This window comes from Balaenoptera musculus, chromosome 1 (assembly GCF_009873245.2).
Source record: "Balaenoptera musculus isolate JJ_BM4_2016_0621 chromosome 1, mBalMus1.pri.v3, whole genome shotgun sequence".
Classification (NCBI taxonomy): Eukaryota; Metazoa; Chordata; class Mammalia; order Artiodactyla; family Balaenopteridae; genus Balaenoptera; species Balaenoptera musculus.
This window is the reverse complement of record NC_045785.1, coordinates 176,127,487-176,251,057: the sequence shown is the minus strand read 5'-3', so window position 1 is coordinate 176,251,057 and position 123,571 is coordinate 176,127,487. Positions and strand designations below refer to the sequence as shown.

General features: G+C 37.8%; 3 protein-coding genes and 1 pseudogene across 12 annotated transcripts; 2 read left to right on the top strand and 2 right to left on the bottom strand.

Moving 5' to 3' along the window:
* Positions 1-5,011: 5,011 nt before the first annotated feature.
* Positions 5,012-23,019, top strand: GLRX2 (glutaredoxin 2). Of its 4 annotated transcripts, none has more exons than XR_005017815.1 (6): positions 5,040-5,197; positions 6,670-6,733; positions 9,507-9,683; positions 11,076-11,187; positions 11,565-11,637; positions 22,886-22,971. XR_005017815.1 is itself a non-coding variant. In XM_036837187.1 (6 exons), exons 1-5 carry the CDS (start codon positions 5,097-5,099, stop codon positions 11,607-11,609), a joined length of 492 nt encoding a protein of 163 aa, XP_036693082.1. In that variant the 5' UTR covers positions 5,040-5,096; the 3' UTR covers positions 11,610-11,637; positions 22,886-22,971. The 4 variants fall into 4 exon arrangements, 3 of the variants coding, with proteins under 3 accessions (XP_036693090.1, XP_036693082.1, XP_036693073.1); XM_036837187.1 differs by having other exon boundaries at positions 11,572-11,637; XM_036837178.1 differs by lacking the exon at positions 11,565-11,637 and having other exon boundaries at positions 22,886-23,019.
* Positions 21,039-44,091, bottom strand: RO60 (Ro60, Y RNA binding protein). 6 transcript variants are annotated; one of them, XM_036837114.1, is made up of 10 exons: positions 42,817-42,973; positions 40,464-40,619; positions 33,020-33,619; positions 28,316-28,536; positions 27,550-27,696; positions 27,157-27,294; positions 24,104-24,220; positions 23,299-23,412; positions 22,868-23,014; positions 21,039-21,380 (listed from the first exon to the last, which is right to left on the bottom strand). In XM_036837114.1, the coding sequence occupies exons 3-10, from the start codon at positions 33,597-33,599 to the stop codon at positions 21,228-21,230; spliced, it is 1,617 nt and encodes a 538-aa protein (XP_036693009.1). In that variant the 5' UTR covers positions 33,600-33,619; positions 40,464-40,619; positions 42,817-42,973; the 3' UTR covers positions 21,039-21,227. The 6 variants fall into 6 exon arrangements, with proteins under 6 accessions (XP_036693009.1, XP_036693018.1, XP_036692989.1 ...); XM_036837123.1 differs by having other exon boundaries at positions 40,446-40,619; positions 42,817-42,954; XM_036837094.1 differs by lacking the exons at positions 40,464-40,619; positions 42,817-42,973 and adding an exon at positions 43,694-44,091.
* On the top strand, positions 43,187-93,906 carry UCHL5 (ubiquitin C-terminal hydrolase L5). Of its 2 annotated transcripts, none has more exons than XM_036837156.1 (11): positions 43,187-43,396; positions 51,897-51,960; positions 53,959-54,064; positions 67,692-67,817; positions 67,900-67,961; positions 68,034-68,164; positions 69,555-69,618; positions 77,841-77,943; positions 78,797-78,910; positions 88,774-88,872; positions 93,441-93,906. In XM_036837156.1, the coding sequence occupies exons 1-11, from the start codon at positions 43,321-43,323 to the stop codon at positions 93,483-93,485; spliced, it is 990 nt and encodes a 329-aa protein (XP_036693051.1). In that variant the 5' UTR covers positions 43,187-43,320; the 3' UTR covers positions 93,486-93,906. The 2 variants fall into 2 exon arrangements, with proteins under 2 accessions (XP_036693051.1, XP_036693060.1); XM_036837165.1 differs by having other exon boundaries at positions 43,204-43,396; positions 78,800-78,910.
* Positions 93,907-95,283: 1,377 nt separating this feature from the next.
* On the bottom strand, positions 95,284-96,040 carry LOC118883435 (annotated as a pseudogene).
* Between the last annotated feature and the right edge of the window lie 27,531 nt (positions 96,041-123,571).

Here is a 123,571-nt window from a genome sequence, read left to right as displayed (position 1 = left end):
ATAACGTCTGAAAAGAGAGTCAGCCAGTCTGCATGCAGAGGAGAATGATGCAGTACCCAACCTCCTGCCTTGATGATTCACTGAGATTCTTTCCCCCATTTTTCCCTTTAAAAACTGTCATGACTGAGCAGAATCTTCGGAGTTGGTCTCTGGACACGAGTCCACCTTCTCCCCAGATTTCTGGCTTTTCTAATTAAAGCACCTTTCCTTTCTACTGACACTTGCCTCTCGGATTATTGACTTTTGAGCAGCGAGCAGCTGAACCTGAGTTCAGTAACAATACAAGTTCAGCCTCCTCTTAAGGAAAGAAATAGGACAGGGCAAAGCAATAGTGACCTCTATGGAGATAGAGAGAAAAGACAAAATTTCAGAATGCAAAGGTTAGGAAACATCTATCACAAAATGCTGTTTGTTCAACACCAGACGGCAATCAGAGGTATTAATTTGTCCAGTGCAAGGCTTATAGACTACCCAAGATCTTTTTTTTTTTCAGTTGAGGTATGGCTGATTTACAATATTATGAAAGTTTCAGGTGTACAATGTAGTGATTCACAATTTTTAATGTTATACTCCATTTATAGTTACTATAAAATATTAGTTATACTCCCTGTGTTGTACAACATATCCTTATAGCTTATCTATTTATACATAGTAGTTTGTACCTCTTATCCTCAACCCCTATCTTGCCCCTCCCAGCTTCCCTCTCCCCACTGGTAACCACAACTTTGGTCCTCTATATCTGTGAGGCCACCCAAGATTTTAAAAAACAATTTGCTCACACTTCAAAAGAAAATATTTTTGTTCTTGTCATTCCCAGTCTATTGACCCAGAGACTTAAGAACACACATATTAGGGATTTAGAAATGATATAGAACTTAAGAAGTGCTTGACAAAAAATAAAAGCTAAATAAATATTTTCATTAGAGCCCACTGGATGCTAATTCTTCAGCAAACTGAAGTGGTAGAGGTACCACATTCTTTAACAAAAGTTTCCCTAATCCATGATATAACTTTCATTTCCTTCATAAGTATGTCCAGGGCATACTTGGTTAAGGAATTCCAAGTCTTCCATATAGCTATAAAATACTCCCTATCTGGTTTTCTTTCCCCTGTTCTCTGGGCTCAGAGCATTTAAATATCTTTCAGTTTGACACTTAAAAATTCTGAATAAATCTTGACATAATTCTTTCCCATCTTACTATGCTGGTGGATATTCTAATCTACCTATCCAAGGTATTTTCTTATTCATCTCATTCTTGAATTAGGAACCTGAACTATATGCCTTCTGAGTATAAGAACTTAAATAACATTTGACATCCCCATTCATTATGGCTTATCCCTGGGTTCTTCCAAAAAGATCACATAGGTCCTTGTGGTATCAAAAATATATATATATATTTGGCTTTTGTCCCCGGTTTGGTTCCTGGCACAGAGCCCCTAAAACTCTTGGAATTTCCTGAGTGATTGAAGGGTTTTTGTTATTCATAACAAGTCCCTTCCCCTCATAACTGAGTTTATGTTAATGAATTTATTCTTGATGTCCCATATTTAGTTTCAAGGGAGGGGCTCGCTGGGCTTAAAAGTTGGATTTTCAATGCCCCCTGCCCCTCCCCCCAAACACACATCTCAATGGAAGGGACAAGTTTGAGTCCCACCAAGTCAGTGATCCAATCGGCCACGCCCATGCAATGGAACTTTGATACCAACTCCGGAATGACAAGATTTCGGGGAGCTTCCGGGCTGGTAAACAGGTTGATTTGCTGGAAGGGTGGTGCTCCTGGCGAGAGTGTTGGACTTCTGCACCCAACCTTCCCCCAGCCGCTCCCCAGGCATCGCTTCTATTGACCTGTTCCTGGTTTGTATCCTTCATAATAAATCTGTTTTTTGTAAGTACAGTGCTTTCCTGCATTTCGTTTGTTTGTTTAGTCAATTATTGAACTTGAGGTGAGGTCGTAGTAACACCCAAATTTGAAGCTGGCCAGGCAGAAGTGTGGGCAGCCTGGACACCCCCTTTTGGCTGGTGTCTGAAGTGGAAGCAGTCTTGTAGGACTGAGCCCTTGACGTTTGAGGTCTGTGCCACCTCCGCGTAGTTAGTGCCAGAATTAAATTGAAATGTAGGACACCCAGGTGATGTCAGAGCATTGGAAAACTGGGTGTTGTTTGAAAAAGCAGAGAGTCCTTATCAAGCTTTCCTGTGAAATAATAATGTGTTGTACTTTTTGTACTTGTTGAATGAGAAACTCTATAATGCCCAAAAGCTTACAATGAATCTCAGTCATGGTTTTAAACTAATGTGGTTTTAATTTAGAGTTGCAGTCTATTTGGGAGAAAAACACAAGGGGGAGACATCGTTCAGGCTACGACAATGCATGGGCACACATAAGTTTGTTTTTACCTTTTCAAATGGGAGTACTTAACAGTGATGTCAAAGTAAAAATATGACACATCTTTGTGAACCATGAACTATACACCGTTTACAACTTTACGGCGTTCAAAAATTTGTTGAAAAGGTAGAGTGTTATCTCCTATGGGGCAGGAACCTTGTCTGTATCGTGTGTCCAGAACAGAGGCTGACCGAATAAAGGATGAAGTAATACAGGAAAACAAATCCAGAAAATGACTATAATGCAAAATTCACAGGATTTTAACAAAATACACAAGACTTCAGTGAAATATCAGGCTTTCTCTAGGCTGTGTTAGGTGTGGTAGGTTGAAAAACGGTCCTTCCCCCCAAAATATGGAGGTCAAATCCCTGCAACCTGTGAATGTTACCTTATTTGGAAAACTGAACCTGCAGATGTAATTTCGTGAAGAACCTAGAGATGAAATCATCCTGGATTTTTCAGCTGGGCCCTAAACCTAATCACAAGTGGCCTTATCAGAGAAGGAGACGTGAAGAAGGAGCCAGAGACTGAAGTGATGTGGCCACAGCCAAGGAACACCTGGAGCACCAGAAGGTGGAAGAGGAAGGACATGAATTCCCCTTTATAGTTGCCTCTAGAAGGAACACAGTACTGCCAGATTTTGGACTTTTAGCCTCCAGAACTGTGAGAGAATAGATTTCTGTCCTTTAAGTCTGTGGGAATTTGCTACAACAGCCCTAAGACAACGAATACAATAGCTGATCCTCCAGGGCTCACAATCACGCTCTTTTTAAAGTTTCTTTGGAGGAAGCATTTTCCAAGGTTCCTAGATGTCTAAGGTCCACAGGTTGGACCCGCTCTAGAGGACCTCCTGAAGGGCCTTTCAAGTAGAAGATCTCATCGTTTACTGATCTGAGCGACTTGCAACGCTAGGAAGCGGAAAACCCTGCTCTTGATGTCAAACACACTGTGTGAGCTTTAACTGACAATTTAAAGAATAAAAAACGAGTTTGAAAGAACATTCAAAGATGTGTCAATTCTTTTAATTGATACCATGTCGAATCTTGAAAAAAAATTGTAGAACTCCTAAGGCTGTATTTACCAATATATTCTTGATCTACCTATACTGGCCATCCCCCATTATGTTCACACATAAATGAACAGCCCACGTCTTTATGTATCATTGCAGACATCACAATTATGACCAAAAATCATCACTTCTGTAGCTACCCAAAGAAGTACAAAGCAGTTGAAGATGATGAATATATCATGCTTAATTCAGGCATAACACTTTTTGTCTGAAGTACTCTCATTTGGGAACCCCTTTTTAAAAATCTGTCCAGTGAATTCTGTGCTTAACATAGGCCATCTATACTATATTAAAATTAAATTGTGACGTGATTGTTTCACCTCACAATACACAAGTGGAGACAATAAGGTAAAATTCTACAACAAAACAAAACAAAAATACAGTAAATTTCCTAAAAAGCTGTCTTTTGATTAAAAAAAACCAAAAACACAAAACCTCACAACATTGTAGATAACAACATATCTTCATTTTTAAATTTAATTTTGGATTTATGGAGAATGACTTTACACCTTTTGGGGTATTTGTTTTTGCAACCAATTTTCATCCTTTTATGAAGTAATGAAACATGGCCCACTTGAAAGTAGGGAAAGAACTCTCAGAACTAAATCTTAAATTTAGCTAATTGAGCATGAAGGATCAAAAAAGGTCTGAATTTTTCTAATAATTGTTTAGAATTTTAAACATACCATTTGACCTTTGACCTTAACAAATAGATTTCAACGTCGTCAGTAAATAAAGGCCGACCCGCCTCTTCTTATACAGCCACGCACAAAGGGCTACTATTACCGTGACTGAGTGACACAATCCTGTCGTTAGCAGCACTCAAAGCCATAGGGAAAACTCCTGGGCTATTTTAAGTTTTCTTTTCTAATTTTATTTTGAAAACACAATCTTTGTTTTCTTTGGAATGAACGTTCTACATTGGATGGCTTTTTTTCTAAAATCCAATATTCCCATGATTTATATGAGTTCTCGATCAACGGCCTAATTTTGAGATGACATCTTTAGGCTCTGATTTCACCAACACAAAAACCTGTCCGATAGGAAGTTGCGCTGACGCTGCCTTCCTATGTAAACATCCCAGGCACTCTGATTCCGTGTCGGACACTCATTATTTTTCTTCTCCGTTTTGTCAGAATGTTGACCACAATCCCCAGGAACTGCCTCCACGTGCCTGTGAGACTTCATGAGCGTCCCTAACCCTAAAAGGAACAGGTGCGGGGCTTGGATGAACCCTTGAGACATGCAGGTGGGGCCTCGGCTAGGACTCTGACAGCTGTTCCCAAGTGGGCGGGGACTCGCGGGACCCAGCTTTTCGGCTGCCGGGACAGGGAGAACTCGCGGGCCGCACAGAGAGACCGGCGCCGGCCTGGGCAGCCCGGAGGGGCGTGGCCGGCCGGTGGGGGCGGGGCGGGCTAGCGGGGGCCGGGCCGGTGGGCGGAGGAGGGTTCTGCGAGGGCGGGGAGGGGGCGGGGCCGTCGGACGAGGGTGGAACCGTCGGGAGGAGGCGGGGCCGGTTAGAGGGGCAGGGCCGGCGGATGGCGGCGCCGGCAGCCCGGCGGGGCGGGGCCGGCGGGCGGGGGCGGGCTCTCACGGGTCGCGGTCGCTGGCGCGTCTATTCGCGGTGGCCCAGCGCCACGGCCATGTACCGGCGCCGCGCAGCACTGGTGGGGACGCGGCTTGTCCGGAGCGGGAGCAGGTCGGCGGGCCGGCTCGAGGGGGCAGCGGGCGTTTCGGCCTCTGGGTAAGGGGCGTCGCGACCACCACCGGCCGGGCGTGGCGCAGAGGCCTCGCGGGGGTCTGGACCTAGCGGTGGGCGGGGCGGCTCTTCCCGGGTGCCGGGTGGGCCCTGAGTCGATGCAGGTGCCGAGGCCCCTCGGAGGGCTGGAGGCCCAGGAAGGGCGGGGAGGGAATATTTCCTAAGCGCTCAGGTCGACTTAAGGATCACGTGACTTTCAGGTTGCAAATACCTGAGTCTTGTTCGCTTGGATCCCCCCACCCCCTCGGTTGCTAGGTAAAATACAAGATGCTCTAATAAATTGGTATTTCAAATAAACATCGAATAATGGTTTGGTTTAAGTATATACCAAATATTGCACGGGACATACGTAGGCTAAACAGTTATTCGCTGTTTACCTGAAATTTCAATTTAACCGAGGGATCTTCATTCTTATTTGCTAAATCTGGCAACCCTGCGGCAGGAAGTGAAAGTGGCGCTTTCTACCAAATCGCCAAGTCTTTGAGGATAGGACGGTTGCCTACTCATGCTGAAGTCGTCCTTGGCTCGAGCGAGGACGGTGAATACCCGCGGCTCCCAGGCCTGCGGTGCGAGACCCACTGCCCAGACGGATGCTCTGCCCACCTCACTCCTGCGCGGCTGGTCGGGGCTGTCCTGTCCGCTCGCCTATCTCTGCATCCATCCGTCTGTCTGGGAGTTTCTTCCTAATTCCTTGATCTGGTAACTCCTACCAGTTTTGCAAGACTCCAGGAACTCTTGATTAACCTTCTATGCTAAACTAGAGAACCCCTCCGGAAGGTGCCAATCACATAGTGTAACTGTTTGACAGGTCTTTGAGGCTCTTTGTGTTTTTCCAGTGATACGTATCCCTGGGGCATTTCGCCTGTTTAGCACATAGTAGGTGCTCCATAAATGTGGCATGGCTAGTGGCTACTTCATCAATGAAACGTTTATTGAACACTTGCTGCTTTCTCGACTAGAATTGGAGAAAAGTGCCTTCCAGAAGCTTTCTCTTTTCTTTGGCAGAGAAGAGAATGATGTTTCAGAATGCACCTCTCACCTCCTCTCTTAGTACCCAAGAAAGCATTGTCTTATGAAAGTTCTACTGGAATTCCTGCTTCCAGAGTAGATGCAAATAGTAGATGGTTTAGGGATGATAATTAAATGCTGGAATTGAGATGAAAAGGACGTGTTTTCTTAGTTGATAAGACAAATAGATTTCTGTGTTATTCCGCCCCTGCACCCCTTAACCTCCTTTTTCTGTTCTGGAGGCTAGTTAGAGAAGCGCACAGGCCCTTTTGATATTAGTAAACAAATACTTTGAAAACTGATATTTTGTACTGATATTAAGTAAAACTTTTTTCTCTTTCATAAGTTTGGATATATATTAGCATATCGGGTTTTCTTCAAATGGATCTCATCTGATATGTTGCCTTTAATGTTTAATAAACTGCACTGCCTTTTAAAATTCCTTTTAGGATGGGGACCAGCACATCGTCATCTTTGGGGAACACAGCAACTACTCCCATGAATCAGATCCAAGTGAGTGATGTGGGACATGTAGGAAAAAACTTTCCTTGGTGGAAAAAGAATTGTCTTACACATTTAATATGCTTATTCTGTATCTAAACCTGACATAGTCCAGCAAATGAATTACTAAGTTATTATATATTTTAAAATCTGCTATCAAAATCATGCATGTGACAAAGAAGTTCTAGATCATTTTGTTAGTCAGAATTTATGAGATTTATTCTTTCTTTTGTTTTTTTTGACCATGCTGCATTGCTTGTGGGATCTTAGTTCCCTGACCAGGGTTCGAACCTGTGCCCCCTGCAGTGGAAGTGCGGAGTCCTAACCACTGGACCGCCAGGGAATTCCCTATGAGATTTATTCTTAATGGAGCCTTTGCTTCCCTAAGCTGGGTCTATGACGTTGGCTGCTCTTACCATCTCACCCAACTCAGGTCTACTGTTGATACCAGTCAGGCTGCCCTTACCCAGGGGTAGTGTTTGGTTCTGGTCTGGGAAGCTGCTTCCCTAATACAGAACCTAGTTTGCAGTAGTTACTCTATGACCGATCCTCTCAAGGATACTGTGCACTGCTGTGTTCTCTTGTCTTTCTCTTGCTTGCACTGCGAAGCCCAGTTAAGTCTGCCTCAGAAAATTCCTCTTGTGTGTATGTTTTTCTTCCCTTGTAGCCTCCAGGACATACTCATTTGTCTGCTCCTCACCACCAAACACCACTTCACACAAACATTTTTGCCTTTAATTTATTTGGCTACAGAAGTATCCACCCGCAGCCACTGAATATAACAGTAATGTTGGAGACCTATAGTGAGGGATTGCCTCTTTTAAAATAAGAATACAAAACCATGGTGGGGGTGGGGGACTTCCCTGGCGGTCCAGTGGTTAAGACTCTGCACTTCCACTGTGGGGGGCATGGGTTCGATCCCTGGTCGTGGAACTAAGATCCTGCATACCGCGTGACTCGGTCCAAAAAAAAAGAATACAAAACCATGAACTGTTTAGCAAGGACGAGGTTGAGAAAAGGTGAGAAGGAAGGTTCAAGAAACTTGGACACTGTCACCTTGAGTTTCGGCTCACTTTGGAATCTCTCCATCAGTGTTTGTACTACGTCTCAGCCGCCAGGGTGCTCCTCTCTCTCTGAATTATGGTCCATGTGTCTCTAACCCGAGGCAGCACAGTGAGGAAGGAGCACTGGCTTTGGTGTTGGGACAGGTTGGGTGGAATCCCATCCAGTATTGTGGACTTCCCAACTTCAGTTTTCTCATCTGTAAAATGGATTCAGTAGTACATCTCTGGTGTGTCTGGCTCTCCCTGAGATAGACTTCTGTAGTAAATATTATGAGTGAGCAGGAGAGAAAGCATAAAAATAGACCAATCTGCAGACACCTAGACACTGACCTAGAACCCTTCTGACACCCAAGGGCAGATATAACTTCTGAAACACTTTGCCTGGGTGCTCCACTTGCTGATTTTTGGTCTTCTTGAAGGTGCTGCTTATAACCCACATTAGGATAGCCTAGGCAGATGCCTAGGTGCCAGACATGCCCATTCAGAAACTCTTGAAGTACCTGGGCATTGATATGTTTAGGAACACAAAGCTCAACAAATTTCACAGGTGACGCAGATGCATAGAGTCTCAGGGTCTTTGTGATAAAAGCCTGGAGAGTAGCTTCCAAACCTGGCTGATATCATTAGAATCATCTGGAAAGGTTTTTCAAAAATAGCTTCTGACCTCTGCCTCAAACCCGTTGAATCAGTCTTTCTGGAAGTAGCATTTCCAGGAACAACGCTGTGGGAAGACCTTATCAAAACAGTAATGACTTTTTTTGTTTTGTTTTTTTTACTATAAAGATACACAAGAAGGAGTGGAAGTTGAGGGGTAGGGGAAGCTGTTGTTTACATCTGGATCAGTGAAAGCCTTACATTTTAAAGAGAAATCATACATCATTTCTCACCACTGAACGTTTAGGAAATGGTGATCATTTTGTAAAGTATAAAAATATCGAATCACCATGCTCTACATTACATGAGACTAATATAATAGTGTAAATCAGTTATATTCCAGTTTTAAAAATAGCAAAGAAGGGAATTCCCTGGCGGTCCAGGGGTTAGGTTAGGACTCCACGCTTCCACTGCAGAGGGCACGGGTTCGATCCCTGGTGGGGGATATAAGATCCTGCAATAGTAATAATAAATAAAGAAAAAAAGTTAAGGAAGGTAAGGAGTTAACTCCTGAACACCTTCTCCTGAACACCTTCTGAATATTTAAGAAGCAGTATAGCAGAGATTAACTACCTGGGCTGTGGCATCAGACTTGCCTGGGTTCAAATCCCAGCTCGCCCACTTATCGGCTGAGGACCAGGGGTAAGTTATTTCCCCTCCTCTGTACCTCAGTTTCCTCATCTGTAAAGTGGTCAGTTTCCTCATCTGTAAAGTGGAGATGATGATAGCACCTATCTCAAGATTGTAGTGAGGTTTAAGTGAGCTAGTAAAGGTAAAGTGTTGAGAATCGTGTTGGCACACAGAAGTGTCTGCTGTATATGAATTGGCTGTGATTAGTGGTGTTATTACTCTTTGCCAACACTTTCCACCTGTCACATCCTTTTTTTCCTAATAATGTTTCTTTGTCCTCAATCTACGGATGAGAAAACAGATTGATGGCGACTGAGTCTGAGCCCTGAATTGTGAGACTCCAAATTCCATACCCTTTCTACTGTATCATGATTCCTTTCTGAAAGATAATGTCTAGAATTCAAATGATTTTTTTGTTCTGGTTTGTTTTCCTACAGGAAACCATTTCTAATAATTGCGTGGTGATTTTCTCCAAAACTTCTTGTTCTTACTGTACGATGGCAAAAAAACTTTTCCACGACATGAATGTAAACTATAAAGTGGTGGAATTGGACATGCTTGAACACGGAAGCCAGTTTCAAGACGCTCTTCACAAAATGACCGGTGAAAGAACTGTGAGTACATCCACTGTGGGGCTTTGCCCCGAAGTGGGGACTGAGCTGGGTCACCTCGGGCCTGTGCCCTCATGTTGGGAAAAGTGAGCCAGACATACTCTGGGAATCTTAATTGATACAGAAATGGCAGATCTGGAAACCAGACTCATAGACTAGGAAACAGCAGAGTTCATTTGCTTTATTTTTATTTTTGCCGTGTGTGTGTGTGTGTGTGTGTGTGTGTGTGTGTGAGATGGGAGGGGTAATGATGGTGTTGTCGTGAGTGCTGGTCTACCAATCTTTGAGGTCCTCCTGGGGCTTTTTCAAGATGAAAGCATCCTTCCTTCCTCCCTTGAACGGTGAAGACCAAGGGTTGGTCTTCATGTTCTCTGCTAATAGGAGTGTTTTCGGGCTCCATGTTTTTAGATTCTTGCAATCTGTGGATTTTCCCATAATATGCATTATCAGAAAAACACCCTGGCGGTCCAGTGGTTAGGACTCCATGCTTCCACCGCAGGGGGCACAGGTTTGATCCCTGGTCAGGGGAACTAAGATCCTGCATGCTGCGTGGCACGGCCAAAAAAAAAACCCCAAACGCCCCGGCAACCCAAAACAAACAAACAAACAAACAAAAGAAAAATAGATAATATTGCCATTTTCCTTCTTGTTTATATGTGCCTGGAAGGAGTTGATAGTGTACTCTTCCTCTTTAGTAAACAAGGGTAAGAAAGAACCACTTAAACATTATTAATAATTAGAGATTGCTTTATTTTGCCTTTTAAAAATTTTTTTTATTTTTTTATTTTTTAAAATTTATTTATTTTATTTTATTTATGGCTGTGTTAGGGTCTTCGTTTCTGTGCGAGGGCTTTCTCTAGTTGTGGCGAGCGGGGGCCACTCTTCATCGCGGTGCGCGGGCCTCTCACTATCGCGGCCTCTCTTGTTGCGGAGCACAGGCTCCAGACGCGCAGGCTCAGTAATTGTGGCTCAGGGACCCAGCTGCTCCGTGGCATGTGGGATCTTCCCAGACCAGGACTCGAACCCGTGTCCCCTGCGTTGGCAGGCAGATTCTCAACCACTGCGCCACCAGGGAAAATCCTATTTTGCCTTTTATATGCCATAGCGATGAGGAGGAGGGGGCTGAGAGTTAGATTGTCCTGGATTTAAATCCCAGCTGTGTCATTTACTATCACTGTGATCTTGGGCAAGTTCCTGTGCCTCCTCTTCCTCCAAAATAAGGCTAAAAATAATACCTACCTGAAGGGTTGTAAAGTTTAAATAGGTAATTAGTCAGAGAGCTTCGTGTATGTCTGGCCCATAAAAGTACTCACAGTGGAATATGTATTAGCATTATGTGAATGGCCTTATACTTCCGACACCAAGGTGCCATCTAATCTTTTGTTTATCCAACAGGTGCCAAGAATATTTGTCAATGGAACTTTTATTGGCGGTGCAACTGACACTCACAGGCTTCACAAAGAAGGGAAATTGCTTCCACTAGTTCACCAGTGTTATCTAAAAAAAAGTAAGAGGAAAGAATTTTAGTGATGTAGGTGCTCATAACTTTGCTAATAAAATGTCACTATACATTTAAAGTGATAATGCCTGATAATGCCTTTTAAATATTCGAGGGTATTTTAAATATATGAATTATCTTCATGAAAAAGTTGTAAAAATAGTGAACAATAAATCACGCTGGAAACCGCTTCTTATTTGCCAATTCTTGAGTAAAATGGATGATATTTAAAACTGAAGGAGTAGAGTTGTATCTAAAGATAAGGAAAGAATGTGTTTTATTCGGAATTTATAGATGAATTTTACAACCAAGAGCTAGAAAGTAAGCATTTGGGACTCTTTATTCTGTATTGTATTCAGAAGGAGTTAATGCCTTTTCTTTTCTAGCTTTCAGTGGTGAGCGCTGATGGGTGCCTTCTCTGCAAAATGTAAGGCTCTCACTGATGCAGTTGTGAACTCGGTAGGGATATCCTTGTACTGTATTGTGACAAGCCTTCACACTTTGTGCTTCTAGAGTAAAAGAAGTATATTAAATTTGTAGGATGGAATGAAATTCATTTTAGAAAAACCACATTATTCATCTGATGATTTAGTAGTTCTAGAGGATAAAACGGCACCTCTGGGCAGAAATTAAGAGGAGGAAGATTTCAGCGTTGTATGAGGATGAACTGCTGAAACAGTTCAGAAATATACTTGAGTTATAGTGTGAGGTGGAGAGTTCTGCTTTCCAGGAGGTGTTGGAAGCTGTTGAAAATGTTCCATAGGGGATCCAGGTATTGGATGGGAGATTAAACTGAATGTCCCTAAAGTAATTTCTGATGTAGATATTCTTCGCTTCTGTGACTGGGAATTCTAGCTGATCCCACAGAGTCACACGGGGCAGATTACCAGATGCTGGGAAAAGTCTTCCTCAGAGGTGGGAGGAAGATGGACTTTAAGAGAAGTGGTGAGTGTCTGCTTTCTGGTCAAGATGGATCAGAGAATCTGGGATAGTCCCGCAGAAGACAGCTGGTGGCTTTTTTTGCCATTTGCCCTCAATGATGCTTCCTACATGGTCTATTAAGCTGTCGTTAGACCTTGATAAAGCAAGAATTTGGACTATTTCATTCTCATGTGATAAGTTATAACGGGAATGGAACAGTGGAGTCATTCCTTTAGCCCTTTATTTTGCATTATGTCATGATGCAAAATTCTTGCATGCTTGCTATGTTGTGAACTCTTTGTTAGAGAGTAGAGGAAATCTATTACCTCGTGTGATATTGTGATTTATATTAAATATATATTTGGTCTTCATGCCATTCCTAGCACACAGCTGAAACCCATGGAATTTCCTGTGAGAAGAGCTATTAAATTGTCTTTGGTTATGTTAATGAGGTGTTTTTTGGAAAGCCCCTGAGGATGGAGGCTGGTTGCCTGGGGAAGCTTGTGATTAGAAGGTTGGAAATATCAGCCCCACCTCCGACCTCTGGGGAGGGGAGAAGGGCTGGAGGTTGCGTTCAATCATCAATGGCTAATCAATCCTGCCTGTGTAATGAAGCCTCTGTAAAAACCCAAAAGGACAGGATTTGTGAAGCTCCCTGGTTGGTGAAAAGGTGGAGATTGGGGGAGAACGAAGTGCCCAGAGAGGACACGGAAGCTCTCCCCTTTCCCCATACTTTGCTCTATACTTCTCCTACAACTGGCTGTTCCTGAGTTAGAGGCTTTTATCGTAAACTGGAAATCCAGAAAGTAAAATGTTCTGAGTTCTGTGAGCTGCTCTAGCAAACTAATCAAACCCAAGGAAGGGAGGGAGAGGGTTGGTGGAATCCCGTCTATATCTGGTTGGGAGAAGCACAGGTGACAGCCTGGACTTGAGATTGGCATCTGAAGTGAGGGCTGGAGGGGACAGTCTTGTGGGTCTGAGCAGCTGCCCCCATGACATGCCAATCCTGGCTGACCGAGGATTTAACTAGTTGTGCAGGGGCTAGTTACGAAGCCGAGGATTAACAGGAAGAGATTTCGATAGGGGACTGTAACAGATTCTCAGTGGAAAAACTCATATAATTGGTGCTGGGGATGAGGGTTTCAGCATAAATTTTGGGGAGACACATTCAGTCCATGACACCATAAATTACAGCTAGATAAAAGTATATATATATATAAAAAGTATAATATAAATCTAAGGCAAAACTAGGTATGAGGGGTTTCAGCAGCTCTGTTTTCTTTCCAAAACCATAGGTTAGAAAGAAAATCAGGACCAGTTTAAGAAAAAGTAATGATACCGTTTTTTTTTTTTTTGGGTCCTCTATTTTTAATGTTAAGATCTGAAAGACATACTGTTTAATATTTTAAAAATGGGCCATTTGTTTTCTGACTTTATCACTAATCAACTTACACATAAATTGCCAAAATGTTTAATTGGGAAGCTGAAAAGCTGTTGAGAAAAAAAGGGGTCATTTGTTAAATATATCTGGATTTTACTTACTAATATTTTAAAAAATACCATTTGAACATATTTTTTAAAGGCAAGTTTTCTTGATAAGGTTTAAAATAAAGTTTTTTTAAGTTTAGTTTTCTTCATCTATGAGGAAACGTATACAGTTGACCCCTAGAACAACACAGGGGTTAGGGGCTCCAAACCGCACCTTGAAAATCCAAGTATAATTTATAGTCAGCCCTCTGCATCCAAGGTTCTGCACGCCCAGATTCAGCCGACCGCTGTTCAAGGGTCCACTGTAGTTTGTGATCTTCCTTTCTCCATACAGCTGTTCACTGTCACCTTTAAATGGAGAACTATAAAATCGATCAAACATTCAAAGTTTTGGTGGGTATATTCATATGTAACTTGTTCTCACTCTTCTTCATAACCTACAGCTCAGATCTTAGAACTTTTAATATGAAAGTTTTATGGGAATTCAGAGAAATTTCTGCAAATTGGCACTTAAAATATTTTTATTTGCATAGTTGACTTTTGGTGTTAACTTTTCCCAAAGGCAACTTTTATTTTCTTATTTTTAAAATTTTTTACTGAAGTATAGTTGATTTACAATGTTGGATTAGTTTCAGGTATACAGCAAAGTGATTCAGTTAACAGATATACATATCCATTCTTTTTCAGATCCTTTTCCCTTATAGGTTATTACAAAGTATTGAGTATAGTTCCCTATGCTATACAGTAGTAGGTCCTTGTTGGTTATCTATTTTATATATAGTAGTGTGTATATGTTAATCCCAAACTCCTAATTTATCCCTCTCCCACTCCCAAAGGCAACTTTGAATTTTATTTTCACAAAAGAATCCTGTTTTAAACTCTTTAAGAATATGCACTTTTATTAAATCCAGTCGTTTTGATCCTATAATATCCATTGGAAAAGAATCCCCAACCACATATTTTAAATAATTAAATAATAGTTATATACAAGTAGAGGCATTTTAAGACCAATATTAATGGTCAAACCTTAATTTCATCTTATTTAAATATTATAAGATTGCTAAGAGCCTTACATTTTATAAGGCATATAATAACCTTAAAATTCTTCTTTAAAGAAATGGAAAGACAATTACTTGATGTGCATAGAGTTTATTTGGTACATCTATCAATCTTTACAATAATACAAGTGACCAGAAACAGTTCACATTGTGCCCACCTGCACTCCATGTCTAAAATGATTTATCCAGTATGGGGTTTTGCAGGGCTAGAAAGGAGAGCCCAGATTTCACAGTATCGGTGAAAACTGTTTTATCATGAAATAAATTTCATACATTAGTATTTCATCCATTTTCGATCAGAAAACAGCAAAATTACATTGCTAGGTATGTTATTTACAGTGAAAACTTGGAAGACTCAACAAAGTATCAGTGAGTTGATCAACAACAGACCTAGGAAACCTCCTGCCCCTCCTTTCAGTGTCCTTTTTACTTTGAAATGGAACTTGTTATAAATTGAACTTTATATACTTTTAAGCACCAGCTTGACAATTTAAAGTTTTCTCTCATTTTTATAAAATATTCCTGCTTTGAAAGGCAAAGTGAATGTAAAAATGTGAATGTAATTAAACATCACTGGCCTGGATACTTTTTATTGCAATAGTCGCAGTGTCTTACAACTGTATTCACTTCTTTGAATGAATTTGCTGGTAGGCTTGAAACAAAATATTTGCCTTTTGTCTTGAAAAATTCCCTTAAAAAATTAATCATTTTTGGAACTGTACAACTATATTTTTCATTCAGAGTGTTTAAATATGCAACTTGGTCCTTGGAGATCAGTTACAGAGTCCAGCTTCCTGGATAATTTGTTATACAAAACAATAAAAAACCTTAAACTACCACAAAATATTACTGATGTTAACAGTCATGTATGTATAACACATCAGTGTCCCTAGATTATCCTGTTAATGGGTGCTTAAACAGCTAATGTACAATCAGGTTTTAAAACTTAATAATTAAATTTCCATTCTTTATGTAAAAGAGAAAGCTGTAAAAGACCTTTCGAGTTCTATACTTCAGAAACACTGACACTATTAAGGCATTACTTAATGAACAGACCCTATGCAAAGTATGTATGCCTGTGTTGGAGAGCTAGTCATATTTTAAGGCAGTCAGAAGGCTCATTTTTTTCACTTTAAGGCTCTTGCATACTTAAATTTTATTCTATGCAGGCATTAGTCTCTATAATTTAAATATTTATTGAGTGGTCAAATATGGAAATCAAAGCCTTTATATAAAGCAAATGGACAGTTTAGAACTAGATTATAACACCTCTTCCCCATTCAATTTTTTTAAAAAAGATGATTTCATATATCTCATCTCTTGGAGAATTTCTTCATTATCAGAAGCTGGCAAATAAAAGGAAGAAAATTGAACTCAAATGCATTACAAGTTATGTCTAGTCACACCATACCGAATTGCAAGCAGTCCATCTTTAGAATAATAGTGAACAAAAACACTTTTTCTTGGTTACTATTCATTAATTGTATAATATGTTTAATTTGGCTATCTATGGATTCTAAACAGTTTACATCGCAAATAAAGCCAAATAAGTAATTTAAACAGAAGTTTCAATACAATGATTATATTGATATAATATTCCATCAATTATGTGGTAATGATATATAGCAAGACTTTAACCTCATTTACTACACTTAACAATCCAAGTATTCATTAAGTGAAGCCAGCGAAGTGTAGCTAACTTACTATTTCTTTTGTTCAAGAACAGATTCTGATAACTTCTAAAAGCAGAGAAATTTAAATATATTTTAAAATGAAGTATATTATCACTTGTGTTCATAAAATTAATATGACACATGGTGGTGCTAAATTAAATAGAAGCAAAGAGGAAAATCTCCTTAGGCTCAGAAACATCTTTTATATCTTTTCATTGTATTTACAAAATTAATTCTCATTGAAAATAATCACCTTAATTTTAGTAACTGAATTTTGCAACATAACTCCTAAGTTTATGTTTCTTTCTACCAATTTCCTATATAATTTGGTATTTTCAGGGTTTAGGAAAATGTGTCATTTATTATAATTCTATTCAGACAGTAAGTTTGACTAAATTATTAGTTTTCTACATGAAAAATATTACCATATGATTTTTAAATTAACTTCATAATAATTTTTCAAAAGCAAATAAAAACACTCACCAATTAAAAAAATGTTGAATGTGGATACATGTCATTTACAAGACCTTTTATGCTACAAGCCATGTATATATAAGCTCTGTGAAGTATTTGGTAGACAAAGATTTTGTGGGTAGTCTTTATAATTATGGAAATATGAGCACTGAGACATGCTATTTTCTGAAAGAGTATTCACTTAATTATTTTTCAAAGAGTGCTTTTTCTAAGAGCTAGGTACATCTATAATTGCAAACAAAGGCTGAATAACTGATCCTATTCAAAGGCCACAAAATTTCTGCAAACATCTAATATAAAAGGTATGCAGTATAACTTGATTTGGGGAGAGAATTTATCAATTCAATTATTGTTCCAGGAGAACTGCCCATTATTAATTTGAAAACAATATGACCTTAAAATCTATATGGAACAAAAAGCAATCTGCAAGATGTATCCCAAACCTAAATACAGGTGACTTTCCTGTCATTTATTTTATTAGTCAGGAAGAGCAGGACTAGAAAAACAAACAGAAGACCAAAATGTCAGAAGAAAGGAGTTTTAAAAGAAAAAAAAAAAAAGGTATAGAAGGAATCTTCCAACAAATAAGGGACTACGGAGCAAGTAACTGGGATATATACTAAATTAAATGCATACAGTAAATACAACTAATGAAATAGTTTAACTTATCTTTTTTCTAATTCTCCCTTGTGCACGTTTACATTGAAGCTATCTGACATTTCTCTAGAGGGGATATAGCCTTAACGAATCACCCAAGTCTGTGGTATACAAGACTAGAATTTTTCATTTGTGATTACTAACTGTAAGGGACTCACCGAGAGATCTGTGGGTATATCATCTTTAGGTCAAATTGAAATAAGTCCAATAAGTGATCACAATCATTTCCCTTTAATTATTGTTTAGATGTAGCTTTACTGTGCTTCTGAAGATGTTTCTTACTTGACTGTCAGATCCTCAAATTTATTCAGAAATTCTATCTTAAATTTCCAAAATAATTTTCAATTGTTTTGCAGAAAAAAATCCTGATTAACTGATATTCTATCGCTTGTAGATTTACCTGTTATTTTAAAAGATTAAGCAAATGTTCGTAACACCATCTTCTCATTTAGAGTATGAGTTAGTTTTTCTTGATCTATCTAATGGAATATATTCCTTCTTTCTCTTATCAGAGAATAGTGACTTCTTTAGTCATTACCTTTACTGTTAAAATTTTTCGTCCACATTTTCCCATTCAGAACAGGAGTGTTTAAAAAAACTATTGAGCCTACTGAGCTGTTTTCCTAAAACATTTTATCTTTCAAAACATATATCCTATTAAAAGTGTTTTTAATTTTTTAAAAGAGTTCTAATTTCTTTGCAAGCCTTCTTCCCAATTTCAAGTTTTATACAGATATAAAATCATTGATTCTTCTATGATCCAAGCATCAGATATGTTACTTTTTAAAGATAGCAAAATTGAATCACATAGGTTAAATTGGTTGTCTACAGTCACACAGTAAGTTAGATAAAGCAAAAGAGGTTCCAGAAGGGTATAACGCTAAATCCCATTCACTAGTGTCTTCCTCACCAATATTTCCTAAAATGATTACTAAACTAAATAATACATAAGTGTTAATAAGTGGAATTTCCAAGAAATTTCAACTAACAGGGATAGGGTAGGATCATAAGATTAGTTTTTGTTTTACTAATTACAACTATATCCTGAAAATATTTACATATTTTCTAGGAAATAAAGTTTACTTTTCTTAGGATTGTTTTTTAGAAGCAACGTTTTCCTAATCAGCAGTAATGCTAGAATTCAGAAAATAAAACTTCTTTATCACTTGAGTACATTTTATTCATAATGAGGTAAAGTTTTTTTATTCTATATGACTGTGTTATATAGCAATACAGGTTATTAAGACATTAATTGTGCTTGAGGGTTACTATGAACTACAGAAGTATACATGTTCACAAGTTCTGTTTTTCTACTCCTAAAGCAATCGTGTATATACATTATTTCCTAATACCTAAGAAGATAAAAGTCTTGAATAATTCTATTTTATCACCTACTCTTGTAAGTCAATGTCTTCCCATTTTGTGGGGAAATGAACACTGGAATGGGAATGAAGAGACCGAGGTTTCTAGATCTACTAGATCTAGGGCTCCAAAGTCACACTCTCTCAGACCATGGATCCCTAACCTAACTCAAACAATTACCTTTTAAATTTCTAAGGTTTCTTCCAGCTCTAAAGCTCCATGATTTGAAAATAAAGCTACCTTCAGTGGTGGCTTTTAGTTTTTTCTTTCTCAAATCTTACCATTTAATAGACTTATCTATGTGACTTCAAAAAAGTCACATCTAATCTTACTTCTCTGATGGATTTAATATTAGTTCCTGAACATATCTGTCTAAAAACAATATAGAAATAGTGTTTAACTGAAGGAAATAAACGTTTATACTACATTCCACTTAACATTTCTATTAGGAATAAAAAGTTAGATCATGTTATAATTTTTAATTTAAGAAGATTTTGGGTTTACTTACAGAATTCAAGTACTATTACAAAATTCTGTTAGGTTCTTTAAACTTTAAATTCAATCTGAACATAATATTTTAATGTATCAAAAGTAGCTAACATGTCAAATCCAATGCCTGACAGAGGATAAAAAACAAAGATATCAGAAGCCATGTATTTTTTTGGGGGGGGGGGGTAGTGGTGCTACTAGCTTTGCTGACAAAAAAATCAGGTAAATCATAATATTTACAAATTGCCACCAGTGGCCTTGAAGGAAGAGCTACATATCAGACAAGGCCAGCATTAATATATCAAATAAGTTTGAAAGGAACATTGTCTTGTTACTCCCAGAGCCCAAATTTCTCATGAAACAGAAGAAAATATACGAATTCTAACATTACTTAAGTCTCCCTGCCCCCCAAAACATAAAACCTCTAACCCCCAAGCACGTGAAAGTATAATTTACATTTACTAGTTTGACTTTTCATATAATATTGAGAAGGGCTTTATAAATCCCCAGTAAATCTTTAAATACATTTAAAGAACAATACATAAAAACTGAAGTTTTATGTGCACATTATCTTAGACAGCCATGATATAATTATGAGCAAATATACTGGCAGTTCAACAGGTTAAACCTCCCCACAAGGAAGGGATACTTGCTCAAGAAAATAATGCACTTTATAATGAATAGGAAGTTTAATATACACAAATAAAATAGAAAAAATTAATTTCTTACAGACTGATTAGTGATAATATGCCACACAAAAACTGCCTTTCAAACCTGAAAGACCTACCTTGCTTTATTATTTTTTTATACTATCAAAAAAGAATGTTTTGTCACAAATGAATAATGGACAAAGCCACAGATGAATAATGGACGAGAGAGGAGGCCACTAACATGTTTACGATTAGAAATATCTAAAACCCATTTACAATTGGCTAAAAAAATAGATAAAAGTAATTAAAACAATATTTTTAAAGTAAGGAAAAAGCTAATCTGGCTATGTTTGAGATTTTAATTGTCATACTTTCAGATTATGAATGGGGGGAGTTAAAGGCTTGAAACATCTGTTTTCATTTAAGAGAATGAAAAAAAAAGTGTGCCTACATGTGGCTATGTTGTTATAAGCCAGAGGAAACTGTCAAGTCATGCCCCTCACTCACAGCAATAAACAAAAGCAAACCAAAATAGACTTCCTCAGCTGACACAAACTTCAGATCTCTTCTCAGGGGTTTCCCTTATGTTTCTGGTTAATGGTAACAATTCTACAAGTGTAAATTAAACCACAGAAACAAAATATCTTTTTCACTGACTGAGAAAGCTGCTATTTATGTGACTGTAGAAAACTGTTAAAGGAATTTCTAAAACTCATTCATAATCAAATGTCTTTGTTTTTTTTGTTTGTTTTTTTAACCCCCTTGGTATAAAAGTTTACAAATGAGTTTCACATTCCATCACAGTTACATGGTCCAGTGCATTTCAGAATATTTGGACATTATCAAAGTTGTCCTTTACCAATGAAAACATGTAAGAAAACTTTAGGCATTTCTCAAATAAGTGACATGATATGGAACTACTTACACTTTTGGCTCTCTCTTCTTTTAAGTACAAATGTGATTATTCATCAAAGCAAAACTCTTTTGACTATTTTACAGTCTCTCATCAAGAAGTTCTCTATTAGATAGAGGGGGCTACAGTGTATTCTGAAGCTATTTCCCAAGAGCTAGTTTAGTAGACAGAAAGAACTTTGGGCTCATCTTATTGTTCCTTCCTTTTTTTTTTTTTTTTTTTGGGTAAGGTAAACTTTCCATTATGCACATACTATACCGTCATCCTACTGTCTTTCATTGGATTAAGATTAGCTGGGAAGTAGCGGTGTATTAGCGAGATCACTGATGGCAATGGACCTCTTAGACTGTGCTGGTGCTTATGATTAAATCATATCTAATGTGAAACTTCGAATCACGTCCAGAGCTCCTGTATCAAAGCCACACATATCCAACATGCCTCTATCATCTGGGTCTGCAATGGTAAAACCATTTGATGTCATTCCACAAACAATCAACTTAGCTGGAATATCCATATTCTGTAGGAAAAGATCAAAAATATTTTAAAAATAGTATGTAAGCAAAAGCAAATTTTAACCTAAAATTAAAACACTTTAAATTCTATCACAGCTTTTCATTACAAAGCCAATTTGTTTTTCCTCCATAAAATCTGTCAGTCTTCTGGGGCCAGGCTATGTGATCTTCAGAAGAATAGAAGGTTAATAAACGTGTCAACAACCTGCCTGAAATTCCTGCTTCTTTGTTCAATAGTTATTACTCATTTTACGGGCATAGAACACATTCCTGAGCGGCATAGGGACTGTGTACTTATGAAACTAGTCAGGATATTCAGGGGCATGACATTTTTACCAACAAGTCAAACCCTGGGGCAGTATGTAAGGATATATATATAAGGAAACAGTTCCCTGGGGTTATCGATTTTTGGTTTATGACTTTGCTATATGTAACATATACGTCACATGTAATAACCTGTTCTCTACAGCTATGATTTCAGGCTAAAATAATTGAGTTTTTGAGAAAAACCAACAATCACTGAGTGTGCACTATGTCAGACACCCATGAGCTCTTTAGGCAATTTATCTAATGTAATTGTTATAACAACCCTAAAAGCTAAGTAGTACTTTTAAGTACTATGGCACATATCACAGTAGTGATATACTACTATGACATGTATCAGTTAAATATTGATAATTCACTTGGATCCACAGTTAGTATAACGAGAAAGGCCCAGGACTCAGACCCAGGCTGTCTTGACTCCGAATTCCGTTCTCTCACTTGTTCTCAAACGTAAGCATACATTAGAATCCCACAGTCCCACCCCAGAGTTCCTGATTTAGCAGGTCTCCCATGGGGCCCAGGAATATTCATTTATAACAAGGTGCCAGGTGACGCTAAGGCTGCTAGTAGGGAAATCACACTTTGAGAACCACTGCTCTTCATCAAGCTCTATTTCCACTTCCGGTCACGCTCGCCACAATTCAAGTGCTCCACAGCCCGCGTGACTGGTAGATTTCACACTGGATAGTGCATATATAGAACAATTCCATCATTTCAGAAAGCTCAACTAGAGAGCACTGATTAGAACACAGAAAGACCCATAAAGCTTAAAACACAGATTACAGCTTTGCTTTAGGTTTATGTAATCCTTAGCAAAACTCAGAAATGATGCTTTAATTTTTCAAGGAGCGCACTGAATCATTAAAAATTTACAGTTAAGGTAAAAAAATTTTGATTATTATTGAAAATACTGTTTCCAAAGGATATTAAAATGTATGGAACTGGAACTGGTTGAAATAAATTATATATGTGTAGGCAGTACTTCTTTATTTCCAGAACTGGTGTTACATTCCTATACAAAGGTACAGAACTACTGAGTCCAGAACTGGCGTAACATTCCTATACAAAGGTACAGAACTACCTTCAGTATCATTTTTTGAAAAATATAGTGAATGTTTGAGAATCGAATCTTATTTGGGGTGAGAAAGAACATTAGAACTTATCTTACCTTTCGATATTCCCTCAGAGCAACGGCAGGATGGACATGTCCAGCAAACGTCTCGTTATCAGTGAATACTATGAAGACATCGGCAGCTGTATTTGTGTTTTGAGCCCAGATCATTGGAAGAGAGCAATCAGTTCCACCTGCTGGGATCTAACTCGGGAAAAAAAACATGGATAAGAATACAAGAAAATGCCCTCATTTCCGTACTGACATGTCTGAAATAATTAAATACTTAAAAATACTATTTTATAGGTTATTTTGTTTAGACCCAATATATAGGCTTTCCCAAAGCTTGTAAATATATTTCTGATTTTGTGTTCATGAGAAAGTTGTGATGAAACAATTTGTTCTCACAAATTTATTAATATCAGGAATAACATCAATAAATTTTTATATAATACATGTTAAATAAACTTAATAAAACAGTTTCTTACCTGGCTCATAGCCATTAAAACCTGTTGTAAGGTCATATCTGTAGTCACTGGACATGGTACCATTTCATCTGAAAAAGCAACTATATAAGAATCTTTTTCTGTTCGTGTGACAACCTGAAAAATTCAATGGTAGTAATTTTCAGTAGATTTGGGGGAAACAAATACAGTATCTTGAAGTTCATCTTTGAAAGAAAATACCCTATGATGCTTACTTTTATTTCTAAACTTATATTACTGTGTTTGGAAACTACACAGTAACAGTGGTATAACTTTCAAAGTACTTTCACAAACTCTTATAAAGAAACTGGTTTTCACAACAATCCTTTGAAGCAAATAGAGTATACATGATTCTTCTCATTTTATTAAATAAGGAATAAACCTACAGAAGAGAAGCTAAGAAGCTCGCCTATGGTTCATTTACTTGTTATTCAGCGACAGAGTCAGGCTAGGACAAGTCTCCTGACTGTTATTATTAGTTCCTGATCTTTTAATGTCTATATTCATTAATAGTTTCTCTAAGCATTATCTATTTCCTTAAAAATACTGGTAATATTTAATCTGTTGTTGTAAAATTAAAATTTCTACTCTGACTTTTCTTTAGACATGCTTTTTCAATATACCTACAATATTGTATATACCTAAGTATAAAAGTATATACAAGTACACTCAAGTATATATATAATACTTAAAGCTTTGCTTAAAACAAGTGAAAACATAATTCTTGATCATATCCAACTTTATAGTGTTGCCCCAGGGTAAACATTTTTAGGGTGGCAAAATCCTAAATTGTCTTAGGTGTTCTCACCATGCACATTGCTGCGGCTACTGTGCTAGCGTTGAGTACACTACCCAAAACTCTTTGGTTCATAGAAGCACTGACATCAATTGCCAGTAAGAAACGCTTTCCAGCTGGCTCAACTGTCTAAAGAGAAAACAAAACCAAACAATCATTAAAAGCAATCAAAGAAATTATAAGTAGATTAAATTTCTAACGAATCATATTTACTTAATTTTCATTCAAAAGACTAAGATAAAACGCCTGATTTTTGATTTACCAATTGACAATTACAAATGCTTAGCTTTTACTAGAGGTAAAACAAAGGAAATAAGACAGCCTATTTAGTAATTTAAAGAAGTTATCATCTTCCTTTTTTTTTAATCTTTCCACATGAAGTAAACTGGGAATTTCTAGCAAGAAAGTTTTTTGTGGTAAAATACAAATAACATAAAATTTACTTTTAATCATTTTTAAGTGTACAATTCAGTGGCATTAAGTACATTCATAATGTTATGTAACCACTATTACTATCTATTTCCAGAACTTTTTCATCATCCCAAACAGAAACTCTGTACCCATTAATAGTAACTCCCCATTCCCACCTCCCTCTAGCCCTAGACGACTTCTATTTTACTTTCTTTATCCATGAATCTGCATATTCTAGAAACCTCATATGAGTGGAATCATAGAATTCTTGTCCTTTTGTGTCTGCCTTATTTCACCTAGCACAGTGTTTTCAAGGTTGATTCATGTTGTAGCATCTTTCAAATTCTACTACTTTGTAAGGCTGAATACTCCACTACATGTATATACCATATTTTGTTTATCCATTCATCTCTTGATGAATACTTGGGTTGTTTCCACCTTTTTGCTGCTGTGAATAATGCTTGTTATCAACATCTATGTACAAGTATCTGTATGAGTTCCTGTTTTCAATTCTTTTGGGTATATACACAGGTGGTGGAATTGCTGGATGGCCAGAGCCACACAACTAAGTGTGAAGTGGCATCTCATTGTGGTTTTCATTTGCATTTGCCTGATGACTAATGATACTGAGCATCTTTCCATGTGCTTAACTGGCCATTTGTTTATCTTCCTTGGAGAAATGTCTGTTCAAGTACTTTGCCCATTTCTGAATTGGGTTGTTTGTACTTTTACTGTTGAGTTGTAGGAGTTATCTATCTATCTATATATATATATATATTCTGGACATTAAACCCCTGCAAGATAGATGATCTGCAAATATTTTCTTTTCTGCAGGTTATCTTTTCACTCTCTTGATAGTGTCCTTTGATGCACAAAAGATTTGAATTTTGATGAAGTCCAATTTATCTACTTTTTCTTTTGTTGTCTGTGCTTTTGGTATCATATCTAAGAATCTATTGCCAAACCCAACGTAATGAAGCTTTTACAATATGTCTTGTTTTAAGAGTTTTATAGTTTTAGCTCTTATATGTAGGTCACTGATCCACTTTGAGTTAAATTTTGTATGTGGTGTAAAGTAATGGTCCAACTTCATACTTTTGCATGTGGATATCCAGTTTTCCCAGCACCATTTGTTAAAACACTATCTTTTCCCCATTGAACTGTCTTGACACTCTAGTCAACAATCAATTGACCGTATATCTGAGAGTTTAATTCTAGGTTCTCTATTCTATTCCATTGGTCTATGTCTGTATTTATACTACACTGTTTTGATTACTGTAGCTTTGTAGTAATTTTTGAAATCCTAAGTTTGGAAGTGTGGGTCTTCCAACTTTCTTTTCAAGATTGGGGTCCTCTGAGAGTCCATATAAATTTTAGGATGGGTTTTTCTATTTCTGCTAAACTTGCCATAGGGATTGCACTTAATCTGTAGACTGCTTTGGGTAGTATTGGCATCTTAACATTATTAAGTCTTCCAAACTATGAACATAGGATGTCTTCCCATTTATTTATTTCTTCTTAAATTTCTTTCAGTACTGTTTTGCACTTTCAGTATATAAGTCTTACATTCCCTAGTTAAACTTATTCCAAAGTCTTTCATTATTTTTTAATGCGACTGTAAATGGAAATGTTTTCTTAACTTTGCTTTTGAACTGGTCACTGCTACTATATAGAAATACTGCTGGTCTTTGCCTGTTGAATTTAAATCCTGCAACTCTGCTGAATCCATTTGTTAGCTCTAGTATTGTTTTGTGGATTCTTTACGGTTTTCTGCATATAAGATCATGGCATCTGAGAACAGAGATAATTTTCAATCTGGATGCCTTTTATTTCTTTTCCTTTCCTAAACTGCTAGAACTTCCAGTATATATGGAATCAAAGTGGAAAAAGTGGGCATCCTTGTCTCATTCTTAAGGGAAATGATTTCAATCTTCTACCACTGAGTATGATAGCTGTGGGTTTTTTACATATGACCTTTACCACACTGAGGAAGTTCACTTGTATTTCTAGTTTACTGAGTGTTTGTTTTTTTTTTAAATCAGGAAGGGTATTGAATTTTGTCAAATGCTTTTTCTGCATCAATTGAGATATCATGTTGTCTTTTAATGTGATGTATTACATTGATTGATTTTTCTTATATTGAATGATCCTTGTATCTTTAGGATAAGTCTCACTTGTATAATCTCTTTAATCTGCTGCTGAATTTGGTTGCTAGTATTTTGTTGAATAGCAAGACATTTTTAAAACCAAAACTTTTAACTTATGGTTCTGATATAGAATTTCCATTCCTAAAAAAATTACTTCCTATCAAGACAGAAGAGATCTACTACTGATTAACGGAAAAATAGAGGACAGAGGACCAAGTCACCAAGTCACAGGACTCCAGAGGAATGCAAATTTTTTAATTTGGTAACTTAAAACTTATCAAAATGATCTTAGGATAACTGGTTCTTGTCCAAAGGTAGAGAGAAATACTTTATTCATAAGCTTACAATGTTAATTATATATTCATTTTCACATGAACTAAGAAAAAAACAAATGAATATCTAATCAAAAATGGTTAAACTACTAATATTATCTTTAAAATGTGTTTTTACAAAAGATATTAAATCCTAACTGGGTCTTCTGTTTTAAAATAAAAATCAAACCATTACCTTAAATGTTTTGTAAAAAGCAGCATCCAAAGCTTGCAAAATTTCTTCATCAGGGCGCCACTTCAGTTTTCCTCTGAGCCCATGACCTGTTTTGTAAGTTTCTAATGCAATTAGAACATGAAATGGATGTATACGAGCCTAGAAACACAACAAAGACAGAAAGCAAATGTCAAATTCAAGTGAAAAACAGTAACTATTTCTTTAAGATTTTTGTTATTATGGCTAATAAATCTATTTCATAAAAGAGAAAAATGAGGACATATTAATCTTAGATTTAAGAGTCAGTGCAACTTGGTCTCTGAAAAATGTGCCCTAAAAAATGTGCCGACCGCATTTCCAAAATTTAGGAGCCAACTTTTTCAATTAGTAGTAGTTAACAAAGGTAATGCTTACCTTTTTTAACAGTTTTTCATTACACAGCTTTTCACATACTAAAGACACTTCTGAGTTTCCTGGTTCAAGCACTGAATTAGCAGTCATCTTTCCAAGATTCCTTAGTAATGCTGTAAGAGGCATTTCTTGTAACAAAGCCTTCCATACCTATTGCAATAACACAGGTAGAAATATAAGAAGTTAAGGGTAAATGAATAGGTATAACATAGCTGTATCAATTAATAATAGACTTTTAAGGCTTTCTTTTGGGGTTCAGAGCACGTTCTAAATAAAAATCTGTGTGAACTGTTCAAAGGCTCATCAAATAAAATAACTTGCTCTTTACCAGGGTAAGAAAGTGATGTATATTTTGTAAAGGAATTGCATATAAGAATTTTATTTATTTATTTTAATTAGTGAGGCAATTTAACCAGCACATTTGCTGGAGTGAAACTAATATTTATAGAATGCCAACTACATCTAGGCATTGTGTTAGGTGTTTTAAATAAACGTTAATTTTAAGATATATTTAAATTATTTTTTTTAGGAAATCCCCTGGCAGTCCAGTGGTTAGCACTCAGTGCTTTCAGCGCTGGGGCCCAGGTTCAATCCCTGGTTGGGGAGCTAAGACCCTGCAAACTGTGTGGTGGGGCAAAAAAAAAAAAAAATTTTTTTTAAGTACTAATGAATTATTTTTTAAAAGCATTACCCACAATTTATCCTTTTAATACACAGAGTAAGTTCCTCATGTTTAATCACATGCTTTAACATATTATAATCTGCTTACCTCTTTAGACTTTAAGTGATTTGTTAGGAGATGCTCCCTAACCAGTCTGTGTTCTTCTATCAGATGAATGACTTCCAGTTCATCTTTTGTGCGCTTCACTTTCTCTACAGCCTCCAGATACTTTAATAATTTCTCAGTCTCCACAGAAAGTGCTTTTTCTTTATACATTTCATGGACCTCTTTCCAGCCCTTTGTAATATATTTGGTAACAATAGCAAGTCCTTTAACAAAATAAAGAATTAAAAAGGCATGTAGGATTACAAGGTAAAGAACAGGACATGTTATGGAGAACGCATTATGTGAAAGGCACACCTAGATACACGGGAGTTTAAACCGACATGCTACTTCCTATGATATGACAAACACATTTAAGCCAATGGAGTCTGCTAATTTTGCCTATTCCATCGTAACTGCTTCAACATGAGACTCTGGAGGAAAAGCTCCAATATCCTAAGTCATTTCATTATGGAGCTTTTATTTATTTTTTTGAAGCACTAGCATTAGAACCTTTGGTACACACTGCCTATCTCAGGTCCACGATCTCAGAACAACTCACAAAAGTACAGATCTACCTCAATTAATCTCATATTCACTTGCCCCTTTAGCTGCTAAATAAATATGCATTTATAAATTGTAGAGATAAGTGGAAGTAGACAGGTAGGTAGGTAATTTGTGCTTTTTTTTTAATAGCTGAGAAAGTATTACAGGCCAAATTTTTTAAAAAGGGAAAATAATGTGTTCATTTCCTCTACAATTCCTTTCAATAGTTGAAAGAGCTTTCAGTTGGGGGGCGGTGAGGAAACCTGGGTTCTAGCTTATATGTTGCCAATAAATGGCTGTGTGATCTTTCTAGGCCTTAGTTTCCACTTCTGTATAAGGGGGGAGGGGACGGACTGAATTATTAAATTCCAGGGTCTATGGGGGAAAGGTAGGTAAAGTAAATAAATAAACGAGGCCACTGATAGAAGAGAGAGTGGTTAGCACTGTGGTGAACTAAAGAGAGAATGCCCTGACAAATGTTTTAGTGAAATATTGGCTCACTGCTGCCAAAAAACCGTATTTTCAAAAGAAGGTACAATATGGATTTTTATGTGATGTTGCGAAGAGTTCATTTTCTTCTAAAATATGGTGCAGGCCAAATAAAATACATCTCTAAGGCAGATTGAGCTTATGTGCTATATCCGAACTCTAATTTAAATAACTTGATCAAAAGTTAGTACTAACATGCAGGAACTTCTAAAGTATCTTGACTCTTGCTATCTTACAGATCTTAGTACAAAATCTTACATTGCCTTAAATGAGTTCATGTTTCATGTGAGCATGTTTTCTATTCTTTCCAACTAAAATAAAACTTTCGGGGCTTCCCTGGTGGCGCAGTGGTTACAAATCTGCCTGCCAACGCGGGGGACACGGGTTTGAGCACTGGTCCGGGAAGATCCCACATGCCACGGAGCAGCTAAGCCCATGCGCCACAACTACTGAGCCTGTGCTTTCTAAAGCCCGAGCGCCTAGAGCCCGTGCTCCCAACAAGAGAAGCCACCACAATGAGAAGCCCATACACTGCAATGAAGAGAAGCCCATGCTCGCCACAACTAGAGAAAGCCCGTGCGCAGCAACAAAGACCCAACGCAGCCAAAAATAAATTAATTTATTAAAAAAAAAAAAACTTTCAAAAAGTCTGTCTTATTATTATTTTTATCTTCCTCAAGTCCTAGAATTGTGTTGGCCACACAGTAGGAACACAATAAACATCTGATTAGTTGAATCACACTTTGAATTGTTTTATCTGTTTAAATACACATTTCAGTTACTTATTTGGTAAATTAGAGTTTGTTTCCAAACACTAGGCTCTGAGAAGCCTAAGGATCTTCTACACCTAGACATATTGCTATTATTAGAAGGTTTCAAGTATGAGTTCTGCCCTCAAAAATCTAGAATTAAAGAATCCTATGTGTGGGACTAAGTTTAGGGAATATCTACTAATTTCTCAATTTATAGACCAAGAATTCAAAACCCGGAATAACTGTTTGCACAAATTCAGAAACTAATTTTTCCAATTTGAACTAGCACTTAGGCCCACACCACCACATAGTGTCTCAATAGACAAACAAAGCTGTATCCCTACAGCCTCCTCAAACTGGAGCAAAGATTTAAAGAAATTTTTAAAGTTAAAAAAATTAAGCCATGAATATGTTAGGAAAAAAAACACAGGTAAGTATTTTTATGACTTTAGGTTGGAAATGGCCTTTCTAAACCGAACATAAAATAAAAGCGTATTAACAAAGGCAGATAAGTTTGATTACATTAAAATTCCAAACTTCACTGTGCCAGAAACCCCCTCCATCAAAAAACGAAAAGACAAAGAAAAAAAATGGGGGGAAAATGCATGCAATGTATATAATAATAAATTATTAATTCCTATACTTGGTATTCCAAGTTCTGAGAACAGTGCCCATCTACAGTAGGTGCTCAATAAATATTTGTTGAATGAATGGTGACTATAATTATTGCTATTTTTATAATATTAAAAATAGCAACTCGATAGATAAAAAGAAAAAGATACAATATAATCCATAAAAAATACAAATAATCAATAAGCACATGAAAAGTTGAGCTTTTGCCCAAATACATAAATTCAAATAACAAGATAAAATTTTTCACCTATCGTTGGCAAAGATTAAAAAACACTGGTAAATAGTCAGTGTTCAAATGTGGGGAAAGGGGCCACTTTCATATACTCTTTGTGGATTTAAGCATTACAGAAATTATAGAAACATTTATATTAACCAAGTTTTTTCACTGTAGTATTTTTGTAATAGTATAAAAAAACCAGAAGCTACTTAACCGTCATCAGTAAGAGACTAGCTACATAAATTATATTCATATAATGGTACACATGCAATTATTTCTACTGACCTGAAAAAAATCAATATACTTTTAGCTGAAACAAAGAAGGTATATAAAATTTTAAAAAATAAAACATAGTATATATTTAGGAAAAATCGCGAGTAATATACAACCTATGTATAGTGATTTCTTTTGAAGGGCAGGACTACTTTCTGCATTATATTTTTTTGTATTATCCAGCTACTTTAAAACAAGCATGTAGGGAATTCCCTGGCAGTCCCGTAGTTAGGACTCAAGCTTTCACTGCCGAGGGCGCAGGTTCAATCCCAGGTCAGGGAACTAAGATGCCACAAGCTGTGCGTGAAATGAATGAATGAATGAATGAATAAATAAAACAAGCATGTAATTTCTAATAAAAAATCAAAATATATACGTGTTTGTATACATAAATGTTTGCAGTAATTTACTGCTTAAACTTCATTTGAAAAAGTCCATTTATAATAATAAAAAAAAGGGATAAATTAAGAATTACTGAGGAGATACTATGTATGAAGATATCATTACACAAGCTATGTGGGAGGGCGGGGAGGGAACCAACACTGCCCTTGACTCCGTGCCAGGAACTGTGGAAGTATTGTAATACACACTATCACATTTAGTCACAATAATTTTAAGAGTTATTCCTTTTCTACCTCTTTTAATAAATGAAGATACAGAAACTCGGAAAGGTTAAGTTACTTGGTGTAAGGACACAAAGTAATAAGTAGAACTGAAATCTGAACCCATCTGAGGGGCTGTCTTTTCAAGTTTCACTTCTGCTGTAAAAAAAAAAAAAAAGTCGGGCTTCCCTGGTGGCGCAGTGGTTGAGAATCTGCCTGCTAATGCAGGGGACACGGGTTCGAGCCCTGGTCTGGGAAGATCCCACATGCCACGGAGCAGCTGGGCCCGTGAGCCACAACTACTGAGCCTGCGCGTCTGGAGCCTGTGCCCCGCAACGGGAGGGGCCGCGATAGTGAGAGGCCCGCGCACCGCGATGAAGAGTGGTCCCTGCACCGCGATGAAGAGTGGCCCCCGCTTGCCGCAACTAGAGAAAGCCCTCGCACGAACCGAAGACCCAACACAGCCAAAAATAAATAAATAAAGTAGCTATAAAAACACTTTCATGCATCCTTTCCATTCTGTATTAAAAAAAAAAAAAAAAAAAAGTCAAATTTGGACATGCTCATTTTGTGAAAGTTCACACTTAAAATTATTCCTGTGCAAAAGTTTTTCTTATTTCCCTTCTAAGAAGGACTGAAGAGTCATTGTAGACCCAACTAACTTTTCAAAAGTCTCTTCCCATAGACATAGAAAAACTGCCCCAAGTTACCACGACCCCTGGCTGACTGCCTGGAGACAATTAGCATCCTGAATTGTTAAGTTCAGCACTACTTCGGGTAGCCTTTAGGTTCCACGGAACATACGTCCTAGGAAGACAGGGAGGGAAAAAAGGGGCTAAAGCAGTACAGCCTGGCTATCTGCCATCTACTGGCTAGGAGCCGTTTTGATTCCTACAACTTTAATCATATCCATGCTGCTTTCATAGTCCATCATCAAGGGGGTGAGCATTCTAGTCAGCATGGTGACATTCTAAGATTTAGAATATCAAGCTGCAAATCTGTCATTTGGTTCTTGATCATTAATGTCTAGGTGTTTAATTCCAGGTTGGCATTAAACATATATGAATTAATCAATGTGTTCTGCGAATTAAAGGCTATTTCTAGAAAATATTACATAACTGTCTTATGTCAAATAAAAATTTGCTATTTTTTGGATATCTGCACCTCCCCCCCACCCCCATGAAGATCTTACGCTTACCTTCACTGGAAGGTTTAAGATGAGACAATCTTAACAGATCTTTGTGAGACCAGCCATTTCTTTGTTTATATTTTGTAACGGCCAGGGCAAGGGCCATGCCACCTTTTTCATTGTACCAGTCTGCTACGGCCTTCCGGAGGGCGCGACCCCACATGCCACATTTCATGCTTTCCTTTAGATCTTTCTTAAATTGTATAAAAGTAAAGAGATGTGTAGGAATGCGACAAACTTCAGAAACAGCTTTGAAGGCGGCTTGTTTCGTGCTTATGTCGGAACACTGGGAACAAATGGCGAGGGCAAAGAGCGTAGGCTCCTGCTTTGCAGTTCTGCCTTCTTGACTAAATGACTTTATTTCCTGTATCACTTCACATCCTCTGCCATCTTCAATCAATCTAATTAAAGCTTCGGCATTCTCAAGGCCCAACTTCTGTTCTTTGATATAGTAAGTCCCACCTTCAGAACCAAAACATAAGAACCGGTGCAGCCGATTCATATCAGTGACTTGCCACACATATCCGTCTTCAGAATTGGCTATCTGCTTTTCATTCAGCGGCTGCATTTGGTTTACCAATTCCTCCATTTTTCTGTCTTTTAGGAAACCTGTCAAAGAGCAAAATGTTATTTTAGCTAGAAACAAGAAAATTCTAAAAAGGAAAATTATTTATTAATCTATGCTTATTGAAATCTGCCATGAAATCTTTTAATTTAAAAATACTTCTTAAGCTCAGTAACTGGTGGTGTAACGATCAGAAGCAATAGCTAAGAAGTCGCATTTTTGAGGTATAGCTTGTTGCTTCAGAGACTGAGCAGGCAGTTCAGCATGGAGTCTAGAGGACCAGACGGAGGAGAATAAAAGGGGCGGCAATAGTCACCGACACAGACAGGGGGCTAAGCACTCACTTTACTTCCTGAATAACTGTGTAGACATTTTTGATTGTGTATCGAACATCTGTTCCTCCCTTCTCCCTTCTCTTATCCTCTTTCTGGTAGTAATGCCCTTCAGGGGACATTCCCCAGCCCCAAGGGATGAATCTTGATTGCTCTAAGCCAGTGGTTCTCAAACTCTGTGTGCATCAAAATTACTTGAAGTCCTAGTTAAAACACAAGATGATGGGCTCCACACCCGCCCCTCCACCCCGAAGTTTCTTTCATAATTCAGTATGTCTGGTTGAGGCCTAAGCATTCGTACTTATCACAAGTTCCCAGGTGATGCTCTCATTCCTCTTGCCATGTGACTGGTACAGGTATTGAGCAAGTATCACAACTCCCATCAGTGAGACATGATAAGTCTGCTGGTAATACTTCTGAGGTTTTCTTCCTTCTTAAAAAGAGGCTTGGGCTCTTAAAAAGGAATGTTCCCCTTTCTGCCCTGACATACTCATCTGCACATGATGCCTGAAGTGGTGTCAGCTACCTAGAGCCATGGGGGGGTGCCAGTTTAAGAAGACAAACTAATTTATAAGGATGGAAGCACCAGAAAGAAAAAAAAAAAGAAGGAATCTGGGTCATTGATATCATCAAATTACCTGGAACTGCCCTACTTAGAAATGTCCTAATATATCATAAGTATATCCTTATTGTTTAAGCCATTGATAAGTTTTCTGCTACCTGTAGCTGAGAGCATGCTAACTGATTAACATCCTGTATCAACAGTGCTCGTTTATAGTTTACTTCATCTGTGACTACCCACATTTTCCTCCTTCCAGTATCTCTGAAGCTACTAGAACTAGCTGTCTGGCAGCAGTATCCCTTTTTCCCCTCCAAAGGGAGTAACCACAATCATCCACTACTTTATCGGTTCACCGCTACTCTCACTATAGTACAGCTGTTTATCTTCAGGTTTCCTGCCTGGGCCACTACAGTGCACTGGGCTTCTCCCCATGGCAAACAACCAACAAAAAATCCCCAACCAGCATTTACTGCATACTGTGTGTAAGGCATGAAGGAGATTTCTGTTCCCTTAAAAAGATTTTTAAAACTTTTTTTCCTGCCCTCAGGGAAATCACAGTCTATTTGATGAGGTAGAAATTTATACATAATACAAAGCAAACTGTAATCAAGTGCTTTAACAGAAAAGTGAATGAGCAGAGGAGGATAAAATAATGCTGTCTCAATAATCCAGGAAGACTGAAAAACTGGCATATAAAGTTTGGGGAACACATTCCAGGAAGGGGTATATGAAATCTCACTCTGTGTCTTTAAATTTTAGAAAAGGAACTAAATATACTGCAAAGAAATGTTGACAGGTAAGGTAGGAGCTTAAAGAGGAACACAAGTAAAAGAAATTTTGTTTTGAAGATGATACAAGCTTGAGCATGTTTATATACTGTGGGGAAGGCTAAAGACAGAATCCTGGTGAATATTGACAATTAAAAAAAAGCTAAGGAGAAAAGGGCCCTGTAAAGAAGAAAGAGAAGGAGAGGCACGCAGACTTAAAATCAGGAGAGGGTGGTATCGTAGACCACAAGGAAGAGAATTTCACAGAGCGAATGGCTGGTAATGTCAAATGTTCAGCAATCAAGTGAGTAAGGCTGAAGTTGGCAACAGGAATGCTGAGGAAAGGCAATCGCAGTCGGGCGCTGAGAGAAACAGCTTGATTCTAGTGAGGTCAGGAGGGCATGCAGCGATGAAGAGACTTCACAGGTAGACTACTCTTGCACAGAAGGCAAGTTCTCAAGGGAAGGTAAGAGAGAAGGCAGGAGCTAGAGGAAAGATCTTTTTACCTTTTCAGATGAGAGGACTCTGAGGTTGAGGTTCAAAGTTTGATTCGGAGAGTTGAAGACAGCAGAGAAAGGGCGTAAGTGAGGGAATGAGATCCCTGAAAGAAGCTTCAGAGCATCCAGGCTGAGACTAGCCCTTGACAGCAAAAGAGGTATCTCCGGGCTTCCCTGGTGGCGCAGTGGTTGAGAATCTGCCTGCTAATGCAGGGGACACAGGTTCGGGCCCTGGTCTGGGAAGATCCCACATGCCACGGAGCAGCTAGGCCCGTGAGCCACAACTACTGAGCCTGCGCGTTTGGAGCCTATGCTCCGCAACAAGAGAGGCCGCGATAGTGAGAGGCCCGCGCACCGCGATGAAGAGTGGCCCCCACTTGCCACAACTAGAGAAAGCCCTCGCACAGAAACGAAGACCCAACACAGCCAAAAATAAAAATAAATAAATAAATTAATTAATTAATTAAAAAAAAAACCCCACAGCTATCATCATATGTAGTGGTAAAGAAATGGATGCTTAAAAAAAAAAAATCTCCTTCGCTAAGGGTGAAGGTTATGGGTAATGATCCCTTTGAGGGAGAAAGAGGAGTAAAGAAATTGAGGGAGTTCTCAATGCGGGGAAATTGGGTGAGTAAGGGAGCAATGAAAGACTGGGTCTCAGAGCGGGGAACACACAATGGTGCAGAGGTAAGTGCTGGGAAGAAAGCCTCACATTTTGCATGTGACTGAGGGGGAACAGTGATTTGAATTGTGCTGGAAACAGCAGTGTCAATATTCCAAATAAAGCTCTGACATAAAGTAGTTAATCTCAGTGCAGGCCTAGGCTTCAGGTGGTGTCAGAGACGAAGTGATCATATTGTATCAGTCATTATGGACTGATTTATAGTGACTGAGTACAGCACAGGCTGAAACTCCTGGTGCAGTGGATGTTGCTTTTTCTATGTATTCGGACCCCCTTTTCAATATGGCATTTACCTTTGCCTTTCAATCCAAAAAGGCTAAGAGCCTTCTCAAAGATTTATAACATTAATTGCTAATTCCAGTAGAAATTTTTTGACATTGCTGGCCTCTCCTTTAGATTTAACAAAAACACACACTCTCTGGTGTTTCTTCAACCTGGCTATTCCTGCTTATTAGTCATATTTGTTAAATGAATAATTTTGAGAAGACATTCAATTATCAGATTATACTACACCAGTTTTCCTGCACCAAGGCCCAAGTGGTGAGATTTCAAGGTCCCAATATAAACCTCAAATCTCCCTGCTCTCAAAGTTCTTTCCCTTTTATTATTCTTTGTGAGTATGTCCAGCTAACATCAATGGTTCCCTTGAGAACAGGGACCAGGCCTTATCTGTGTATCCCTCCTCTAGAACACCATTTTTAAGTAATTCCTAATATATATTTAAGGATAACTAAGCAGCATTAAAGTTGATTTTCTGAACCATTTATCTAAGTATTATGCATGACTGGCTTTTCCTTCCTGTAACACATTTACTTTGAAAATAAGTCTCAATGCATGCAATTAAAAACATAATTCAAGCCTTTAACATAAATTCTGTAATCAGGATAAAATAATGTACTATATGCAGGTAATAGAAATACAATTAAGAAAAATAAAACATGAAAAAGTTACAAAGAGAAAGTAATGAGTACTGAGTAAAAATGTCACCTGAGAACAGTATTTCTCTGTAAGTTCTTCTAATATGTTTAATATTAGGTATTCAAGTATCTTTTCTAAAGCAAGCAGAAAAATGAACTTTTAAATCTAGAGAGGATGCCTAAAAAAGAAATCCCTAAATGTAATCCTTGTAATCCCTATTATAAGAAATGAATTATTTATTCATAGCTGTACCAATGGAATCTTCCCTTGCATGTTATGTTTTATTAATGACAACCCTGACCACACACCCTTTCGATACTTCTGCAGGAGAAATTTTCACCTTTTCATATGCTTCTGTGAACATACTTTCCAGGGTGCAACATAAAACTGTGGATCAGATTACATCATTAACAGTTAACGGCACCTCTCTACTTGCTTATGTAGATTTACCTGAGTCAGATTTTTAGAGTGAAATATAAAAAACAGAATGGCAGCATGTTCCAAGCTGCTCTCTTTGTCACTGAGCGCTGAAATACAAATTAACTTTAAAATTGGCTAGGTGATAAGACACAGTGGTATAATAAAGAATATCTGGTTTTTGCAGGAGGTACAGACTACTCGGTGCAAAACAGGCTACAAGGATGTAGAGTACAACACGGGGAATATAGCCAATATTTTGTAATACCTATAAATGGAGTGTAACCTTTAAAAATTGTATAAAAAAAAAGAAAAAAGAAGACTATCTGATTTTTGTCCATGGTTCTCACAGGGCTTCACACACCACTTTGGGTTTATATCGGAAAAAAACAAAAACACTAACTCAAAAAGATACATGCACCCAATGTTCATGGCAGCGTTACTTACAATTGCCAAGGTATGGAAGCAACCTCAGTGTCCATCAACAGATGAATGAATAAATAAGATGTGGTATATACATATACAATGGAATACTACTCAGCCATAAAAAAGAACGAAATTTTGCCATTTGCAGCAACATGGATGGACGTGGAGGGCATTATGCTAAGTGAAATAAGTCAGCCAGAGAAAGACAAATACTGTATGGTATCACTTACATGCAGAATCTAAAAAATACAACAAACTGGTGAATAAAACAAAAAAGAAGCAGACTCACAGATACAGAGAACAAACTAGTGGTTACAGTGGGGAGAAGGAAGAGGGAAGGGGAAATATAGGGATAGAGGATTAAAAAAAAGGGTTATTATGGGATTATATGAAATCATATGTGTGAAACTTCTGAAAACTGTAAAGCACTATAGAATTTAAAGAATCATTTATTCAATTTAAAAAAGTTAATAAAAAAAAACCTTGGAATATCCTGATTGATGGGAGTGTCTTTGTTATGCTAATGAGGTGACTCATTCTGGGTCTTTGGATTGCTTCCAGTTGGGGGTCGCCATAAAGACCAATCATCTGGTTAGAAGGTTGGAACTTTAGGCCAGATCAACCTCCCAGGAGGGAAGGAAGGCAGGTGACTGACCTCAACCACAGGGTCAATGAATTAATCAGTCATGCCTAGTCATGAAACCCCATATACAAACTCTGGACATCAAAGTACAGCGGAGGGACTTCCCTGGTGGTCCAGTGGTAAAGAATCCACCTTGCAACGTAAGGGACACGGGTTTGATCCCTGGTCAGGGAACTAAGATCCTTCATGCCGCGGGGCAGCTAAGCCTGCGTGCCACAACTACTGAGCCCGAGTGCCGCACACTACACAGCCCACTCGCTCTGGAACCCGCACGCCACAACTAGAGAGAGAAAACCCGCAGGCCACAACTAGAGAGAAGTCTGAGCACCACAATGAAGAGCCCATGCGCCCCAACAAAAGATCCCGCATGCCTCAACAAGGATCCCACATGCCGCAACTAAGACCCGACGCAGCCAAAAATAAATAAAATAAAATAAATAATAAATAAATCTTTAAAGAAAAAAAACAAGTTCAGCACAGACTCCCAGTTGGTGAACACTGATGTGCTGGGACGGTGAGGTGCCAGGATTCTACAAACAGAAGGAATCCCTCCGCTGCCTCCAGTGGCCTGGTGGTGTCTTCCATTTGGCTGTTCCTGAGTTGTATCCCTTATAATAAAGGATTTTATTATAAATCCTTTATAATAAAACTGTAATCATAAGGATGGTGCTTTTAGGGAGTTGAGTAATTCTAGTGAATTACTGACCCTGAGCACATTGTGGGAAGCCTAGTTGGCTGGACTGGGACCTTATTTGAGGCTGTTGTGTGAAGTAAGGGCAATCTGTTTGGGATCCTGCCCTTTCACTTGGGGGATCTGATGCTAACTCTGGAACTGAAATGAGTTGATCTCAAAATACAGACACCAAAGGTATAACTGACAAAAAAAAAAAAAAAACCGATAGACTGGACTTCATCAAAATTTAAAACTGTGTTTCAAAAGACACCACAAAGCAAGCAAAAGACATCCCATGGAATGGGAGAAAATAGTTGCAAATCATACATATGATAATGAATTTGTGTCTATGATATATAAATAACTCATAACTAAATAATAAAATGATAAATAACCCAATTAAAAAATAGGCAAAGAATCTATACAGGTATGTCTTCAAAGAAGGTATACAAATGGCCAACAAACACAAAAATGGATGCTGAATATCACTGGTCATCAGGGAAAGGCAAATCAAAACTGCAAGGAGATACCACTTCACACCTACTAGAATGGCAATAATCAAAATGACAATAATAAGTGTTGGCGAGGATTTGGAGAAATTAGAACCTTCATATACTGCTAGTGGAATGTAAAATGTTGCATCATATGATATCTCTATATTTAACCTTTTGAGGACCTGCTACATTGTTCTCCAAAGTGGTAGGGGGTTTCTTTAGGGGTGATGAAAATGTTCTGAAATTATATAGTGGTGATGGTTACACAACTCTGTGAATATACTAAAACCCACTGAATGTGATGTGTGAATTCTATCTCAAAAATCTGTTATTAAAAAAAAATTAAAACTTGGCTAGGTGAAATATATTTGGCAAGTTATTTAAATACATAAGCATTTAAGTGATATTTAATCCTACATTTTTTATATTTGTCTTTAGAAAGAAATTTGAGATACACACAGACATACTATACAGGACCTTAATTTCTTCCTTCCCCAAATGTCATCAACCCCCTTCTCAAAGCTTAAGCTCCAGTGTCAGTGGTTTAGAAGGCAGTTGGGCAGTGAGTGAGGTCAAAGCCTGGTCATCAGTTAATCCACTTCTGAATAATCAAGTGTTGTAAATCCAGATTAACTAACAAACAAACAAACAAAAGATAGTTAATTCTTCTTTCAGTTGGCCTGACCTAGTCTGTGCTCTTAAAGCAACACCCCTGCAAGGAAATGTAATACAGCTAAAGTTGTATTCAACGTCTATAAATCAAAATTTTGAGAAGAAATCAAACAGATTACAATATCATTAAAAGCATGGCCACACTCTGAAATTGGTTGTGGATATTTTATACATTGCCCACTTCTCTTTTTCCTAATTTTGAATGCAAGATCAGTGAATGGCAGTAATACACAGTATGCAATAGCACTAGTTCTGCTTCTTATTCGCTAGAACTAGAACATCTATAGTAACTTTTAACAGTGCTAATAATATATTACTTCTAAGGATGCCTACATTCTTCTTGAATGTACACATCTAAATATCTTTCCCAAGTCTCTTGATCATTTGTCACTTGAAAAGGCTCTCTTTCATCCCAAGAGATCAAACAAGTTTGCAGCTTATTCCTTTTTAAATGGAGTCAAAGCTGACTTACATCTATGAGAGCAAGACAGTTTGAAAGAAACAATACTGCAAAAACGGGGGCCACAAATTCAGAGAGCTGTCTCACTCAGACAGGTCAATGGACATGAGCGAATCAAGTCAAGGGTGATGCAATAAAAAGTGGTGAGGAACTAGAGCAGACATGACAGCACGATATTCGGAAGGCATACACCTTTTAGCCAACTGGTCGTCGTGTAGTTTGGGCTTCATATTGCCAGATCTTCTCATTTTTCTTAAAAACTCAGAAATCTGGATTTTTAGGTGACCTCTTAGAATTAAATGTTAACAACATAATTAAAGAAATTTGACACACACACACACACACACACACACACACACACACACACACACCCCATTCTGATTACTTATAGGCTGTTTCAAGGGCTAAACTTTCAGTTCGGTCTTTCTACAACAGGCACCATGTTCAGTTGGGTATCAAATGTTAGTTTTGATGTATTCAATAGTTACTTAGCACCAAAAACATTTTCAAGTTCACAGCAATATTGCAGATGAAGAAAATACGGCAAATTCCTGCAAACAGCTTTGGGCTCTGATGACACTCATTCTAGGCGTGGTTCATAAGGAAATAAGGCCAGACTCCTGTGCCTCACAGACTTTCCCATTTAAGTATATTAACAGAATACATACCTCTCCCGCCCCCCACCAGCTTGAAGACACAGTCTCCCAGGGACAAACTTCAAGAAAGTTTCCAAAAAAAAATTTTTTTTTTAATTTAACCCCCGACATAGATTTTGGCTTCTAATCCATAATATAACCACGTTTGTTTTCATATAAAAGCTGTGCCGCTGTTTCTCTCAGTAAAATGTATCATGTTTATTTCGTGGCTTCACATAGTCCTGCAGGACAAGGTTCCCTTATTCCAGGGCACAGGTCCTCCTGCTTGAGAAACAAAGAATCCGAGTTTTACCAAGTAAAGCTTTTTTTTTTTTTTTCTAGAAGCCAAGGGCCCTTCTTGGAAGTCAGAGCTTTAAGGAGTGATGCATGAACACTACTACTCTGAAAGATTTTAGTTTTAACATTACTATTCTGCAAGGGCCTGGTGAATGAGGTTTCGTGATTTAGTGAAGACAGCCATTTTTGGTTTAACGCATCTTTTAGTCTTAGGACCGTTACAAATATTTTCAGATTAACACACTGCATTTTTCAACCTCATGTGCCTTGGAGGCACCGCGCCCCTTTACACTTGTCTATCAGCCCCACCGACGACAGGACGGATCTTCTCCTGTCCCTCGTCATTCCCTCCAGGACAAATTCGTCCCTCGGTCTTCTCACAAAGATCCTTCTTCCCGAAGCCCAGAGGCCGGGCAACGCCTCTCGGCGCAGCAGCAGCGGCGGGAGGAGAAAAAGAAGGAGGAGAAGGAAGGGGAGGAGGAAAGCGGGCCCCTGGGACGCCGGCCTGCGGGAAGCTCCGCAAGTACAAGGGGGAGCGGTCCCGGCTTCGGGAAGGGCCCGGCCCAGTAGAGGTGCCGGTCCAGCCACCCAGCCCGCCAGGGCACGGAGGCGGGGCGGGAGACGGGTCGGCGCAGCGTCTGCTCCGGCCTCGGCCGCAGGGATGCGGGGTGAGGGCCACGGAGGACCGGCCGGACCTTGCGCGTCCCCGGCGCCGCTCAGACCGCACAAAGGGCCCCGGCCAGCCGGCCGCCCGCGGTGTCCTCACCTGTGCCCGGCGGCCGACCCTCCCTCCGAAGCCGCCGCGCCACCGGGAGAAGCGCTGCGCCACGCCGCCGAAAAACGACGCGCGTCGGCCGGAAAGGTGATACCTGCTCCGACTCCGCCACCCGGGTCTCCCGGTTCGGTTCCCGGGAGCGAGCCCCGCCCCGCCGGGCGTGCCCCGCCCCCGCCCCAGACTAGCGAGAGTCCCGGATGTTCCCTCCTCCGGCGCCCCAAATCCCGCCCTTTCTCGGCGGCCCTGGCCCCTTCCGAATCGGCTCCGGGTCCTGCGCGGCCCAGAAAGAGTTTCGCCGTCTCTTGGGTGGCTAGAGCGTCCTCCCGCGCTCTGTCGCGCTGCAGGTGACGGCGCCCGGAGGCTGTCGGGAAGTAGGCGGGGTGACGTGAGGTTGACGAGCCAGCGGCGGGTTTGCAGAGCTCAGTGGCCGGAGGCGGCTGGATTGGGGGGGGTGCCGGAGCCGGAGGTGGAGCGGGGCGGCGTGTGGCCGGGGCCATGACGGGCAATGCTGGGGAGTGGTGCCTCATGGAAAGCGACCCCGGGGTCTTCACCGAGCTCATTAAAGGATTCGGTGAGAGCCAAGGGGACCGTCCTGGGCCGGGGGTCACGGGAGGAGGCCTGAGCTGGGCACAGAGTGCTTCCCTGCGGCTGCCGCCGCCCAGCGTCTGGAGGGAGGCGACTCTCTAACCCTGGAGTCGGGGAGGGGGAAAGGCAGGGCTCCGGTCCCTCCTTGGTCCCGGCCAGTCGCGTTTCCGTGGTGATCTGAGAGCCACACCGCGAGGGCAGGAGCGTGTCCCCAGGACTCGGCGCTCCAGTACTAGCTCCACTGATCTGAGTCCCCGCCCCAGTTCCCCCCGACTTTACGTACCGATTCTTCCCTTTCCACTACGGGGCGCCCCCATTCCAGGCAGGGGTGCCCAGGTGCGTGTCTCAGGCCATCGGTGCTACAGGAAGAGTCGGGTGCGCCTTGTCGAGGGTGGGGTGTCCAAGGCCCAAGCCGCCCCGGAACATGACATTCGAGTTATTCGGAGCAGAACCCCTCGAGTGTGTGACCAGCCCTGCGAACGTCCGCACAGGCTGGCCGCGTGGGACGCACGGACCACCTCGCTCGTTCTGCTCATTTTGTGGCTTCCGGGGAAGTGTGCTTTCTCCAGCTAGTGCTCCGGAGGCCACATGCTTGCCTCGTAATTTCTTTCTGACTCTGTCCCTTATCTCTGGTCCTAAGTAACCAACATATTTGACTTTGTAGCCTTCCCTGTCGCTCCAGCTCTTCTTTGGCAGTAAGTTTATTTTTATCTGTTACATTTTCTCAAGTATTAATTTTAGCTATTATGTTAAAACTTGTACTTGAGGTGGAAATTCAACATTGATATAGATAACTGTTTGTTGTACGTAGCTGACTGTTTGGATATCATGTATCGGGCATATATTGTTTACCTGCTGTGTCTGACACATTGGTAAGGTTTGGATAGTTTTAATGTGAATAAAGCATGACTGCTGTTCTAAAGAACTGACAAGCAAATTATAATATGGCGTATTAATTGCTACATTAGAGTAGGTACACACAGGTCGTGGAAGAGCACGGGCAGAAGGAAGGGCATAAACAGTAGTGGTGGTAAAGTATATGACTTAGGGAACAGCTGGGAAAGTGACTAAAACATAATGTAACAGACTTCAGGAGTATTTCAATCCGAAGCTGAAAAGATAAACTGAGGCCAGATTGTGTGCCATGTTGTGTAGTGTGGATTGCCCTGTAGCCCCTGGGGACTTAAGTGTCAAAGATATTTCAAGGCTGAAATGATATTTTTATAATTTAAAAAGATTTACTACTTGTAGTGTGCAGGGTAGATTGGAATGAAGTAAGAGAAACTAGAAGCCTCTTAAAATGGTCAGAATTTGAGATGATTGGCTCCACACATAAAGTAGTGATTTGGAGAGGAGGAGGTAGATTCAATAATTTTTGCTATATTTAAATCCACAGGACTGTTAACTGCTGGGATGTAGGGAAAAAGAGGTGACAATGACTCTAGTTTCTAGCTTGGGAGACTGGTGAAGTACAAGTACCAGAGAAGAGTAGGCTTGATGGACAAGAAAATGGGTTCAGCTTTGGACATACACTGAGTTTGAGATGTCTTCAGGTTTTAGCCGTAAACGTTACCTTCAAAACCTTAACTATTATGACATGTTAGAGTTAACCTTAAGAAACGTATCAGGCAAATTTGTTTATTTTAAAATTAGTCCATTCTGTTAACAGCTTTTGCTTCAATTTCATACATGCAGAAAACTTGGAATTGAAAATGATTTAAATAAAAGCATGCGTAAGAGACTGCCATGGAACTGCACCTTCTGTACCTGCACAAATGAAAACTGAAGCTATAGTTATTAGACTGGTTTAATTAGCAGAAGAAGAACTTTGCAAAAAGTTAAATGATGGTAGTTGTATATCACCATCAGATGCTTCAAAGAGACTGAGTTTATTCCAATCATTTTCTTTTTTCCTCATTCAATTCATGGATTTAAAAAACCTTTGGAAGTTTATTCTTTCAAAAGTGAAACATCTTATTGTATTATGAATGCTATTGTAGATTTAAGTTTCTTCATTGAAGGGGAAATTATATGTGAGTTGAGTGAATATATTAAATAAAATTTTTGGTGGAATATAACATCATGGTAAAACAAAGTTCTTATTAAATTAAGAAACTGATGGAGCAGAACTATACTTTTAATTGATACAATGCATACGTAATTCATAAATGCAGCAAAACAAACTAGGATAGTCTACTAATTAAAAATAGAGGCTGTGTATTTCTGCTTCCAGCCAAGATAGAGTAACAGGGACTGGATTTGCTACAACAAATCAGTGACCTCAGCTTTCCCTTCAAGAAACTAGAAAAAGATGAGTAAATTAAACCTAAAGTAAGCAGATAAAAGGAAGTAATAGAGATCAGAGTTGAAATTAGTAAAACAGGAAAGAGAAAAATAGTGGAGAAAGTCAATGAAACCAAAAGCTGGTTTCTCAAAGATCAATAAAATGCATAAACCTCTAGTCAGACTGATCGGAAGAAAGAGAGGAGACAAATGACCAATATCAGGAATAGGAGAGATGACATCACTACAGATTCTACAGATTTTTTAAAAAAAATTAAATAGTTATTTTTTTGGCTGCATTGGGTCTTCGTTGCTGCGTGCGGGCTTTCTCTAGTTGCTGCGAGCGGGGGCTACTCTTCGTTGCAGTGCGCGGGCTTCTCATTGCAGTGGCTTCTCGTTGTGGAGCACAGGCTCTGGGCGTGAGGGCTTCAGTAGTTGTGGCACGTGGGATCAGTAGTCGTGGCTCACGGGCTCAAGATTGTGGGCTTAGTATTGTGGCTCATGGGCTGTAGATCACAGGCTCAGTAGTTGTGGCTCACGGGCTTAGTTGCTCCGTGGCATGTGGGATCTTCCCGGACCAGGGATCGAACCCATGTCCCCTGCGTTGGCAGGCGGATTCTTAACCACTGCACCACCAGGAAAGTCCCAGATTCTACAGATATTAAAAGGATAAGTGAATATTTTAATAAATATTTATGCAAATAAATTTGACAACTTGGATGACATGTACAAATTCCTTTAAAGATGCAAATTACCAAAGTTCACTCAAGAGGTAATAAATAAACAGTATAGCCTTATGTGTATTAAAGAAATTGAAATTGTAATTTAAAATTTTCCCGCAGAGAAAACTCTAGCCAAAATGGCTTCACTAATAAATTCTGTCAAGTATTTAAGGGATAAGTAATACCATTTCTACACAAGCTTTTCCAAAGACATTGGAGAGGAGGAAGTACTCCCCAACTCATTTTATGAAGGTCAGCATTATCCTAACACCCAAACCAGACAAAGGCATTATAAGAAAAGGAAACTGCAGACCCATATCCATCATCAACATAGATGCAGAAGTTCTAAACAAAATATTAGCAAATCAAATCCAATAATATATTAAATAGACAATATATCATGACCGAGAGGGGTTTATCCCAGGAATTCAGGGTTGGTTTAACATTTGAGATTTACACCATATTAAACTAAAAAGAAAAACCATACGATTAGATTATCTCAATAATTGCAAAAGGCATTTGAGAAAATCCAGCATCTGTTAAGAATTACGAAGTGTTAGATTTTACCCTGCTTGCCAGCTGACAAATGGGCCTGCCACTATTTTATAGATGCTGGCAGACAACTTCAGCTTTATAGCTAAAGGATTGTATTACTCCTGGCACAGTAGGCAACAGGAGATTCATGTTTGCATTGGTTCCCTTGTCCTTTAAGTCCATAGAAGTGGAGGTAGATGCTGCATGCATGACTTTCTGTCATAGCTGAGAAACCCCCAACCTTAGGGAGCTCCCAATGTTAAAAGAGGCTGCTAGCAAACTTGCTCAACCTTTAGCTCTAGGGAGATACTATTATTACAGACAGCAATAAGTCTTCCCTCTGCCCCAGAGGGAGAAAATATCTCTGCCTTTCAAGTCTGTTTACTATTTTGACATCCTTGAAAAGACAGTTTTGAACAAATCTGGTAATTCCTCTCAGAAGACAAGCAGTAACAGTAGAAACCCATTGAGAATTGTCTCCCAACAAAACCCATCCTTTCTTTCTATACCAAATATGGCATTCCCTCAGCTACTCTGATTAATCTGACCTGACCTGCAGGGCTGGTACCAAATCTGTTTAATTTATCTCTTGGAGTGTTTTTGTTAGGGAGCCAGGTGACTTTTTCAAGTCTTTGTATCAGCCTTTCCTCTCAGCTTAAGGCATTAACTCAGATATAGCAGGGTGTATTCGTGATTGTGCAGACTCTGCCTGGGTCTGCAGGGAAGAAGTCTAGAAGAATTCCATCACCCACAACAACTCAGGCCCCTGAACTGAGGCAGATCTGAGTGACTTAGAGCCAATGTGGTGTTTCCTTTACGTGAAGGTCTGTTTCAGACACTTGTAAGGTGCATGTCACCTTGTTTTGGGGAGAGAGGTGAGTTAATGCCTGGCATTAATTAAAAGTATAGCCATTCACACAGGAAATAAAAGTATAGTTATGAGCACATGGTACGCTTGGAAGCAAGTGTTGATTATAATCGTTGGGGCCTCCAAAATGGGACCTTCTTATTAGGGGTACAAGTTAACAGTGCCTCCAGCTTAGGGCTGCCTGTTCATTTCACATAATTGAGTCCAGTCCTCAGAGAGATTGCCTAAGAGCTGACAATACGGTTTTTCCTATTTGGTCACATCACCAGCTAAATGACATTTGTCTGTGCCATGAAATAACTGAAAGTGGGGTTGGGGAAGATATCAAGGGCTGTTTTTCATGGGAGGTGCAGAAGCTGGGCCCACGCCTGATGCTTCTGGTAGACCTGTTGATACGGTTAGGGGACTGGCAATCAGTGTTGTCAGAACTGCGTGTTGCAAGATAGCATCCCTACCAGTCAATTAAATTTAAGTCACTGGCAACAGATTGGGAGAGCCTCACCAGAGTATTTTTCTTGGGGAGAAAGACTCCAGGTATATTGTTAAGAAAATTATTTTTAGAATTAGTTTTTGTTTATTTATTTATGGCTGTGTTGGGTCTTCGTTTCTGTGCGAGGGCTTTCTCTAGTTGCCGCGAGCGGGGGCCACTCTTCATCGCGGTGCGCGGGCCTCTCACTATCGCGGCCTCTCCCGTTGCGGAGCACAGGCTCCAGACGCGCAGGCTCAGCAGTTGTGGCTCACGGGTCTAGTTGCTCCGCGGCATGTGGGATCTTCCCAGACCAGGGCTCGAACCCGTGTCCCCTGCATTGGCAGGCAGATTCTCAACCACTGCGCCACCAGGGAAGCCCTACAATTAGTTTTTTAATAGACTTTTATGGAGCCACCAGTGCTATAATACAAATGTGTTAGTCAAGATATAAATGTTTTAAAACATTTTAATTTAAAAATTTAATTTAATGTCCTATTAAGTAAAATCAATTTAATAAGAGCAGTGCTCTGGTTTGAATGACAGATTATTTGGTCATCCTATTTAAGACCCAGTTCAACTATATTTAAATTATTTATTTATTTATTTAATTTTTTTTGGCCGCGCGGCCTGTGGGTTCTTAGTTCCCTGACCAGGGATCAAACCCAAGCCCCTTGCATTGTTGGAAGCAGGGAGTCTTAACCAAGCTGGATCGCCAGGGAAGTCCCCCAGTTCAGCTATACATTAAAGTTTTTTCCGATCAGCAAGGATAGTTGGCCACCTCTCAACTTCCAGAACGCATCCCGTGTGTGTACCTTTCATATGCAAAATATGCAGACTGCACTGTCTTTGAGTTATACGAGCTTGTTTCCTACTAGGTTGAAGTTCTTAAGCGTCGTTAAAATAGTTTATTATTTCCTGTCCTTGTTAGGGCCTAATACCATGCTTGGCACTTACTTTCAACCTGCGGTTGGTTCAATCTGCGGACGCAGAACCTCTTGGATAGAGAGGGCTGAATGTATTTGTTAAATACCAGTGAATCGTTAACTTTTTAAAGCCTACCCCCACCCCCACTCAACTTTTTACTTAATATGTATTAGAGGAATCAGCATGGTGATTCTTTCTTTGTGTTTGGTATTTGAGAACCTATACCTCACAAGAATTGTGTGGATTGGATGAAGCAGGGTAGTATTCTTGTTTTAAACATGAGGAAAGTGAGGCTCAAAGACATGTTCTCACTCAAGGTAAAGAACTTAAAGGCAGTGGTAGAATTACAACCCAGTTCTCTTGAATCATTGCTTATTTCTCTTTCCATTATACCATGCATTATTTGAAATTGAATGTACATAAGGGGATTATTAGAATTGAATGTATATAAGGAGATAGATGCTAACAGTTAAGTACTATGTTTTCCTTACACAGAGATGTGTATGTGTCTAACATGAGGTTATTTAAACAGTGTCACCACTTGAAATTATACCTTTGCAAAAGATTTTGGGGCTCTTTTAATTCAGTGGCTTTTGTTGTGTTTTTGTATAATATGTGCAATGTTTTAATGTTTGGCCTTTTTACAGTTGATTTCCAATAGCATAACCAGTGTTAACAAGTGCATTAGTGTTCCTTTGTGCCCTTTCTTGATACACGTATAAATATAGGTTCACACTTAAACAAGCTTTTTTCCCTAAATTAATTTATGTGGACGTCTAGCAACCTGTTCTAGACATTCAGGTTGTTTCTAGTTTTCTCTACTACAAATAACGAAGTGACTTTCCTTGTACCTGTATCTTTAATACTTGGGTGAGAGCTAATAGATATTTGCTGAGCAGAGCAAATTGAGGTACTGAATGGTATGAATGCCCAAAGTCACATAGTTGGTTGGTCCAGTATTTTTTTTTTTTTAAACCACAGATTTTTGCATGTGATCTAAAGGCTTCTCCAGCACTCACTTGAAAACAATCTGGAACAATAGAAAGTGCCCAGACCTTGGAACCAGACATGGGTTTTAATTAACTTTTTGGCATATATTAGTTGCAGTGAATTTAGACAAGACACCTAACATCCCTAAGCCTCTTCCATATAATACTTTCCTTGCAGGGATTAGAGATAATGCATTCAAAGCACTTTACACATTGAAGTTACTGGTAAATATGGCTGTTTTTTTCTGTTGTGATCATAATGCTACCTGACATTTAATGGATCCTTAAAGTGTGCCAAGGCATTGTATTAAATGTATCTCATGCATAATAAATTACCTTATGAGATAGTAAGTTATCTCATTTATTTCTCACAACTGCTCTATGAGTATGGGGAGCAGAGAGGTTCAGTGGTCATACAGCTGGTAAATGGAGGAGCCATGGTTCAAACCTTGGCAGTTTGGAGGCCAGGCTCTTAACGAGTACACCATTACCACCATATGAACTACTAGAGCACAGTTCTCGACCTTGGTACTCTTGACTTGCCTTGCAGGGGTTAGACACTTTGGGCCCGATAATTCATTTTATCTTGACACTTTGGGGCAGATAATTCTCTGTTGTCAGGGGCTATTCTGTGCAATGTAGGATGTTCAGTATCTCTGGCCTCTACCTACTAGATGCTACCTCCCCCCCCTCCAAGTGACAGTAGTGACGGTAAAAATGTCTTCAGACATTTTGAGATGTTCCCTGGCGGGGGTGGGGGGGGTGCAGAGGCATAAAAAAAATCATCCTGGTTGAGAACCACCGTTGTAGAAGAAGAACATATTGGGGGACTCTGATGTAGTTGATATTAAATTAAATTTTTAAAGTGTATAGAATTGGAATTTAGGAAAAGGGTCAGAACTAAATAGCGTTCTGAAATTCACTGTTAAGTGGTAGCTATTTATTACCACTTTATTTATTTATTTATTTATTTATTATTTATTTTTGGCTGCGTTGGGTCTTTGTTGCTGCCTGCGGGCTTTCTCTAGTTGCGGCGAGCGGGGGCTACTCTTCGTTGCGGTGCGCGGGCTTCTCATTGCGGTGGCTTCTCTTGTTGCGGAGGATGGGCTCTAGGCACGCGGGCTTCAGTAGTTGTGGCACACGGGCTCAGTAGTTGTGGCTCGCGGGCTCTAGAGCACAGGCTCGGTAGTTGTGGCGCACGAGCTTAGTTGCTCCGTGGCATGTGGGATCTTCCCAGACCAGGGCTTGAACCCATGTCCTCTGCATTGGCGGGCGGATTCTCAACCACTGCGTCACCAGGGAAGCCCCTATTACCACTTTAAAAATTAAGTGTACAATAAGGAAAAAAGGGGGCTGCGGGCAGAGCTGTGGAAACGTAGCAGCTGAGTGAAGAGAGTGGGTGGAGAGGAGCCAGAGATTGAGAGAGACTGAGAAGGAGGAGTCATGGGGTGGTGTTCCAGTGAAAATAAATCTTGAAACTTTTTAAAGTTGTCAAAGGAATATACTCCCACTATAATAATTAGGAAATAGTAAAGGTAGGACTAGAATTTGACTGTGAGCCTTACCAGTTTTACCATTTTAATTTGTCATGTCTTATCGCCCCCAAATATGCTTTTCTTTCAGTTAATATTTTATTTAATGGCGAAGGAAAAAAAATGAGTTATTTTGTCTTCTGAAGAAATAATTTCTTATTTCAGGTTGCCGAGGAGCCCAAGTAGAAGAAATATGGAGTTTAGAGCCTGAGAATTTTGAAAAATTAAAGTAAGTATGTTTTTACTTATGTTAAAAGTAATATGTCTATACTTAAGCAAACTTTCATGAGTTTATTTTACTTGGATTACCTTAGGCTGAACACATTATCTCCTTTAAGATTTTTTTCAATTGTGTGAGGTAGGTATTATTCCCATTTTATAACCAAGAACCTGAGGCTCATAGATAAGTAATTTGCAAGGGATTCAAAACTAAGTCTCTGTAATTCCATGTCAACAAAGTACTGATAGGTTGATTTTTTACAACTTTCACTTATAGATCAATACTGTTAGAACATGGAAAACATTTTAACATAAAACACATGAATAATAGATCAGTCTACAAAACTATATTTGACAGATAATGTATATTAATAGTAATTCAGAACTTTATAAAAAAATTAATTTATTTTTGGCTGTGTTGGGTCTTCATGCTGCACGTAGGCTTTCTCTAGTTGCGGCGAGCGGGGGCCACCCTTTGTTGCAGTGTGCGGGCTTCTTATTGCGGTGGCTTCTCTTGTTGCAGAGCAAGGGCTCTAGGCGCGTGGGTTCAGTAGTTGTGGCTCGTGGGCTCTAGAGCGCAGGCTCAGTAGTTGTGGCGCACGGACTTAGTTGCTCCGCGGCATGTGGGATCTTCCCGGACCAGGGCTCGAACCCGTGTCCCCTGCATTGGCAGGTGGACTCTCAACCACTGCGCCACCAGGGAAGTCCCAGAACTTTTTTTTATACATTATTACATTGCTTCTTGGGGAGGTTACAGTTCAGATTCCAAATGTTGATGCCAGGAAGTACCTTCCTCTTACTCCATCCTTCTGACTTCTCTGGGCCTCTCCTTAACCCCCAACCTCCAAGCATTGACCCTGGATTGCAAATGGAGGGCTAGGGAGTTTTCACTGCGGGGAGCATTCTTAGGTCCTGGAATGGGGACTGTAGGGATATGTTTTTTATAGTAAGGAGACAGTTCCCTCCCCCCTATTTTCTTCTTCCCCACAAAGAGAGCAATCATTTTAGATGGAATGAGAGAGAAATTCTGGCTGTATGATCAGGGAAGGTTAATTAAAGATGCATCATTTGACCTGTCTTTAAGGGATAGGAAAGATTTTTGTGGCATGGAAGGCAGTGGTGAAAGATAGACTGGAGAGAATCCTGAAGTGGTGATTTAACGGTTTGTGGGCAACAACCGTTCCTTTGGGGAGGTGGTGATTTCATTATGTGTGAGATGCAACATCCAGTCATACTGTAGTGTGACGGTTGCTCATGCGTCCAATAATTATATGAAGGCGACGTCCTATATTTCATAGTATCTATGCTAGCAGCCATTTATCTGTAAACATCCTGTGTGAACTTTATTCATGTATATCAGAATTCAGTCTAGGGTTAACAGCTTCTTCTAGTTTTGCTATGTTCTTTCTGTTTTTAAGTGAGGTAATATAAGGTAGAATTGAATAATGCACAGGCGTGAGATTATTCCTTTCATTGTAATTCCATTTTTTAAAAAAATTTTATTTATTTATTTATTTATTTATGGCTGTGTTCGGTCTTCGTTTCTGTGCGAGAGCTTTCTCTAGTTGCGGCAAGTGGAGGCCACTCTTCATCGCGGTGCGCGGGCCTCTCACTATCGCGGCCTCTCTTGTTGCGGAGCACAGGCTCCAGACGCGCAGGCTCAGCAATTGTGGCTCCCGGGCCTAGTCGCTCCGCGGTATGTGGGATCTTCCCAGACCAGGGCTCGAACCCGTGTCCCCTGCATTGGCAGGCAGACTCTCAACCACTGCGCCACCAGGGAAGCCCTATAATTTCATTTTAATTGATGTATTTTTTTAAAGTTTTGTTAGCCGTGTCTTGGGCAACATTCTAGTAACTATGAACAGCAATAGAAATCTTAAAAAAATTTCTCAAAGTTACTTCATTTGCATTGTTATTTGTTAAGTAAATGACTAAAAGTTAACATATTGACAGTGCGTTAAAAGAAGCAAGGTTTGGTGTCACTAATTGGTATTTTTTTGTTTTGTAGGCCAGTTCATGGGCTGATTTTTCTTTTCAAGTGGCAGCCAGGAGAAGAACCAGCAGGCTCTGTGGTTCAGGACTCCAGACTTGACACGATATTCTTTGCCAAGCAGGTATGGCTCTTGGATGCTGTGGCGTCTCAAGAGCAGCCCTCTTCACAAACAGGGCTCTTCCACCTGTGTCTCTAGCGCAGCCGTTCTCAGACTTCTCGGTCCTAGGGCTCCTCCACATTCTTAAAAATTACTGAGAGCCCCAAAGACCTTCTGTTTATATGGGTTATATTTATTAGTATTCATCATTTAGACATTAAAACTGAGACATTTAAAATATTTATTAATTGCTTTAAAAGTAACAATAAATTCATTACATGTTAATGATAAGGTATTTTTTTAATGAAGCATAACTATCTTTACCAAAGCAAAAGAGTAGTGAGACAAGTGCATTATCTTACATTTTTGTAAATATCTTTAATGTCTGGCTTAATAGCACACAGCTGGATTCTCCTATCAGCTTCTTTATTCAGTCTGTTGCAATGTTTTCATTTCGTTTTGTTCTTGGTTGAAGTATATGATTTAGTCTCACACATATGTGTAGTTGGAAAGGGAGAAGTATGCTAATTTCTTCTCCAGGAAATTATGGATATTCTTTGATATTATATCAAAACTCCAAAAATGTTCCTCTCCTAAAGATTGGTTGCAGTGTGAAATCTGAGATCATATTAATGAGCTTTGTACTTTGATATATAAAAATCCTTTGGTTTATCTTGCTCTTCAAAAGGATCTTTTACTCTTGGAGGATCTTATAACATTGTGCATTGGTCATTTTGAAAATTTACTGACTTAGGCAGATTTTCTAAATGTTGACACATGATTATATGTGTTATCAACAAGTCACATTTGTTAATATCAGCATCTGTATCATTAGAAGAATTGATAAAGTATCCTGAAACTTTTAAACTCACAGTGGTGGATCTATGGATCTGAATCTTACAAAATTCTAATTTTCACTTGAGAATTCAAATTTTATGAAGGACAACAAATACTGCCAGATGTTTTCCTTGAAGTGACAGACTCATTTCACTCATTTTCAAGAAATATCTGCCAGATGCCGTCTGAACAACCGTATTTGTCTGCTGTATGTCCTTTCAAGTAAAAATGATGTTCCAAGAAAAAGCAGCCAACTTAGCTGACAGTTCAAACAATTGTACTAATGCCTTTCCTGGAATCAACTGGCATGTTTTGGTTTGCAGCTGAAGTGCTTTATTTGTACCACCTGTTTCACTCAACCATAATATTAAAGACTTGTACTCTGAGGTCAAAATATAATAAAAATTTTACTGCTTTATCAAAGACATTCTTCACTAAAACTGGTTTTTGTTTTGTTAATTTTTTAAATTATGCACGTGTGTCAGTGAAACAGTTTAATGCCACTGCCTAGGTATATGCTAAAATACCAGCAGTTTTACCCTCGATTGCTGTTGTGCTACAGTGTAAATAAGAAAGCAGGAGGAAAAAGCAAAAACAGTTTTGGAATTATTATGGAAACAATTTTGAGCTCACAAACCCCTTGAAAATGGTCTTAGGAATTCCCAGGGTTACATGGACCCCACTTTGAGAACTGCTGTTCTGGAGTATACAGTGAAACGTTTAACCAACATTATTAGATGCCTCCATATTTTGGAGTCCATTGTTTGGAAAAGCTGAAAAAGAGAATAATGAAAGAGGTTTGATTAATGTATAAAATCTAAGCTAAATATGATCGCATTTGTTTGAAAATTGCCCTTATTTCTGAGACTCAAAAAATTGCTTAAGATAATCTGATTAACCTTTAGAAAGGTGGAAACTTTTTAATAAAACTGCTAATTCTCATTACTGCCCTTTAAATCAAACGTTTACTATTCCACTTAGTAACTTGTTTTTCCTTTTTCTCTTATTTTATTACTTCTTTCCATTTTCCCCCCAACTTTTAAAAATTGAGTGTTTTTAGAGAAATTAGAGTTTTTTTGCTTTACTTCAAGGGTTAGGAAAACATTATTTTATCATTGTGTACTTAAAGTATCTTAAGTTACAGAAATATATAGTGATGAGTGAATATCCCTGTGCTCCCACACCCATGTCTACTAACCCCTTCTAACAGTTTGACTCATTCATTTAATCAACGAGTAGTTGTTGAGCACCTCCTTTGTGCTGGGCATTGTTTTAGGTCCTAGGGATGGAATGGTGGCTAAGGCAGGCATGTGTCTTCTTATTAGTAACAACTATCACCATAGCAGTACCAACAACAGCCCACATTTACCATGTTTGCTGTGTGCCAGATACTGTGCTTTAGGTATATTATTTATTTAACCCTTGCAACGGCCCTATGAGGTGTTACCCTCATTTCACAGATGAAGAAATTGAGGCCTAGAAAAATTAACTTACTTGCCTGAGGTCACACAGCTAGTACATGGTGGATCCAGGATTTAAACCCAGGTCTAAAGCCCAGGTTGGTGGTTCCACCTGCCATACTACCTCCCACATTTTCTATTCACTTGTTAACACATTCTTTTTTTTTTTTTTTTTTTACTGAAATTGGACTGTTGTGCAAAATATTTTGCCTCTTTCTTCACTTAATGATAAAAGTTTGACTTTCAGTGCACACAACAGCATTAGCTAACATATTGAAGGCTTATTAGGTATGTTTATATGTATTATTTTTTAGTATTAATTTATTTGTAGTAACTGATCCTCACAGTGACCCTATGTGGTTTTACAGGTTCCTCATCATTTCACAGATGTGGAAACTGAGTCCCAGAGAGGTTAAGGAACTTGCCCAAGTTATGTAGCTAGTCAGTGGGAGAGCTGGGTACAAACCCAGGCACTGTTGCCTTGAAGTCCATACTCTTAACCATATCACAACACCACCTCTTTTAAAAGTATTCTTAGTATAAGCGTCCTATAATTTATTTAACTAAATTTCTTAATGATAAACATTTTGAGATTCTAATTATTTCTCTAACACAAATAATCCATTTATAAATTGTAATATTTATCATTGTACTATAATAATTATAATCACTGTGATTTTCAAGATCTAGGTAGTAGAGAAAAAGTAGGGGACAGATAGTTTGGTCCTTCAGGTGATTTTTCTCCTTTTAAAGACAGTTTTTTTAAGGTATATAAGAATCTATACCCATGATATAAAATGTAAGCATTATAAATGTACAATGTAGAAAATAAAAGTCTATTATAATCCCTGCTCCAGAGATAACCACTTAAAACAGTTTATATTTTTCAAGATTTTTTCCATATATATTTGTGTGTGTATTTAATTGTATTTCTTCCATACTAAATTGTAAACCCAGGAGTTTTCATGTATAATCCCTAACACATAGTAGGTATCTGATAAATGTAGAAAGAATATTACAGTTGAAGAACACTAGGATTCACTAAGACACTAACAATGACTGACATATAGAGGCCTAGGTATTTTTAAGGTATAAGAAAGTACTCTGCAAAGAAAAAAAAATGATACTGGAGTACGAATTTATAATTTCTAGAGTCCCTTGATACTTTTCTAGTTCTGTATTACATTTCTACCTTACTATAATTTAATGTTTTATTTGTATTACATTATTCCTACCATGTTTATTAATATGCCAGATTAGTGATTTCCCAATTATATTATATTTTTTTATACTATATTATGCCAGCAGTTTCTATTAAACTGATCAGTAATTCAACAATAATATCTATCAGTATTTTTAGTGTATGCCTCCTATGAGCCTATGCTAGAAATTTTATAGTATATATTACATAAATATATAATCCTTGGTTCTAGGCTTCAAGAGCTTATAGTAAAGATTTCCAATCCAGGGTCTCTGGACTCTGAGGAATATTTTCAGATATTTAAAACATTTAATTAAAATTATATTTATTTGTGATAACGTCATACAGATTAACTAAATGCATAGTTTTGGTATTTATGGATGGAATTGCATCATTTTAGAGAGGTAATACTGCCTGTCTTATGCTAATCACATGCTCTAATTGGAAGTGTGCATATGTGTGGATCATTGATTAACAAAATATCGAGAAAAGAAGGTGTCTTCGAGTAGTTACAATTTGTGTATAAGGATCCAGGAATGACCCTTTTGGTAATGCTTCTCTGCAAAACATTGTTGTCTTGTTACTGTTTCACTGATGAGAAAGCTAGGGTCTGTCTGACTTGTTGCTTTAGGTCATTGGTACTAGGTTTGTGTGACTCCACCTGCTCTGTCTTTCAGGAAAGGATTGAGTGTCTGCAATGTGTCAGACACTGTGCCAGGTGCTTGGGGAATGATAAACGTCAGGAGCCCTCTCCTCAAGGGTGTTTAGAGCTTAGTGGAGGAGATTGGTATTAATCAGTGAAATACAAAATTACAGTGGCAATAAGTGCTGCATGGAGTGAAATGAGAACCGTATTGTGAAGCTCGAAAATAATCTATTAAGACTACCCTCCCTTCGGACACCAACTACAGAGTTTTGGGGACCCCAAACCACCCTCACTTCTGATACTTGCAAGTTAGGGGAGTCCCCAAGACCACCCTCAGGTTCTGTAATTTGTTAGAAAAGCTCATAGACCTCACCAAAGTCTGTTATAGTCACATAGTTTATTACAGTGAAAGGACACAGATTAAATTCAGCCAAGGGAAGAGACACATAGGGCAGAGTCCAGGGAAGCTGCTCCTTGTCTTCTCCCAGGGGAGTCAAAGCCAGCGCCGTAACTTGACTGGCAGTGATGTGTGACAGTGTGCACAGAGTGCTGCCACTCGGGCCATCTCAGCCGATTCTTGGTATCGAGTTTTTATTGGCCCTCAGTCTCCAGCCACCCTGGAGGTTGAGATGATACTGTTGACCCAGAACCCACCCTAAGTCACACTGTGAGACCATCTGTGTGGCCCACAGCCCCCAGGTAAATGAAGACACTTTTGTGAGGCATGGCTTCTCAAGAGCCTAGAGATCACCTCCCTAGAGCCAAGGACAAAGGCCAGGCCTCTCTTAGGGCAAGACTAGATTCTTCACTGCACACATAAAAATGAGACTGACCTCTTCAGGGACATCTGAGAAAGCTTCTCTGAGTAAGTGACATTTCAGCTGAAATCTAAAGGTTAAATAGGTATTAACTGGGGGAAAGAGGTCGAGGATCATCCCAGATTACTAACAGCTTTATAGTAAAAGGGAGTAAGGCTAGTAAAATGTACTGTTACAGGAGGGCCAGTGTAGCTGGACTGGCGAGAGCACAGGCAGGGTGGTCTGAGATGGTGAAGCTGAGCAAGCCATGTGTTAGTCAGGGTTCAGTACGGCTACGTGTAGGGAAACAATGGTTTACAAGAAACACAAGTTTTTCTCTTTCTCATTCACCGTGGAGCGCATCAAGATGGCAGGCTCTTTTGTTTTGCTCCTTTGTGTGTGCTTTCTATTCCAAAGGTTACTTCGTGGTCTGAGATGATGGTTGGAGTTTCAGCCGTTCTGTCTCAATTCCACATTCAAGACAGGGGAAGCGGACAGCACGCTCCTCTCTTTTTGCAGACATTTTCTAGAACTTGCTCACGTTGCATGCTTTCTTCTCTTTGTCCAGAGCTCAGTCACATGGCTGTACTTAGCAGCAGAGGGGGAAGCTGTCCTCATTCCAGGTGGACATGGACCCAGATAAAATTTGGGTCCTCTGTTCATCTGGAAGAGGGAGAAGGTGGGTATTAGAGAATAACTCTCCACTTCCTGCCAAGATGTGGACAGAGGCAGAGCATGCTTGAGCCTTTTGTCTGTATCCTAAGAGCAGTAGAAGGTTATTGAGGTGTTTTAAGAAGGGTGACATGATCAGATTTTCATTTAGAAAAGAGCACTTTGGCTACAGTGTGGGGAATGCATTTGAGGAGGAGGGAGTGGTGTAGGATATGAGACTGCATATCAGTTAGGAGGCTTTTGTAGAAGTCCATGCAAAAGCAGGTAAAAGACTGTTAGTGGTGATAGATGTGAACAGATTTGATTAATACTCAGGTGGTAAAGTAACTAGCACCTTTAGTGTGTAATGATTAGATGTGATGAAGGAAGAGGACAGATCAATCAGTGATATTGAGTGTGTTTTTCTCTTTTCCTTTTTAAAAAACTGATCTTCAGGTACACAGCATGGAATTATGATAATTCTTGACTGATGACACACGCTCATGTCCTCCTTTTATTTATTTGTTTACTTATTTGGTGACTAAGTAATGTAGTAAGCACCTAAGAACCCACTGCCTAGATAAACGTCATCTAACTATCATTTCCTTCTGTCCCACCCATTGTCCCACATAGCTCTCATCCTCCCTCCCTTCATCCAAGTAACCTACATGTGGAATTCTGTATATCATTTCCTTGCTTTCCACTTTCTGTATTTTTTCTAATCCTAAAAGGGCTGTGTGTATATAAAATTTTAACTTGATAAAAAGTATCATGCTCCTTGTAGTTTTGGGAGACTTACTTTTTTGACTTAATATTTTAAGATTTATCCACGAGTTGTTTATTGTAATAGTTAACTTATTTTACATGCTGTACAATAGTAATTGCACGAATGTGCATAAAGAGTAAGTAATTGTTTACTCTTTGTAGATTGGCATTTGAGTTTTCATTTGCATTACTGTAAACTGTATACATTTTTGTACGTCTCCTGTTGTACTTGTGCAAATTTCTCCTGGTACATATCTAGAAGTACAACAGTGCTTCTGATAGGTAAATGTAACTTTAGGAGGAAATATCAAAGTGCTTTCGGAAGTAGATACTCCACTTTACACCCCTACTAGCAATATCTGAGTTACTGTGTAGCCACATACTCCAATATGTGGTATTGTCAGGCTTTTTTAAAAAAAAAATAGATTTATTTATGTATTTATTTTTGGCTGCATTGGGTCTCCGTTGTTGGGTCTTCGTTGCTGCGTGTGGGCTTTCTCTAGTTGTGGCGAGCGGGGGCTACTCTTCATTGCGGTGGCCTCTCTTGTTTCGGAGCATGGGCTCTAGGCACGTGGGCTTCAGTAGTTGTGGCTTGCAGGCTCAGTAGTTGTGGTTTGCGGGCTCTAGAGCACAGGCTCAGTAGTTGTGGCGCATGGGCTTAGTTGCTCTGCGGCATGTGGGATCTTCCCAGACCAGGGCTCAAACCCATGTCCCCTGCATTGGCAGGCAGATTCTCAACCATGGCGCCAGAGGCCTTTTTGATTTTTGCCAGCCAGCTCATTCTAAAATGGTACTTCATTTTGGTCTTGGTTTACATCTCCCTGGGCACTAATCATGTTGAAAGGGTGTTGATGTACTTAGTGGCCATATGTGTTTCTTTTGTGAAATTCTTAAATTATTTTTCTGTAGGACTAGTTGTACTTTTTGATTTGTAGGCGTTGTTTATATCTTCATGATACTGCTTCTCCAAGTTGGCGCCTTATTGTTTTACCTTTTCTGGGTGTCTTTTGATGAATAGAATTTTGTGTTTTATTTATTTATTTATTTTTATAAATTTATTTATTTTATTTATTTATTAATTTTGGCTGCGTTGGGTCTTCGTTGCTGTGTGCTGGCTTTCTCTAGTTGCGGTGAGCGGGGGCTACTCTTCGTTGCAGTGCGCAGGCTTCTCGTTGCGGTGGCTTCTCTTGTTGTGGAGCACGGGCTCTAGGTGCGCGGGCTTCAGTAGTTGTGGCTTGTGGTCTCTAGAGCGCAGACTCAGTAGTTGTGGTGCACGGGCTTAGTTGCTCCATAGCATGTGGGATCTTCCCAGACCAGGGCTCGAACCCGTGTCCCCTGCATTGGCAGGAGGATTCTTAACCACTGCGCCACCACGGAAGCCCGAATTTTGTATTTTAGAGCCAATGCTTTTTTGTATCTTGTTGAAGAAATTGTTATCTATCTGAATTTGTAAAAGATATTTACCTATGCATTTAAATTTTAATTTTTGATATCTATGTCCATAATTCATTGGGAGTTGGATTTTCGGTATATTATATGAGGCAGGGGTTCAATTTCATCTTTTTCCATGTGGATCACCCTTTTTTTCTAACCTCATTTATTGAACATCCATTATTTTCCCTATTTATCGGACATGCCACCTCTGTTGTATACCATAGTTCCGTGTGTGTGTGTGTGTGTGTGTGTGTGTGTGTGTGTGTTTTCTGGACTCTACTGATCAATTTGTTTGTCTCTCTGCCAATACCACACTGTCTTAATTCCTTTCACTTCTTCGTAAGTTCTTATATCTAATAGGTCATGTCTCTTCTCCCTCCTCTTTTTCAGAAATAGCCTTGCTATTCTTGACCCTATGTTCTTCATATAAATTTCAATGTCATCTTATCAAATTGTATGAAAAATTCTGTTGGAATTTTGACTGGAATAGCATTAAATATATGTATCAATTTGGGGAGAATTTATATCTTCATGATACTAAGTCATGAAGTAGTATGTATCTCTATTTAGATCTGCTTTTATTTATCTATTTATTTTTAGATGCTTTTATTATCTTTATTATGTTGCATAATTTTCTCTATAGAGGTTTTACATCTTTTATTAGATTTATCTTAATTCCTTGATCTCTTCGTATAATTATAAATCATCTTTTCTTCAGTTACATTTTCTAGGTGTTTGTTGCTGGTACAAAAAAATGTAATTCATTCTTATGTCTTAATATTATATTTAGCCATTTTGCTAACCTCTGTTATCTCTGTTATTTGTTGGTTTTGGGGGGGTTCTATCTAAATTATGCGTCAAACAAAGCAGTTTCATCTCCTCATTTTGAATCCTTATGTCTCTGATTTATTTTTCTTATCTTACTGACTGGTTAAGACCTCCAGTAAAATCATTGTGGTTTTAAAGGGAATGCTTTTACCATTTCCCATTTCAGATTTTTTTTTCTTAATGTTCAGGTAAGGACATTCTTTTAATAATTTAGCAAGTGTCCTTATTATGGAAGGATTAAGTTTTTTCAAATGCTTTTCTGCATCTATTGAGATGATCATGTTTATTTTCCCTCTTAATAGGTTAATATGGTTAGTTATGTTTATAAATTTTTCTAATATTAAATCATTCTTCCATATCTGAGATAAGCCCAGTTGATCATTCTTCCATATCTGAGGTAAGCCCATATTCTCTTTTTATGCACTGTTGAATTTAGTGCAGTAATATTTGTTTAGAATTTTTACATCTATATTTATGAATGAAATGGCCTTAATTTTCCTTTCTTGTAATGGCTTTGACTAGTTTTAGTATTAGGGTTGTGCTGGCTTCATGAATTGAGTTGGAATTTCCTCTTTTTCTTATTGTCCTGAAGAATTTGGACAGTTTAGACCATCTAAAATTTAGAAGGTCTGTTTCTTCAAATTTTGTTAGAATTGGCCTATAAAACCATCTGTGCCTGGTATTTTCTTTATGAGTATATTTTTAACTACCACTTCAATTTAATAGTTAAAAGACTTATTTGGGCTACTTATTTTTTCTTGACTTAGTTCTGGTAAGATTTTTTTTTTAATTTCTGCATTTTAGCTTAAATTTACAAAATTTTTTTGTATGGTTATTATTACTATCCCCTTATTCTTTTTAATCGGATTTTATTTTTTGTTATATTCCTGACTCCTAGAATTCTGACTCGCCTATTTGGGTGATCCTGCTTTGGGTGATCCTGCTCCATTAATCTATTGCCCTTTATTATTTCATACTAGCATTAGAGGAGCAACCCAGTGGATCTTGTTTGTTTTTAGCCACCTTCAGTCTCTCCTGTAAATTGTCTTAAACTGAACCTTTCTGAATCACTGTATTTACTGTTATTTCCTATTAAAAATCTCTTACTCCTAGCGTGAACTCCTAATTGCTTAAAGGCACTGATTTACTAGGTAACCAATGACCCCATGCTCTGATTACAAGCATACTAATACATACCAATATGCTCATTGTCTCTTGAACATCTCGTCTTAATTTGTTCCTTGTTCGTCCCCTTCACGTTTCATAGAATGAATTTCCTTCTCTATTCTCTAGGTACTACCGGGCTTTCAGAGCTCTATTAAAATTTCACATTCATAGAAAAACCTTCTCTGATACTCCAGTCCAAGATGATTTCTTCCTTCATTATTTTGGTTTTCTGTTCATCTCTTTTACATGTGTATTAATCCTTATGGAAGGATTAAGTTTTTTCAAATGCTTTTCTGCATGTATTGAGATGCAGAAAATTTTAATTTTAATTTAAAATTAAATTGATATCTATGTCCATAATTCATTGGGAGTTGGATTTTGGTATATTATATGAGGACATTTATTTTTTATATATATTTTAAAGTATTATGTTCCCTTTAGGAACCTAGTTTTATCCTCAACCTTTTTTCCCCTTGATTAGTAATGAATATTAAAAAATTTATTAATTTATCCTATAGCTATGACTCAGTGAAGATTGAGTATAATTTATAATGCAGTACTTCAAGCAATTTTAGTAGTATTCCTCTAGGCATCTGCAATGTTCTTTTATATAAACCGTGACAAGAAGTTAGTCTCTAGACCGTGGGTTACTAAGTCAGATGGCTGCAGGATCAGGTTGGCAGCATGAATGTGTGAACTGGGTTTTGTGTAAGAGCTAGGGAGTGGAAGAGCCTAGATGAACTAAAGAATACATGTCCTCTTAAAGGAATTCAAACCAAATTCTTAAGGTTCTGGGGCAGTCCTACTTGTGACCTCCTGCTCTAGCCTTCCTTCTATTCTTAAACTCTACTACTTTATTTAAAAATGTGTTAAAAGCCAAGGTATATAGTAGAACGTTCAGGATAATTTTAAGAAGTTGGGGACTATATATATAATTTATACTGCAATAATTTTTTGTGAAGAAAGATGAAGTTAAAATTCTCCCCAATGGATGTATATAAGGTGATTTTTAAGTGTTTCACGAGGACAAGGACCACATGTCTCTTGTTCACTGTGTGTTCAGCATTTATCACAATGTCTAGCACACAGTGAGTGCTCAGTAATAAATATTTGAACGAATGAATGGCTGTGCACTTTTTTTTTTTTTTTAATATTTTATTTATTTATTTATTTATTTATTTATGGCTGTGTTGGGTCTTCGTTTCTGTGTGAGGGCTTTCTCCAGTTGCAGCAAGTGGGGGCCATTCTTCATCGCGGTGCGCGGGCCTCTCACTATCGCGGCCTCTCTTGTTGCGGAGCACAGGCTCCAGACGCGCAGGCTCAGTAGTTGTGGCTCACGGGCCCAGTTGCTCCGCGGCATGTGGGATCTTCCCAGACCAGGGCTCGAACCCGTGTCCCCTGCATTGGCAGGCAGATTCTCAACCACTGCGCCACGAGGGAAGCCCTGTGCACTTTTTAGTGTCTTAAATTTTTTGTGTTTTGGTAATTCTGTGCAGTATTCCCCCCTTACCTACTGTTTTACTTTCCATGGTTTCAGTCAACTCTGACTGAAATATTAAATGGAAAATTCCAGAAATAAACCATAAGTTTTAAATTGTGTGCCATTCTGAATAGTGTGATGAAATCTCATTCTGTTCCTTCACTGTCCCACGTGGGATGCATCCCTTTGTCCCTCATGTGTGCTACCAGCCTGTTAGTATAGGAAAAAACATGATATATATAGGGGTTGGTACTACCCATGTTTGAGGCATCCATTGGGGGTCTTGGAAAATATCCCCCAAGGATAAGGGGACCACTGTGCTATTTATAACATAACCACTTGGTGGCACTTAACTCATTTAAAAACCTGAAGAGGTATGTTTACACTGAGGCACACCGTAATGACTGTTCTTCACACATATGCAAAATGAGCTGTAATAAATCGTGGACAGTATAAATCCTTATTAACACCGGAAGAGAAGTATCAGTAACCACGAGATTTTTTTCTTTTTTTCCTTAAAAAAAAAAACAGGTTTACTGAAATAAAATTGGTATACAAAAAACTGCACATGTTTAGTGCGTACAATTTGATGAGTTTGAAAAAAAAAATTCCTAAAGTGATAGGTTACAGACTTGAAGTCCTTAGATCATAGGAATGTTTGATAGTATTCTCTGCCATAGCCTCAGCATCTAGCCTAGCATTAGGTACATATTATATCTTTAATGTGTCATCGTTTTGAAAGGATGTGTGAATGAGTATAAATTTTAACTTCTGCTAACTTCGCTTCTACCAACCCATCTCCAGATAATTTTGGCCCAAGATAAGGGAGCACTAAGTCCTGTTTTAGTTAACAACCTTTATGATGTCTCCTTTAATCATTAAAAATTTTCATCCAAGTTTACTAAAGAACTGTGACTCGTATGAGAATACATATTAAAAGAAATCAGCAGCAATGTTAATTGGATTCTAGATCTCCTGTTACTTTTCCTTAATCGTCAATCATAAGATAGTTTTGAGTACAAAATACTGTTAAGAGGAATTACAAGAATGTGGTGGTATCACTGTTTGAGAATTGGGAGTAAGACAGTGTTCTCTAATGGAGAAAGCAGCCTTATCAAGGAATTCCTCAAGCATACTGCAGTCAAAAATGTAAGAACTGGTGGGTACTCACAAGACTTCAAAAGTCTGGCAAAAAAAAGTACAGGAGTATAAGAGTTAATGAGGGAAGATAATGGAAAAATTTTCTTTTGAAATCAGGCAAGATAGAAATGATTTACCAAATTGTAAGATCATAAGTGAATTAGCATTTTTGGAAAATGGTATTTAATTATAATATTGTAATGAAATATAGCAATAGGACTAAACTGTATTTTAAAAAATCATTTATCAAGTTTAATTTAACTCTACAGTTAACCTTGCTGGTGTTGGAAGTGATCATCTGAGGCTCTTTCCACCTCTGTGGTCTCAGCCCTGTGTTAGGTGCTGTAGGGAGGGTGGCAGAAGCCCTCGTCCATAAGTAGGTTATAATCTTGTTGGAGAGACCACATACGTGTACAGAGCCAGCCTCATGTTGTGGCTAAGTACACCAAATTCTAGAACCAGATCACCTGCCTCTTGCTTAGCTCTGGGCCCTTTGGGCAAGCTACTTCACCGCTTTGAGCCTCAGCTTCTACAAATGTAAAATGAGGATAATAATATTACTCCTTCTTCATAGGCTGTTGATTGACAGGATTAAAAGAATTAATACATGTGAAGTGCCTAGAAAATTACCCACACATAGTAAGTGCTATCTAAATGTTCTCTCCTCTCACTAGAATGTAAGGTCCACATAACTTGTTAAATAAACAGTTAATAGCTAGATGACAGCGCTGTAAAGATTGAATTGAAAAATATGTAGACAGTATATACACGTTTTTAGGAATTCAAATGAGGGAAGAAAGTAATATGAGTTGTTGGATGAGTTCTCTAAGAGCCACATCGGTGAGTTGGAGCTTGCGTTGGATACTGAAATATGGGTTGAATATTTATAGGTAGAAGTGAGCATAGGAGGAAGTGAATAAGAGGGAAGGACAAGCTCTTTTGGTTTAATTAGATATATGTTTTAGACCAGGAAAGATTGGTTTTGTTACCCTAACTGGATTGGTTTTCACTGATATTATGAGTTCATTTATTCGATTTCCTAGAATCTTCAGCTCCAGAATTGCAGCAAATCCCTGAAAATAGATTAGATTGGAAATTGATCATGTTTATTATGTTTATGCTAAGACTATATGAAATAAAATTTGGAAACTATTAATTTTTTTCATATTTTGGGGGTCATCGTCACCAGTTAAAAGCTGTTTTTTTTTAACAAATCGATAATATTTTTGCTTTCATATTTTATAGGTAATTAATAATGCTTGTGCTACTCAAGCCATAGTAAGTGTGTTATTGAACTGTACCCATCAAGATGTCCATTTAGGAGACACATTATCAGAGTTTAAAGAATTTTCACAAAGCTTTGATGCAGCTGTGAGTACAGTCGTATTATTCTTAAAATGCCCTGTTTGTGGTGGTTCTTATTTTAATAGGCTATTCTTAAAACTTATTTCAGATGAAAGGTTTGGCACTGAGTAATTCGGATGTGATTCGACAAGTACACAACAGTTTCGCCAGGTAAAGATACTTCATGTGAAATAAATACTGTCTCTGTTTGTTTGTCTCTCACTGTTTTTTTCTTCACTGTAGACAGCAAATGTTTGAATTTGATGCAAAGACATCAGCAAAAGAAGAAGATGCTTTTCACTTTGTCAGTTATGTTCCTGTTAATGGAAGACTGTATGAATTAGATGGATTAAGAGAAGGACCGATTGATTTAGGTAATGTGGTTACTATTCCTGGTATTTCACTTTTGATAAGGACAAAAAGATTGGGTGTTCACCTTTGGTTTAGCCCTAGTCCTGCTTAAGTTTAGAAAGGGGAGGTGACTGTGAGGTGTGATGCCATGCAGGCTTTAAGCTCTTCAGTACTTTATGAAATTAAGTAACAGGTAGTTAGGACATGTTGACTACTGTAGTTGCATTGGGACCTTTAGTTTTTTTCCTAGAAGAAAAGTTTTTTCAACCCATAGATTACATAATTTATTTTTAATTTTTCAGTTTACTTTTAAAAACTACTTTTTTCTGTGTAACTAGTGCATTAATGTGCTGTCCTTTGTGCCAAAGGGTGGATTTGTCCTGATCCCACCCCATCTCCTACCTTGAGCTAATGATAAATGGTTATTGAGGTTGAGGTGGTTCTGATCTAGTAATGAACTAACAGACCCACAAAAGAATTTTAACTCCTTATTTTTACCTCATTAAGTTTTCTTTTTCTTTTTTTTTAAATTAGGTTTAAGTGCAGTGTAACCTGTTTTACTGGAATCTACTGTTACCTGCTGTCCATAAAACTTTATACTTTCAGGTTAAAAAAAAAATTAACACTTCCATTTTGCTTGTTCTTATTGACCATGCCCATGTCTAGAACTAATACTGCATCTAATGCAGATTTACATGTTTAAAAATATTTATTTTTCTATGTTTCTTAAAGTAAATTAATAGAATGTTCTTTTAATTCTGTAGAAGCTGATTTTCTCTGGTTTGGGGGTTGATCTGATCGCTGCATTTTTTTCTCTTCTATCTGGTCAGCCATTCTCTATTCATTAGATCCGTCAGATATAAAGGAAGTAAAATATAAAACAGAACAGCCAGTTTTGCTATACAGCTGGTGGCTATACTAAAATTTAGGTAAAAAAGAGGATTAAAAAACTGGGTAAAATTGGTTTTGCATTGTGTGTGGATTTCATTTTTTTTTTCTGTAGTTATGATGGTGGGGAGTCAGAAAAGGATTGAATCCTTATTTTGTCACTAATATGTGAGCTGGTTTTTCTTAGCCCTCTGTCTCATCATCTGTAAAATGGGGGTAGTTATCCTTATCTCACAGAGTCGAGAGTTTTAATGAAATAATTCCCTAGTTCATTATTTTCTCAAACACTTGTTTAGCACCGCTAAGTGACGCAACAATGTGGAAATGCAAATTATGATAATACTCTTTCCCCTTACCATTACTAAGAAAGTAAGAGTTGGAGCTTAACGTAGTTATGCTAAAAGGTTTTTTACTATCCTGAATTTGTCAGTCAAAATATTAATAAAAAGATATTTTGGACCAAACTTTTGAAATAATATTAATGTTGATTTTATTTGACATAAATGCTTTTACATTTCTTCCTAGGTGCATGCAATCAAGATGATTGGATTAGCGCAGTGAGGCCCGTCATAGAAAAAAGGATACAAAAGTAAATGCTCAGCTAATCTCATTGGCATAACTAATGTTCTCGTTTTTAAACCTTTATTTTATCGTTGTTTTAGCAATACTTATTGAACATCTACTTTTGATTGGATTAATGTGTTCAGGAAATCTATTCGGAAAATCTCTAAATTCTACATCGTAGTAAGTCACCTTGTCTTTATAGAAGTTAAACATGCACATTTCCATTAAGTTAGATATTTTGTACAGTTATTTTGTAGAGTTTTGTTTTTAGGAGTATCTGTCTTTTTTATTAAATTAAACTTTTTATTTCGAGATAATTATATATTCACATTAAGTTATAAAAATAATACAGAGAGCTCCTGTGTACCCTTTACCCTGCAGGAGTAGCGTCTTGTAAAACTATGGTACAATGTCACAGCCAGCTATTGATGTTAATATAGTCAAGGTACAGAATAATTCCATCACCACAGTGGTTCTTCATTTTGCCCTTTTATAGCTACAGCCACTGCCCCCAACCCCACCCTCCCCCATCCTTAATCCCTAGTTCTATAATTTTTGTTATTTAAAGAATGTTATATAAATGGAATCATACAATATGTAACTTTTTTGGATTGTCTTTTTTCACTCAGCATAATTCTCCAGAGATTCATCCAGGTTGTTAAGTATATCGATAGTGCATTCTTTTCTATAGATGGGTAGTAGTCTATGGTATAGATATTCCATTTTTTTGCCCATTCACCCATTGAAGGACATCTGGATTGTTTCCTGTTTTTAGCTGTTATGAATAAAGCTGCAGTAAACATTTGTGTACAGATTTTTGTGTGTACATAAGTTTTCATTTCTCTGGGATAAATACCTAGTTGTATGGTAAATACATGTTTAATTTTTTAAGAAATTGACAAACTCTTCCAGAGTAGCTGTACTATTTTATTTTACATTTCCACCAGCAGTGTAGTATGAGTGATCCAGTTTCTCCACATGCTAGCTAGCATTTTGTCAAAATTTTTTATCTTAGCCATTTTGATAGGTGGGTAGTAATATTTCATTGTGGTTTTAATCTGCATTTCCCTAGTGACTAACGTTGAAAATCATGCCTTTTGTTTATTTTGTAATTGGATTGTTTTTTTGACTCTTGAGCCTTGAAGTTCTTTACATACTCTAGCTATCACTAGTCCTTTGTCAGACACGTTGCCTGAAAATATTCTCTCCCAGTCTATAGCCCATCCTCTCCTCCTCCCAACATGGTTTTTCACAGAGCAAAAGCTCTTAATTCCAGTGAAGTCCAATTTGTCAGTCTTTCCCACTGTGAATTGTATTTTTGTTGTCCAATCTAAGAATTCTTTGCCTAGCCCTAGATCCCAAAGATTTTCTCCTTTTTTTCTAAAAGGTTTATATAACATTTTACATATGTTTATGATCTATTTTGAGTTAATTTTTGTGTGGTGTGAAGTTAAGTCAAGGTTCATTTTTCTTCCTCTGTTTGTCCAATTGGTCTAGCACCATTTGTTAAAAAGGCTATCCTTCCTCCTCTGAACTGCTGCTGCACCCTTGTAAAAAAAATCCAGTGGGGCATATTTGTGTGGGTCTATTTCTGGTTCACTGTTCTGTTCCATTGATCTATTTGTCTGCTGTCTGCAAGTACTACAGAGTCTTGATGACTGTAGCTATATTGTAAGTCTTGAAATCAGGTAGACAAATGCCCCCAACTTTATTCTTTTTCTTCAGAATTGTTTTAGCTGTTATAGATACTCTGCCCTCCATGTAAATTTTAGTATAATCTTGTATCTACAAAAATTCTTGTTGAGATTTTGATAGGAATTGTGTCAAACATCAATTTTAAGAGAATTGGCATTTTTACTATATTGATTTTTCCAATCCATGAACATGGTATGTCTATCCATTTACTTGGATCTTCTTTAATTTCTTTCATCAGCATTTTGTAGTTTTCCACATGCTAGTTCCATACGTATTTTGTCAGATTTATACCCAAGCACTTCATATTCTTTTGAGTGATTACAAATGATACTATATTTTCATTTTTGTTCCATGTGATCATTGTTAGTGTGTAGAAATAAAGTTGATTTTTTTCTTTCTTTGTCTTGTATCCTTCAACCTTGCTAAGCTCACCCACCAGCTTTAGAAGTTTTGTGAATTCCTTGACATTTCCTACATATTGACAGATGATCATGTCATTTGCAAATAGGCACAGTTTTGAATTCGGCTATTTCTAATTTAAGTTTTATCAGTTTTTCCCTTACATATTCTGCAGGTCTCTTGTTTGTTGCATAAACATTTATGATCACTATTTCTTCTTAGTGGATTGACCTTTTTATCATTATGCAATATTTCTCTCTAGTAATTTTCTTTGCTCTGAAGTTTACTTTATCTCACAGTAATATAGCCACTTCTGCTTTGTTTTGATTCATATATGCATGATATATTTTTTCCATCCTTTTACTTTCAACCTACCTATGTCATTATATTTGAAGTGAATTTCATATAGACAGCATATATTGAATCATATCTTTTAGTCCACTCTGATATTTTCTGTCTTACTTGGTAGATTGAGACCATTTACATTGAATGTAATGGATTTATAAAATTACGTATAAAATGAAATGTATATTTAATATGTAATTATTAATGTCTTATGGTTTAAATCTGACATTAAAATTTTTTCTCTTTGTTCTGTTTTTTTGTTTGGTTCTCTGTTTTCCTTTTCCTGCTTTTCTGTGAGTTACTCAGACATCTATAGTGGTTTTGAGTTTATTTCTTTGTATGGCTTTTCTAATGGTTTCTCTAACTTATCCCAATCTACTGGTGTTAACATTTTACCAGTTTGAGTGAAGTGTAGAAGTCTTACCTTCTTTTATGTACTTTTACTGTCCATTGTTATATTTGTCTTAAATAATTCCTCTACATACATTTAGGACTCCATCAGACAGTATTATAATTTTTATTTTAACCATGAAGCTTAATTTAAAAAACTTAAGAGAAGGAAAATGTATTTACCCATATTTTTACTTTTTCCATTGTTCTTTCTTCTTCATGTTCCAGAACTAAATTCTTTTATCATTTCCTGTCTGTTTAGAAAACTTCATTTAGCCATTCCTTTAGGGTAGTTCTGCTGTCAACAGAGTCCTAGTTTTTCTTCATTTAAGAATGTCTTGATTTCCCTTTTATTTCTGAAGGTTATTTTCACTGTGTATAGAATTCCAGGTTGATAGTCTTTTCTTTTAGCACCTGAAAATTGTTATGTCGCTCCCTTCTGGCCTCCATGGTTTCTACTGGTAAATCCACTGTTGTTCAAACAGGTTTTGCCCTATAGATATGGTGGTGTTTCTCCTGTTGTTGGTCTCAAATTATTTTTTTTTTTGGTTTGTTTTTAGTTTTCATATATTTGAGTATGATGTGTCTTGGTGTGGATTTCTGTGCATTTATTCTGTTTGGATTTTGCTTAGCTACTTGAATCTGTGCGTTTATGTCTTGTCAAATATGGGAAGTTTTTAACCATTATAACTTGGAGAACTTTTTCAATCTCACCCTCTTTCTCACCTCTTCCAGGACTCCAATGACACAAATGTCTCCTGCTTTAGTCCCACAGGTCCCTGGGGCTCTCTTTATTTTTCTTAGTCTCTTTTCTTTGTTCAGTTGGGTAATTTCTGTTGTTCTACTTTTCAGTTCACTAATTCTTTCCTCTGTCTCCTCCATTCTGCTGTTGAACTCACCCATTGAGCTTTTTTATTGTTTTATATTTCAGGTGTAAAATTTCCATTTGTTTCTTCTTTATATCTTCTGTTTCTTTGCTGAGACTTTCTATTTTTTGTTTCCAGGGTGTTCAGAATTGTTCATTGGATCATTTTTATGATGGCTGTTTTAAAGTCTCTGTCAGTTAATTCGGACATCTATCATCGCTCTATCTGTTGAATGTCTCTCATTCAAATTGAGCTTTTCATGATTTTTAATAGGACAAGTGATTATTGATTGAAACCTGGGCGTTTTCAGTACTATATTATAAGACTCTGAATCTTATTTAAAACTTCTCTTTTAGCTGGTTTTTATGGGCACTGTTCTGGCAGGGTAAATCAGGGATGCCACCCCATTACTGCCAGGTGGAAGTAGAAGTCCAGGTTCCCCACTCTGTCTTCATTGACACCTGAGGTGGGAACGGGTTCCTTGTTACTGCTGGGCAGGGGGTGGGAGTTCTGGTCCCCAGTATGGCTTCCCCTGATACTACCCTGGCCGGGAGGAGTAGCAGTGCCTTGTGACTGCTCTCTACATGGCTCCACTGATACCAAATTTGGGAGGGGGGCTTCTTTACTCCTGGATGGTAGTGACTTCACATTTGGCTTCCCACTTAGTTTCCTCTGACACTGCAAATAGATGTCATTACTGTTTGCAGGGATGAAAGTCCTAGCTCCCTACACAGCCTTTTCTGACACCACCCCAGGTGCCTGTTACAGCCTGGTGGGGGTGGAAGTCCAGGCTCCCTACCCAGCCTTTGCTGGCCAGTAGGGTTTGGGCCAGTTTTTTCAGTTGTGTTTGGGTATGGTAGAGTGGTTATTGTCTCAAAGTTTTCTGTCTCATGAGGTTGCCCCTTTCCTGTTTGGATAGAAAGAGCAGACTATTGTTGGAGCTTTTTTGTCTGTGCCTGTTGGCATTTCTCAATTGATGGCTTCTTTAACTCCAAGGCCAGGACATATGCAGCAGAATGATAAGCCAGAGACTTCACCACTGTCATTCTTGGGTCCTGGTTCCCTAGCATGTCTGCCTTCTCTTCACTTTTCGAATTTTAATTTTTTTCATTTTTTAAAAAATATATGTCTAGATTTTTTTAGTTTGATATTTTTTACTGGGAGGAGTAGGGAAATCGAAGTCCCATAAGTAGAGTTTTAAAAACAGCATTTTTACATAGTTCAAAGTCCTATAGTTATACTGGGCCATATTCTTTCCAGTGAATAGAACTATTTATGAGAAGCTCTTGCAGGTGAACTAATGCAAAAACAGGCTTACATTTTCTACATGTTTTCATCTGGTTAAGTGCCATTTACATAATGTTATGGATAATCTTTCCAATGTCAATCCTTACCATAAACAAGCTTATACTCTAAGATGTTTCATTGGTTTCAGAGTAGTGAAAATAAAGCAGTATTCAGAAATTTTACAAGAGATTATTTATAACATATTACATAAATATATATTTATATATGATAAAAGTACAAGTGAAATGTAAAACATATATTAGTTAAGAATAGAAACAAAATCATGATTTGGAAAAAATTATATAGTAAGGAATATAGTTAATACCATGAAGATGCCAGTAAAATTAATTCAACAAATGTGAGGTCTTAGTTTAATTATTTTTTCTAATTGAGATAAAAGGTAATTGATAGTTACCATATTTTTTGTGAAAGTATGAGAACTGATGAAAACACGTTATTTCAAATGTCTAGGAGGTACTAAAACATTTAATAATATATTTGTGATTGATGAAATTTAGCTGATTTTTTCCTTTCATATATGAAAGCTTATTTATCTGTCTATAGACAAAAGTATTAATAAATAAATTTATATTGAAGTATAGTTGACTTCCAATACTGTATTAGTTTCAGGTGTACAACATATTTTTATAGATTATGCATCATACAAAGTTATAACAATATTATTGACTATATTCCTTGTGCTAAATGTTACATCCCTGTTTATTTATTTTATAAATGGTAGTTTATACCTCTTAATCCCCTTCACCTATTTCACCTACCCTGCCAATTCCCCACTCAACTACTAGTTTGTTCTCTATATCTGAATTTGTTTGAGTTTGTTTCTGTTTGGTTATATTTGTTTTGTTTTTTATAGTGAAATCATATAATATTTGTTTTTCTCTGTCTTACTTATTTCACTTAGCATAATACCCTCTAGGTTCATCCATGTTGTTGCAGATGGCAAGATTTCCTTCTTTTATATGGCTAAGTAATATTCCATTGTGTGTGTGTATAAAACATCTTTTTTATCCATTCATCAGTCAATGGACACTTAGGTTGCTTTCATATCTTGGCTATTGTAAATAATGCTGCTGTAAACATTGGGGTACATACATCTTTTCAAACCTGTGTTTTTGTTTTCTTTGGAAAAATACCTAGAAGTGAAATTGCTGGATTGTGAACTCTTTATATATTTTGGATATTAACCTGTTATCAGATATATCATTTGCAAATATCTTCTCCCATTCAGTAGGCAGCCTTTTCATTTTGTTGGTGCTTTCCTTTGCTGTGCAAAAGCTTTTTAGTTTGATGTAGTCCATTTGTTTATTTTTTATTTTGTTTCCCTTGCTCGAGGGGACAGATCCAAAAATTATTGCTAAGACCAATGTGAAAGAGCTACTGCCTATGTTTCTTCTAGGAGTTTTATGGTTTCAGGTCTAACATTTAAGTCTGTAATCCATTTTGAGTTTATTTTTGTATATGGTGTGAGAAAATGGTTTAGTTTCATTCTTTTACATGTAGCTGTCCAGTTTTTCCAACAACACTTATTGAAGAGACTTTTTCCCCATTGTATATTCTTGCCTCCTTTGTTGTAGATTAATTGACTGTGTGTTTTGTGGGTTTATTTCTGGACTCCGTTCTGTTCCACTGATCTATATGTGTGTTTTTGTGCCAGTACCATACTGTTTTGATTACTTTGGCTTTATAGTATAGTTTGAAGTCAGGGAGCATGATACCTTCAGCTTTTTCTTTCCCAAGATTGCTTTAGCTATTTGGGGTCTTTTGTGGTTTCATACAAATTTTAGGAATATTTGTTCTAGTTCTGTGAAAATAGGGATTATTGAATCTGTAGGTTGCTTTGGGTGGTATGGACATTTTAACAGTATTAATTCTTCCAATCCATGAGCGTGGTATATCTTTCTATTTGTGTTGTCTTCAGTTTCTTTCATCAATATCTTACAGTTTTCAGAGTACAGGTCTTTCATCTCCTTGTTTAACTTTATTCCTAGTTATTTTATTCTTTTTGATGCACTTGTAAATGGAATTGTTTTCTTGATTTCTCTTTCTGATAGTTCATTATTAGTGTACAGAAATGCAACAGATTTCTGTGTTTTGATTTTGTATGCTATAACTTTAGTGAATTCACTTATTCTAATAGTTTTTTGGTAGAATTTTTAGGATTTTTTTGTATTTAATATCATGTCATCTGCAAATAGTGAGTTTTACTTTTTCCCTTCCAATTTGGATGCCTTTTATTTCTTTTATTTTTTTTTGTATGATTGCTGTGGCTAGGACTTCTAATACTATATTGAATAAAAGTGGTGAGAGTGGGCATCCTTGTCTTCTTACTGATCTTAGAGGAAAAGCTTTTAGCTTTTCACTGTTGAGTATGATGTTAGCTGTGGGTTTGGCTTAAATGACCCTTATTATGTTGAGATTGTTCTGTCTATGCCAAGTTTGTTAAGAGTTTTTATCATGAATGGATGTTGAATTTTGTTAAATACTTTTTCTGCCTCTATTAAGATGATCATGTGATTTCTGTCCATTGTTTTGTTGACATAGTTATAACGTTGATTGATTTGTGTATACTGAACCATCTTTGCATCCCTGGAATAAATCCCACTTGATCATTATGTGCAATCCTTTTAATGTATTGTTGAATTCTGTTTGCTAATATTGGGGATTTTTTGCATCTGTGTTCATCAGGGATATTGGTCTGTAATTTTCTTTTTCTGTAGTGTCTTTGGTTTTTGTATCAGGGTAATGCTGGACTCATAGAATGACTTTGGAAGTATTCCCTCCTCTTCAGTTTTTTGGAATAGTTTGAGAAATAAAGGCATTAATTCCTCTTTAAATGTTTGGTAGAATTCCCTGTGCAGTCCTCTGGTCCTGGAGTTTTGGTTGTTGGGATTTTTTTGTTTAGTGATTCAATTACATTACTAATAATCAGTCTGTTCAGATTTTCTGTTTCTTCCTGATTAAGTCTTGGAAGATTGTTTCTAGGAAAGTATCCATTTCTTCTAGGTTGCTCAATTTGTTGGTGTATCATTTTTCATAGTATTCTCTTAAGATTGTTTGTATTTTTGTGATACTGGTTGTAACTTCTCCTCTTTAGGAAAGATTTTTTAAAATGTCAGTTTTTATGGTTAGCCAATTGGTAGATCTGTGTTTACCCCAGAGAATAAGGGGGTAATCACAATAGATTATCTTAATTGTAATAGTGTTACATTTCTTTACTACATTATAAACTTTAATTTTTTTTTAGGTACAGTGAAGGTGAAATTCGATTTAACTTAATGGCCATTGTGTCTGACAGAAAAATGATATATGAACAGAAGATAGCAGAGTTACAAAGACAACTTGCTGAGGTTTGTGGCCATGTTTTTATGTACAAAGTTCTAGCTTAGTTATTCTCTCAGGGAAACTATTTATTTTCTTCTTTCCTTTTTTCCTTCTTCCTTCTTTCTTTGTCTGAAATGTAGATTTAATCAAGTATCCTGAGTGGTAATTAAGAGAATATGCTCTGGAGTTAGGCTTCTTAGATTCAGCTCCTGCCTTTGCCACTTAGTGGAAGTATGATTTTGAGTGTATTTCTTTGTGCCTCACTTTCTTCATGTAAAGTAGGGATAATAGTATTTACCTTAAAAGGTGGTTGTGAAGAATAACTGAGATAACGTATATATAAACCACTTAAAAAAGTGACTGACAAATAGGATGTGCTAAATAAGTGTTAACAATTTACTGTAATTTCATTATATAATTAAGCAAGTTAGAATATATTTCTGACAGAATTAATTGGGCACATTTAGATTCACATGTAATCGTTACTCTTCCTTATGATGATTATCTTTCTAGTAAATATGATTGGAGAAGAGAATTAGTAATAGACAAAGACTTTTTTTTTAATGTTCCTTTGATCACATTTTCATGAGTATATTTAAGCAGATTTACTTTATAGCTCAACAGCAGATTATAGCAATTCAGTTTGCTACAGTATAGATTGTTTTTAGATAAAAATTCATATGTATTGTTGTAGAACATAGAAAATTGGAAGATACTACTTAGCTTTTATCCTTTAATATTGCAGTTAGTAAGTTGGTATTCCATCACCAATATTAAGAATAAAATTTGAAAATGATTGTACTATGTTTATCATTTAAAAATAATTTAGACTTAAGCCTCAGTCATTAGGGTGTGCTATTTCTTTTTCTTTCCCCTAAGGAGGAACCCATGGATACAGATCAGGGTAATAACATGTTAAGTGCTATTCAGTCAGAGGTTGCCAAAAATCAGATGCTTATTGAAGAAGAAGTACAGAAATTAAAAAGATATAAGGTATGTACTTTTTATTTGTTCCTTTAATGTTTTAATATAGAGTGGTATATTTTGACACGAAGATATGTTGAATGCTTGATTGTTTTTTCCCCATCATTTACACTTTTCCAGAATAATGTGTTGAGTCCCTGGCATCCAACAAAGGTAACTAGTGAGGTTTCTTTCCTTTTTTTTTTTTTTCTTTTTTTTCAGGTATTATTACAAACAGATATTTAACATATTTGATGCTAAAGTTCACTGCAGTTATTACTGATGCTCAAATTATCCCATCTTTAGCCACTGGAAGCCACTTCAGGCTGTCTCCTAAGTCCTTTTGATGTGACTCTCTTCATCTTTGATAGCTTCCTTGCTTTGTAGTATGACAAGATGTTTCAGACTCATCTTGTACATTTCCTGCTTCAGACTTGGAATCAGCCATTTTTTCAAGAAGTCCTGAGTGCTTTCGGTGAGAAATGGTATTTAGAAACCATTATCTGGTTGCTCAGGGTGCTCAGTCATACTGATTATTCATTATTTCTAGGAATTTTCAGAGCTAAGAAATACGTTTTTATTTCCCGTTTTATTTTTGAAGAGAAAATGCAACATGGATTCATATTAATACTCAAATTTAGGATTAAAGGGCTTTATATTTGAAGTTAAGCATTTGTATCTTTTCACCTGAAAGTCTTGGTTTCTATCAACATTAACATAATTACCTATTTGCTTTATGCTGTCTATCTGTACTTGTATGTATATATAAAAAGGTTCAGAATAACAGTGCCAGTAGTGTTAATAACAACTGAGAAGTTTTTTCTTCAGTTAATTTTTTCCTTAGGATATATTTCATTTTGGATGTGCAATCAAATTAGCATATTTTAAAATTCATCTGAAAAAATTTTCTCTTGGTGTCATTCTATCACCAACTTAATACAAAGTTGGATTCGTTTTTTAGATTTTGCTTTCCAGTTTTTTTAGGGTTTTACATTTTTAAAATTTATTTTAATTATGTCAAACGTTATATAACTCAGAGTAAAATATTAAGCAAGGCTGTCTTTAATAATGTCATTCTCCTTCACTTGCAGTCTGTCTGATAAGCTTTTTTTTTTTTTTTAAACATCTTTATTGGAGTATAATTGCTTTACAATGGTGTGTTAGTTTCTGCTTTATAACAAAGTGAATCAGTTATACATATACATATGTCCCCATATCTCTTACGTCTTGCATCTCCCTCCCTCCCACCCTCCCTATACCACCCCTCTAGGTTGTCAAAAAGCACCGAGCTGATCTCTCTGTGCTATGTGGCTGCTTCCTACTAGCTATCTGTTTTACGTTTGGTAGTGTATATATGTCCGTGCCACTCTCTCACTTTGTCCCACCTTACCCTTGCCCCTCCCTGTGACCTCAAGTCCATTCTCTAGTAGGTCTGTGTCTTTATTCCCGTCTTGCCACTAGGTTCTTCATGACCTTTTTCTTTTTTTTTTAGATTCCATATATATGTGTTAGATACGGTATTTGTTTTTCTCTTTCTGACTTACTTCACTCTGTATGACAGACTCTAGGTCCATCCATCTCACTACAAATAACTCAATTTCATTTCTTTTTAGGGCTGAGTAATATTCCATTGTATATATGTGCCACATCTTCTTTATCCATTCATCTGTTGATGGACACTTTGGTTGCTTCCATGTCCTGGCTATTGTAAATAGAGCTACAGTGAACATTGTGGTACATGACTCTTTTTGAATTATGGTTTTCTCAGGGTATATGCCCAGTAGTGGGATTGCTGGGTCGTATGGTAGTTCTATTTTTAGTTTTTTAAGGAACCTGCATACTGTTCTCCATAGCGGCTGTATCAATTTACATTCCCACCAACAGTGGGAGAGGGTTCCCTTTTCTTCACACCCTCTCCAGCATTTATGGTTTGTAGATTTTTTGATGATGGCCATTCTGACTGGTGGGAGATGATACCTCATTGTAGTTTTGATTTGCATTTCTCTAATGATTAATGATGTTGAGTATTCTTTCATGTGTTTGTTGGCAATCTGTATATCTTCTTTGGAGAAATGTCTATTTAGGTCTTCTGCCCATTTTTGGATTGGGCTGTTCGTTATTTGATATTGAGCTGCATGAGCTGCTTGTACATTTTGGAGATTAATCCTGTCAGTTGCCTCATTTGCAAATATTTTCTCCCATTCTGAGGGTTGTCTTTTCGTCTTGTTTATGGTTTCCTTTGCTGTGCAAAAGCTTTTAAGTTTCATTAGGTCCCATTTGTTTATTTTTGTTTTTATTTCCATTTTTCTCGAAGGTGGGTCGAAAAGGATCTTGCTGTGATTTATGTCATAGAGTGTTCTGCCTATGTTTTCCTCTAAGAGTTTGATAGTGTCTGGCCTTACATTTAGGTCTTTAATCCACTTTGAGTTTATTTTTGTGTATGGTGTTAGGGAGTGTTCTAATTTCATTCTATTACGTGTAGCTGTCCAGTTTTCCCAGCACCACTTATTGAAGAGGCTGTCTTTTCTCCACTGTATATTCTTGCCTCTTTTATCAAAGATAAGGTGACCATATGTGCGTGGGTTTATCTCTGGGCTTTCTATCCTGTTCCACTGATCTATATTTCTGTTTTTGTGCCAGTACCATACCCTCTTGATTACTGTAGCTTTGTAGTATTGTCTGAAGTCAGGGAGCCTGATTCCTCCAGCTCCGTTTTTCTTTTCAAGATTTCTTTGGCTGTTCGGGATCTTTTGTGTTTCCATACAAATTGTGCAATTTTTTGTTCTAGTTCTGTGAAAAATGCCAGTTGTAGTTTGATAGGGATTACATTGAATCTGTAGATTGCTTTGGGGAGTATAGTCATTTTCACAGTGTTGATTCTTCTAATCCAAGAACATGGTGTATCTCTCCATCTATTTGTATCATCTTTAATTTCTTTCATCAGTGTCTTGTAATTTTCTGCATACAGGTCTTTTGTCTCCTTAGGTAGGTTTATTCCTAGGTATTTTATTCTTTTTGTTGTAATGGTAAATGGGAGTGCTTCCTTAATTTCTCCTTCAGATTTTTCATCTTTAGTGTATAGGAATGCAAGAGATTTCTGTGCATTAATTTTGTATCCTGCTACTTTACCAAATTCATTGATTAGCTCTGGTAGTTTTCTGGTAGCATCTTTAGGATTCTCTATGTATAGTATCATGTCATCTGCAAACAGTGACAGCTTTACTTCTTCTTTTCCGATATGGATTCCTTTTATTTCTTTTTCTTCTCTGATTGCTGTGGCTAACACTTCCAAAACTATGTTGAATAATAGTGGTGAGAGTGGGCAACCTTGTCTTGTTCCTGATCTTAGTGGAAATGGTTTCAGTTTTTCACCATTGAGGACGATGTTGGCTGTGGGTTTGTCATATATGGCCTTTATTATGTTGAGGAAAGTTCCCTCTATGCCTACTTTCTGGAGGGTTTTTATCATAAATGGGTGTTGAATTTTGTCGAAAGCTTTCTCTGCGTCTATTGAGATGATCATATGGTTTTTCTCCTTCAATTTGTTAATATGGTGTATCACATTGATTGATTCGCATATATTGAAGAATCCTTGCATTCCTGGGATAAACCCCACTTGATCATGGTGTATGATCCTTTTAATGTGCTGTTGGATTCTGTTTGCTAGTATTTTGTTGAGGATTTTTACATCTATGTTCATCAGTGATATTGGCCTGTAGTTTTCTTTCTTTGTGACATCTTTGTCTGGTTTTGGTGTCAGGGTGATGGTGGCCTCGTAGAATGAGTTTGGGAGTGTTCCTCCCTCTGCTATATTTTGGGAGAGTTTGAGAAGGATAGGTGTTAGCTCTTCTCTAAATGTTTGATAGACTTCACCTGTGAAGCCATCTGGTCCTGGGCTTTTGTTTGTTGGAAGATTTTTAATCACAGTTTCAATTTCAGTGCTTGTGATTGGTCTGTTCATATTTTCTATTTCTTCCTGGTTCAGTCTTGGAAGGTTGTGCATTTCTAAGAATTTGTCCATTTCTTCCAGGTTGTCCATTTTATTGGCATAGAGTTGCTTGTAGTAATCTCTCATGATCCTTTGTATTTCTGCATTGTCCGTTGTTACTTCTCGTTTTTCATTTCTAATTCTATTGATTTGAGTCTTCTCCCTGTCTTTCTTCATGAGGCTGGCTAATGGTTTATCAATTTTGTTTATTTTCTCAAAGAACCAGCTTCTAGTTTTATTGATCTCTGCTATCGTTTCCCTCATTTCTTTTTCATTTATTTCTGATATGATCTTTATGCTTTCTTTCCTTCTGCTAACTTTGGGGTTTTTTTGATCTTCGTTCTCTAATTGCGTTAGGTGTAAGGTTAGGTTGCTTATTTGAGATGTTTCTTGTTTCTTAGGGTAGGATTGTATTGCTATAAACGTCCTTCGTAGGACTGCTTTTGCTGCATCCCATAGGTTTTGGGTCATCGTGTTTTCATTGTCATTTGTTTCTAGGTATTTTTTGATTTCCTCTTTGATTTCTTCAGTGATCTCTTGGTTATTAAGTAGTGTATTGTTTAGCCTCCATGTGTTTGTATTTTTTACGGATTTTTTCCTGTAATTGATATCTAGTCTCATAGCACTGTGGTCGGGAAAGATACTTGATATGATTTCAATTTTCTTAAATTTATCAAGGCTTGATTTGTGCCCCAAGATATGATCTATCCTGGAGAATGTTCCATGAGCACTTGAGAAGAAAGTGTATTCTGTTGTTTTTGGATGGAATGTCCTATAAATATCAATTAAGTCCATCTTGTTTAATGTATCATTTAAAGCTTGTGTTTCCTTATTTGTTTTCATTTTGGATGATCTGTCCATTGGTGAAAGTGGTGTGTTAAAATCCCCTACTATGAGTGTGTTGCTGTCGATTTCCCCTTTTATGGCTGTTAGTATTTGCCTTATGTATTGAGGTGCTCCTATGTTGGGTGCATAAATATTTACAATTGTTATATCTTCTTGCGTTGATCCCTTGATCATTATGTAGTGTCCTTCTTTGTCTCCTGTAATAGTCTTTGTTTTAAAATCTATTTTGTCTGATATGAGAATTGCTACTCCAGCTTTCTTTTGATTTCCATTTGCATGGAATATCTTTTTCCATCCCCTCACTTTCAGTCTGTATGTGTCCCTAGGTCTGAGGTGAGGCTCTTGTAGACAGCATATATATGGGTCTTGTTTTTGTATCCATTCAGCCAGTCTATGTCTTTTGGTTGGAGCAGTTAATCCATTTACATTTAAGGTAATTATCGATATGTATGTTACTATTACCATTTTCTTAATTGTTTTGGGTTTGTTATTGTAGGTCTTTTCCTTCTCTTGTGTTTCCTGCCTAGAGAAGTTCCTTTAGTATTTGTTGTAAAGCTGGTTTGGTGGTACTGAATTCTCTTAGCTTTTGCTTGTCTGTAAAGGTTTTAATTTCTCCGTGAAATCTGAATGAGATCCATGATGGGTAGAGTAATCTTGGTTGTAAGTTTTTCTCCTTCATCAGTTTAAATATGTCTTGCCACTCCCTTCTGGCTTGCAGAGTTTCTGGTGAAATATCAACTGTTAACCTTATGGGGATTCCCTTGTGTGTTATTTGTTGTTTTTCCCTTGCTGCTTTTAATATGTTTTCTTTATATTTAATTTTGGATAGTTTGATTAATATGTGTCTTGGCGTGTTTCTCCTTGGATTTATCCTGTATGGGACTCTCTGTGCTTCCTGGACTTGATTAACTATTTCCTTTCCCATATTAGGGAAGTTTTCAAGTATAATCTCTTCAAATATTTTCTCAGTCCCTTTCTTTTTCTCTTCTTCTTCTGGGACCTCTATAATTCGAATGTTGGTGCGTTTAATGTTGTCCCAGGGGTCTCTGAGACTGTCCTCAATTGTTTTCATTCTTTTTTCTTTATTCTGCTCTGCAGTAGTTATTTCCACTATTTTATCTTCCAGGTCACTTATCCGTTCTTCTGCCTCTGTTATTCTGCTATTGATCCCTTCTAGAGAATTTTTAATTTCATTTATTGTGTTGTTCATCACTGTTCGTTTACTGTTTAGTTCTTCGAGGTCCTTGGTAAACGTTTCTTGTGTTTTCTCCATTCTATTTCTAAGAGTTTGGATCATCTTTACTATCATTATTCTGAATTCTTTTTCAGGTAGACTGCCTATTTCCTCTTCATTTGTTAGGTGTGGTGGGTTTTTGCCTTGCTCCTTCATCTGCTGTGTGTTTCTCTGTCTTCTCATTTTGCTTAACTTACTGTGTTTGGGATCTCCTTTTCGCAGGCTGGAAGTTCGTAGTTCCTGTTGTTTTTGGTGTCTGTCCCTAGTGGCTAAGGTTGGTTCAGTGGGTTGTGTAGGCTTCCTGGTGAAGGGGACTAGTGCCTGTGTTCTGGTGGATGAGGCTGGATCTTGTCTTTCTGGTGTGCAGGTCCACGTCTGGTGGTGTATTTTAGGGTGTCTGTGGCCTTATTATGGTTTTAGGCAGCCTCTCTGCTAATGGGTGGCGTTGTGTTCCTGTCTTGCTGGTTGTTTCGCATAGGGTGTCCAGCACTGTAGCTTGCTGGTCGTTGAGTGCAGCTGGGTCTTGATGTTGAGATGGAGATCTCAGAGAGATTTTTGCCGTTTGATATTACGTGGAGCTGGGAGGTCTCTTGTGGACCAGTGTCCTGAAGTTGGCTCTCCCACTTCAGAGGCACAGCCCTGATGCCTGGCTGGAGCACCAAGAGCCTTTCATCCACATGACTCAGAATAAAAGGGAGAAAAAAGAAAGCAAGCAAGAAAGAAGAAGATAAAATAAAATAAAGTAAAATAAAATAAAGTTATTAAAATAAAAAATAATTATTAAAAAAATATTTTAAGTAATTAAAAAAAAGAAAGAAAGAGAGAGCAACCAAACCAAAAAACAAATCCACCAATGATAACAAGTGCTAAAAAGTATACTAAAAAAAAAACCCCAAAAAACGGACAGAGAGAACCCTAGGACAAATGGTAAAAGCAAAGCTACACAGACAAAATCACACACAGAAGCATACCCATGCACACTCACAAAAAGAGAAAAAGGGAAAAAAATATATATATCACTGCTCCCAAGGTTCACCTCCTCAATTTGGGATGATTCGTTGTCTATTCAGGTATTCCACAGATGCAGGTTGCATCAAGTTGATTGTGGAGACTTAATCCGCTGCTCCTGAGGCTGCTGGGAGAGATTTCCCTTTCTCTTCTTTGTTCGTACAGCTCCCGGGGTTTAGCTTTGGATTTGGCCCCGCCTCTGCGTGTAGGTCGCCTGAGGGCGTCTGTTCTTCGTTCAGAAAGGACGAGGTTAAAGGAGCAGCTGAGTCGGGGCTCTGGCTCACTCGGGGGGGCGGGGGGGAGGGAGGGGTACGGATGCGGGGCGAGCCTGCGGCGTCACAGGCCAGCGTGACGTTGCAGCAGCCTGAGGCGCGCCGTGTGTTCTCCCGGGGAAGTTGTCCCCGGATCACGGGGCCCTGGCCGTGGCGGGCTGCACCGGCTCCCGGGAGGGGCGGTGTGGAGAGTGACCTGTGCTCGCACACAGGCTTCTTGGTGGCGGCAGCAGCAGCCTTAGCATCTCATGCCCGTCTCTGGTGTCCGCGCTGATAATAGCGGCTCGCGCCCGCATCTGGAGCTCCTTTAAGCGGCGCTCTGAATCCCCTCTCCTCGCGCACCAGGAAACAAAGAGGCAAGAAAAAGTCTCTTGCCTCTTCGGCAGCTCCAGACTTTTTCGCGGACTCCCTCCCGGCTAGCTGTGGCGCACTAGCCCCCTTCAGGCTGTGTTCACGCCGCCAACCCCAGTCCTCACCCTGCGATCTGACCGAAGCCCAAGCCTCAGCTCCCAGCCCCGCCCGCCCCGGCGGGAGAGCAGAGAAGTCTCTCGGGCTGGTGAGTGCTGTTCGGTACTGATCCTCGTGCGGGAATCTCTCCGCTTTGCCCTCTACACCCCTGTGGCTGCGCTCTCCTCCGTGGCTCTGAAGCTTCCCCCCTCCGTCACCCGCAGTCTCCGCTCGCGAAGGGGCTTCCTAGTGTGTGGAGACCTTTCCTCCTTCACAGCTCCCTCCCACTGGTGCAGGTCCCGTCCCTATTCTTTTGTCTCTGTTTTTTCTTTTTTCTTTTGCCTTTCCCAGGTACATAGGGAGTTTCTTCCCTTTTGGGAGGTCTGAGGTCTTCTGCCAGCGTTCAGTAGGTGTTCTGTAGGAGTTGTTCCACATGTAGATGTATTTCTGATGTATTTGTGGGGAGGAAGGTGATCTCCACGTCTTACTCTTCCGCCATCTTGAAGCTCCGCCTGATAAGCTTTTTTCAGAGAGTGAAAAGAGTGAAGGAAACTTCGAATTTTGTAGGACTTTGGAAATGGTACTTATTCAATTTGTCATGTTTGTCACAGTAGAAAAAGCAGTTTTTCATTTGAAGTTCAGTTGAAGGCAGGGATTATTCTTTTTCTTTCTGTTGCTTACCACAGTGTCAGAATACTGCTTTGCAACACACTTAACAGCCAACAATGTGATGGTTAGAATACGTGGACCTTGGACTAGTAGGATTCCTTCAGGTGGAAGTGGTAGGGACTGGCTCCAGAGTATTCCAGGCAGCAGAAAGGAGGGCTGAATTTATGGTGACAGGAAAGTAAGGGATGGAAACTTGAATGTTATCTTCTATTTTATGTGATATAAAAAAAGACCTACCTATTTATATATTCTTATGCAGTGTTGTTACATAATTAACTAATTTTTAATATTTGCCTAAAATAAAACTTAAGTTTTTAGAATCTTTGCTATATTGTTGGAGAATGCTTTGTTCAAAAAAATAAAATGATTCTTATACTGATATAAAATGAACACGTTAAGATTTTATTTAGTTCATTAATTGAGCAAACCTGTAAGATGTCACAACTATTTCAAAGGAGAAGTCAAAGAAGCTCAAATTTATATGAAATATAGGAATGTTGAAACGAATTCACAAAAGATGGAAACTGTTTTCTTCCCCTATGGGAAGGGAAGTAAATTGAACCTCTACCAGACAGTGAAAGGTTGCAATCACGTAACTTGGGAGAGCATACTTTAGACAATGCATAGTTTTCCACTGAAGCACAGACAGTCCCTACAGTCTATTTGCTTTTGGTCAAAAATAATGTCAAAGAAAGATTGTTCTTAATCACACAATAAAGCTGGTCTCATTAGGCATGGCTTTATTATTTACATAGGTGTAGTAGCAAGAGTGTTAATTTATCATGTGGACCTTCTAAGTTTGATTTCCTTTTTTTTTTTAAGATTTAATTTTATTTATTTTTGGCTGTGTTGAGTCTTCGTTTGCTGCGGGTGGGCTTTCTCTAGTTGTGGTGAGTGGGGGCTACTCTTCGTTGTGGTACGCTGGCTTCTCATTGTGGTGGCTTCTCTTGTTGTGGAGCACAGGCTCTAGGCACGCGGACTTCAGTAGTTGTGGCACGCAGGCTCAGTAGTTGTGGTGCACGGGCTTAGTTGCTCTGCGGTATGCGGGATCTTCCTGGACTAGGATTTGAACCCGTGTCCCCTGCATTGGCAGGTGGATTCTTATCCATTGCGCCACCAGGGAAGTCCCTCTAAGTTTGCTTTCATAAGTTAAGTTTTCATAAATTATCTCAGATTAGACTTTTAAAAGCCTCTGTTATTTGCTAAGCCAAGAGTAGGAAGCGACACCCAGGGGACTCTCTCCACATGTTTTATTGTAATTAGTCTTTATTCTCAATGGCAATGGAAATCTCATTATTTCTCATATTTTTTTTTATGAGAATGGAGGATTTTCTTCCATTTCTATTTTGAGTTGGAGGCAAAAATTAAAATATCAGAAACTTAGTGAAAATACAAAGTTAGTGTGGTTTGATACGTGTTTTATTTTCAGATTGAAAATATCAGAAGGAAGCATAATTATCTGCCGTTCATTATGGAATTGTTAAAGACTTTAGCAGAACACCAGCAGTTAATACCACTAGTAGAAAAGGTAAGTATTTTACTGGTGAGTACTTAAATTAGATTTAGATTCTCCAAAAAATGTTATTTGGCTTGAGAAGAGATAAAATTTGGTGAAGCTTTTTATTTTTATATTTTGCTCTTACTTACTGTTTTTCATCTAGAGGAACATTAGTTCAATCTAATATTGCAAAATAAAAATAAGGAATTGCATTACTGCTTTAGCGTTCCAGAATCCTTAGTGTCAGGAATTCAGGTTGTGCTATATTAGAATGAAATTTAAAACATTTTTCTTTCTTTAGCTGAAAACAAATTATTAATTTTAATTATTGAAATAATAGATTTTTCTTATTTAATTTAGCAAAAATTTGAATTATCATCGAATTTACTACTAGAATGAAGGGGGAAAAAAACATAACTTAGCCTAAGAAATAGGTTTTCTTATTCCTAAGTTATTACTCTTTCCACTGAGGGAAAACTAGCATAGGTTAGTGAAAAATTTGGACCATTAACTTAAAGACCAGAATACATAGTAGGGTTTTTTTTTATTATTAATTTTTAAGTTCGTGAAACAAAGATACATTTCAACCCAGCCGTTTGATATCATCATAAATTCTAAATAATACAAGATGTGACTTAAGGTTTTTATATATACCTTATTATCTAGATCCTGAACATGTGCTTCAACTTTTAGCATTAAATGTAAAAATTGTTACAAGAAGACTGCTAAGTCTTCTCTTTTCCATATAGGTTTTTCTATTCATGTATCTCAGGGTGTTAAATCATAAAAGTCCAAGATGGGAAACTGATTTTTAAAGTTTTAGATTAACAATTAGGGTCCTGTGATCCTCAAAATTGCCTGGTTAACAGAGTACCTCGATATTATATTCTTTGTATGAAATACTATGAAATATTTCTCTGTTGAAAATATTAAACAAAATGAAATATAGACTGTTATGCTCAATTGTATGATGTATCAGGTATTAAGTATAGATAAATATTGTTAGGGACCAGACAAATGTTATTAGAGAAATTTTAAATATATTTGTTTTGCTTTAAAATTGGCCTGTGAGTAAACTTTTTTGGGCAAGTTAAGAAAAGGACCATTCTTATTTGATTTTAATGACAGTATATTTCCATAATTTTTAAAAAAGCATAGTTAGAGTACAATAGCTTTTCAGCTTTTACATTAGAACCATAATTCCTTAGTTCACATTATTTTGGACACAGGGTGGCAGTATATGAATGCCTAGTGTTAGTGGAATACCAACTCAGTCTCTTCTTGTGTTTGCATTTGTTTTATTGAATATAATACAAAGACATTATTATATGTCTGTTTTATTGAATATAATACAAAGACATTATATGTCTGTTTTATTGAAAGGGTAGTTACTGACTTGCTTGTTCTTTGACTAATATTGTACAAGCAATATTGAGGTACATTTCTTTCTGTATAGATACTATACAGAAAGATACTGTATATGCAGTATCTTTTATGTGCCTAGATTCTGAAGGGAATTCAGATTCATTATTTGATTAAAATTTTTGAAATGTTTTGATTATTTATCCAACATTTATCTAGCTGAAACTATATTTGAGGCAGTCTCTTAAAGTCAATGGATATATACATAATTAAGACACATTTTTCTCTCTTAAGCAACTTAGTTGGGGAAAGGAATACATGATTATAGTACTGTGCTGGATAGTATTATTCTGATAAGTGCTAGAATAAAGTCATGCTAAAGATTCTGCGGCATCACAGGGTAGCTCCTAAATAGCTTTATGCTACTTAAAATTTCACGTCCACAAATTCTGAATCTGTGGTGAGAATTAAATGCTTAATTTCTGCCAATAATCAGCTTCCTTAGCACAAATATATTTTTGTTCATCTTATTTTGAAAAAAGAAATCATATATCATATTGAAATATCACTTTCTGCTGGTAAATGCAAATGTTAAAAATTAAAACACAATAAAGATTAGATTTTACAATTATATCCAATATAAAGACTTTAGTAGTGAAAATTACTTAATAAGTAATACTTCTAAGAAAAGAATTACATGTAGAATTCAGAAATGGATTATTATGTCAAAAATCCCCCCCTTCCCCCCAATGCCAAGTGAAAGTAGAAAAGATGTGGCTAGTCTAGGCAGTGTTGTTACGTGCTTAAAGCCATCCAGGATCAGATTTCTGAGTAATTGGAGTCAGGCCCTGACTGCCTGTGATGGTGTGGAAGTATTTGACCTGTGGAAATCTTTTCATTTTACAAAATAACAAAGAGTGAGGACTTTGATTCTCCCAAGAGCATGTGGCTTTAATGAATTAGGTTAAGATCTTGCCTTGTAAGTGTTCTTGTTCCGTGGAGCTTCTGTTCTTATCTGATCAGTTCATTGAGTATACATTACATAAAGATTGCTCAGGAGGTAACCTAAAAATGTAAAGTTATAAAACTTCTTGTGCCATAGACCAAATCTGTTCCTTAAAATATAAAATAAAATCAGCTATATTAAGATTTCATTTGTAAAACTTTTATTCAGACACATTTACAATTCTTTTAAAATTTTATCTCAACCTTTATATGTATTTCTGAATTACTGTCTATCCCAGGTTTTTAACAACCACCAATAACCTACCATAATTTAAAATCACAGATTTTGTTGCTATGGGGGATTCAAAGCACAGTACTGAATTTTGTCCAGATTTTACTAAGACATTATAATTCAGTTGGTAACAAATAACTAATCTGCAGAACTTGCTTTTTCTATCTCTTAATAGAAATAAGGTAGAAGAATAAAGTTATCTGCAATAATATGTACATTAATACCTATGATTACAGAATTTTCTGACTTGAGTCAGCAATTTTTAGTATCTCACTAGCACACTAAATAGAAGGAAAGTATTTCTTAACAGTGAACATTTTTTCCATGCTATTTTGAAATACAGTATTTTTTATTTTTCGACAAAGGCAAAACAGAATACAGGCTTTCAGTTTAAATCTTAGATATGTTACTTAGCTGTTATGTTATTAGCTGTTGCTTTTAGGCAAGTTATTTACTTTATTATAGAATCTATTTCCTCATCTATAAATTGGGAATCACACTTCACATTCTTAAGGGTTAAATGAGATAATATTGGCCAAGTTCATAATATGTGCTCAATAAGGTGGTAATTATTTATAACTTATTTTATTTAACTTACCATTAGTTTTATCTGAATTATATAGTTTAATACGTGTATGATACTCTGCATTATATGTCTTTGCTTTTTAAATTATGTTGTAAAATTTATGTCATTAACCAGTAGATTCATTCCTGTTAATCCTAGTAAACTTCCTGTATATTCAGAGATCATTAAGAAAAGAGGTACATATTTTTATTTCCAAATTACATCTAAAATTGAATAGTATTTTTATTATTTGGAAACAGAAGACTTCTTTGAGAAATTGTACATATCAAATTACAAATTATGCTTGTTATCTAAAAATGTTTATGCAAGCAATTTTTAAATTTTTATATGGTATGTATAACATATTTCCTCTTAATATATTCTAAGGCATTGCACTTAATTTTATCATACAGTTGTATGATAATTCTATTATCATTATAATGCATTATAAAAAAAAGATTATAGTTCTCATTAAAGAAGTTTTTTTTCTTAATTATATAATAGCAAAAGTCTAATTTATTTGTTCCTTTTCTGATTCAAGTGCCATAGTGGAAAGAACATTATATTCTAGTCTTCTAAAATCTTGCTTCTCAAAGTGTCACCTGAGGACCAGCAGACTTGGCATCACCTGAGAGTTTGCTAGAAATTTAGATCCTCAGGCATTTTACCAATTCAGCCTGCATTTTAACACAGTCCCCGGGTCATTGGTCTCTACATTAGAAGCACTGCTATAGAATATGTGTCTTTTGACCTCTATTGAGGTTTTGTTATATATTAGCTGTGTGACTTGGTCAAGTTTGATAACACCTGTAAGCTCTGGCTTCCTCATCTGCTAAAAAGTGAAATAGAATTACTGTGTTCAAGCTCTATACTTGTTACGAGGTTCAAGTGAAACAACTTGTGAAAACATTTTTTTGGTCTTACATGACCGAAAAAAGCCTCACTTATATGTGAGGTTTATCAACACTATGGGTATATAATCCTTAGTTATGTTAAACTCATTTAAACTATTATGTTAAATTCATTTATTCAAATATGCAGAAATTAATATAGAATTTTTCATATACTCAGTTTGTATGAGAAATGGGCACATATGTAAATATATTGTTTTGAAATAGTTATGAATGAGTATGACTTTATAGGATGAGTAACTTTGTATTTTTAAATTGTTACCATTATAATAATACATTTCAACTTCAGGTAAGAAAGAACTGCAAACCAAATATGATCCTTTTTTATTGAGGGCAAAGCATAACTATATCATTGTCCAGGAGTGGTTTGTTGTGAGTCTTATAAAAGATAATTCTCTAGAAATCTTGCAAACAACGCATCTCAAGCTTTTTAGCTTAAGAATGCCCTCTTAGACACATTTCATTTTAATATGAACTGGAACAGACTTTTAAGATTTTATAGTATACTGTCTTTAATTTCTAGGCAAAAGAAAAACAGAATGCAAAGAAAGCACAGGAAACCAAATGAAGAAGAAGATGCTTTGGGATGTGTACACATTTCTGCTTCTGCACTTACTTTCAAGGAAACCATTAAGTATAAAGAACTTTGAGCAACATCCTAATCGACTCAGCGCACGTTTGGCAATAGTCCCAGTCTGTCTCGTCTTCAATGCATGGATTCATAACCTCTCCCTGCCTGCATCATGTGCATGTGGTGCATATTAAATAAAAGTGGTGTTCAGAGCGCTTGCCCAAATCCTATTATATGACATTGGATCTGAGAACTCCTGTTGGTTCTCTGGATAGATAACTACCGTAATGAACCGTAATGAACTACCATAATGAAAATGGACAGATGATATTCTCTACCTGTAATTGCTATAATTAATCTTCCAATCTTCCAGCTTGGTTAAATGCTTAAAATTTATAAATGTCAGATCTTGATTAAATGGAGTCTCTTGTTTCTTTCTCATCATTAATGAAAAAATCAGTATTTCTGTCTTTGATATCTAAATATTTTGAAGATTTAAAAACTGAATTTTATCTTCTATACCAATTATTTGTAAAAGCTTGATTTTAAAGGAGATCGTTTGAAAAGAACAGAAGTATAGTTTCTGGGCTTCCCTGGTGGCCCAGTGGTTAAGAATCTGCCTGCCAATGCAGGGGACATGGGTTCGAGGCCTGGTCTGGGAAGATCCCACATGCCACGGAGCAACTAAGCCCATGTGCCACAGCTGCTGAGCCTGCGCTCTAGAGCCTCCGAGCCACAACTACTGAAGCCCACGTGCCTAGAGCCTGTGCTCCGCAACAAGAGAAGCCACCGCGATGAGAAGCCCACACACCACAACGAAGAGTAGCCCCCGCTCGATGCAACTAGAGAAAGCCCACGCACAGCATCGAAGACCCAACGCAGCCAAAAATAAATAAATAAATGTTTTTTTTTAAAAAAAAGCATAGTTTCTAGTGATTTCCATTGCTACCAGTAGAAAAAGTAAAAAAATCCCAATTTTATTTTAGCAAACTTTTTTCAGTGTTTGGGATTATTTTTGTATTGTAGAATTATTTCAGGAAGGTGTATTATGCATCAAAGCAAAATTTTAGGTTAAGAACAGATTGTAAATCTTAAAGATTTTTGGTGCTACTCTCAGTTTGGCAACATTTTGTATCTTTATAAAGAAATGGGGAGTTTAGCAATTCAGGCTATCTGCTTTTTTTGAAAAAGGATGATGGTGGTGGTGGAGGATCCTTCTTTGCCAATTTGAACAAAATTAGTACAGCCAAGTAGTTTCCAAGAGCCATTTGTCGTTTGCCCGCAATGGAATTGGGAGTTGCTTTGTTTTTTATTTTATAAAATAATATTGTATTCTTGCTCTTAATCTTCTTTTCCAAGTTAAACTTTAAAGGAAATTTTAGGGCTTCCCTGGTGGCGCAGTGGTTGAGAATCTGCCCGCCAATGCAGGGGACACGGGTTCGAGCCCTGGTCTGGGAAGATCCCACATGCTGCGGAGTAACTAGGCCCGTGAGCCACAATTACTGAGCCTGCGCGTCTGGAGCCTGTGCTCCGCAACAAGAGAGGCCGCGATAGTGAGAGGCCCGCGCACCAGGATGAAGAGTGGCCCCCACTTGCAGCAACTAGAGAAAGCCCTCGCACAGAAACGAAGACCCAACACAGCCATAAATAATAAATAAATAAATTTTAAAAAAAGAAAAGGAAATTTTATAAAACATATTTATAAAGGAAATCTACTTTTTTCTTTACTAGGTACCTTTCTGAAATTGATAAATGACTTTTTAATATTTTATTATGGAAAAGTTTAAACAGAGAGACTGTGTACTCATCCTCTAGTTTCAAACACGTGAATTTTTTTTAAGGATTTTTTTTTTTCCTGTAAAAAGCTTTATTGTTTCCATTTGGTCCAAGGGTTGGGAGAGGGCTCCAGCGTGTTGAAAAGGTGCCTACTTGCTGCCGAGAGCTGCTTCAGGCAGCAACCCTGACACTAGAGGGGCTCCTCAAAGGCCCCTGGACTTTGGAGGCTCCTCGTCGTGCTTGAGGATGAGCCTTTCGAAGAGATACTGGCCCAGCCCAGCCTGGGGGCCAACCAGCCTGCAGAGCTCAGTCAGGTGGTCGCCCATCTTCTGGATGAGTTTCACCTGCTCATCTAGGACGCGGCCCTCCCGGAAGTCACAGAGGCGGGGCTGTGCGCGTGCAGAACCCAGGGCACGCAGGTCCATGAGGGCCTGATTCAGGTTCTTCTCCATGAACACAGCGGCTTCAGCAGCGTCCTGGGTTTTATGCCACTCCTCTTGGGACGGCTTCTGCACGTCCTGGAAGAGGGCCAGGTGGCTGCAGTGGTTTTGCATTTTCAAGGGTCGCTCGGCACCCTCACGCTGCTCCTCCGCCGATTCGCGGAAAAAGTGGCCCACGCGCTCCAGAGGCACAACGCTTCGTTGGAAATAGAAGCCCAGAGAGAGGTAGGTGTAGGAGGCCTACAGGTGCATGTTGACCAGGCGGTGGAGGACAGCCTCCACCTGGGTGGAGTCATTCTGAGGAGTCCTGGAGCTCCCGGTTGATGGGTTAATAAGGAGTTAAGCTCAAAAAATGGTGTTGACCTGGCCTGGTGGCCGAGGATAGCTGAGTGGCTGATTCCAAAAGTTAAGACTGGAAAAAAGGTTGGAGGGTGGTCAGAGGCTGGAACGAGGGGCGTTCCTGGGTCTGTTCCGTTCAAACACGGTTGAAGCAAGAGACAGATCCTCGGGACCACCGAGCACACTGCCTAAGGATTGTTTTTAGGCTTACTACACTGTGGTATTTTTAACTAATGTGGGCAAGACCTGGTGGGAAGTTGAGTAGTAAAATTAATGAAATATTTTTCATACATAATTTCCGTTGAAGGTCATGAAGAATTTGTAGTTTTTCATTTGTGGGTAAATCTATTTCACTTTGGAAACGATAGTGATTATGGAGTGTTTTCAAAGCTATGATACAGTTTAACAATGATTTCATAAGGATTATTTTAAGCTCATCTTGAGCCCATACATTTATTTCAACTTAATTTATATACCCTCTTTTGTAGAGTCTTAAATTTTGTAAAGCAATACAAGGAGTATTGTAGTAGGTAGTATGCAGTAATCAAGGATGGTGTGATACTGGCGTAAGGATCAACAAATAACTCAGTGGGATAGAAGAGAGAGCCTAGAAACAAATCTACATTTATATGGTCACTTGATTTTTGACAGAGGTAGCAAAGCAATCCAACAGAGAAGGGAAATCTTTTCAACAAATGGAGCCGGAACAGCTAAATATCTCCATGGAAAAAAATGAACCATGATCCCCTACTTCACTAAAATGAATTTGAGATGGATCACAGACCTAAATGTTACAGCTAAAATACAAAGGTTTTTAGAGGAAACAGAGGTGAATATCTTAGGTGACAGAGAACAACCATAAAAGATCTAAAATTAGTGTTCATGAAAATTAAAAACTTGTCATTGGAAGATGCTTTTAATAAAAGTAGCTAGTATCAAGTGACATTTAAAAATTAGCTTTATTCTGGAAAAGGCAAGGCAAGGGGTTTTCCCCTAGAGCCTCTGGAAAGGAACACAGCCCAGCTGACATCTTAGTTTTGGCTCAGTGAGACTTATTTTGGACTCTGACCTCCAAAACTGTAAGAGAATAAATTTATGTTGTTTTAGGCCAAAAAGTAAATAAATAAATATTAGCTTTATAAAATCACTGAGTTAATAGATACAAGGATATTTTCTTATTAATCTAATTCTAATAAAATTCCTTGATAGGCGTTTCCATAGCTTAAGAATGGTTTATTTTATCTGCTTCCTTGATTGCAAATGCATTGTGACCCTTCATGATAATTTCTGCCAGTGAATAAAGAAGTATGACTTATCCTTTTCTGCGTCCTAAGTCATGAAGCTAGTGGGTAGAGAAAATGGAGGAATAAAGAGCAATTCAGAAATACATAAATGTTAGTTATGTGGGAAAAAAAATTTTTTTAAAGAAATGTTTAAAAGAAAGTCTGATTTGCTCATTTCACTTTTGCCCTTTCTTTTCTGAAATCTCATGTAATGATTGGGTAGGTGAAGGCACTTCCATTCTGTTTTATGCCTTTTAAAATAGCCAATTCTAAGGGATATACTTCTGCTGTTTTAAACAAAGAAAGCTCACCAACAGCTGCGGTACTGGCTAGTCTCAATTTCATATGTTTAGTTCCCAAGATAGCTGCCCTTTTTCTAGCAGAGAGCAGTCAGCTTGACTGTGTCACTAGAATAGACAAATATTTGTTCTGAGATCATGAATCATGGGGACTTGCTCCTCTGCTTACACTATGATGCATACTCCTGTGTGTGCTACAGTGTTACATGCAGATTAATACCTTTAGTTACTAATCCTAGTTGCCTAAAACATTTCAGGATACATTCAGAAGTTGCTCTTTTCCTGCAAGAGGATTCTGTTTTTGTTTCAGAAAAAAACATGGCTTTTAAGGTTTTCCCTTAAAAAAAAAAAAAAGAAAACTTAAAGATAAGCAAAATAAAATTGAAATTACCCATAGTTCTACCACCAGAGATGACTACATTAACATGTTAGTGTACTTAGTGATCCTTTTTCCCCACATGTTTTTGTATGTTAGTCTCACATGCCCTCTCCACATTCTGAAATAGATTTGTGTAGTATACATTATTTTTAAAGTTGATGACACACAATTTATATTTTTTGTATCATTGACGACTTACTTGCAGGAAACAAACCACTCTAGCTATTTTAAGAGGAATGGGAATTAATATTAGGAATTTTGAAACTACTTAGTTCCTTACAAAATCATTGGAAGGTATGGAGAAATGGGCTCAAGTTTGGGTCCCCAGAAAAGACTCCAGCGAAACATACGCAACTGCTACTACTGCAGCGGCCAAGGGGTTCACCAGTGGGGTTTCTGACGTTAGAACAGGCTGCAGACGTTGTGTTCTGGGAGCGTGGACCTGCCACACTGTCTGCAGGCACCCAGTGAGCATGCACGGGAAAGCAGAAAACTGCCACCTCTCCCTGGCTGCTCATGCCATGGAGATGGCTTCTGCCTTACTTGTCACTTCCAAGTCTTACGTTAGGTTTTCTGCAAAGGAAGTCTGGGAGATTGTTTTTTTTCTTTTTTAACATCTTTATTAGAGTATAATTGCTTTACATTGGTGTGTTAGTTTCTGCTGTATAACAAAGTGAATCAGTTATACATATACATATATCCCCATATCTCTTCCCTCTTGCGTCTCCCTCCCTCCCACCCTCCCTATCCCAGCCCTCTAGGTGGTCACAAAGCACAGAGCTGATCTCCCTGTGCTATGCGGCTGCTTCCCACTAGCGATCTATTTTACGTTTGGTAGTGTATGGAAATTGGTTTTTAACTCTTCAGTCTGCAGAGTAGGAAGGCACTCCAAGGATGGAGGACGAGGTCGATGTGGGTGCTGTGTGCAAACCCACTTCACACACTACTACGTTCTTCCACTGCAAAACAATTTCTCCTTTTCACATAAGTAATACGTGTTTATTTTAGAGAAATGAGAAAATACAGAGAAGAAAAAATATATAAAATCAAATCTAATCCCGTTACCGAGAGATAATCAGTGTTGGTATTCTGATGTAGATCTCTCCAGAGAATGTGTTTACACTCACACATGTAATAGATATTTTCTTTTTCTGAAAATGGGATTATGTTGCATGCTATTTCGCCCTAAACTTCTTTTCATATTAATAATTATGCTTATATCACATCTTTTTTTAATGGCTGCTTAGAATTCCGTTATATAAATATGCTTTAATGTGTTTAACAAGCCCCCTATCGGGGCTTGTAAGGAATAAAGCATAGAAACGGGCAAACTGGATAGTTCAGTTTTTAGGGGGGAATTTTATTTTTTAAGGTAAAGTGAATTCCTAGATCAGGCAAGCATACATGTTCTTTAATTTGTTATTTTCCTTAGCACATAGTTACTGGCACTAAATCCAGTGACTGACCCAACTGAAGAGTCACCACTTTAAGCATACCTAGTCCTTTTGTTTTTGACTTGATATGTTAACATCTTGACATACCTTTCAAGATATGGTAATATCTTTGGTTAATTTATTCTTTGGTAATTTATTCAACATACCTTGAGTTGTTCTAGATGCTGGAGGTATAGTGGTGAATGAGATAAAGCCCCACCCTCATGGTGAGACAAGTAATAGACAAGCCTGTCTAATGTAATTTTTCAAGTAGCAGTGAGAACTGTAAAAAGAAACTGGGACAGAAGGATGGAGGGAGCTGAGGTTTGATAGGATGGCCATGGAAAGTCCCTTTAAGGAGATGATATTTAAGCAGAGACCTGAATGAAGAGAATTTTCTTTCTGAAGTACTGACTCAGCAATATGAAAGTGAATCACATACTGGCAGAACCAACATGTAATAATTCAGAATATTAACTTGCAGTAATGTTTGATGACAGTTGACTTGGGGTGTCAATATGAAAATAGGTTGAATAAAAGTTACATTTAGAAAATGTAGGTCCTAGAAAAGGCTAGGACCACTGGCCTATCCTTTTTAGGCTATCCAGATATTTTACATGATAAACTTCTCTAACCCTTTCTTGTAGCAGTAATAATATAGTATTGACTAAACCATAATTCCAGTGGTAAAAGCCTCATGCAAGTGTATTTTTAAAAACAATTTGATATACATATGATTAAAGATGTAAACATTAAAACTAAAACAAATGAAATTACTACAAAAAAATGGGAGAATATTTTATTATTTGGGGGAAGGGAAAAGCCTCTAAGCCAGAAATAAAACATTAAAAAAAATAGAAAAAGAGAATCCAGAGTGAAATGCTTGATTCTGTAAAAATTTCTGTACAATAACATACCTTATTAAAGACAGCAAGCCAACAAAATCTTAACCATAAAAAATGTAATATGTATATTGGAAGTATAATATCTAATACACAGAGAGCTCTTACTAAAAAAAAAAAGGAAAAAGGAAAAGTTTACCCAGGAGAAAAATTGGCAAGTGATAAGAACAAGCAATTCACAGAAGAAATTGAAATGGCTAGTGACATTATAAAAGATAGTAAATCTCACTAGTGATTAAGAAAATGAAAGTTAAAATAATAAAGGGATGACCTTTTCCTGTTAGATTATGAAGAAGTTAAAGTGATTGCAAATGGCCGTTTAACAATGTGCACGGAAGTAGGGCAGGCTCCTGGAACAGTGGTAGAAGCCTTTTTGAAAAGCAATTTGGCAATTGTCAAAATTCAATGGTCTGTATCCTTCACAACAATTTCACTCCAAAAACCACATTACAGATGTATTCAGACACCTATACAGAGACATGTATAAGAAAGTTCTTTGTAGCATTATTTGTCATAGCAAGTAATTGGAGACATCCTAGAAGCACAGCAATAGGGAACGGGTAAATGAGTTATAGTATGTTGGAATACTGTGCAATCACTGAAAAGAAGGAGGTGAATTTCTACGTATTAACATGGAAAGATGTTTGATATATCTTTGAGGAAAAAGTAAGTTGCATTATAGTGGTGTAGATTTTCTGAAAAAAAAATCTTACAGGGATATATAAGAATAAAAAATATTTTAAAGTATCACACCAAACTCTTAATAGTTACTAGTGTAGGAGCTTAGAACTTTAAGGGTGAAGTGGGGAATTTTCCATTTTAAATGTATAGGTTTCTGAGATAATTGAATTTTTCCGATGAGAATATATTAATTTTATATTCTAAATAATATGTAAATAAACTGTATCAGTAAATTAGCTAATTATTCTCATAACAAAAGTATTGGCAGGATTTTTTTTCCAATAAGATGCTCCCTAAGTGCAGTTAAGCATGAACAAAACATAAACAAATGCAGTTTCTATACATATATACACACATATACATATATAAAACATATATTTGAAATAAATGTATTTATTGTGCAATCTAAGGCATGCCTAGAATGCCTTCTGAGCAATAATAATACAGCTGATTATGGAGTACTCCCCACTGGTGGCCATTCCCCTAGCATTTTAACTATATTATTCTATTTTAATTTCTTCCTCCTAACTATTATTTTTTTTCCTTTGAATCAAACCATCTACAGTCTGGCTACTCCAAGTGTGGCCCACAGACCAGCAGCACCAGCATCAGCTGGGAACTTGTAAGAAATGCAGACTCTCCTTGCCTCAGACCAATGAAATCAGAATCTGCATTTTAACAAGGTGCCCAGTTGATTCCTATGCACACTAAAATTTAACAAGCACAGCCTCACCTGTTATTTTTATATTTACAGAAATAAGTATTGTTTTCCTAATCAGCGGGCATTGGGCTTTATTTGCTGCACTTGAGAAATTGGTTTTAGGATTTTTACAGTTTCTGTAGCAAAATGCAAAAGTGCAGTCGATTAGAAAATTTATTAGGAATAAAATGCGAAACCGTTCACAATGTGCCAGGCACTGTCCTAAGTATTTTTACGTAGTAACTCTAATCCCCACATGATAGGAAGTAAATCCTATTATCTCTATTATTCAGATGAGGACACTAAATCGCTAAGATAGTTACTTGGTCAAGTTCACACAGCTAGTAAGGAGTAGACCTAGGATTCAAACTTGAGCTGAGGCTCCTGAATTCATATTCCTTTCCTTTCCTTCTTTCCTTCTCTCTCCCACTCCTTCTCCCCTTCCTCCCTCTCTCTCTTCCTTTTTACCTCTCTTCATTTCTCCCTTCCCTCTCTTTCCCCTTCTGCCTCCCTTCCTCCTTTCCTCCCACCCACTCTTCCTCCCAACCACCCTTCCTTCTCCTCTCCCTCCTTCCCTCTTCCTTCCTCCCTGTCCCCCATTCTTAGAGGTGAAAGTTGCATTATCACAAAATCATACAGTGGAAGCACGCACATGAGAAGACTCTCTCTGGATTGATGAGAAGCTTTGCAGGAGACACTGTTGACCTTGGCTGAGTTATTAAGAAATGCACACAGCAAGTGGTAAACATGAGCTCTGGGCCTGGTAATTATAATGATTCTGATTAGAGACTAACCACCTATCCAGGCTGGGCCCCCTGGGCTGTGTCTCCTAGTGAGGTTACCAAAGTTCAAGATCTGCCCTTTAAGCTTATGATTTGAGGCGTTGCGAGTATACTCACTGAAGGTGATAAGGACATTGGATATTTGAGACAATTTAATAAAACTTGCAGGAGATTAATGTGTGCCTAAAAGACAGTTTATTAATTTACTTTATGATTATAACTGCCAAGTGGGCCAAATATTCCTAATGGCCTATCAGTACATTTTCTCCCTCGTAGATGAACTTACCAGGGAAACCGAATTAAGGCCAGAAGGTTGGTTGACTATAGAAGTGATCAGAAAGGAAATTATTTGTTTTTTTAGAGATACTGGCTGTCATAACCTGGGACATGTTTTGTCATACTTGACATCAACCAAATCTGCCTGGTTTACTACACACCTCCTTGGTCAAAATGTTACTGTATCCTTTTCCTATACATTGCTAGGGACACAATGACAAAATTGTAAACTCCATAATTATCACTGGTTGATATTTTCCTACTTCCCTTTTCATATCACGTGTTTTCAAATATGTTGTAATTTAAGTTTATTTCATTTCAATTTTATTCTAATCTGGCTTCTTAATGACATCTAGAGGGGCTCCTTAATTTAATTTTTTAAACTGTCTCCAAATAAAGGGACTGTTTCCTAAAACCTATGTAACACCTATGTACAAGGAATCAGTGTTTCTATTCTAATATTGCCAACATGACCTTTCATTTTGTGTGTCTGTGTCTGTTCGCCCCTTTTTTGTCTTTTTTATTGAAGTAGAACGTACATATAATGAAGTAATTAAAGTATACAAATCTTAAGTGTACAGCTCAATGAGTTGTTTTTTTTTAATACTTATTTTTTGGCTGTGTCGGGTCTTAGTTGCAGCATGCGGGATCTTTCGTTGCAGCATGCAGGCTTCTCTCTAGTTGTAACGTGTGGGCTCAGTAGTTGCAGCACTCGGGCTTAGTTGCCCCGCGGTACGTGGGATCTTAGTTCCCCTGGCCTGCATTGCAAGACGGATTCTTAACCCTTGGACCACCAGGGAAGTCCCCAACATGACCTTTCTTAATATCACATTCGTGAAATAGTCTATATCTAATTTACACATTTGGAATGCTCTGCACACTTATTATGAGGTGGAAAGTTTTTCTCTCAGAGCACACAGGACTGTTATTGGAGAAGTTGTTTTGTTAATACCGTGAACATCTTGGGTGATGCAGCTACTTTTTCAAATTTTAGGGCAAAATTTACTTGAATTAGTATTTGCAGTCAAAAACACTGGTGTGTCCATTTAGTAACCTCTTCATATCTTCTGTGAGTCACTTGTTCACTCTAGCCTCTACGACCATTCTAAGAACTGTGCATACTTGCTACCTTTCTTAAAGCTGGTAAACACAACTTCACAGTTAAAACACTGACCTTTCTGCATACAATTTTATTCTCAGATTCTAACCCCCTGGTGCAAAATGTTACAGGCTACTGGATTTGGACTTGGACTTGGGACACCTAGGATTCTAGTCCTGCTATACTACTAACTATTGTGTGATCTTGACCTGTATTCTGTTGTCTGCTGAAATGTACTTTGTCCTTTGTTATAAATTTTAAGTAGCACTTATGGGGCAAACAGATGGCTTTCATATCTGTTTATACAACTAACCCTTAAAACAAATATTGCTCTATTAAAGCTTCATTATATTAGACACACACACTTCTGGCCCTCTCTTGCTCTCTCTCATGGTTGAGTCTAAACATAAGAAATCAAGCCTATGAGTATAAGCTACATAAACCATGTATTCTGACACAGCATCTCCAATTTGACATCTAGTCGTTTGTATACACCATCTTTATAGCTTCTTTCCAAATGTATTCACCGAAAGGAAAATCAACTGCTTTCTGGATATGTCTTTAAATAAATGCAGACAATTCTGGGGCCTTGGATAGAAATACCATTTAAAAAATGTTGAAGTCTGTATTTCAGCATCAGTAAATGTCAGGACAGAAGCCCTATTTTAACTATCACATGATGGTATTATAATAGAAGAATCAAGACTGGAAACAGGTTTTACCATCTGCTTGTCCATTCATTGGCTCATTCAATCTGAGGTTCACTGCTTTATTGGGAAAACATGGATGAAGAGACATGGTCTTGCTTTGTAGGCTTGGGCTGGGTTTTAATATTGTGAGATTATAATAGTCACTGGTGATAACTTCCCCAAAGAGCAGGGACAACATTATGATAAGTAACTATTACCCGTCCATTAGACAAAACAGTCTAAAATAGGTCTAGTTACTGCCTCACATGCCGTAATAATATTTATGTATTTTGAACAAATGTTTATGAGAATCAACTCCCACTTGAGATACCAACTTACTATTATATATTGTGGTCACAGTGTAAACATTCCTGTCAACATTTTTCTTTTTTCAGATTCGGTAACAACTTATTTTGGGGTGAGGGGGAGGAAACAAGGGGAGAAGAGAGAACAGAAGTGTTAGCTGCTTTTCAGTCTAAGTTCAAGATAAATGATAAGTAACGATGGTGACTTGTAAGTTCTGTCAGCATTTGGGGGCTGGAGAGGTGCATCTCAGGAACTAGGGAATTAGGGAAATAAGACTGCATTCTGAAAGCTAAATTGTAAAGTCAACACATAACAGAATATAAAAGTAGACAGTCCCTAGAATGAGGCAGACTGCTTCCATGCCATTTGGATGTGACTGTAACCCAAAGGTCACAAACTTATGCCTGCAGATCCAGGCAGGGCATATAAAGGAGTGAAGCTGACCAGGTTTAACATACTGAACACGAAGTGATAGTCTTCACTTTCACAAAAATATGTGCTTTCCTTTACTTTTCTTTGACATATAGGCCCCTCTTTGTCCAGTTTCCTTTTTTCTCTCATCGGCAAGATAGAACAACACATATTTTATTTTTCTCTCAAGTTTACTCTGAGAGGGAGAAAAAAAGAACACATACAGATTAATGGCAAGTGACACGTGGCCAGACTGGCAGAGTTCTCAGTGAACAGGAGAATACACACCTTATCTAACAGGAACAGCTATTCCTCAGCTGTAGCTGATTGTTTCCAGGTAAACATAGGGGCCATTATTGCCAAATATTCCTGTTTTTTGAAAGAAGTCCCTAAACCAGGATTTATTGAAATTTCTCAATTTGTAAATGTCGGCTTCACTTTCTTTAAAACACCACAGGCCAAACAAAAACCAACTGTGGGCTGAATTTGACCCATAGTCTCCACTTTACAACCTCTGCTATAACATAATTGAATATATTAATATTTTATGAACATAGCTAAAGCCAGAAGGAGTTAGTAAAAAAGGGATGGCCAACTGTAGACCTGCAAATGTAATAGAGTCATGGTATCTATTGAAGTGCGTCCAGAGGAAGAGTCTTACCCATTAAATGCCTGGGTATTTCTGATCTCAATGCTCAGATATTTCCAATGTTAAACCCACCTTGCATTTCTTGGATAAAGCTAATTTGATGCTGCTATAGTATGTGGGTTTATGTACGACTAGATTCTGTTTGCAAATATTTTGTCTGGGATTTTTGCCTCTATGTCTGAGTAATGTTGGACTTCATTTTACCTTTCTCATACTACTTTGCTTGGATTTGGATGATAAGGTTTTGCTGCCACATAATAAGTCTGATTATTCCAATTTCTGAAGTCTTAGTGGATCTGTTTTTCATTTTGTGGTTTCTGTTAGTTCTTGCTCAAGTTGTGTGTGTGCATATGTGTGTGTGTGTGTGTGTTTGCATGCACACACATGTGTGTTCCTTAGCTCATTGTTTTTGAAAAGTTAGTTCTGGACTATGAGACTGTGCAAGGACTGATTTTAAGTATGTGTAATCCTTTGGAGTCCAAATGTTTTTTGTGGGAAGCATTTCCAAATGAATTCTTATTTTCTGGAAGAGAGGGCTTTGATTTCTATTCCTGTTGACCTGGGAGGCTGTAAAAATGAAAGTTAACATTTTCAGAGTCTGACAGATGTCTAAAGAGCAAAAGCATCTTTCAGGGGCTCTTTTCTCTCTTGAGTTGTTCTTTTCTCTTTTCTTCGGTATAGTGATTCCTTACTACCTTGTTGGTACTTTGATCATTTCATCTGTTGTTTTTTGTTTAAAGTTGTTGTAAGCAGGAGATTTAGTCACTACCAGGACGGCATTACTAGACAATGGAGTTCCTTCTCTGTTCATTTCTACATGTAAAAACTGTCAAGAGTTACTTGTAGAGTTCTTTTTTTTTTTTTTAATTAATTAATTAATTTATTTATTTATGGCGTGTTGGGTCTTCGTTTCTGTGCGAGGGCTTTCTCTAGTTGTGGCAAGCGGGGGCCACTCTTCATCACAGTGCGCGGGCCTCTCACTGTCGCGGCCTCTCTTGTTGCGGAGCACAGGCTCCAGACGCTCAGGCTCAGTAGTTGTGGCTCACGGGCCTAGTTGCTCTGCAGCATGTGGGATCTTCCCAGACCAGGGCTCGAACCCGTGTCCCCTGCATTGGCAGGTGGATTCTCAACCACTGCACCACCAGGGAAGCCCTAGAGTTCTTTTTTTAAAATTTAAATATAATTGACATACAACATTATATTAGTTTCAAGTGTACAACATAGTGATTCGACATTTACATACATTACGAGATGATCACCATGCTAAGACTAGTTATCTGTCACCCTTTAGTATTATTGACGATATTACCTGTTTTGTATATTGCATCCCTGTGACTTTATTATAATTGGAAGTTTGTGCCTCTTAATCCCCTTCACCTGTTTTGTCCACCCCTAATGCCCTCCCCTATCATGAGCAACAGTTTGTTCTCTGTCTCCATGAGTCTTTTTCTGTTTGGTTTTGTTTGTTTGTTTTGTGTTTTAGGTTCTGACTAGTAGTTCTTAGTTATTAAAAGAAATTGAATAAATATATAAGAATATATGTAGTTCTTATCTTTCCCATGTTCTTTGATTACTAGTGGAGTATATATGCTTGTGTATGTTTAATGACCGTTTGTATTTCTTAGCCAGTGAAATATGCACCTGTCATGTATTTAGTCCATTTTTTCTATTGATGTGTTAATATTTTTAAAGTTAATGTTATTAATTTGTGGGACTTCCCTAGTGGTCCAATCGTTGGGACTTAGTGCTTCCATTGCAGGGGGCACGGGTTCAACACCTGGTCAGGGAACTAAGATCCCGCATGCCGCAGGGCATGGCCCCCCTTTTTTTTAACCAAAAAAAAAGTTAATGTTATTAATTTTTAATAGCTTTTTAGATATTAAGAAATGTTAGTTTCTAAAGAAAGCTGAAATCTTATTTCTAGAGTTTCGCCACCATCAGGCTATTCCATCAATAAAAAGGAGGAATATTGGTATGGATGGCTTAAGACTAATGATATTTGTCTCATTATAGTGCTGGAGACAGTGTCTTCTGGATCAAGTAGTTTAATAAATATTTATTGACCATACTAAGTGTGAGGTACTTAATGAGGTTCTGGCTATGTAATGGGAAAAACAACAGACATGACCTTTGTCTTCATGAAGTTTACTCTCTAGTGAGGTTGAGAAACATGAACCAGATAGCCACAAATATATGATTATGAACCAGTATAAGTGCTATGAAAGTAAAGGTTCCTGTGAGATCATAATAGATTATAGGAGACCTGACCTATGGTGGGGGGAGAGGGGGAGTTTGAGCTGAAATCTGAAGAAGAGGGAGTTAAGTAGACAAACCTGGGGGTTGTGTGCGGAGGGAAGTATCCCAGGCAGAAGGAAGTATGAAGGCTGTGAGATAGGACAGAGTTGAGAAAGGTTTAGAAATGTTGAAGTATGCCTGGAGCCACAGAGCAAATGCATGTGTTGAGTTTGGTGAGCTAGCAGTAGTAACTGTGCAGATTTTTGTGAGTTACACCAAGGAGTTTGGTCTTCAAACTAAGATGAATAGAAGCCATTAAAGGGATTTAAGCAGGAGAATGATGTGGTCATCATGTTGGGTTCTTCCCCAACTGGAGGTGACTCTGGTCCACTTACGTCTCCATCTGTTTCTCTTTGGTGACACCTCCCTGCCATGGTTGAGTTACGAATAAGGTGTCTTCCGACTCATGGCTTTCAGCTTCCCTATTCTTCCCACAGTTATCACGTTCTGCCCCCACAGAAGGGTGGGCACTCTTCAGAAGCAGGTTACCCTATTTCCTGTGGAGTCTGGGAGCACACTTCCTATCAGCCACAGGAGCCTGTAATGGTATCCAGGAAAAATCCAGGTTCCTGCATGAGCCACTGGGCAAACGATGGATGCAGTGTTCTGGTACCCTTCCTCTGCCTCCCCACCTGCTACTCACACGTCCTCACTGCATCAGCGTCTACATCCAGTTCCCTCCCACACACATAATAAGCAGGTAGCAAGGCTTTCACTCTGTTAGGATGAGATGGGAAAAGAAGATTCTACGACTCTTAAGGAAAATAACATTGCTTCTCCTCTCACGCTCTTCTATTTTCTTTGTTAGACTCCTCCATTCTCACAGGGTCAGCGCAGAGATCTGTGTATAGATGACTCCCAAGGTCTAGGTTCTCTCCCAGGTGCCTGTTCAACCACCTGCTGAACTTCTCCATCTAGACATTCTTCTGTAATCCTGAAGCCATCATGGCTGAAAATACACTCGCATCTTCCTTCCTGACTTACCTGTTCCCTTACTGGTAACTAGACACCCCAAATGAAATGTAGTAGTCACCTCTGAGTTCCCTTTACCTTCTCCTCTTACACGCTGTGGCGGTCTTGTGGAGCTAGCTCACCTCTGTAATGACTCATCAGCACCGCTTTGCATTTCCATGCTACCACCCTGACACTGGCAGGGCCATCTTTAAAGCTTTAAGATTCCCTCCTTCCCTGGACCTTACTCAAATTAAAAGCTACGCCAAACCCTAACACATGAGGCTCAACTTGCATGTCGAAATTTTTAAAAAAATTTACTAGAGTGGATGAATGCAAAATTCGGTAAGTATTCACTGAGGGTGGACTTTTTCTTTTCTTGCTACCTCGCCTTTACTGTTGCCCTAAGTTTATTGTTAGTGAAAAGAGTTCAGCATACCCAGACTAACACAAATATTTTGTTAGTGAAAAGAGGTCCGCCTTACCCAGACAAATACGAGTATTTTGCTTTTTGATTCTATTACTGCATATATTTCCCTTTGATTTGCTTCTTCTCTTCTTGAAATTCATCTTCCCCAGTCATAACTCTTTTCTCCTCAGGAAAATCGAAATGATCTCTCTCACGTACCAAAGAAATAAACTATCCAGACTGTTCACGTGGTGTGTGGCAGCTTAACAGTTTGGGCAGAGTCTACCTTTTAAACCGTTTCCCCCTCTACTTCGTGTGCCTCACATTCCAGTCAAGTTGGACCTACTAGTTCCCAAATGCACCCCTTTTTATTCTTCCTTTAAGCTTTGCTCACGCTGATTCCCTCTGACTAGAATCCCTTCTCCCTCCGTATTTCTTAGAGAAATTCTAGTTATTTTTCAGAGTGCATGTCAAATATTTTCTTCTTCATCAATTCCTTCCCTTCAAGAACGAGCAAACAGACAGAATCAGAGAAGCTAACGCTCTCCTCAGATCCCATATAATACTTGAGGTCTCTCTGTTGGCAGTGGGTACATTGTACATTGTATCAGAGTTTATATATGACTTTTTTTTCAAACACGTAGGCCAGATTCTCAACACATGTTATTGCTGTACTGATAGGCACACATAGTATTTTCTTAACTGCATTGCTGTTTATATAAAGACAGTCCCTAGCGTTCCTCTGTATAGGCAGTCTTCCTAATTATTTCTGGTCAGTCATTTGGAACTCAGAATGCAGCTTCCTTTTGAAGGAATCTTCTAAATAGAAGTTATGCTCTCAAAAGCCTATTTGATCCTTAAAATGATAAAGACATACAAAACTAAACCACGGTGCATAATAATGTTACAATAGGGAAATGAATTCAGATTTCCAATATGGGACTTTTCTCATCCCGCAGCCTTGATACAGGAGAAGTGGAGACACCCCCTGTTCCAATAAACTAGTGTTGATACTTCTGCCCTGGGACAAAACTCCAGAGTGAAGGGGCAGAAAGGGTCCTAGGGTGGGAGGAACCCTGAGGTTATGGTATGAATGGTATTTGAAGGGAAGGAGGAGGTGAAGCCACATGTAGGGCCTCTTCTTTTTCCTTCCCTCTCCCTCTTGTTCTCATTCCATGAACCCTGTAGATTCATGACTATTTATAACTAACTGGAAGAGATCCCAGTGATCACCCACCAATGATCACTTCTCCCCCAATTTGAAAAGGGAACCCAAAGTGAACGAGTTCAGTAGCCTTGGGAGTGACTGGTACAGACATGGTAGCCCAGATCTTTAATTCATCTTTGATGTCTACTCAGACTTTCCACTTTTGCTGGGACTAGATAGTATTCTATTTCCTTGGGCTCAAAAGGCCCTGCTCTCTGACTGTGGGCAAATGACCAAGTCTTACCAATACTAGAGAATCCATTAGGCAACCTAAGTCTTGCCAAAAAAGGCATCACAAAATGAGAAAAACATTGAGAAATAACGTTGTGTGGAAAATCAGAGCGTTGTGGGATTTCTTTACGTGTGTCTTATGATAGGGTATTTCTGGGGTGTGGGGAAGGCACCGTAAACATTCCATTGTTCCAGGATCTAAAGATCTGGCCTGGTCCCTGTCAAGCCAGTGATCCACTGTGGGCTCCGGTATACACTGATGCAAGTGAGTCTACGCCTGCTTTCTTATCCTTCAGTCCAATCAGAGAGGTTCATATTCCTCATTTTCTCTAAAGCCGGCCTTTTCCTTTGTATGTCTGTTTGTAATCGATATTTGATTAGATGTCTGCCTCTCTATCTTTTAAAATTATAAACAAGACATGTCTTCTTTCCACCCTTTATTTTTTATGGTGATTATTAACAAAGTGAGTACCCAGTTTACAAGATAACTCCGATGTTGCATTACTGGGCTGGTCTCTGTCTGCATACAGGTGCTAATGAATGACAACCACAGATGAGGATAAGACATTTTCCCGTCCAAGGTCTGCTCTCCCATCCAAGATTCTGTACGATGCAGGCCCCTCATACTACTTACAAACTGAGGTGGATAAGAACTGTGGTCTTTGGATCAAACAAGCAAAAGAAACTCTTAAAAAACTCCACGCCCTGCTAGCAACAAGTGGTAAATGGTTGGATGGTGATAAAAAGAACAAAGGACGTTTATAAGTTTACCAAGACTCAAAACCAAAGGTGTCCCAGATATTTGTTGGAATGCAAATGAAGCTGGGTTCTAACTTTTTCTAAACTTGAACTCTGATTTAGGCTTTCCATTTCTTCCCACTTATTTTAAATTCTGCTAACCAGACTCTTCTCTTCCCACATGCTGTCCAATTTCAGATTAAGGGGCCGCTGCTTCTACATTTATAAAAATATTGAATTCCTTCCTTAGGAGAGGCTTGCCAGTACCCAGCAGATTAGGGGTTGTGAGTGAGATTAATTTCCATTTTATCAAGCAGCCCAGAATCGATCCTTGGGTTCCCCTTATCACTTTCCTTCTATTCCTTTTTTTTTTTTAAACCAAAAATGATAAGTGGAGAGTATTTTTTCATCTGTCCTTTAATACATTTTTCTCTTCTTTTTCTCTCTGTTTCTGTTTAACACTCGAATCTCTTTGCCAACAATTACAGAGCTGCCCCAACTCTCAAACCACCCCTCCTCCCACCACCCAGGGCTGGGTGAGAATCTGTGAACCTGGGACCTGTCCGGGGTGGAACAATTTCCAGAGCCCATCTGTTTTAGGGAGAATGAGAGTCCCTCTCCTTGCTGGAGAGAAGAAAGTGGATTTGGGGGAGATTGGGAGTGTTTCTGTAGCAAACCAGCTGGTAAGTGTTAACTGAAGTCTCCTGGTAATTAGCAACATTGTTTATAGCATGTACATGTATAGATGTACTGTGCTCATCTCTGAGGAATTCAGTAGGTTTTCCAAAATCATCCCATTTTTATCATTTTAAATATTTTTGAAGTCTCTCTTTGACTTGTGAGATGGGAGAATAATCATTTTTTCAGCACACTTTATGAATGGACAAAACAGAGAAAGGCACATTTACATCACTTTCTCAAGGTTATGCAAAGACGTGTAAAGCAGAGTCCATTCTATTTCTTAAACACTTTTGGATTTTAGGTTATTTCAGTGGAGTCAATAACTTCCACTTACTACTGCAGAAAATAAAACAGTTAACACTTCCCCTCTCAACTCACCCGAATCAAAGAGGACTTTAATACTTTTTGTGTAACACCATTGGGGTCATTTTAAAAACTTAAATTGCGTAAACAAATTATAACATCATAGCAAAAATAAAAGTATATTTTAGCTGCTCCCATATTACAAATGTGAATACCACAAGTGTCTGACCCTGAGAACGACTAAGGAAACTAGAAAGTAGTACTTTTGTCAGTCAGTCAGCAAGTATTTACTGAACACAAACTACGTTACTGGCACAAGGCAGTGACCCAGCATGGCAAACCTGTGGCATGTAGCACGCAAACCTGCTGTTCTACACAGTCCAGGAAGATGGGGAAGTCTTGGCTGCAAATTCCTTGTTCAACCTAAGCATCCTTTCCTACGGTGTTCCAGCAACCACTGCTGGAGAAGTAGTTGGGGAAGGTAACTGGGTTTTCCGTCTCTCTGAATTAATCACTATTAATCACTGTTGAAAATAAAACTGAATGGTGTAGTACTAAGATCATAGGCTTTGGAGAGAGATAAATCTGGATTTGAATCATGCCTTTTTAATTGTTGTGTGTCCTTGAGCAAGTCACTTAATCCCTCTGAGCCTCAGTTTCCCCATCTGTAGACCAGATAAAAATAACCTTCCAGTACAGGCATTGTGAGGACTAGAGGTCATGGCACGTAGAAAGTGCTCAGTGAATGCAGGCAATTGAAACTTGTTCTTTGGAAATACTTGAATGATTGAATGAGTTGATTAGTTTTTGTCTATGTTTGGCATCATATATAGGTATAACCCAAGCTTGCTCTTCTAGCTGTTTTCTGATAGGAAGTTAACTTTTCATTCAAAGAGTTATGTAGGAGGAACTTACGTTTACTGAGTACTTCTGTTCCAGGCCCTGTGTAGAAATTCTACAGATTTGTCTGATTTCATTCCTTCCAACAGTATATGAGGTCAGTATTATAATTTTCCTTTTACACATGAGGACATGAAGTGAATTGGGTTAAATGGATTATTTTAACTCATATACCTAGAAAGTGGTAAAATTAGAATTTTACCTAGGCCAATCTAGCTCCAAAACTTCTATCATTTTTAGTACTTGTGTAAGATCAATGAATTGTTTATATGTAAGACAATGGGTTTGTGAAACTCTACAATCATATGCATGAGTATTAGGGCAGTGTGGTGTTAACGGTCTATGTCCACTGAAGGCTTTTGTCCCAACAAAGAGGCTTTCAAATTTGACAAAGGATCCTAATGGTCAAATAAACCTCCGGTATATTTATATAAAATATCCAGACCAGCACCAAGTATTTTGGTTTTCTTACAGTTTTTCAAAAAGTGTAAATAAATTTGGAATCTTTGATACTTTGGAAAAATAATCAATAATGTTAAGGTGCATCCTTGGAATGGGGGAAAATTTCTGACTTTAGAATCACTACTATGGGATGTAAATAAAGGCAGATTGCCCCTGTTATAAAAGTAATTTTTGCCTAGTAGAAAAAGTTTAGAAATGTAGAAAACATAAGAAAGTGTTTTGCCATTGTCCCAGCTCCTAAAGACTACTGTTAATATTTTGGTTATTCTGTATATTTAAAAATTAAAGAGTTTTTGAAATTAACTAGATAATTTCTAAGATTAGAAAGCTAAGGGTTGAGAAAGCTTACACACACCTTACCTAGGGATGCTGATTACTAAAAACAGGTATTCATTTTGATCAAAAGTAAATAATTATGTGCTAATTAACATGACTTCACTGCAAAGACTGGGATGTACTTTATTACCATTAATAAATGTCTTGCCCTGTTTTAATCCTCAGATGAGGTATGGAACTTATAGAGACCACTTCCAAGTCTTTTCCTTTTTTAAGTAACAAAAGCAGATAACATTTAGGGCCTTCCAAGAACACTCAAAAATGATAAATTCCAAGTGAAATATGAAATCACAAAAACAATGACATTAGGGGCTAATTTAATGGCCCATGTGGTTGTTCTCCACTCCTACCCTCAACGTTTGAAAAGGCACTTTTGTTCCAGAATGAAAATAAGAAGCAAAATGTTAGATGTAATAGGATCTTTCTGCACGTTGATTCAGGGAAACAAACTACTCTAAGAAACTCTTCTGGGAACTACAAAATTCTGTTCTAATAAATTTTAAAATAATTTATTTCTTAAAAGTGTGGTAACCTGAGGTTAAAAAAAGGCCCCATTGAATCTAGGGTGAGTCAGAACATTTTTTATTTTTATTTTTATTTTTTTGAATTTTATTTTATTTTATTTTTTAATACAGTAGGTTCTTATTAGTCATCCATTTTATACACATCAGTGTATACATGTCAATCCCAGTCTCCCAATTCATCCCACCACCACCCCACCCACCGCTTTCCCCCCTTGGTGTCCATACGTTTGTTCTCTACAGCTGTGTCTCAACTTCTGCCCTGCAAACCGGTTCATCTGTACCATTTTTCTAGGTTCCACATATATGCATTAATATACGATATTTGTTTTTCTCTTTCTCACTTACTTCACTCTGTATGACAGTCTCTAGGTCCATCCACATCTCTACAAATGACCCAGTTTCATTCCTTTTTATGGCTGAGTAGTATTCCATTGTATATACGTACCACATCTTCTTTATCCATTTGTCTGTTGATGGGCATTTAGGTTGCTTCCATGTCCTGGCTATTGTAAATAGTGCTGCAGTGAACATTGGGGTGCATGTGTCTCTGTGAATTATGGTTTTCTCTGGGTATATGACCAGTAGTGGGATTGCTGGGTCAAATGGTAATTCTATTTTTAGTCTTTTAAGGAACCTCCATACTGTTCTCCATAGTGGCTGTATCATTTTACATTCCCACCAACAGTGCAAGAGGGTTCCCTTTTCTCCACACCCTCTCCAGCATTTGTTGTTTGTAGATTTTTTGATGATGCCCATTCTAACCAGTGTGAGGTGATACCTCATTGTAGTTTTCATTTGCATTTCTCTAATAATTAGTGATGTTCAGCAACTTTTCATGTGCCTCTTGTCCATCTGTATGTCTTCTTTGGAGAAATGTCTATTTAGGTCTTCTGCCCATTTTTTGATTGGGTTGTTTGTTTTTTTGATATTGAGTTGCATGAGCTGTTTATATATTTTGGAGATTAATCCTTTGACCGTTGATTCGTTTGCAAATATTTTCTCCCATTCTGAGGGTTGTCTTTTCATCTTGTTTATAGTTTCCTTTGCTGTGCAGAAGCTTTGAAGTTTCATTAGGTTCCATTTGTTTATTTTTGTTTTTGTTTCCATTACTCTAGGAGGTGGGTCAAAAAAGATTCTGCTGTGATTTATGTCAAAGAGTGTTCTTCCTATGTTTCCCTCTAAGAGTTTTATAGTGTCCAGTCTTACATTTAGGTCTTTAATCCATTTTGAGTTTATTTTTGTATACAGTGTTAGGGAGTGTTCTAATTTCATTCTTTTACACGTAGCTGTTCAGTTTTCCCAGCACCGCTTATTGAAGAGGCTGTCTTTTCTCCATTGTATATCCTTGCCTCCTTTGTCATTGATTAGTTGACCATATTGCATGGGTTTATCTCTGGGCTTTCTATCCTGTTCCATTGATCTATATTTCCGTTTTTGTGGCAGTACCATATTGTCTTGAGTACTGTAGCTTTGTAGTATAGCCTGAAGTCAGGGAGTCTGATTCCTCCAGCTCCGTTTTTTTCCTCAAGATTGCTTTGACTATTCGGGGTCTTTTGTGTCTCCATACAAATTTTAAGATTTTTTGTTCTAGTTCTGTAAAAAATAGCATTGGTAATTTGACAGGAATTACATTGAATCTGTAGATTGCTTTGGGTAGTATAGTCGTTTTCACAATATTGATTCTTCTAATCCAAGAACATGGTATATCTCTCCATCTGTTTGTGTCATCTTTGATTTCTTTCATCAGTGTCTTATCGTTTTCTGAGTACAGGTCTTTTACCTCCTTAGGTAGGTTTATTCCTAGGTATTTTATTATTTTTGTTGCAATGGTGAATAGGATTGTTTCATTAATTTCTCTTTCTGATCTTTCATTGTTAGTGTATAGCAGTGCAAGAAATTTCTGTGCATTGATTTTGTGTCCTGCAACTTTACCAAATGTGTTGATTAGCTCTAGTAGTTTTCTGGTGGCATCTCTAGGATTCTCTGTGTATAGAGAATCATCTGCAAACAGTGACTGTTTTACTTCTTCTTTTCCAATTTGTATTCCTTTCATTTCTTTTTCTTCTCTGACTGCCATGGCTAGGACTTCCAAAACTATATTGAATAATAGTGGCGAGAGTGGACATCCTTGTCTTTTTCCTGATCTTAGAGGAAATGGTTTCAGTTTTTCACCATTGAGAACGATGTTGGCTGTGGGTTTGTCGTATATGGCCTTTATTATGTTGAGGTAGGTTCCCTCTATGCCCACTTTCTGGAGAGTTTTTCTCATAGATGGGTGTTGAATTTTGTCAAAAGCTTTTTCTGCATCTATTGAGATGATCATATGGTTTTTATCCTTCAATTTGTTAATATGGTGTATCACATTGATTGATTTGTGTATATTGAAGAATCCTTGCATTCCTGGGATAAACCCCACTTGATCATGGTGTATAAAAAAATAAATAAAATAAAATTCATAAATTCAAAAAAAAAAGAAAAAAGAGAATGGATACTGGGGTACAGTTGGCAGTCTCTACTCCATAGGTCAGTGGCCAGAACTTAGTCATCAGCCCCTCCTACCTGTAGTAGAGGCTGGGAAATGTAGTCTTTGGGTTGGGTGGCAATATATGTAAAGAACAGAGTGCTTTCATTATAAAAGGAAGGGAGAAAGAATAGGGGGAAGATATTGGCAATCTCTATCACATTATGTGATTAAACTGCTGGATTACTAACACTTTCATTACTAGTATCTCAAAAAATTAAGGGCTGGGTTTTTCAAACAGTGAATCAGTATTCTCAGCTATTTAAATTCAAGATAGCACATGACTCATGATAAAACCCATGAGTCTTTAAGACATGTAAAGTTTATCTATGATTCCTGAAAATAAATTGATTTCCATGTTATGGTTTTGGTAGAAACTAAAACTATTCTTACTAAGTTAATTGACTTTTGAATTGCCTTGTCCATGATTACTTGTCATTTCTTATCTTACTTCATGCTCCTGGTGAATTTGTCAGTGGTATTTCCTCATCAGGAAACATCCTACTCCTTTTGTTTCTGAATCATTAGCTTTCTATTTGCTCTTCTGCAACCTCTGAGATTGCTCCTTTGTAGCAATTGCTCCTTTTAAAAGCCACCTACCTATTCTTTATTTTTTATATTTTTATTTATTTATTTTTTTGAGCTTTAACTTTTTATTTTATGTTGGAGTATAGCCGATTAACAATGTTGTGTTAGTTTCAGGTGCATGGCAAAGCGACTCAGCCATACATCTACATATATCCATTCTCCCCCAAACTCCCCTCCCATCCAGGCTGCCACATAACTTTGAGCAGAGTTCCCTGTGCTCTACAATAGGTCCTTGGTTGGTTATCCATTTTAAATATAGTAGTGTGTACATACCAATCCCAAACTTCCTAACTATTCCTTCCCCCAACCCTTCCCTGCTGGTAACCATAAATTTGTTCTCTAAGTCTGTGAGTCTGTTTCTGTTTCGTAAATGTTTGTGTTCCCTAAGCCTCTGTCTGGAGAGCTCACTTCCACTCCGTATGTTCTCTGTGAAATCTCACACTCATGGCTCTGCTGCTGCCTTCAGAAGACAACCCCTTCTCCAACCCAAGCTTCCCCTCTGAAGCTCTCATCTGTATATTAAATACCTATGGGACAATTCCAGGTCTTTAAAAAAATTGTTTTTAATTAAAGTATGTGAAATATAATATGCCAGGAAAGTGCACAAATCATAAATGTACAGCATAGTGAACAATTAAAAAGCAGACACCTCTGGAAACACCCCATCAAAAGATAGAACTTTCCCAGCCCTGCTGAAGACTCCTGGATATTCCTTACTAACTATACTACCCTTCCTCTCTCCTGGAAGCAACCATTATTGTGGTGTTTGTGATAATGTCTTTCTTGCTTTGTTCAACATGGTTTTACAAACTATGTATGCATCTTTAAATAATATAGTACAATGTTGCCCATTTTAATTCTATGTAAATAGAATAATACTGTATATATTCTCTTGAAGCATGTTATTAAGCACATATAAATTTAGAATTGTTAATCTTCAGTGTATTAAATCTTTTTATCATAATGAGGAAACCCTCTTTATCTTCAGTAATGTATTTATCTTGCTTTTGGTATAATTATTACAACATTATTTTAGTTATTATTTGAATTTTTCCCACCTTTAAATTTTCAATCCTCTGTACACTTATGTTTTGGAAGTCTCTTATTAGCAACACATAGCAAAAGTTAAACCTAGGGTCTCAATATTTGACTTCTACTTGGAGCATTTAATACATTTACGCTTAATATAATTGCTGATATGATGGATCTTAAATCTACCATTTTACTTTGTGTTTTCTACCTGTCCCATCTGTTAGATATATTTCTTTGTCTTTCTTTTCTTGCCTTCTATTCATTTGTTGTTTTTTTATTTTTCTAGTCATTCTGTTTTTTTCTCCTTCTGTTGGTTTTTGAAGTTATAAACTCCCACCTGTATTTGCTTGGTATTGATAAATGCCTTCTCATCATTCAAAGCACAGCTCAAGTCTGTCTTCCGAGGACATCTTTCTTGAATCCTGTCCCTTCCCCACCATGAACTAAGAAGAGCTGATTCTAGTTCCATTGTTCCACACTGTACATGGATCACATGTACAGCACTTATCACCCTGCGAGCCAACCATTGCTTACGTGTCTTTCTCTCTTAATAGATCGTGACATATTTAATAACAGAGAAAATACCTAATTTATCATTGTCAGTCTTTTAACACAGTCCTTTTAGGATCAGATATTCTATAAATAAATTTCACTTGGGACCAGCAACTGAAGTACTTATATCAAAACTTCAGTCCTAACTAAAATGTCCTCTCTCTAGGTGTATGTATATATATGCAAAAATATATATATATATTGCAAACCTCTGAAATTTTTAATATTTGGCCTTAGGGCAAAAATGAACTCTTTTGTTTTAATGATCTTTTCCCATCGAATTAGATGTTGTAATTTATTACAGTGATATATTTGCCAAATATCTAAATGAATAGTTCTCAGATTTTAGTGTACACTAGATTTACTGGGGAAAGTTTGTTAAAAAAGGTATGTTCCTGGGATCCGTCTCCAATTCCCTTTCTTCCCTTCTTTACTTAACCAAAATTATCCTAATCCTCAGGGTCTCATTCACAGGCAGGTTCTCCGTAAATCCCATTTCACATGGAATCCTTTCTTCCTACCTGCACCCCCCGCTGCACTGTTAAAGTCACACCCTGGATTCTCCAGGTTGGCAGGAATTCTATCCCACACTCTCCTCCCCTTCCCACCAGGATACCTGGCCTGAGATGGCAAGTGCTGCACCTTTTGCTTGTTTCCCACAGGAGCTCTGCCAGGTGGGATTTCCAGTTAACACTTTATTCTCTGGGCCTAATTTATATTCTTCCTTCTCTCAGTCTACCAAGCTGACTCTCCCTCTCTCTCTCATTCTTCCTTGAAGGTAAATGTGGTGTTGTAAAGAGTAGCTGAACCTGGAAAAAGGAAAACAGGTTTCAAATCTCAACCCTACTATTCCTTTATTTTTATTATTCTTTTTTTTTAAACTGAGAAACCCTGAAGGGCTCAGGGACTTCTCCATGGTAGAGTTTGTATGCCTGCATCCCTGTAGATGTCCTTGCCCACTTCCTTTCGCGCACAATGTTAATCCCTAGGTCTTCCTCCTCAAGAAAAATTCTTGCCTTTTCTGAGAACCATCCTTGACTAACTTTCCTCTGAAGTTAGCTGAACTTCACCTGATCCTAGCTTGGTAAACCTTATAAAGCCTTCCATCTTCCTTCTCAAGTCAGATTTTTCCTTGAAAGCCTTCTCATGCCCAACATTTTAAAAATTTGCCTGTACTAATGAATGGTATTCTGGTTACTTTTCTTCCGCTAAATATACTATGTGTGTCTGTATATTGGTATATGCATGTGGGTGTGTATTTATATTAAAAGATTTGTCACGAAAAAAAAAAAATCTCAGCCCTACTGCTGCTACCTCTGTGCCTCTGCACAGCCATGTTCATCTCTCTGGGCTTCATTTTCCTTCCTCTGTCAAATATGTTGAAAGAATATTATGAAATTATATGGTAGTGCCTGAAAGGTACTCAGAAGGTTCTAAGTCAATGTTATTTCATTTTAAATAATATTTGACTTCCTGATTAAAACATGAGGGTGAAGCCCCTGTCTTATTCACATTTGTGACCCATCAGGTTTTACACAGTGTTTGTAAAAATGAATTAAATGCAGCGAAGCCAATTGACTATAAGTAATTACAAAGCATTTGGAAACCTGTATACAAATCTGAGAGGTTTTTAAGCCACAAACTTAATTTACTGCTGCTTCTCCAGTAACATGAGATAACTTAAAACATTTTGAATGGAGGATTAATTATGGCATTTGCATTTAGAGAAGTCTTGAAAATAATGTTTTATCTCAAGTTGACATTTTCTTTATAATATTTAGAAAAAAGAACTTCATTTTTCTGTTAATTTGATAAGTAGCCTTTTTTTTTTTTTTGGACTAAGGCCAAATAATCTATCTTGGTTTTTTTCTCCCATTTATTTGATTAATGTAATATAAACAAGACTTAAGATATTTAAGTCACTGGGATTGAGCAGAGCAAATATAATATCACAGGCCAGGTTCAGATTTCTACCAACTCAAGAGCATGTCTTTAACCTTTGGTTCAACTTTGCTACCCCTAGGGAGATGCAGTTTCATGATTACATAATTTAGAAACAAATTGAGGATAATTTGTAGTATAATCTGTAACAATAAGACTCACCATTATTTTATTCAATTATTCAATTAGATTCAGAAGAATCAGTAACTGTTATCATCAGAATTTAATAATTCAACTAGCTACTCACGTACCAATTAACTAGTCTGAGGGTGATCTATGCCCTTGATTTAATTATATATATATTCTTAGAATTGTTCTGTAATTATTTAAGGACTGTGAATTTATCTGGTCTGCCTACCAGACATGCTCCTTCAGGACAAGGATTATATTGTCCAATACAGTTTGATGGAAAGAGCCATAAAATGAAACTTACATACCTGAGTGTCTACTCTTGACTCTGCCACCAACAGCAGTGTGGAATTGGACAACTGCCTTAATTCTCTGGGACTTGAATCCCCCACCTGTACAAAAAAATTGTTAACTAATGATCTCTAAATTAACTTATTTTTACTTTTTTCCTAGTTTAAAAAAACTGAGATATCATTGATATATAACATTGTATTGGTTTTACGCATACTATTTAATGATTTGATATGTGTATGTATTGTGAAATGATTACCACAGTAAATTTAGTTAACATCCATCACCACACATAATTACAAGTTTTATTTTCTTGTGATGAGAACTTTTTTTTTAAAATTAATTAATTAATTTATTTATGGCTGTGTTAGGTCTTCATTTCTGTGCGACGGCTTTCTCTAGTTGTGGCAAGCGGGGGCCACTCTTCATCGCGTTGTGCGGGCCTCTCACTATCGCGGCCTCTCTTGTTGCAGAGCACAGGCTCCAGACACGCAGGCTCAGTAGTTGTGGCTCACGGGCCTAGTTGCTCCGCGGCATGTGGGATCCTCCCAGACCAGGGCTCGTACCCGAGTCCCCTGCATTAGCAGGCAGATTCTCAACCACTGTGCCACCAGGGAAGCCCGTGATGAGAACTTTTAAGATCTACTCTTGTAGCAACTTTCAAATATAAAATAGAGTATTTGGGATTTTTGGTTGTTTGTTTTTAAATTTTATTTATTTATTTATGGCTGCGTTGGGTCTTCGTTGCTGTGCACGGGCTTTCTCTAGTTGCGGCTAGCGGGGGCTACTCTTCGTTGCGGTGTGCGGACTTCTCGTTGCAGTGGCTTCTCTTGTTGCAGAGCACGGGCTCTAGGTGCGTGGGCTTCAATAGTTGTGGCACGCAGGCTCAGTAGCTGTGGCTCGCGGGCTCTAGAGCACAGGCTCAGTAGTTGTGGCACATGGGCTTAGTTGCTCCACGGCATGTGGGATCTTCCTGGACCAGGGCTCGAGCCCGTGTCCTCTGCATTGGCAGGTGGATTCTTAACCACTGCACCACCAGAGAAGTCCCTAAAATTAAGCATTGTTAACTATGGTCACCACGCTGTACATTACAACCTCATGATTAATTTATCTTATAATTGGAAGTTTGTACCTTTTGAACACCATCAGCCGTTTTGCTCATCCCCCACTCCCTGCCTCTGATAACCACCAATTTATTCTGTGTCTGTAAATTCAGTTTTTTTAAGACCCCACATCTAAGTGAAATCATATGGTATTCATCTTTCTCTGTTTGACTTTATTTCACTTAGCATAGTATTCTCTAGGCCCATGAATATGGCAATTGGCCAGATTTCTTTCTTTTTTATAACTGAATAATATTCCATTGCACATATCCCACATTTTCTTTATCCATTCATTCATCTATGGACACTTAGGTTGCTTCCATGTCTTCACTATGGTAAATAGTGCTGCAATAAGCATGGAGGTGCAAGAATCTTTTCAAGATAGTGATTTCATTTTTCTTTGGATAAATAGCCAGAAGTGGACTTGCTGGATCATACGGTAGTT

Coding starts and splice junctions, on each gene's coding strand:
- RO60 (XM_036837094.1), bottom strand. CDS start 43,727: ATGGGGGCGCCCCGTAGTGGAAAGGGAAGAATCG. Junction 27,295..27,549: donor ATGAAAAACTGTTAAAAAAG/GTAAGCATTACC, acceptor TTGTGTTTCTAG/GCTCGTATACATCCATTTCA. Junction 23,015..23,298: donor TTTTAATGGCTATGAGCCAG/GTAAGAAACTGT, acceptor TTCCCGAGTTAG/ATCCCAGCAGGTGGAACTGA.
- UCHL5 (XM_036837156.1), top strand. CDS start 43,321: ATGACGGGCAATGCTGGGGAGTGGTGCCTCATGGAAAGCGACCCCGGG. Junction 67,818..67,899: donor CACAAAGCTTTGATGCAGCT/GTGAGTACAGTC, acceptor AACTTATTTCAG/ATGAAAGGTTTGGCACTGAG. Junction 67,962..68,033: donor GTACACAACAGTTTCGCCAG/GTAAAGATACTT, acceptor TCTTCACTGTAG/ACAGCAAATGTTTGAATTTG.
- GLRX2 (XM_036837178.1), top strand. CDS start 5,097: ATGTACCGGCGCCGCGCAGCACTGGTGGGGACGCGGCTTGTCCGGAGC. Junction 5,198..6,669: donor GCGGGCGTTTCGGCCTCTGG/GTAAGGGGCGTC, acceptor AATTCCTTTTAG/GATGGGGACCAGCACATCGT. Junction 9,684..11,075: donor AAATGACCGGTGAAAGAACT/GTGAGTACATCC, acceptor TTTATCCAACAG/GTGCCAAGAATATTTGTCAA.